The sequence below is a fragment of the Xiphias gladius genome, chromosome 17, assembly GCF_016859285.1.
Source record: "Xiphias gladius isolate SHS-SW01 ecotype Sanya breed wild chromosome 17, ASM1685928v1, whole genome shotgun sequence".
Taxonomy (NCBI): domain Eukaryota; kingdom Metazoa; phylum Chordata; class Actinopteri; order Istiophoriformes; family Xiphiidae; genus Xiphias; species Xiphias gladius.
Window position 1 is genome coordinate 13,249,201 of NC_053416.1, and position 144,179 is coordinate 13,393,379.

At 39.6% G+C, this 144,179-nt stretch overlaps 6 protein-coding genes and 1 long non-coding RNA gene across 14 annotated transcripts in view; 3 read left to right on the forward strand and 4 right to left on the reverse strand.

Moving 5' to 3' along the window:
• Nucleotides 1-6,055: 6,055 nt before the first annotated feature.
• tcf7 (transcription factor 7) lies at nt 6,056-85,094 on the forward strand. 6 transcript variants are annotated; one of them, XM_040151318.1, is made up of 13 exons: nt 6,056-6,551; nt 6,933-7,002; nt 8,586-8,692; nt 54,991-55,117; nt 65,796-65,883; nt 70,913-71,002; nt 73,193-73,312; nt 73,856-74,018; nt 74,858-74,965; nt 76,303-76,350; nt 78,711-78,759; nt 80,104-80,176; nt 83,274-85,094. In XM_040151318.1, the coding sequence occupies exons 1-13, from the start codon at nt 6,369-6,371 to the stop codon at nt 83,668-83,670; spliced, it is 1,623 nt and encodes a 540-aa protein (XP_040007252.1). In that variant the 5' UTR covers nt 6,056-6,368; the 3' UTR covers nt 83,671-85,094. The 6 variants fall into 6 exon arrangements, with proteins under 6 accessions (XP_040007252.1, XP_040007246.1, XP_040007250.1 ...); XM_040151312.1 differs by having other exon boundaries at nt 83,250-83,363; XM_040151316.1 differs by lacking the exon at nt 80,104-80,176 and having other exon boundaries at nt 83,250-83,363.
• LOC120803039 lies at nt 75,791-79,443 on the reverse strand. The gene is made up of 4 exons (XR_005709278.1): nt 79,036-79,443; nt 76,252-76,382; nt 76,037-76,112; nt 75,791-75,957 (listed from the first exon to the last, which is right to left on the reverse strand). It is a non-coding gene; the product is annotated as an uncharacterized LOC120803039 (long non-coding RNA).
• Nucleotides 85,095-86,582: 1,488 nt separating the features above from the next.
• Nucleotides 86,583-92,693, reverse strand: skp1 (S-phase kinase-associated protein 1). The gene is made up of 6 exons (XM_040151505.1): nt 92,520-92,693; nt 91,683-91,782; nt 91,454-91,527; nt 90,116-90,259; nt 87,372-87,512; nt 86,583-86,836 (listed from the first exon to the last, which is right to left on the reverse strand). The coding sequence occupies exons 2-6, from the start codon at nt 91,777-91,779 to the stop codon at nt 86,801-86,803; spliced, it is 492 nt and encodes a 163-aa protein (XP_040007439.1). The 5' UTR covers nt 91,780-91,782; nt 92,520-92,693; the 3' UTR covers nt 86,583-86,800.
• A 1,600-nt stretch (nt 92,694-94,293) lies between these two features.
• On the reverse strand, nt 94,294-104,722 carry ppp2cab (protein phosphatase 2 catalytic subunit alpha b). Its single transcript, XM_040150930.1, has 7 exons — nt 104,351-104,722; nt 96,871-97,080; nt 96,597-96,770; nt 96,297-96,386; nt 95,821-95,982; nt 95,328-95,446; nt 94,294-95,084 (listed from the first exon to the last, which is right to left on the reverse strand). Exons 1-7 carry the CDS (start codon nt 104,450-104,452, stop codon nt 95,012-95,014), a joined length of 930 nt encoding a protein of 309 aa, XP_040006864.1. The 5' UTR covers nt 104,453-104,722; the 3' UTR covers nt 94,294-95,011.
• Nucleotides 104,723-118,497: 13,775 nt separating this feature from the next.
• On the forward strand, nt 118,498-128,248 carry ube2b (ubiquitin-conjugating enzyme E2B (RAD6 homolog)). The gene is made up of 6 exons (XM_040151337.1): nt 118,498-118,656; nt 122,894-122,974; nt 123,804-123,829; nt 124,628-124,717; nt 125,451-125,539; nt 126,290-128,248. The coding sequence occupies exons 1-6, from the start codon at nt 118,613-118,615 to the stop codon at nt 126,416-126,418; spliced, it is 459 nt and encodes a 152-aa protein (XP_040007271.1). The 5' UTR covers nt 118,498-118,612; the 3' UTR covers nt 126,419-128,248.
• Nucleotides 128,249-128,905: 657 nt separating this feature from the next.
• Nucleotides 128,906-131,366, reverse strand: cdkn2aipnl (CDKN2A interacting protein N-terminal like). Its single transcript, XM_040150859.1, has 3 exons — nt 131,093-131,366; nt 129,419-129,524; nt 128,906-129,311 (listed from the first exon to the last, which is right to left on the reverse strand). The coding sequence occupies exons 1-3, from the start codon at nt 131,302-131,304 to the stop codon at nt 129,303-129,305; spliced, it is 327 nt and encodes a 108-aa protein (XP_040006793.1). The 5' UTR covers nt 131,305-131,366; the 3' UTR covers nt 128,906-129,302.
• A 9,906-nt stretch (nt 131,367-141,272) lies between these two features.
• The window catches only part of jade2 (jade family PHD finger 2), a 184,684-nt gene continuing 181,777 nt past the window's right edge, over nt 141,273-144,179 (forward strand). For all 3 annotated transcript variants that reach the window (XM_040151302.1, XM_040151303.1, XM_040151304.1), the window contains exon 1: nt 141,273-141,800. The gene's annotated coding sequence lies outside the window, so the exon portion shown is untranslated. The remainder of the gene's footprint in view (nt 141,801-144,179) is intronic.

The window sequence follows — 144,179 nt, forward strand, 5'->3', positions numbered from 1 at the left end:
TGGAAAAGACTCAGTGACACACAGCTATCAAATCCTCAGTTGCCAAGAGAAAACAAGATTTATAGTTTGGATCCTTGGTATTGCATTTAATTTTTTTAATTTGTTTTTTAAATTTGGAGGAATCTGCTGTCAATTTAGACGAGCATGATTCCATAGAAAGATGCATTGTCATTTCCTCATAATAAATATATTGGAAACTGATCTTTAGCTTTTTTTTTTTTTACATGATCTAGATAAGCAGCATTATGTTATCAAACTACTTCATTTATGTATTATAAAATATTAGTTGTGATATTTTTGATGTAGTTAAAGAACTTACTGCTGGACAGGACATGTTTTAAGTTGCTCAGAATAAGATAAAATGTACATTCATTACATTTAAGAACTTGTGCCATAAGACATAAAGTCATAAATAAAGTGTTTGCAATTTCGTCCACTGATCCTCCACTGAAGACCAGCGATGTGTTTTCAAAACTCTTTTCCTCCACTGTTTATGTTTGTTGATTTCACCCCCAAAGCCCTCCACAGATCTGTGATATCAACTCATAAATGTTTGATAAGGAGCTAACGAAGAGGTAAGGGGACTGCATTCTGCTAAATCAAAAGAGACAGACACATTCAAATCAGCAAACACTCAGCAAACTAGAAGTTGAACAAGCCTCATTATCTGGTACAGGACTTCGAGTCCTTGCCCTCTTTTTTCTTTTTTTTAAAAATTTGATCCTATTTTGCTGAGCCAGTATCTTCTCCTTTCAGCACATTCACACAGGCACATCAGAGCTGAAACCAGTCTTGTGTTGTCGGCCAGTGAGTGGTTTCACAGGAGAAGGTGTGGGTTGAGTGTCTTGCACAGGGACATCTTGTGTTAGCTGCTGGAGGAAAGGCCCACACTTTTTTCTTCACTTAAAAGTGAAGGAGAGAACAGGGAGTCTCAAGACGGCTTCTGTAACCTATATTCTTGTCGGTAAACTGTGTTACTGTTGCTAATCTGTGTACTACTTCATAAATAAGTGTTTGAAATTCTGACATGATTCAAAGGTTATTCAGCCTCCTACAGATATCAAACCCACCTTCACAGATGGTGCGTGGCATCCCATCAGTTTATTGCTTAAGTCAAACTCTTTGTTCAAATAAAAAAACTTTTTTACAAATTTAGAATGGTTCATATATTTCAGAAACAGGATGTCCCTAAAGACATATCTCAGATAATAGCTGGTGAAGGACTTTAAGACAACCCTTATTCTACTGCACAAAACCTAAACATCATCTTTAACCTATTAGTGTCCCTTGCATGCAGATTGGTGGTTATCTTGATCCACTTAATATTCAAAAACAATCAAACATAAGTCAGTCATAATCTTTAATCTCGCCGAAACCACATTATTGTTGAATATTTTATGTTTTAGATTGTTGTTAGATTAGTTCACTGTTTTTATAGCAGAACCTTATACACAAAATAAAACTGTTGAAAAGATTTGTTGAGGTTGCACATTGCTGGCTGGATGCTGCCTTGAAGGACATGGTTTTGATTGTAGGAAAACTACCAATAAAAAGCACACAAGTGGTTCCAGTTAAGAACTGTTCGCTTGGATGTGGCTTAACCCCAATGAAAGGACATGATTTAATTACTCTGCAGCTTTAATGCGCCTGATGTTTCTTTAGAAAGCACAGTATATAATCTTTTTTTGAACTGACTGTGATTCATCTTTGTAGAAAAAAAACATGTTAAAGAAAGAACGTTTCCCCCACTAATGATGTAGCAATGGAATGGGACTCATTGAAATTATCTTCACATATTAAATGAGTTCTTTACACACTGACAGTGGAGTTGAAGTTTGTGTACTGAGTAGCATTACCCATTTGTACCGTTAATCTTTCTTTAGAAACACATTTGGGCCGAGGTGAGAGCACAAGATGTTTTCCTGTTTCTGCTTTTATTTTCTGTAACCACTGTGTGTCGTCTAATACAGAGCTTCCCAACCGCTTTGGTTTGTGACCCCTTACGTTGAAGCCAAACCTACCTGGGACTCACATGCATGTGTCTACCAGTTGTGACCAGTTCAACCAAAGAGTGTGCTATTTTCCTCGTTTTATTTGAATACCTTTTAGAGGCTTGAAGAGATAAAAAATATCCAGTAATTCACAAGAAAAAGGAAAAAAAGAGAAGAGGTTGAAAAAATAAACAATATTGTGTGGCAGAAAACCTTTTTTTTTCTTTTTCTGTCCTCTCCTATCTTGTGGCCCCTCAGGTTTATCCTGCAACCCCCTTGTGCAGGATAAAAGGGTCGGAAACTGGTCTAACAGAATGTAATATTAGTACATCTTTATTACTTTTCTAACTGAGATTTTATGCTTGCACATTAAGTAGTACGTTATGATAAATATTTTTAACTGGATCATGTATAAATACCAATAATGAGTCAAGTGTGTTTTGCTCTTCTAGTTTTTCTATAAGCTTTTAATAACTAAAACCATAAACATCTTTGCATCAAATACATCCTTCCTTTATCAGAACAACCACAGTCCTTGTCATGTTCAAATATAGAGCTTGAATCTATGTCTGAATGTGAAAAGCTCGCCATCTGGGGTCACAGCAGCGATGCATCTTTTTGTTTTCTGTGTAGACTGCTTATCTCTTCTGTCTGCTCATCTTTCCTGATGAGTTTCTCCTTATTTGGACTTTCCTGCCAACAGATGATGTCTAATGTCACAGCTGCCAGTAGAGTTTAAGATAAAAGATGATGAGAAAGAATGCACAAGGTGTGTGTGGGTCCCAAAAACTAGTCTGGTAAGGCAGGGTCGTGTGAACTTTAAATTCATCTCTGATCTGACAAGAATAATCAAATCAGTGATAGCAAAGAGAGAGAGAGAGAGAGAGAGAGAGAGAGAGAGCGTGTGTGTGTGTGCGTGTGAGTGAGAGAGAGAAAGGAATAGAATAGAGACACAGACAGATTTAAAGAGAGAGAAAGTGTTTGTAGGTCAGAGCGCCTCAAAATATTTCAAGAAGAGAAAGCATGTGTACAGAGAGTGTGTTCATTCCTGGATTTGTTTTGTGTATCTGTCTGTGAGAGAGACAGACAGGCTGAAGACTACCTATAGCCTTAGGTGAACCTATGAACCACTGTGATGAATGTGTGCAACTATCAGCACAGATATTCATGGAAAACTGTTAAGATGAGAGTGCGGCAAGCTCACGAGGCATTGGCCCGCATAGGAGAGGTGCTGTCTCTCTGGAAAAACAGCTGTCTATATTTAATCAAGGCGAATAAACAAGGAGTTTAAACAACTCATTTATAATTTAGATTTGCATACATTAAAACTGCTCATTTTAATCTTTTTATTAATATGCATCAACGATATTGTATAAATATGCAGTTTTATGCAAATACCAGGCTCATTTTCTGTTTGTATTTAATTCTGTTCCCCAGCTGTGGATCATCATTTTCATTCAAGGCAACCGACTCAGATTAAGTCAAATATTAAGTCACTGCATGGGAGTGTATAAATATTTCTCAATTAAAAACTCTGAAGAACAGCTATGGTACTGTATCAGCATTAAAAATGCATTGGCATTGGGAGGAAAATAGGGGAAGGCAAGTTACGAGTTTGATAAGACATCAGAACTTTAAGTCTACATCTTTGAACTATGTTTTTTTCTTATTTCCCTCCTCCAATCAAGTAGATGCAATAGCTAGCACTTTTTGCTGTAGACTGTTACAAAATCTGGGGGATGTAAGGACCAGCCAAAAACATGCCATGCCTCCGTTATTGATGAGCATGCCGTGCCTTCTGATGTTTTTCTCAGAATGTCCTACATTTGGCTGTTTCTTGTCCGAGCTTCAACTTTTCTGTTGATGCAAATGAGGAGTTTTGTTTCAAAATGTGAAAATTAGCAACAGAACGGTGTGACGACAGCCACTACAAAAGGACTGCTGGGATAGAAGTACCCCTACAATGCCTAATTAGCAAAGTTATCAACTAACTTGATAATGATAATACTCCCAAAGTACATGGAATTTTGAACAGTAAAAACAATATGGCTACATTTTTCTTAATGGAGCGATATGATTGTTAGGAATTACTAAAAGTTTGTACCTTAACGAAAAAAGGTCAACCTTTAGGATGAGTGCCCATGACAAAGTACAAATTTTATGTAAACCAGTAACAAGAAAGAGAAGTCAGGGTTTCAGGTAAATATAGGCAGCTGACAGGATCGCCAGTCTCCATCATCAAATCCAAAACAGGCTGTCGTCTCTGTGGTAAAACAAACTACACAAAAGTGATGTTGTGTGCGTACGTGTTTGTATGTGTGTGTGTGTGTGTGTGTGTGTGTGTGTGTGTGTGTGCGTGTGTGTGTGTTACAATGTATTGTCCCAGATGTGATTGTCCCACATTTTGATTTTTTTAAATCCCAAAATATTCAATTTACTATTGTGTAAGACGAGAAGGAGCAACAAATTCTTTCAATTGATTGACAATTGAACAATTGATTCACAGTTGATTAATTTACTAATTGCTGCTTTACATTTAATACTTAATGCACGTGTGAAGATAATATTCCACACCCAAAGCTGCAAAAATAAGTATTTGAGATGAAGGACATGAAGGTCAAAATGAGTGTATTTTTTTCTTTTTTTATTTATCTAATGTTTATTTTATAGGGACAAGCATTCTACACATATATGTATATATACCCTGTTTGCAATGCCCGCCCCTAGACAAGCCTCATCAAGGAGCTGCATCTGATAAAAAAGTACGATTATTTGTAAGATTCATGATTCCACACTTGATAATCTCGTGACTTTAAATACTATACTTACTATAGTATGCAATCACGTCACCAGAACTAAAGGTCAGATGGAGAAAAAAGCAGGGAAACATTAAATAGACTACCTTTGGAGAAACTCTGTAAAGAGCAACATGGAAAATAATGAACTGGTTCCACATTAGAGAGGAAAATCCTTTCCTGCACATGTGAATGTAAAAATGAGTTTTAGTTCCTCAATGTGGATCATAATCATTTCGAGATAATTTAGTTTTAAACCAGCTGATGAGCAAAAAAACTGCAGATTCTGTGCAAACTTTGATTTAGGATTAAGGCTGAGCTTCAAACTAATGAGGTAGTGATTATCATTTAAGTATTGTAAATAGAAAATAAAATCTGAGTAAAATGAAATGAATGAAAATACTTGCTGCCACTACTTTGAGGAGTAATCTCTATTAATTCCCTTTATTTAAGTAAAAGTAGCAATATCATACTGTAAAATATTACATTACAAGTAAAAGTTCTTAATTTAATATGTTACTTAAGTAAAAGTGTATAAGTATCTTAGCACAATATAGTGAAAACATTAAATGAAAAATGGCCCCTGTGAGTGTTATAATACTATATATTTTTAGACTATTTCCATTGCTTTAATATGTACATAGCATTTTAGTGCTAATTTTAATTATTTTATATACTGTGGGTAGTTTTAATCATTAACAATGCATCCTATTGTATTAGCCTGCCACATGCTTTTGTTTTTTTTAGAGCAAACTCTTACTTTGTAAAGTCACTATACCTGTCAGATAAATGTAGTGGAGTAAAAAAATAATAATAATACTAAGCAAGTAAAGCACCAGTATCTCAAACGCGCACTTCAGTGCAGTACTTGAGTAAATGTACTTAGTTACATTCCACCACTGGAAATAATGAAGAAAAGCTTGCAGAGGCACAATAAAGTTTCCTGAGACCAGAACACATAGCCACCAGTCCCGACCACGACACTGAACAAAAGTCATCCGGACTAGCACTTTCCCCGCAGCCACCGTACCCACAGGTCTGCACTGTTGCCCCCGGACGGCGTTTGTTCGACTTCGGGGAAGTTCTGGCGGCTAAACGCCGGCAGCGGACCCTCGCAGCCGGGCGACCGTGGACGGCGTGAGCACGCCCCTGGAAGTCATGAATAATGCCCGCTCCGACGAGCTCGGGGAGGCGATGTCTCTTTAAGAGCCTCAGCCCTCTGCCGAAACAATCGTACAACCCCCCAACAAGTCATCGGACCTGTCAATCATCCGGTCGGCGTGCTTTGATGTCGGGACTCCTCGCCTTGTCTTGGGCTCAAATGAGCTGTTCGCCGTTGTAGGGAAACATTAGTCGTCTACCAACCAACCGACCGGCCGGGGGACGCCACATCTCAACTTTTTTTTTTTTTTTTCTCTCTCTCTCTGTATGTCGCGGGGGTTTCTGCACTTTGGAGGCGCCCCAGACTGAGGAATTTAACACAAAAGTCCCTCGACTCTTTTCTTTATTTACACTTTCTTGTTGTTATTATTTCTATAAAGTGTGAAATATCGGCGAGGAGGGGGGGGTTAGCTCAGTAGACATGCCTCAGCTCAGCAGCGGCGGCGGGGACGACCTGGGAGCGAATGATGAGATGATAGCGTTCAAAGACGAAGGAGAGCAGGAGGAGAAAATCCAAGAAAACGCGTTCACGGAGAGAGACCTGGCCGACCTCAAGTCCTCTCTGGTGAACGAGTCGGAAATAAATCAAAGTCCGAACGCAGCGGTAGGTAGAACGGACGGAGTGTGAGTGTGTGTGTGTGTGTGTGTGTGTGTGTGTGTGTACACGAAAGCTTGTTTTATTTTACACGCTGCTGACAAGCGTTGAATGAAACCAAAACGCGTACTGAATTGCTTTCAGGGTTACAGTAGTAAAATTCCCAGGCTGCCAAGAGATTTACTACAGGACATGGATGCTACCTCAGAAGTGAACAGAAAGCACACCATAGAACAAGATAATGTCACTATGAAGTCACTCTCAGTCTCTAACACTGTACGGCACATAGCTTGTGATTTTTCTTCGGGGTATATAGCCTTTTTTCTTTTACTCCCACCCCCCCCCCCAACCGGATAACGTGACCCCGTATTTGTCGTCGGTCCCTTCCAGGCGGTCCGACGGGGACAGCAGGGCGAGCAGAGGGGCTTCGCAGAGAAACACCGGGAGCATCTCGACGGCGGTAAGAGCAAGAAAACAGAAAACAACAAAAAAAAAACATTCACACACTCGCCCTCATCCGCCTTGCGTATAGCCACTGGTGTCCCTGAAAACAGCTGAGGAGCGATGCACCAGTCCCCCCCCCAACCCCCCAATGTGTCAAAGTAAGGGCTAATGTTGGTCATGGGGACACGTGTTGCTGCATTAAAACTAACTTCAGAGAGTTGTTTTCAGGTGTACAGTGCAAAGGACGTCCACGGTGTCTTCAGCCCTCTGCTTTATCTCTCAAATCTAGCACTCGGTGGTGAGATTTCCTTTGTTTCTGTTTCAAATTAGCTCGACTCAAGAGAGTTTCGAGTAGAAAATACCTGCTTTAAATGCCCAATAACAACTTATTTGTCGAAACGTGGACTCTGGAAGTCCCTTGGCCTTGTAAGCCTTCACTTAGATGAAACAACTGCGCTCATAGGCAGTGCATATCGACTTGTATGAAATTTTTTAAAGATGTTGTCTCTATACTGATAGTGTGAGCTCTGCCAGAAGCGGGGTCAACCAGGGTCCTTGAGAAATTTACTTTAGCTTTTTTTTTTTTTTTTTTAGGGTTGCCACCCAAAGGAACAGAGCAATTTCACATTTCCTCCCTTCGGTGAATGTATACATGGCAGTTTTAATTATAGGCATCACTGTAGGCTGCAGTCAGTTGCAAAACTCATTACAGTCTTTTCTAAAAGGAAAAATGTTCGCACAGTGCGTTCCATTGAGCAAAATCCTCATCAAATGTGGATATGTGGTGACAAACGCACCTATTTGGGGGGTCTTCAAGAAAAACGTGAAACCCGCTGAAAAAAAATTCCGCCGCCCTAAATGATGCTGATTGCGCGATAGCATTATTTCGGATTCTGTCACTCTGCTTCCAGCCGCGTTAAAAGTTATGGCACCGTTGGAAAAGCTCAGCAGTGACAAGTGATTAGACAGGAACACTGAAAAAGTTCTGTGTTTCTCTCTCTGTGTTTCACACAGACCAGGTACAACCTAGTTATAGATGACCCACAGAGAGGCCCCTGATGCTTAATATGGGTGGTGGTGAGAGAATAATTAACACATAGGCTACGGGAGTTCACGCCTCTCAGGCTAGGTGACTGTTCTAACGCTTTGTCTCAAGTATTGTAGTCTGTGCTCATGCAAGGATATAACATGTAGTAACTAGAACACTTGTAAATAGTTGACCTACTTTGTATGCACGTTCATTTTGGAGGTCGGATTTTTCTTTTTGTTCGGAGGCACACAGCTAAGTCTCTTTTACAACGCGGTGGCAGTAAGTATCGCATTTTATTTTAATCCGTACAGAGCGAATGCAGTGTTTCATCCATAGCTCCCGTTATTCCCTAAGCAACTTTTACTTGTATATAAATTGGAATCAAATTTAAAATGATACCATACTGATACCTACCCACTCAGAGACCAAACCAAAAGAAATCTGGTTAGAAAATTAAAAAAAAAAAAAAAAGAGTTCTACAAACTGGCATTATAAATGGTCCCATTAAAACATTTTTGAAGTTTTTGCGGTTTTAACTCTTGTTTGTTGTTTTTCATGTCTGACCTCAGTGTCGAAGCAGCAAGATGGAGGCATGTACAAGACACCGGCGTACCCTGGGTATCCCTTCCTGATGCTGCCTGACCCCTACCTCCCCAACAGCTCAGTTTCTCCATCTGTAAGTCCACCTCAGTTTGACTTCTGCTGGCTACAGTGCACTGGTCTCTGTTTTATCTCCAAAATGCCCCTATATCTGTCCCTCTGCATGTCCTACTTTGGACTCCAGTGCAAGTTTGTGCACTTGCAGCTGCTACTTGTATTCTTTTGTGTCAAGTCCAAACTCTGAACACATGGTTTTTACACTTCAGGAAGGAAAGAAGTTTTATTTTATGAACTTTTTAATAATATTCGATGTTGGTGGTGATGCTCTCGCCATAGTAGCTCAGCACTGCTGAAGAAATGAGGACAAAGAAAAACATACACTCGGGGATGGAAATTTCTCGAGCCCCGGGTGGCCACTGGCTAGCATCTTTTTATTTTTGGCTGAAGCAAGTACATCCTCCGTCACCAGAATTCAGATGTAACAAACAGAAACGGCATGGACATGACAGACGATGCGGTGGTGGCAATTTGTCTGGTCGGAACATTCTTTCTGGGAATATCTGCTTTTTCATCATAATTTGTTATAAATTTTCTGTGCATGTGATGTTGCAAATTAGTAAACTTCCAGAGAAATCAACCTAAAAATCAGCAAGGTTCATCCCCATTAGATGCAATCGGCATACTATGGTCTTAACTATAGTCTCTCACAAAAATAGCATTTATATCACTTTATACAGATTTTCTAATGATTCTTTTGTTGATAAATAAGATTATCAGAGTGTTTTGAAATAAAAGTAGATTATTCTCAGTTACCTGTTTGAAACAGGTACTAATGTCTTTTATCCCCCATTTTTTTAAAGTATGGATGGCGGTTAGGCTTTTTTGCAGTTATGCTTCTTTTGATATAATTGTGCCTGAGATCTTCAATGATTACATGAAACACACTCCTTTCAATTAAGCCCGAGTAACACCTCCATCACCCCTTCAAATCGAGAAGCAGAAACAGTCAATCTATATCAGTACAGTAAATGAATGTGCCTGAAGTTTAATACAGTTTAAGATTAATTAGGTTCAAAAGAGGCTCTGTCAGCGATCACAGTCGCAGCACGGCAAATCAGTCACAAACTTTACATGTGTTCTAATTTGGCTTTGAACTGTGCTGTTTCCCCCCCAACTGCCTTATAAAATAAAGCGGTCTTTAAAACAGAGCAAAATGAAATCAAAGCGCTGCAGCCTCGTGAGAGAAAGCAGAAAAAGAGCTTGTTTTTGTTTACGCCTTTGCTGAAGTTGGAATACGATTGATGTCGTCATCGCCAACCATTTCGCATGACGTTTTTCCATCTGTTTGTACCCGAGTGGATGACAGGAGGTTTGTTGCTGCCTAAATAGCTGCTCTAAGTGTTAAACCGCTAAAACAAACATCAGAAAGACTCGTGGAAGGATTTCAAGTATGTAGTATCACTCATCGAGCCAGACAGCCCTAAAAAATTAATCATAAATATCCCTTCAAGTAACCCATAAGAACCAATATCCATGGATAGGCTGACTAATTGCACTAAACATTAGCAGTTGTACCTAATTCATTTTTCACGTGCTGTGTAATCCTGTTGCCTGAATTAACCCCCTGCTCTAGTCGACGAGACGTTGCTAAACAACAGAGATGCCTGTCTGTGAGATCACATGTACTGTAGGCTGATCTAAGATGAGGCACGGTGAATTAGGAACCTGCTTTATGGCCAGAAAATCTGATTTTTCCAATGACACCTTCAAGTCCGGGTCAAGAACCAGCAGTTAGTCATGGGAGATTTTGAATGGGTCATTGAAAAAAAGAAGAAAAAAAACCGACTGTCGTTACAGACTATCTCCCAATAAAATAATTCATCTAAAGATACCTTAAGCTCCCCACGTTAAAAAAAAAATTTCCAGGTCTTGTCTTTGGGGAAATAAACTTTCATTTCATTGACATGTTATCCGTGAATCCATTGGTCCACCACAGTTGTACAGTATAAAGTTAAGCAAAATGTTATGTAATAGAGCTTTAAAGTAAACGTAGGGAGCCCTGTCTATGCACCCTCTAAGACTATACATTGCTTTTTTACTTTATACATATATATATATATTTATATATATCCTGAAAATGGGTTCGGTAGCGTTTTTATGGTGTTTTTGTTTTTTATCGGAAAGAAAATCTGACATAACACCAGCTCCACTTGTTCTTACACCTAAAAGTGTGAGAGAGGCACATGCATGCCACATTTACGTTAGCATCTCCCAGGAAATTACATTTTCCCAAAGTCTGTTACACTGTGATTGAGAATATAATTGAATGAACTACTAGTACGAGAGAGGATACTTGTATTTCCTTAAACATCTTTATAGTCATCTTTGCATAAGAGAGTACATCCGGCACCATGTTAGACAAACACAGCGAGCAAGTGTGATGGTATTTGTTGCTCATCAATGTCTCCACCCCTTTCAACTTTGTCTTATAATCTTCTCTTCTCTTCTCTTCTCTTCTCTTCTCTTCTCTTCTCTTCTCTCTCTCCAACCCTGGAGTGCCAACCGCAAAGCCTCTCAGAGATTGTGTTTGTCGAGGGTGGGATGGGGAGGGGGGTTAGTGCTGGCAAGATAAAGAGCACTTTCTTTCCCTGTGTTTCTTCGAGACTACACACAATGCTCACTTGTTGCTGCTTCCCTTGTAATTAGCCCGCTGGTTGTTAGGCGGTAGCGACGAATCAGGCTCCGTCTACCTGACACTTGAAAGAGCTGAGAATAGTGGTTTAGGGGTTTTTTTGGGGGGGATGGGGGGTTGATTATGGATGGAAGAGATGGATCGGAAACTATAGGTCTGGGAGACTGACAGAAAAAAGGGCTGTTTGTTGTTTTCCTAAGTGTTGTGCGTTAATGTCGGACAAGGTGACACATGTTACATCTCTGTCTGTGTGTGTCCATGTCTGGCTGCTGTCCTTCTGTCTTGTTAATATGACTTTCAAAGTTTCATTCTTTACTGCTGGTTTCTTATAATGTTGGCAATTCTAGGAAGTGAGGAAGTCTGTTATATTTTTGAGTAATCATTTAGTTTGCAAAATGTCAAATAATAGTGACGATTTCCCAGAGCCCAAGGTGACGCCTCCAAGCTGCTTTTTTTAAAAATCTGATAAACCAAAGAGATATTCTATGTAACCATGAAGTAAAAAGCAGCACCTACTAACATTCGCAATGAAAGCATATTTATCAAATTTGTTGGTGTTTTTACTCAGTTGTTAAATTTACTAATTGTTTCCGCACAACTAGTTTTATAGGGTCTTTGCAGTCGACTTTACTGTTCGGTGATAAGAACATAGACACTAAATCATCCATCAGTCCCTGGCAGATGATTTGCTCCTGTGCTTCTGCTAATATCTTATCAATAAAAAGTATTGAATAAATTGTATTATATATCGTCTGCATTTAGAAAAATAAATATCGATTCAGTCTTGTCCCACTGCCGAGAGATTTTAATTCTGTTTGGAGCTGAAATAATTAGTTGGTAAATCACTTAATCAATCAACTGTAAATTAATCGGCAACAATTTAGATTAATCTTCAAAGTGATTTTATTAACGCTCTGGTTTCAGCTTATCAAATGTGAAGATCTTCGAGTTTCAGAGTGTTAGTTGGACAAAACATGACATTTGAAGACATTGCCGTTGGCTTTGGAAATTTTGGAGAGTTCGGACAGTTTTCTGATGTTTTATAGGCCAAACAATCATTTGGGAGAATAATATGTAGTTCAATTGAACATGAAAATAATCGGCAGTTGCAGCCCTAATTATGTTATTATGTTATTACCTGCTATTTTAGGATCCAGTTTGTTGCTAGGCCGTGATGGTAATCTTATATAAGTCTGTGGGAGACTGAATGTTGTCAGCATTTACCAGCTAAGTTGATCAAACAACAACAGTTTCTGAAAACCTTTGTGTTTTCCCATAAACTACTATAAACTGTTGAACTCATTGTGAGAACGTCAGCTGAATGACTGAAAGCCAGATATTAATTGTAATTTTTGCCTGTGTGCGTGTCTTTACCGGGTAAACCATGTGGGTTTATCTTTCATTGTACAAGTGTAGTCTAGTTATATATATGTGTGTGTGTGTGTGTGTGTGTGTGTGTGTATATATATATATATATATATATATATATATATATATATATATATATATATATATATATATAAATGTATATGCCTTTTGAAAATATTCTGTATAACTGATGCTCTGGCCTCACTGAAAGGAGGTTTGAATGAGAATCTGTCTGAAGACGTACGACCACGACCATCGGGGGTCAGATTGAATTTCATAGAACAGGAGCAAAAAAAAAATTTCCAAGAGCTGTTTTTGTTCTGAAAATATTAACTTGTTATTTTCCATGTTCGTCTGAACCTATTTTCTGAAATGGACAAAGAGATGGATAAATTACACCCCTCATTTTCTGGTATTATTGTTAGAATCCCATGTAAAAAAGCTTCTAATCTCCATTGAGACGTAATTTTTAGAAAGCTACTGCACACTGGAGAGGCCCCCTCTCCATTCAGTGATAATACTTGTATTACAGCGTTTCATGGGGCATTTCAGTGTTGTTGTATTAATGGAGATATCCGCCGTCCTCTCAGAGGAAGAGGCCAAAGAAGGAGATTTGTGGGATTCCGAGATATGACTAAACTCCCTCAACTTGTTGTCCTTGGATAAAGCTTTATCTGGAGTGTTTGCGTGGTTGCTGTTTAAGTTCATCACACTAAGTAATTTGTATGTATCTAAGGTCTTGGCATGCTTTGTGTGAGTGTGTGTGTGTGTGTGTGTGTGTGTGTGTGTGTGTGTGTGTGTGTGTGTGTGTGTGTGTGTGTGTGTGTGTGTGTGTGTGTGTGTGTGTGTGTGTGTGTGTGTGTGTGTGTGTGTGTGTGTAGCCAGACTGGATGCAGCATGTGTGTCAGACCTTCAAAGGTTGTGTGTATAATGCTGTGGATTACCAGAAGACAGTGTTTTTGAAGGGATCATCAGTCTTTGTGGTCCTAAGAAGTCAAACCCCAGCAGAGGGGAAATTGTCAATAAACATAACAGTATTTTTCTTCTCTTCAGCATCCATCCTTTTTTCTCCCAACTCCTTTTGCTGTTCACCTTATCCATCTATCCATCTCCTTTCTCATCTGTGCTGTTTTCATCATCTTAGCTGGATCTAAGCATTGGTTTGCTCTAATCCAGCTTTCTTTCACTCACACATAGCTCCAGAATCCGCATTAATCTCAAATTACAGAGTAGCATAATAAGTACAGGAACATCACACTTGACCTGGAAGACCTTGTTGTTCGAAAGCATCCACCCTGCTATTGTTTGTAGAGGAGTTTTAAGAGAAAATGGACAGAGAAAGAACAGATAGTAGAAGGACCAGAGAAAAGCAGAGAGGAGCTGGGAAAGGAGAGATGAAGAACAGTCTTCATTAACTGATTTTGTTCATCAAATGTTGTTGTTATATTGTGGCCTTTTTTGCATTAATCTCGTTTTACCAATAATCTTATGACCGTACTTTTAAATAAAGATCTTTGCTTGTAGACCAATGACTTAGAGCAATGTTTCCCCTAAAACTTTTGATTGTAGTTTACAGTATTAGTTATTAATGGGGTTAAAAACAAATGTTTTTATGGTTTTTGTTTGTAATAGACCAAACTTCATACAACATTGCACCTCTTCATCTATCCAATTTAATATTTCAAACTGATTGGTCCACAAAAAAGTGGAGAAAAACATCCACATCTTCCTATCGACTGCTGTTAATCGAACAATGAGTAATGGTTGTCAGATCGCTTTAATAGCTCAAGCTGCACTTCTGCAGCTGCATCACAATAAAAGCTTATCAATGTTATACTAGTGGAAGTTTTGATGTGAAGAACTCCTTTAAAATTAGCTTTGTAGCAGTGGACTAGAGCTCTGGTCAAACAAATGACTACAAATCAGAAAACACCAAGACTCCTCTGTGTGAGACTGAAGTAAGAGCAGAAATAAAGTAGTAGTAGAGGTCATGTTGCCTGATTGTTGTTGGAGATCGGTTGGTGTTTGGCCAAAATTAGTGGGTAGCCTGCCCACTAAGACATAAACAGGGGCTGTGCCCTTTTCTGAAGTGGCCAATGACACACACAGCAGGTATCAGTGGTTAGTGGTTATATTTTAATCAACTATTTAGACTAGATTATAATCAATAAACTTTACTGGTGATTTTTTTTTTAATTTGATGTGGCTATTGTGTCCATTGTTTGGTTTGCATTTAAAGCAGCTTTATTTTTTCAATCAAAGCAGATTTTGCATTTGAAAGCCTACAAAACACAATTAAACTTAATGTGAGAAGGAAGGATGAAGCTCTTAGTGGAGACCTTCTTAGCAGGTTTTTGTCTGAAAATTGAGAAGCATCAAATGACTGATATTCAAGTGCATGCAGTTTTATTCATTGTCAGAGAGGCTGTGAAACTCCCTGTGATGTGGAAGCTGTGGTCGCACGAAGACGTCAACAAGTTCAGAAGACAACACACCTACCTAAAACACTTTCCCGCTCACTGTACCTGGACATTGACTGTAAAAGGCTTACTGTATTAACCAGGTAATTTGGGAAAACAGTAAAATATTTGTTTACAATGCTTTTTGATAGCATGTAAACTTAGTCACTGGAGTTTACAAGTCAGCATTTAACATTTGTCTTGTTTAGGGGAATTTCCTGCTCATTTGACATCTCATTTCACAGACTAAAATTGAAAATTGACAGGAAGATTGCTAAGAGATACTTTACATGTTTGGGAAAGGTAGGGGTAAAACTTCGTCATTTCTAAGACTCTAAAGGCTCAGCTGCAGTGCAGTGCAGTTTTTTTTTTCTTTTTTTTGTAAATTTTTACGAATCTTACCTGTCAAAGTGTCTCTTCATGGGTTAAAGTAAACCAAACCAGTGTTGTTAGAATTTCCAAATCAGGCAAGGAAATAGCAGTTTAATTGTATTTCCCCACTTCAACTGTCAGCTTGTTTGCTTTTTCTTTTTTTTTTATTATGTAGGTGGAATTAAAGTCTCATGTTCTTAGCACATAAACTTTTTCATATGTTTCCAGCTCTTCCTTCCATCCATTCAAAACTCAGCTGCTGCTGCTAACAAGCTACCCTCTCAATCCCCCTTTCCTCCTTGTGTCTCCCAAATAATACCAGGTCGATCCTCCAAGATCAAGGGAATGGCATGTGTGTGAGCAAGTCCCTAAGATCTTGCCACTTCCTTGTTTCCCATTGTATTGTGGTGTTGATAGGGGGGTTGTTCAGCCAGCCCCTAGTCCCTTGGTAAACAATGGCAGCAACACAGGCTGAGGCCTCCCTAATCCCCCCTTCATACAGACCCAGGGGCTGGGATGAGCAGCACTGGGGCCTCCCTGCCTCTGACTGCCTACGATAAGGACCCTGCCGTTTGGATTTAAGAGGCCTAAAAGAAAAGCAGCTTTCACTAAAAGGCAGCAAAAGCTGGGGTCGGATGGAAACCTTGCATCGCCTAATGTTGTTTTAAGGACTGTTTTAAATCAAGACAAGAAGTTTAAAGTAACATCCGAGTAAAAAAGTTTTTAAAAAGCTACCAATGTTGGAGTTTCCATTGTGTAAGAGAGCTATGGGATGGAGGAACTGGCATAGTCTTAGCTTGCCATTGTTGCAATGTATGTAAGTGCGAGATTATGGTTGTATAAAGTCTAAGATTATTGAGTGAAATGAGGTTGACGATAGGGCAGCAAATCTCCCTTATTGCTCTTTGGCAAACATACAAAATTCTTGTTCTTCCTTCCTCATTCATATCACATATAAGTTTTTTCTATTATTATTTTGTATTTATAATATATTAATAACAAGATATTAGACCCCACAAGGTATTTAAACCTTGAAAATACTTTGCAGGAGAATGAAAAAATAGGTTTGCCCAAGGTTGATGCTTGAACATTATACATTATACAAAGTTAGTAAATCTGAGAGAAATAAAATATTTTTATATTTTGTAAAAGCAGGGTTCAGTGGTTTTCTGACCTGATGAGATCAGGATTAGGGCTGCGACTGGGGATTCCCATTGTCAGTTTATCAAAATTTTAGTCTATTAACTTGTCTTGATTGACGAATCAATTAGTGGACAAACTGTTTTAGTGCTAATCTGGAGTAAAAAGCCAGTAAGGCCTCTAATGTCTACATTTAACCAGCATCATTTGTTAACGAAGAAAGACATGAAAAACCAGGGAGAAGTCATTATATCTCTAGTAGAGACATCCTAAATCAGGGCTTTCTCATGCAGCGAGGAACATCACGGATGTACATTTAATTATTAAATATCTGTGTGTGTGGACTTGTTTGTCACTGGTTTGCATGTTCAGTCAGTCTCAGGTAGACTGGGTCCCCCGCTGCTTTGAAGAGGGACAGAAAAAATGAGCAGAAGATCAAAATAAATTTGGTCGTAGACAGATAAATACACCATAAAAAGAGGGTTTAAAGAGGGAGGGCTAGAGAGGTAAAGAGAGCATTATAGAGGGAGGAGGAAGGGAAAGATTAAAATACAAATGACCATAAGAGCTTCCTCCTCGCCCTGCCAGCTTTGAAGTAGCGGGCTGTGAAGCCACCTAAAGAGAAACTGTTCAGAAGACTATTTCAAGAGCCGGAAATGTTTTTAAAGAATATCAGAAGAGGAAAAAACCCCTTTGGATGGCCCCAAGGTGTTTATACCTGTAATTATTCATCCACTTATTTCTTTCCGGCACATAGGGAAGGTGGGAAATGGTAGAGCAGTAAAAGACAGGTGTTGGCTAAGGAAGTGTGGGTTTGTTTGATTGATATTATTAACTCTGTTTTTCTCTCTTTATACATTCAGACACGTCAATGCAGACAGAATCTTATGTGTTGACTCTTTGTTTACAGAAACTATCTCTGAGCAGAACATCAACTTAATTGTGATACCATGCTGCCGTTAGTATGACAAAAAATAGGAAGAAGTCAAGTAAGTTCGTTATCTCGTGTGGTCTTGTAAGTGCTTATGTTTCTCTAAAGTAAGACCACATTTCCATCTGCCTTTCACTTTTGCTGCCATCAGCCACTGAAAGGAAAAGTGATAGCTTCGGGTTAATTGTAGTGGCCATCTTGCATTTTCATGCTTTTAAGTAATCTCCCACTGTGCTGTAAAGCAACATGATGGACTAATTGTGACCTGGTGGTATGGAGTATGCAGGTAGGACGAAATTCAGTTTTATAATCACTCAACCATTAGGTAATTTATCAAGCAAACATGCCACACATTCCCAGATCCCAGCCTCTCAAACGTGAGGATTTGCCACTTTACAGCAACGACAGGAGTTGATTGAAAAGGAAACATCCTCCAACATGTTTTGAGCTTGAGCAGTGCGGTAGCATCTGCTCCAGAGAGTTTTTATGTGTTCACTTCTTCAGTTCACTGGTCCTCTCTCTTGACACTGTAAGGTGTGTATACAGTTCATTTTCTGCTTGGATTTGAGGGGGAAGCATAGAGGGGTCAAGTGACGAACTGAGAATTGCATTTGAGTCACCTTTCGTTTTATGTCTGCTCATAGTTTGAGAGAGTGCTGGAGGGGCAGTGAAAGGTAGAGATGTGACGCAAAAAGTTTAACTGTTGCATATCTTTTCCACCGTGAAATGAGTCCTCCAACACTAAGCACTTTCAGTTAAATTGAGATACAGTGGTCACATTTAAGCTAGACAGGTTTTGTGTAGTGAACCTTTCAAGAGAAAGGAAGCGAGAGATAAAAACAGACACGGAAGAAGGCGACAGGGCAAGTTTCGAGAAGGAACTCTTTGTTTGGGCCCAATTATTTGCTTGTGAGGTCTTCAGGGGGTGTGTGTTCGTGTGTGTGTGAGTTGTGGGATTTTGCACCCAGGTGAGTCATTGGTCAGTGGAGCGAAACCATGGAGTTTCCCCTGTGTTGTTGTTTACAGAGTGAGCTGTCCAGGCCTCCCAGATGTGTGTTCTCAGCTTGTAGTTAATCAATGGCAGCATTGTCTCTCACACACACCAGTAGATATCAAAGTAGTCACATGTACTTACTCATTGATGCTGCACACCTAGTTAGTTGGAAGTTTACTGATCATTTTAAAAAATATGAGAACAACAACAAAGTCTGCGTAACTTATAACACAATTAAACCACTCTGAGACCTTGAGGTTCTGGATTGGAACCTGTTCCTGATTTAAAAAGCTCACGAAGTGTGGTTAAGCTTTACAAAAGACGGCAGTGATAGCGCAAAATTTAATTACGCGCAAAGATTATTTCATGCAAGTTTGTCAGAATGTGACCAAGCATTTCCTGCAGCATGATATTAGACCCCAGTATTCTTGGCCATAGTTATAATGCCCTGTAATCAACTAATGCTAGTATATCCAGTTCAAGTAAAAAGAATTCTAAACTGAAAAATATTCAACTAGTGCCCGGCAATATAAAGAGTATGGGTGTAGAGGATGCACATCGAAAAAAAAAACAACAACTTTCAAGTGCTCGATTATAAAGCAAAGTGATGGCAGACAAGATGTGATTTAACAGAGCAACGTTTTGATCTAACGGAGACCTTCGTCAGGCATTGTCAAGTTAAATTACATTTATTAGGAACTGTCGGTATACTGTGCAGATCTTTTGTCTGTCTTCTGCCTTTAATATAGCATTACAAAATTACCAGAATTCCCTGAATCTGCTTAAAAAGGAAGTTTCTGCTTTCATCACATTTTGGTCTCTGTACTTAATAAAATTATATGACAAGAATTTGAGTAAAATCAGTAATATCTAACTGAGACCCAACCTGCTGTAAGTAATTAATAGGGGCTACCTCATGTGTAGCCTACTCTTTCACTGTTTTCACATTGGATGTTCAGCAGTTTGCCGGAATGATCGTTGGTGCTACTTTGTTCAGCTGGTGACTGTGAAAAAAGACTTGTGAACACAGACCCATGTCACAAAGTTTCTAGGTTAGTGGGCCACACTCTCAACCTGTAAACATGTTGAAACCCTCCTCCCTCCCGTGTCCCTGGTCAGTGAGGAGTTCCAAAGTACACTGTTGAATAAATCTCTGCCTTTCAGCCTGCATGTAGCATATGACATTGGCTTTTGTTATTCAAAAGTGTGTACATATGTTCAAATAAACAATTAAAAAGCCTTAGGGAAACTAAATATAGAAGTATTTACTAACATAGAAAAAAAAAAACAGGGTTCCAGTACCGCATTGACGTACATTGGTGATTTCTTCTTCTTTGAAGATTTAGCCGTAATAACACTTTTAAGACTAATGTGTGTACCTGCAGATGTGTTGATTTAACTTTTTTATCATGGGGAAAAAAATAGACATTCAGATAATATCAAGCATTTATAATCCCATGCATTGATAAATCTTTGATGAGCACGTGTCTGCATCCACTTTGACTAAATCCAAGCATCTGCATTTTCTTTATTACTCACAGCACACGGAATTTGCTTAAATAAAACGCAAAGTTTATATCTATTTAACCCAATTCTAAAGCTGTACCTGTCATTAGAAACCTGCAGCATTCAGGTTTGTCTTTTTAAGAAAAATTTTCCAGTTAGCATCGTCTTAAGTGTAAAAATATTCTATTTTTGATTGAAGCAAAACTAGGGAAGAGCGAGATAAAATATCAAATTTTAATTCAATGGGATATCTAATTCCTGATAGGTTTGCAGCAGTTTAGTGAGAAATGAAATGATATTCAGGTGATTATACTCTGTGAGTTTCTGTGTGATTGATAGAAGGTTTTTTTAAGAAATCACATGACCTGTGGGAATTAGTCTTGTTTCATTTCCGTTTCATTACTGTCAATAATCAGCCTGTTAAACAGTTTCAGATAGCAGTCACTACCTCTCTAGATCAGTAGAGGTTTACACTCCACATATAGCAACACATGCACACACACATAATCACCCTGTACTTTCCCAAAAAAAAAAAAAGGATACCAAATATGACCAGACCTTTTTTTAAAGAAATCACAAGAATAAGGCGCATTTAATTAACCAAGGCATTTAATTAACCAAGATTTAATTAACCAAGATTTTGCCTTGATGCCTTGATGGGCTGTATGACAGTAGCTGTATGAATTTGACATAAAGATTCGCAATGAAATGACTGCGCTAAGTCTAATCAATAAAAAGACCCTGGTCAAAGTCATCATGGAAACTCAAGGTCAGATTTAGCTTCATACGGGATGAAAAGTCGAGTGTGTAGGTTTGGTCACTGGGCCACATCTCTGCTTGTACATCCAGCAAACAAGCATGACTTGCAAAGCAGCACAGCAGAAAGTTAAGAAAAAGTTAAAACTTTGAGACACAGAGAAGCTCAAAATATCCAACAACAACGACAACAAAAAAAAAAATGGCAAACATAATTCTGAAAACCATAAATGCACTTTCACTTTATCTTGACACTTTAAACTACTACACATACTTCACTGCTAAAACAAGAAGAGCACATATGAGATTAGTAGGTATTAGTCAGTTACCTCCACTCATGTTGATTGTGACATTTTATAAGCCTGCAGTCTCAGCCATACATGGTGTGTTTGCCTTTGTGCCTCTACTGTTTGCAAACAGAGTCAGTGTGACACCCATATGTTATTGTAGATGACAATTTGCCATGTGATCTGTCGCTTTCATCTATCCCTGTTAGGAAATTTACAGCCTGTTTACACTCTCTTACTGAGAGATTGAGGTGTGTGTGTGTGTGTGTGTGTGTGTGTGTGTGTGTGTGTGTGTGTGTGTGTGTGTGTGTGTGTGTGCGTGCGTGTGCGTGTGTGTGTTTCTAGAGTGAATGTAACGAACTTCACATTTTATTTTGAGTGTGGATCTGGAATAGGATGGTCCATTGATTATTGTATGTGCCTGTCTGCATGTGTTGTTCAGCTGGTGGGTATTTCTTGTTCTTGATTCTTTATTATTACCATACCCACAGTAATTTCAAGATTAGATCTAGCAATGCATTTTTACTCATCTACTGACTGGCAATGCCTTCTCTTTAGAAACGTTGAAAGGAAACTTTAACTTTCTATCCTCTTTTCTTACTCACTTTGTGCTTCTTTTAATATCTGGGGATTCAAATGTGTTCTACTCTTGCTTGAACTGGGAGTCCCTCGGTGCAAGTACTGTGTAAGTACAACAGTAGAAACCCAACTGCACAAATACGGAAAAAGAGCCGGTGATCTCTAAGAATAAATCAGTTTTTCAGAAGGAGCAATGAGAGTGTTATGTTTATGCAGCAAATAATAATTGATTTATTGTTTAGTCCTTAAAATCTCATGAATGATTAAAAATTATGCCCCTTACAATTTCCCAAAGCCCAAGGTGACACATTGAAAATGCTTTTATTGTCTGACGAACATTCCAAAACCCAAAGATATATTTTTTTAATGTCAAAGAAGACTAAGAAAACCTGCAAATACTCATATTTCAGAAGCCATAACCAGTGAATTTTTGCATTTTTACTTAATGGCTGTATAATTAATTATCAGTTAATTGACTGATGGTTGCAGCTCTACAAATATTCCTAAAACCTTGCTTCCACTGTTACGTGCATGTATTGTAGTGAAAGTGAAGGATACAGTGGAGGTAGAAGCATTACATGTGTCTCTGGAACATTTGCAGCATGTTTATGTGTATTAACATTGATAAAAATCGATGAAAATGTTTGTTTTTATTTCAATAAAGATTCATCTGGATCTCCCTTTATGATTTTGCAAGTAGAAAATCAAAGTACCCAAAATCATGTCATAATGCTCTCGGTAGGGCTGGATGACATACTGAAGTTTTTGAATTAATAACATTGTTACCTACACAGTTTTCGACCGGTAAGCAGCTAGCTTGGCTCAGTTGAACAGTTACAAAATCTGCCTATAAACGCCTCTAAAGCTCACTGATTAACACATTACAACTTGTTTGTTTAATCGTCCAAAAACCGAAGCGTGAATACAACCATTCACTGCTTTACGGGGGGTTATGTGCCAGCCGTTTCTCCCTGTTTCCAGTGCTAAGCTAAGCTAACGGGCTGCTGTCGGTAGTCTTGTATTTAACAGATAGATGTGAGAACGGTATTGATCTTCTCGTCTAACTCTCCGCCAGAAGGTTAATAAGCGGATTTCCCAAAAGCTCGAACTATTCCTTTCATCCATACAAACGTATAAAAACTGGGCCACCCCCATGTGCTTAATTACATCATTACATTAATCATTTTTTGAGATGAATACTTTAACTTAATGTGCTACAGATTTTAGGTCATATCATCCAGCCTTACTGTGAACATAACTCTGGTATACTAATGGATCTTGTTGGTTGACTCTTTACTGTCTTATCTAACAGCCTTGTTAGTTAATGATCTGAGTGACATGGTAAATGACTGGACGGTGTACCTGAGCACTGACGCAAAAGCAGACAAAATTATTTGGTCGATTAATTTTAATCATCATGTGTTTTTCAGTGTGAATAAACATCTATATTTGGTGATCCTATGATGATCTTTTCCTCCTCCACTCACCTCGCCCTCCAAACCTCAGCCTCGGCGCCCGACCTTTATCATCATTCAATATGCACTTTATTAAAATAGTATTCATAAAAATAGTCGACTAAATGAAACTCAAACCCCATCCTCCTCCGCCCCTCTCCACCCCATGCCCGTGGCTCTGCCCAGACCAGCCGGAGCCTCCACAGCCGCATGAAGCAGCCCAGCACACATGGCTGTCATCTCAAACACACACGTGCACACACAGGAGCAGCCGTCTAATCCTCCCTCATATGATACTCATCTGCTGAGGGAAGGAAGCAGTAGCCTCCTTTATACGCTTTTCATATATATACACACACAACACATAAACATACAAACAAAAGTCGATCACACCACTAATACTGTGTTTACACACGAAATCACACACACATTTACTGCACAGAGAAACACACTTAAGTACAGTCCAATCCCCCCACACACTCATAGTGTAGTATGCACTGTACTGTACGTCTTTACTTCGTTCTTCCTCTCCATGCACCCTAACACACTAACATATATCATACACACACATAACACAGCAACAGTTTAACACAAAGTGTGCATTGTTTGACAACAAGGCCCTTCCAGACAGGGACAAGAAATAATGTTTTATTCTTCTTGTTTTCCTGGTGTAGTTAATTGATCCTTTAGATTTAACTGTTGAACTTGTACACATATTTAATGTTGCAAAACTGCTTCTTGTCAGTCATATTCTTTTTGTTTTTGTTTTTTTTTGTTTTTTAAAGCATACTAGATGTACAGTTTAGCCATCAGTTACTTAGGATGCCTATGATGATTTTAAAAACTATGACAAGATATTCAGTAGTCTGACATATCCAGATGGGTGACAAATTTAAGAAAAAAAAACAGAATAAATGAGTAGAGAAACAACAAATGCAGATGTTTTCACACAGGGTACAAGGGGGGTCACTGGATGGTGTGATGAGTGTGAAAATGATCTGAATCATATTCTATGGCCTTCGGAGTCACCAGATCTCAACCTAACTCATCACCTATGGGGGATTTTTGAGCAACTTGTTCACATTATCCATTGCCATCATCCAAACACTAAATGAGGAAATATCTTTTGAAGGCATCGTGTGTACCCCTCCAGTAGAGTTCAAGCTTATGTTGAAATAACATCTGCTACTGCCCACTAAAATACTTTACGTTGCCTTTTCCTTAAATTTGTAAATAATAATTTAATTAATAATTTAATAATTTATAAATAAAATATCCAGATGGGAACATGGTTGGGCAAGTTACTTGAAAAATGTAATTAATTATCATGTATTACTCATTGAAAAAGAAACTACATTACTTTTCTAGTTACTCATCAGGAAAAGAAATTGGTTACATTATTCATTACATTGCTCTCCGTTACTCAGTGCAGCTCCATCAAAAGTGCCGTTAAACAACTCAAGCCCACACGTCAAATATTGTGCTTTTAATATGTCTGAAGATAGAAAACAAGACACTGTAGTTTAGCAACAGTCTGCCCACCTTTTGGATGTATTTACTGACCATCCACAGCGACCATAGCCCTGCTGACTACTGTGTACGTGCAGCTATCCCAAAGTCCCGTTTTCCAGCTCTGAACAAACCCAGCTGATTCCTGAATGTTGGTTTACCAAAGAAATACAGGCAAAGCTGTCGTGCCTCACCAGCAGCTAAGAAGCCACATGTAAAACATGTAAATAAGACAACTTTGGTTTTACCAGGAGGCACATTTCTCCTCTCTTGGTAGAGGCTAACCCACCAGCACCTCAAAGCTTTGGACTAGTCTGTTCACTGAACAAATAGGGTAAAACCCTCCATCCAATTCCTGCTGAGACAGCAAACAAGCCAACACCCGCAAAATTTGAAGTAACAGAGTGTTTCTTGGATTAGTAACTGTAATGTAGCTACAGAATTTGAAATTGTAATCCCTTACTCTAGTCTTTACTGAAAAACATTATCACATTACTGTAACATGTTATTAAAGGTCCAGTAAACCCTTTGTGCTTACAACTTTTTTCCTACCTTCCAGGGGCCCATTGGTTTCAGTTCATCTCATTATACTATCAGAATCAACTCACAGAGTCGTAATGAAACACGTGTCTGTGCAGGTTTTTGTTGACATACCTACAGACATGAGTCTCGTAAAAACTTGTGATAATTTAGACAGTCGTATTGAGTGGTGTACGAAGGTTATTTCGTTGACTACCTAGTGGAGCACGGTTTTAGCTACACAATAGCATATAAATGCACCATTTCTCTACGTTGGACTCAGAAGTGCGCTCTCACTGGATGATCAGAGCTGGAAATTCCACATTCTAGTTAGTAAACAAACAGCCGTTAGCAAGGAATGACTCTGCAAAGTAGTGACACCCTCAGAAGAGAATGTCACGCAGTGAATATGATGCTGATGAGCTCTGACAAGAAGACAATTTCACTTTCTTTGGAACCACTGTTTTCTGACCTGTGACTACACTGCTGAGGTAGGGCTCACCATGGTTTCAGCGTTCTCTTGCCAAGTTCACAGCAAGTTGTGCATCCCACCTAGCCCGAATGTTTTGGTCACAAATGTGGTTTGCTTCATCGAGCAGAGTCTGTCCAATCAGACCTACTCGTAGGCGGGACATCTGTCCTGCTAACCGAACCGATGCGGAACAACACAGAAGGAATGTACGATATATCTCCACCATGGAAATGAGTTCCAGTTTAGAGGAAAGTTTACAAGCGAAGCCATGATTACCATGAGTTCTAAATGCGAACATGTGTTTTGCAAGGCAAAGCATTGAATTTTAAGGTGGCTATATTATCTGAACATTTCAAATCTGTCGTCTCATGATACATATTCAGTCTCATGGTATATATATCATCATATAATACAATGCTAGCTGGTGATATTGTTAATTCTAGTGGTACCTAAAAGTAAGACAAAATTTCCCATAAACTTTCTACGTGTTATCTCAAATGCCAATACCTAATCTGTTTCCGGTCATGGGTCTTTCCCCTGAATTTGTTTTTGCTACATGGGATCTCTGACTGCGCAAAGAGGACCAGCACCCTCTTCCTGCTTTGTGCTGCAAAAGAGATTTCCACAAGGTTTCGCAATCTCAAGCGTGTCAGTGACTGAGTCAGTAGTTTGAAGCAGTTTCACTGGGAATGTTAAAATGACCATGTTGTGCCATTCATAGACTGCGAGGAAAATGAGTCCCAGGTGAATGTTTAGCTGCATACTGCTAGAGGTGTGTGTGCGATATGATGTCTCCAGTCTGTGTAGGCTCATATGTTTTGGCACTGTGTCCATGTGTTAATGTCATTTTAGGCCAGAAAAGGGAGAGGGAGGAATTCCCTCTTCAACAGGTTTCCTCAAAAGGAGCTCGGCCATGCGTCAAATTGATTTCCTACCTTTGTTTCTCTCTGTTTTGTGGAGTATGGACAGAAACCCATCCCCACATTTTGTGGTCATGGGAACCTTTTCTGCAGGTCTACAGAGAAAAACCCTCAGGCTTTGAAGAGATGTAACACTCACAAAAACACAGGCAGACACGCAATGAAAGCATATTTTTTTCCCATTGGCCTTCGTTCTAGGATGGAGAGAGAAAACAAAGGCGTGGAGAAAATGTTGACCATGCTTCTGATAATTGCGTCAGGAGTTCAGAGTCAATGGAAGTGAGAGGGGAGGAGCAAGAGGTGGCCTTGAGGAAACAAGGAGGCGTAATGTTGTCTCGAAAGAGGAAGGGAGGGGTTAAATGAGGAGAACAAAAGGAAGCTGAAAGAAGAGTGGAATGCTTAAAGGAAGACAGAAAAAACAAGAACAAGATGCTTCAATGACAAATCCAAACACAAAGTTGTCGTCACTGACAGCCAGCACTTCTTATGTTTAGTTTCAGGAAGTAATGGAGCTCATGAAGCATTTTGAATATGTGTTTTGAGTGTGTGTGTGTGTGTGTGTGTGTGTGTGTGAGAAGGTGCTGTGGTAAATTGGTGTGTGTGAGCATTTTTCAGGGCCAAAGAAAAACTAGAGCAACTGTGATGTACGCTGCACTGTGGTTTGTGTGTGTGTGTTTGTGTGTGTGTGTGTGTATGTGTCTGCGTGTCTGTGTGTGTGGGCGTGCGTGCGTGCATGACAGTGTAAGTGTTGCACATTGTACAGGACACTGTATGCACACAGGGACAGATAAACTGTGAGCAGATGAGCAACTGTGATGTGCGCTACACTGTGGTTGGTGTGTGTATAAACATGTGAGTGTGTGGGCGTGCGTGACGGTGTAGGTGTTGCATATTGTACAGGACATGTATGTGGGAATCACTGTATGCACACAAGGACAGATGAAAGGAAAGAGGTGGGTGGGCAGGAAGTGAAGAACAAAAGAAACGCATCATCTGATTTATCAGATGGGTACAGATTGACTTGATTAGATGCAGGAAAAAGATGTTGGAGAAAGAGGAGAAAGTGGTTGCAAATGAGTCTGAGAGAAATTGAGAGAAGTAGAGAGATTGAGAGAACAATGAAGGAAGAGAAGATAACTGCAGCAGCGGAAGGGAGTTAGCAGTAAACAATGAGAAGCCGGTAACCGCGTTGTGCACCTGGTAAAACAAAACCACAGCCCCAGTTGAAACAGACTCTGACACCTTAAGAACACCTTTAACTGTTTCACCACTGCACTCAAGGAAAAGGGACACAAATCCAGGGGTAATTCGAATCTCGAAAGTCAGTTTTTACTTTCAAAAATAGGAAGTGAATTTGTTTGAAGAAACCAAAGTGGGCAGCGGAGTCGCCACAGCCAAAATGATTGAGACTGAATCATTTTCAGTTTGTTTGTCTTTGATAGTTTTTTTTTTCCCTGGCCTGAACTGAGTGACAGGATGCCTCTCTTATGTAGCTTCTGTATTCACAAAAATATTAAGCTTTTATTAAATATCAGACAGCAAACTGGGTCAACCACATGATGAAGAGAATTTTTCACTCAACGCTGCTGCACAAGACTCAGCAAAGACATTTCATCTTCTTGCCTCATTTTAAACATTACAGTTTTTTAAATCATATTTCCTCTAAATTCATTCTTCACATGCAGATAGTGGTAAATCTCCACAAATTTAAAAATAGGGCATATGTATGAAATTTATTCTTGTTATGGTGCAGATAAAAAACCTTCTGTTTTGGTACAGATACAGAAGTTGAGATTTCTGCCTCCAGTGGGTTCATAACATTGTTGAAGTCCCCTAATTTCAATTAAGAAGAAATATCAGTTAGTCATATTGATCAATCCCATGTGTTGGTTTCTGTGTAGAAGAAGAGTTATTTCTTACAGTTTAATGTCCCTCAGGGTTACTAGAAATTTGGGGAAAGTACAGTATGAAAAACAGCTTTTTGTAGAATTGAACAGCTGCATTATGCTAAACATCATTTGAATCAACAGTCAAAATCAAACAAAATCAAATCAATCAGTCAACTGAAAAATAAAGATCTATGCTACAAAAAGGTAAATAAACCTACTGTATGGCAGTGTTTGCATGTTACTATAAAGCTATCAGAACATCTCTGCAACCTTACTGGCAAAATTTTCAGTTCACGTTTATTGTGTTTGGCCAAATTAATTTTGATTCTGATTGTTGAAACCTCCAAAATTGAAAGAAAAGTTATTGATGATGAAAGAAACACAAAAAATTATGTATAAATTAAAAGTTATTGGTTTGGTCAAACTATGCTTCCAGGCGCCATTGATTAGGCTGTTTTTCTTTCATTCAGAGGGATTTGAAGATCTTTTCTGACAGACATTCAGTCAGACAGACAGACAGACTCCATCAGTGACGTTTTTACTGTCCCCTTGCTGACTCCCCCCTCCAGACAGAAGCAGATTTACAGCAGGCGCAGGCACAGTCAGCCTATTGTCAGGATCCCAGAGGAACCCCCCACCCCACTCCCTTCCCCTTCAGAGCGAGGCGACTGTCACTCCTCCTTGACTCTTTTTCTGTCTCGTAGTCTTTCTTTAGCCCTCCACCTCATCGCTCACTCTAATTTCTTTTCTGTTTTTCTTTAAAAGTGCGCCTGGGGTCTTAATACTGCCAGTTAAAGGCAACCATAACTCTGACACTGTCACAAACAGGCAGCACAGCATCCAGGCTCCAGTAGATCTCCCCACAGAGTCACATTTATCTCAGGCCAATAGAGGGAATACTGGTTTCAATTAAGCATCCATTAGCTGAACATCAAGTCAGTGGTATGCTGTTTTGATTAGAGGAAGCAAGGAAGAAGACTGTTGAATCAGTTTTTGCTTTTTTTTTCTCTTTCTTTTGTGAATTTCACCACAGGGAGAGAAAGTCCCCAAATGTCCCTGGAGACTCCCCGTGGCAACTTAGTTTGTTTAGAAGAATCTGATTCCAAGATGAGACATCCTCGTTCAAAAAAGAGAGCCCTACAACGACTAGGGATTATTAGCATGAAAAAAACTTTGAAAAATAATGAATAACAAATATGATTTATCGCTCCAAGTATGTTCAGACAAAACTGTGACATGTACAGGATTAATCTGCAGTTGAAAATTAAAACTGAATATTTTGTGTCAATATTACCTGCTATTTTAAAATACAGTTTTTACTGTATAATTTCTGTTCTGATTCTATTTCTGAAAAATAAAATAACAGAAAAGTATGTAAGTATGTGAGACTAAATAATAAAAACATAATAATAAATAATAAATATCAGACATGAGTATTTAAAAAACACTAATATTGATATTAATACTTTTAAAAAATAAAGATTATTTTATCAGCAGAGGTTTTAGGATTACTAAAAAAAATAAACCCAGGAACCAGTAAATGGTAATGTGCATCACTTTATTGACTTTCTTTTTACCTCATCTAATGGCTCTTGTTTTCCAGAGTGATCTGTAGCTTTTTGTGATAAATCTCTTCAAAGCCTTAAAAACAGGCCAAATGAATGTGAGATGCTGTTACATAAAACATAATCTGGATATTACAACCATTACTGTTGTTTTTTGCTTATGGCAAGAGAAAGTTCAGTAGCACTAAAGAGTCTATTTAAATGTTATTTGAAGCTCAGTGAGAAGAGCAAGACTTAAATTTTTTATTTGCTATACAAAAATGTGCTGAGGGTCTTCTCTGAAGTGCAGTTCTCTCTCTCTCTTTCTCTCTCTGTGTGTGTGTGTGTGTGTGTGTGTGTGTGTGTGTGTGTGTGTGTGTGCGCAAGTGCATCATGTCTTTGCGCGTGTGTGCCTGCGTTCGTTGTGTATAGTTAGGCGAGGTTAAGCCTGTTGTGGTTTACCATGGAAAATAAAGGCCTCGAGTCTTATTGTCACCTGAACAGCACACATACATACACAAACACTCATACACACTCTGCTCCTCCCTGTGTGCTGCTTTTGTGTTGCTGGTGGAAAATTTTAAAGGTTCACTTGCTAAACTGCATCTCCTTTTTTTCCTTTTGCTGCTTTAAATGAGGAGAAGTTACTGTCTGCAAAAGCATCAGACCTACAATGGAAAATAATTCATTTCACTAAGAGATAAGTAGAAAAGACACACTTGTAGAAAATGATGTGTTTTAGATGTCTGACGAGAGGTTAAAGTTCCAGCTTGAATCAACATTAATTAGCTTCAGCTAATTTGTCTTTTTTAAGTGGGAACATCAAGTCAAAGCACTACTGATAATTAATGGGAGACGATTTTTTCAAACCTGTAACAATGTTTGAGGATTTTGTCCTTAATTATTGAAATTTTAGTTTCAAGATAATGTCTTGCTTCTTGTGGATGCATCACTTGCTCTCAGACTATTCAGATCAACCAGGCAAAGAAGGTGGTGGAAACCCAAGATGTTCCAAATTAGCACATTCATTGCCTGTCGTCATGGAGAGACGACACATTTAAGGTTGCATTTCCCAGGTGTTAAAGTGTTGCATGAAAGAGTAGATAAGCAGTAGAGCAAAGCAGAAGTCTTGGAAATTCAAAAACCTCATTGCACAACATCAGATTATCTTATAACATGCTGGCAGTGGATGAGGTGCTTTGTTATGAACCATTCATGGAAAAATCATGGAGTTCGATCATTGAAGTAATGGGATGAAAGCCTGTTGGTGCTTTACAGCAGCATTACGTGCAGTAGCTAGAGGGAGGAAAGGATGGAAGGAGTCCAGGATGGGAGCAGTGATCTCTGGTTTGGCCTCAGTTGAGCTGCTTGGTTCTTTGGTTCCACACCATGTTTCTTTTGGACTGAGATTAAACGAGTGAGGGAGTGAGGGAGTGAGAGATAGGAAGAGACTTTAAGACTGAGAAACAAATAAATAGAGATAGAGGGACATCATGAGAGTAAAAAAGTTGCAATCAAAGCTTGTTTTATTGGTCATTTTGTACTTTAACTGGATTAATAATGTCCAAAAAATGTACTGTAGGATTGCTTGCTTAGTGCTACTTATCACCAGTTGACTCTAAAGAGTAGATTCTTGCTTCCTGCACTTTCCAACAATGTAGTTTGCCTCTAATGAAAACACCAGCCGACTATCTAACTTACCAAATAAAACCACTACCATATTTTTAATTAAGAAAACTCTGCACCTTCACTAATCATCTCAAATGGCACCAAGTTACGTCTCAATAGTTTGCAAAGACAATCTGATCTTGAAGTCCATTTAGCCATAGCTGTTCTGAACCTTTTGATCACATGACATGATCCTCACCTTTCAAATTTTCAGCCAACATGGATGAGAAGTTGTGAAAGAGCTCAGGGAAAACAATTCCATGACAGCTGGACAAACTTTGTCTGCTGATGAAGATCATGTGATATGATCAAAAGCTCCAGGACAGCTACTAAATCAACCTTGAGGTGAGAGTGTTTTGTCAACTGCTGTTTCCAAGGTCAAGAATGAACTCTGAAACTTGCTGTTATGGATTTTACAGCTGCATCGCAATTCTAGTGACATTTGCCACCAACACGAGTTTCACTTTGAGAAAATACTTTAATATTGTCTGAAAATGTTAATGAGAAACGGGAAACAAAGAGTTTTATTGCATAATATTCAGTATTTAGCAAATGTCATCAAATTTAAATGGTGCTATAACAATGTCTTTATTAACCAAATAGATGATCAACAGAAAATTAGCGAACAACAATTTTATCATTTATAAGTCGATTATCAATTAAACATTTCATACAGTGGTTGGCTAGATTTACAGCCTTTCTCAGTTTAAGACTAAATAAGCAAACTGATGATTTCCCCCTTGTCTCCAGGAGCTTGCAATCTTCAAATGTCCTCATTTTCTGATCATTTATTGACAAAACAATTAATTGAAAAAGTAACCAACTATTTGTTGCTACCCTAGAATGAAACAGCACAAAGTTGTACACGGAGAAATGTAATTTTGTTGGTGGAAAAAATTAGCAAAAAAGCCAAGGACCTCTAATATGGCTGCTGTTGGCTGGTTTAAATCACCTGAAAGCTCTCTGGTTCATAAATGATTAAATCATGTAAAAATGGAACATGTATCTTCACTTTCTCGTGCTGTGTGCTGTATGTTGTGCGGAGACTTTCGGCTCCATCATAGGGTGGTTGAAGCCTGGAGGCAAGGCAAGCCATTAGGGCTGCTGATGGTTAGCCTCTTGGCTCGGGTTGACTAGTACTGAGAGAGTAGAGGCCCGGGAACAATTATGGCTTAGTAGGAGTAACGGAGCTGAGCCAGGCAGCTGCTGGTTGTTTTCTGAATATGCAATGTGTGTGTGACTAAGTGTGCTTGTGTTTGTGTGTGTTCAGGGGGCGTCCAAAGGGAGCGGTGCTCTCACACACAGCCACATATTTACATTACAAATCACAACTAAACAATTCAGCCGACCACAGACGCAAACATCAGACGTTTTTATAGACTGGAGGGATGGATGAAAATGATGGAGGGATGTGCAGAAGAATGCAGGGATGAAGGCATGAAAACAAGAAGGGATGGAGTTATGGATGGATGAGTGACAAGAATAGAGTAGTAGGCTCTAAAAGGACCATTCAAAGTTTTTTGAGAAGCGCTTCTTTTTGTTGGAGGCAGCCATTGAAACTTACTTACACAGTCAGAAAACTAATAATTATTTTCAGTGACAATTAATCTGCTGATTATTTTTGTCTATTAGTCAATTAATCTTTTGTTCTATGAATTATCAAAAGATGGAGCAAAATGCCCATCACAATATTCCAGAGCCCAATTTAGTATCTTCAAATTGCTTATCTGTCCAACAGTCTATAACCACAGATATTCAATTTACAGTCATACAAGACTAAGAAAACTATAAAATTTGCTCATTTTAGAGGCTGTAACCACTGTAATTTTGCCATTTTTGTTTCAAAGATGACTAATCAGTTATCAAGATTGTTGCTGATTTAATTACTGTCCATCACTTAATCAACTAATCCTTTCAGCTGTACAATTTTATTCATCATTATTGGTCTTAAATGCAGTTTCAGTGTAGATTCCTCTGAAATGTCTGCACTGCATAAGCCCAAAATGATAGTGTAACTTGGATGTTCATTCTGATGGATTACATAAACAAGTTTCAGGAGTCAGCTAATTGATTTTTTAAACTTTACCGAAATGAGTGGAAACCAATGGCTGTCGGAAAAAAACATTCAAAAATGTATAACACAACATTTTGTGAAAATGGGCTAAAACATGCTGAAACAGTGGTATGGTCCTTTACAGTTAAAGACAATATGGAGATAGTGAGATACATAACAGTAAACCCTTTTCTAACAATCAACCTGTAACACTGAAAGCTTAATTATCCGAGTACAAAAAAGTTTTTGAACAGTCATAGTTCCCCTATGCAGAAAAAAAAAGTATTTTCCCATGTAGCATCATGGTTATGGATAGATTGGGCCGTATTTGTGGGACACTTCACTAAAGAGACATCATACGTACCAGTGAAATTTTGCGCGCTTCACCCCACAACTGCTGCTGCTTTTGTTCCCACCCCAGCTGTGGAGGAAGCTTTACAAAAATGTTACCAGGTCCTGAGATGGAAAATTGCAGGAGTGTCTGACACAGAAAACCGTCTACGGTCATGTTCCCACATGACGCCCACTGGGAAAATTGTCTGAGGATTTACACTTGAAGGTGCATACAGTGAACTCTAATATGAGGAGCACAAGAAGAAGAAAAGAGTGAAGGACTGAGCAGATGACAAAAGCTGACTTTAAAACAGAGGTCCCTTAGTAGAGCCAGTCACTTTATTTTGGGGTGATAATTACACACTGTGGGCTGGTTACCATGTTATTAGTACAGATGATCGATAGCAGAATATCAACCCCCTCTGTTAGCCAACCGAGCAGCTTGGAAGGCGCGCCGTGAACCACAGGCCTGCCATACTCTCTAGGGGATCCTCATCCACACACACATGCAGACCAAAAACACACTCGGACACATGAAGAGGCACGCACACTGAATTTTGTTCCAGATCACTGATGCACACATTCCTAAATAGACGAAAGGAAATAAATGGGTACACATATACTCACATATAACATGTGTATACAGTATAAACACATAAATACATGGACATACATGCACACACACGCACCATATGACAGAGAGAACACTTTACCCCATAGATGGTGTGTGGTGACAGGCGGCCTCACTGCTGCACAGTGAGGCCCCCTGGGCCTGTGCATGCAGCTCTGTGGTGGAACACACCAGCGCTGGCCCTTGCAATGTTTTGGACAAGCTCCACATGTGGTCAGCTGGATGGTAGCGCCCTTGCTTCACTCTCCCAAAGTACACAGATGACTCCAGTGGAGTTGTGCCATGTTGAAATCCTCAACACAGTTTATTGCCCCAAACTGAGAGCATAGTCTTTTCTCTTTCTCTTCACAGTCTTCTTTCTGTTTACATTAGATTTAAACAGACTAATACTATAAGGTGTAATTTCTTTATTCCTGCACTTTTAAAATATACATTTGGCTTCTAATGAACACAACAACCTATACTTTCCTGGGAACAGCATGACACTAATCATAGAGCTGAAACACTTCTGTAGAGGCTTTGCTCTTCTATCACAAATCTTACAGTAGTGTCTGCCATCATCATGGAGATCCACTGACTTAATATCTTAAGAAATCAACAGTTAATTAATATGATTAACAACACTATTAACAATGCTGGAACAAATTTGTGTTGTGTTCAATCTATGAAAATGTGCAGACAATCATGTTGCTTTGATTCGATTTTGGGGATTTTACACTGGTGCAACACTGGTATCAGGTCATAACATTTGGGAACTTCTCAGATATAACATCATATTTAGACATCCAGACAGTTAAATGATGCAAGTATAGTTTTGAGACATCACTAAATAGGGAGTAGTAGAAAATAGAGATCACAGATAGTGATGAACTCACAAATACATGACACGGTTTGCTTAAGTAAAAGGTCAGGATGATGGAAAATATATGGTGAAACTGCTTTTAATGGCATTTAAAATGAGTCTAAAGTCAATTTTTTCACTTCTGGGCCACAGAAAATGTAAGTATTTTCCAGACTTTTTAGCCTGCAGTCACACAAAAAAGTGATGTCAACTCCTGGCCTTAAATTATAATAGATTAACTGTGCCAAATGCCGTACTTTGACCTCATTAGTTGATTTTTGCATTATCACAGTGGCAGATGGTATGACTGTTCAAAACATTTCCAAAGTTACTCAGTCATCTCTCGACCCATCCAGAGGTCTCAGAACACCCCAGGTTAAGACAGACTGTCCTAAAGCACAAAACTGATTCTGCATGGTTAAACCTGGTGGGGAGTGCATCTCCTCTCTCCTCTTTGAGTTCCTGGAGATAAAAGCAGCTGGTGCAACATCAAATCAATAGGCCCATCAATGGGAACATATCCTGAAGATTAAAGAGACCCTCACTCAGAGACAGAGAGGGAAGGTAGGCTGCTAATATAGTACAAGACCTAGTCAATGGAAAGGGATTTAATTGATGAGTAGAAGGGAGATTGATGAAAAGATGAGGGCTGACGATGTTGTAATGGGGTGGTGTGGTTGTATGTGGAGGTTTCATTTGTAATCAGTTAACACTATTTTCTTTTTACTCAGCCATTAGTCTAAATATTTATCAGCTCTAACATCGCAATTATTTATCCACCTTTTAAAACAGGTATTCAGTACTACATTTATCTGAGCATCTGTACATTAATGTTTATATCCTCTCCTCTGTCTTCCTAAATCTCAGTCGCTACCGCTTTCTTTTGTAGTTTTTGGTTTTCACTCCCTCCACATGAGGTGGCCTCCCTGCTTTCATTGTCTTATTTTATCTGCTTTTCAAATTCACAGTGTTTGATCCATTAAAAGGCTTCAAGCACATGTCTGCTCAACATTACCACCTCTCCAATGATAAGGAGACACTAAGGACGTGAGTCTGTGAATACTTGCCACGGACTATTTGTATATAGTGTGTATATATTATTCAGAAGATTCAGATTCACACCTACCTGGAACTGTTCTTTCACTAACATTTATGGTTACAACTTTGCTTTTCTTAAGTTTGGTTACTTCTTGTGTTAGCTGACAGTCTGAAAGAAGATGAATATTGGTCTGTGCCAATAACCTTATTCTTGCCTTCAGGAAACAAAACCAAAAGTACAATCCGCTTACCAGCCTCAGCTCTGACATTGATTAGTTATCCTTGGTTGGTTCTTCCCGACTCCTACCAGAACAGACAAGAACCTTCTGTCCAAAAGTGAAAACCGATGAAGCACTGTGTGAATCCCTTCAGCACAACTTGTCACAACCACGGGCATACATAGCAACCCCTCTCCTCCTCCCCTCATAAAAACCCAATCTAAATGAGAGCAGTATGTTGGGGGGGAATATAGTTAGGGAATGTACAAGGCATTCAAAAATATTCTGTCACAGCGAGGAGACCACAGGACGAGGCCTGCGCTGAGCTGTTCTGTGTGGTTGTGGGCCAGGGTTTGTACACTCTCTATCTGAAGCCACATCAGAGCCCTGAGCCCTGAGCCCTGTGTAATGTGATCTGGATGGGCAGAAGAGGGTTCCCCCTTGGATTCAGAACAACCGCCTCTGAGGTGCAGTGCAGGGACGGTCGGTCAATGATGTAAGGCAGCACTTGGTAACAAACAATTATGGCTGTGGGTACGGTGACTTTTCAACGGACTGTTCTATGCCACCATGATGGTGATCGCGGCGTGTTACTGTTTTTTTCTGTATCTAATTCTTGATTCTGTTTTCTTTGCTTTCTTTCTTAATCTTACCTATCTTTTGTTCTTTCTTGTTCGTCTTCGATGTGATTAGCTTTTTTCCCCCAATGAGCACATGATGGACGGTGCTGTTTAGATTTAACCTCAAAATCAGCCTCAAAACCTTTCCAAAATATTTTTACAGCACATTAAAACTTAACTTTGATTTTTGTTTTGATCTGTTCAATGTCAAAAGGTTTCCCCAGTTGTATCCTGGTGGCATGAATGTGTTCATGCTGCCACGGGTGGCCTTGGTACAATTCAAACTCCCAACCTTGACAACATTCCTGAAGCCCCTCAACAAGCTCTCTTGGGATTCGGTTCTTCTCCGTTTTTGTTGCTGTCTTGTTTTGTCCATCTTTCCTCTTCTTCCTTAATCTGTCTCTCCATCCCCTTTTCTCCCATTTTTAGCTCTTTATTTCCCATGCAGTCACTCTCTTCTTCTCTTTCTATCTCTTTCTTCCTCTCTTTTTTTATTCATCCTCTCCTCCATCTCCCTCCGTACTCTCCATCCCATTTCATCTCTCTCTCGATCCTCTTGCGTTCCCTCTGCTTACTCAAAGTCTTGAACAAACAAACAAGCAGCGGGTGGCTCGCGTCTCCTATCTATAATTCAAGCCAGTCAAACTACAGCGAGGATGTTTGCCAAACACATGAAGTGCATCTCAGCATTGTACAGAGAGAGAAAAAAGGGAATATGTTTCACCATCATGGCTTGGACTCAATTCACAGAGATTATCCCAGCATTGAACTGAGAGATTAAAATTATGTTTATGGCATTTCTGCTTTGTTTTGATTGAAAACACACTAGGGTAAGGCAGGGATGATAGAGTAGGGAGGATATTATGTGATCAAATTTGTGAGCACACGTAAAAAGCCACTGTGCTTTGAGGGTGAAATGCACTAAAACCCTCAATTTTAACAGGTTTTCTCATAAATAACGAGACCGGCTTCTTTAAAACTTGTATTAAATCACCATAAAATGTTCAGTCAGTACATAGTTACCATCTGTCAGTGCTTTACAGTCATTGAGAGGCAAACCTGCAGGAACTAAATCAAATGTTTAAGAATATACCTTTTATAAAAGGAGGGGTTTTTTTACTTCAGGGCTTCTGTATCTTGCTCAAGGACAATGGTGCAGCTGCATAACAGTAACTGACTGCAGGCGTTATCCATCACACAGAAAAGCATCATATTCCCCCTGAGACAAAGCCAAACCACTTGTGGTAAAAACAACTTATAACGATAAATGAGAGTTGAGAGGAAAACCAAAGCTGTATTTCCAGGTGTTTGGACAAAGCTCCAGAGTATAGTTTTCAAGTCCATCTGAGGTTCTCTGGCTGAAACCGTTCACTTCTGGTGAAAGGAGTCCTGTAACTTTCAGGGTTTTTTTTAAGGCTTTCAAACATGATTGTGCACACTCTAAAAATAAAGAAAGCGTGTGTCCTTTAAAATTCTTTGGGTTTAACTGTGAAATCAGTTTATTTTGGTTGAGTAAATGCATAACATTCATGGACACAGTGTTGCGATCACAGTAGCACCTGTGTGGACAGGTTGCCATGTTCATGATGATCGTGTGGTGTGTCACGGTTTGCATATGTAACTTCTTGCCTTTTGATCCAGTCACCTATGATTAGACTACGTGTGATTTTTATGGCTTGAGGTTGGAAGCTTGGCTATAATGCAACTATAAAATCCTCTGGTGAGACAAATGGACATCTCATGGATGTAACTGCTTATGCAAAATGACCAGTGTAGCAGACAAATGCAGCAACCAACAATTGTTTTTATTATTGATTAATCGGTCGATTATTTCATTTTATACTTTGGTCTACCATCCATTAGGAAAAAAATGCATTTGAACGACATTGAAAAAAAATTGTAGAGCTGAAGGAAACGTTATCAGATGTCTTTTTCTTTGTTCAACCACTAGTCCAAAAGCTGAATATAATCAATTTATGAGATGAGTAAAAGCTGCCAATTCTCCCATTTGAGAAGCCTGAACAGTAAAGTGCGCCGTTTTCACTTGAAAAATGACTGAAATGATTAATCGATTATCAAAATAGTTGCAGATTAATTTTCTGTTGATCCACTTATTGAGTACTCGAGTAATGGTTGCAGCTCTATAGTAAACTGGGGGGGGGGGGGGGCAGTTTTAAAGGGTTAGTTCAAAAAAAAAAAAAAAAAGTTGTATTTTGCCGCTTACTCCAACTACTGACAAATAAAACCTTGTCATCCAAAACTGAAACTATTTGTATGGATTATGGAAGTGGGAGTGAAAAAGGTTTTTTCGTAATTTATGGGTGAACTAACCCTTTAATTACAGAAATCTACACCCCTGCTGCTTTTTACATTGTTTTGTGTTCTGTCCGCACAGATGAAATAAGTGGAGCAACAGATCTTAGATCGAGAGCCAGGACTTTTTGCGGCCTGCAGTCGAAGCTGCGTTATGGTTGCCATGGTTACGGCATGCCCGCTCTGCATCCTCACTGCTGCACGGCATGTAGCGAGGGGACCAGCCCAGCAGGTGGGCTGAGAGAGGTAGAGGGAAGAGAGGTACAGTGGAAAGAGAGAGAAAGAGAGAGCAGGGGCTGCTGGGAGGTGGGGCACATCGCACATCCAGAGGAATCGCTCCAGCCGCTGGGGTAAAAGGAATTAATCAGACAGAATAAATTACAACATGAAAGGAGAGAGAAGGAGACAGAGCACCTCTCCCTCTACTCTTCCATCCATCCATCCATCTATCTATCGTTCTCTCTGTCCTTTCCACTACTCATTTACTTCCACATAGATCCAACCATCTCTTCTTCTGTGCTGGTCTTGTAATTGTGTCACTTTTGTTCGTGAGTCTAGAGCTGAAATGATCAGTTGATCAACAGAAAATAATCAGCAACCATTTTGATAATCACTTCATCTCTACATTTCACCGACTGAAGTTTTCGTTCTGGTTTCAAACGTCATTATTTGCTGTTTTTTTTTCTAGGGTTAGGACTGGTGGACATTTTACACAGTTTTCCTTTTTACTTTTATTTTATAGACTGCAAGATTAATGAGAAACGAATCAGCAGATTAATCAAGAATGAAAATAATTGTCAGACGCAACCCTACTTCAGTCTTTATGTCCCTTCTTCGATCGCGTCTCTACATCTCCTATTTGTAGTGGTCCCTTCCTTGCTTCTTGGTGTCCAACTGGCACACTTGCAGCCGTGCCAGTTGGACACCAAGAAGCAACATTTGACTCAGAGATAGATTAATAAATCAATTGTACATATTAAAGTGATCAACACATCAAGGACGCTAATCTCTGTTCAGCATAGACCTTGAATTTCTGAAACCTTTCACTGATTTAGGAAAATACTATTGCGTTTTCTATTTTTACCTGCTTTTTCAGTATAAAAATTATTTTTTAGGGATAAACTTATATTTTCTGCCATAAAAGAACATCCTGAAGGACTGTTGCAGAGTTTTACAGAAAGACCCAATTTTGTAAAGAATAAATGAAAAATAGATGACATGCAATGTCAAAGCAATTTTAAAAAACTGAATTTAAACCAGAAAATTTTTGGTCTTCAGCCAGTTAGAAGCCTGCTAGGGTCGTCGCTTTGGGCCTTTTCTGCTCACCCCCTAAAATCAAGAACAGCTTCAGCATGCATCAACACTTCTGAGGAGAATTTTAAAGTGTTTTGTGTCAGCTATCGTTCCGGACACAGTTAATGAGTGCTGATAAATAACCGGTTCTCGTGTGTGTTTGTTGTAACAACCATGATTTTTGGTGAAAGATGGTTCTTTAAACGGTCCTGAGTTGGACTGCTTGATCTCTCCAAAGATGACGAAAGGAACGAGCTGATTGGGCAGCGCAGCGGGCCTTGGGGTTCTGGTTTGAACCTGATCTCATCTGATGACTGGCGTCTTCCAGACAGTGTGTATGTCTGTTGGCTTGCGTGTTTTTTCTGGGCTAGTTTTAGTTTGAGTTCCCCTCAAATTGTCCTGTGGTGTCGGTCAAATAAAGAAAGTTGTAGATTGAGTCATGTCAGTTTCATGTTTAATTTCTAAAAATGGTTAAGATGGTTTGACATGTATGAATATAGGCACCTATATTTGCTTGCTCTTTATCCTTTGCCTCTTCAAGTGGCGTCCTTCAGAGACGCTGCAACAACTTATCTATTTGTTGATCGAAAGAAAAGGACTCGGCAGCTATTTTAATAATTGAATAATCATGATAGTAATTTTTCATGCAAAAATGCCAAACATTTTCTGGTTCCAGCTTCTCTGATGTGTGGACTTAATGCCTTCCTTTGTGATATAAACTGAACATCACTGGGTTTTGGACTAAAATAACAGAACAAGTTATCTAAATAGATCACCTCCTGCTGTGCGAAAATTTCAGCGGGCATTTTTCACTATCTCCTGACATGTTGTAGATAAATCAATTAATTGAGAAAATAATCAGCAGATTAATAGATGAAGGAAACAATCATCAGTTGCAGCCGTAGTATTTATTTTACTTAGAATCTATCAGCAGTAAAGAGCAGCCTCAGCTGTGTCACTGACACATGTGAAGCAGGATAATCTAATGAAGATGGTTTTTACAGCCCTTTGATGTCACAACTGTCAACTGCTGCCTTCATGGGTGTAAATGTTGAGTAAGGAATAGAGAGTGGCTTTTTCTCTTAGTCTCTTAGCACGGCTGTATGACACACAGAGTGATAGTTCAACGCTCTGGATAAAGTTTACAGATCAGCTCTTTTAAGTACCCTTGAAAATGGCACGGAAATTGAGTAATCTGATGACCTGTTTCCGTGTCAGGACTTTCAAGTTTTTCTTCATTGTATTTACCAATTTAACAATTAGTATTTTTCGTGTTTCTTAAGAAGTGATGCAACATGGAAAGAATCAGAAATTTGAGAGAAGAGTTACAGTGCTTGCAGTTTGTCAGTGTTTTTAGTTGGTTTGGTTGTTGGTTTGTTTTAAAAGTTAAAAGTGATGTAAATTATTCACCTAAATGCAAATTTGTGCAAAATTCATTTCAGTTTTCAAAAAGCCGATTGCCTTTAATATTTCTTACAGCACCATATACCTTATCGGTGTGTGTAAATTAGAAAAAAGAAAAAAAAAAGCTGTACCCAAAAAATATTCCTATTTGAATTCAGGGATGTTAAGGCCATTCATCACACTCTGCCCTCAGGTATTTCTTTTGCATGGCCTTCCATGCTCCCATAACACACAAACACACAGGGATGAGATTATTTTGATACAAACATCAAAGCAGCAGATCAGACAGAAAGCACCGTGCATGTGAGGTGAACCGGTGACCCAGAGGGCAGAAAGCATGTAAGCTGATTGAGCTGTCTGCTTCTCCTAAACTTGACTCAACAACAGTTGGCCTACATGTAGAGTCAGTCATGTATGACCACACTGTCAACGCCCCGATTGCCACAAACACACACACACACACACAAAACACTTTAGATTTCTTTGCACTGATAGAACTACACATATGCAGGGTAAAGTGCAACAAAACTGCAAATGTAAAATATTAACATTGACAGGCATATTTAAACTACAATTTTGAAAGGTGTTCAGATAGCAAATAGTATATGTAGCTTTTTATTTGAAGCGTTTCATGTTTATTAAGATATATAAACATTTATAGTTATGAATTTAGATATGAAGATGAAGATGTAAACATCTTAGCTGTATTTTGGGGGCATGATTTCAGCGTGCAGGGACCTGGTCTTTGAGTTGTTGTTGCTTTGTTGCCAGTGAACCTTAGACCGTTGTGATGAGCAAACACCACACTGAATTTTGGAAATGTAACAAAGAAAAAGCATAATGTTTTCCCAGTTTTAATTTCTCAGTCCTTTTTATAAATTAATAGATCAATCATTATACCTTTGAAAAGTCCACAAAATTATGAAAAATGCCCAACACAAGCGCCCAAAATTGTTGTCTTGAAATTTCTTGGGTTTTTTTTCCTACGAATAGTCCAAAACCCAAAGATATTCGATATAAATTATATAAAACATAAAAAAGCTGAATCAAACAAACATTTGTCTTTTTTCCTTGATAAAATGATTAATCCCAGCTTGATATCGTAGGGTTCCTTGCAAATTTGATTCACTGTATGTACAATAGCCGTGCATTTCAATGCAGTTGGTAGATGTATCTTTGTGGCCATTTGGTTTTTATTTCCAAATAATATGGTTCAGATAAAGGGGTTGAGAGTTGTGGGATTTATTTATTTTACGGTCTGTTACTGATCAGATGATTGGCTCTCATCACGTCAACCCTTAAACTTTCTCAAAACCCAAAGGGAAGAAAAAAGAACAAAAAGCAGGTGCTTTAACTATGACCCGTGTGATTGACTTTTTAGTGACATTTGGTGTCCATATTTGTGTAATAAATAGATAGTGGGTCACAGGAAACTCGTCACTGCAGGGGTTTTTTTTTAGTGTGTGGCGGCATTTCCCATTTGGGCACATGGTCTGCTCTTGAGGCTTAGCTGGTGAGTGAAAGCTCTCCTCAGCAGCCGTAGAGGAAAGGTTTCACAATGAGTAAGCGATAGACACACTCAGTCATCTCAGCAGGGGACGGGACCACATAACCTGTAAATGGGATCGCAATCACATTGGGGATCTTTGAGAAGGAAAAAAAACCAAAGCTCTGAGGCCTGGTGTTTCCTTCCTTCACACAGTAAAGTAGGTAGGAGGAGATTCACCAAAAGGTCACTTTTATTTATTTTTTTCCCTCATGATCATTGGGTGAAACTTTCATCCCAAACCACAGCCACCAGATAAATCAGGTCAGATAAACACAGTTCTGGGAGTTTGACATTTCACACTGAAAACAGTTCCTGCCGGCTTGTCTGGGAATAACTGCGCACACAAACGCCTTTTCTGCCATGGCGAGCCCTTGGCGCCTTTTCGACAATGCAGTTATCAAGCCACTAGATTTTTTGCCTTCTGCTAAGCAGCTCCCACAAGACAGACAAATATGGATGTGGCCTGAGGTAGTAGTTGCATCTATTGTTTGAATAAACCAAGCCCTGGAGGAAGTGTGTCTCAAAGAGGATTTATGTCGTCTGTGGTCGCCTCATTTCCTCTCGACTCCCTGTGTCAATATTTTTGTTGCAGATGATTGCCCAAATGTCACAAACAAGTTGTCAATTGTGCAACGTCTGATAGAAATAAACAAGTACACCATTAATTAGCTCTCTTTAAGACCAATCAGTAGAGGTCTTTTCTGCATAGTGAAGCTGTCTAGAAGAGAAAATTGCCTGCTTGTCTGTCTCCATCCACTCATTCAGAGAGTGATAACTCATTTCTAAATGCCATTTCACTGGTTGGATTAGATTTTGCACATATATCCATGACCCTGGAGCCAGAGGTAGCAGAGTAGAGTTTTGTCTCTCATAAAGAGCTAGGAGGGTGTCTCACCACATTGAGCCTGAGCTGTGTAGGATTAAGTGTGAAAAAGGAATCCACTTCTATTACAACTACTACTGCTACATCTTTTGCTACTGCTGCAACTCTGCTAGTAGTATTGGTAAATGGAACAATTAAAGATAGTATTCTCATATGAATAAAAAAAAACAACCTGTGCAGGAGAGATGGGAAACTGAAGGATTGTACAAAGATCTGATTTAAAGAAACTACATCAATCCAACAAGTCCATCCAACCTGAATGACCATATAGGTGGTTTGTCCCTACCCTCTCATATGACCCATAGCAGCGTCTCCTGAAATAGCGCCCCTATGGTGGCAGGTGTACAAGACCTTTGTAGTAATGGTTACAATAATAAACATGCGGTTAAGCTTGTTGAACGATCACTGTTTAGTTAGGTATAGGGACAAAAACAACTTGGTTAGGTTTAGGAATAGAACGTGGTTTGGGTTAAAATAAGTGCTCGTTTAAGGTTAGAGCAGCTTCATAGTCAATGTTACAATAATAAACACAAACAGGAAATGAAAGTTCTGTGTTTTTCTGACTCTGTCACTCTTTAAACTATGTCACCTGACTTCCTCCTTTGCTCCCGCCATAATTACTACTGCCATCAGAAGTCACCTAACAATAAAACGTTACCATGGGTCCTAATAAGCTGCTTGCGCAGACCTATGGGCTTGTTTTTTACAGGAGGACAGTCTCCATTACTCATAATTCAGAAAAAATGGAGAAGTAATTACAGGTGAAAAGTGAATAAATACAAAAAGGATAATAATAATAATAATAATACCTCTACTGCTACCATCCCTTATAAATCTGACACTATGTAAACATAATTACAAATAGTAGTGGCAAAAATGAAGTTTGTAAAATGTGTTAATTGTTTGAACTTTTTTTGTAAATTTTAATTTATATAAAGATCTAAAACATTTAGATTACGTTCCAGAGCCTTTTGTAACTGCCAGGAACAAAATTCTGATGGGAAAATGCTGAATCCACTCTTAATGTATTTATTATTAACCTAAAAGTGGTAAAATATAAGTATAAAATATAAAAAAAAAAAAATTGGATTCTGCTTGTAAAATATCTCTAAAGTGGATATGATTTTATTCCCCACCAGAATACTGAGTAAGTGACTTTGGTGTCCTCACTCGTGAAACTAATAGAAGTAGCCAGAGAAATTTAAAAAAGTGTAAAGTGTAAATAATGAAAACATTAGTTGTGAGCGGAGATCAGATTTGTATGCATCATTCCTCTCTTGATCCAAATTAATATGGATTTCCTTATCAAAGCTTAAAAGTACCCAAGAAAGCATAAATCTTTGCTTTTGCCGTTACATCCTTCTGGACCTTACAAATACACCATTCACATTTGGTATCAGGTTTCTGTCCTGATAGAAAAAAAAACATGACGCTGAGCAAAAACTTGAATCATCATTCTCTGTGCACATTACATTTCAGTACAGTATGCATAGTAATACATACACGCACAAAGTGTTTCTCTCGGTTGGTTACAAGCAGTGGTTACTGATTCATCATGGCCATGGCCCAGATGTTCCAGTGGTGTGTGGCAGCAGTGGACAACTGTGTGTGTTTGTGTGCGTGTGTTTGTGTGCGTATTTGTATGCACACCACTGGGCATGTCTTTGCATACATGCATTCATGCAGGCATATGAAAATGTTTGTGTGTGTGTGTGTGTGTGTGTGTGTGTGTGTGTGTGTGTGTGTGTGTGTGTGTGTGTGTGTGTGTGTGTGTGTGTGTGTGTGTGCGTGCGTGTGTTTGTAATTGGGGAGTGGGCGTGCTTGGTGGGGGGTGGGGTGTTTGGCCCTTTTTTAAACATAGCTGCGTTGTTATGGTTGCCTGGGCTTTGATGTTGCCCAAACCTCCAACTAAGAGGCTCTCATTTTGGGCTCCTGACTCTGGAGAAGGCAATGACTTCCAGATTGGGAGACCTACTCACCACTCAAGACTGACTGCTGTGGTGGGACGGGCTGTGGGGGGTCATGACGGCCAAAACAGGTCAGCCTGGTAGCACTGGGGGCAATGGAGAGGGTGCAGCAGTTTTGGATGTACTGAGCACAAGTGTAGATGTACAAAGCAAGAGGTTCCCACAAGAGATCTGGGTTTACGTGTGATGTTATTGTTCAGACTACTGAAACAGTTGTTTAAAGTTAGGAGAAGATACTGGTTTTTTTTTTTTTATTGAAAATGGTAATGTGCCATGCCTCATGCTTTAAGTCAACTTTTCATAAACTTAGCCAAGTGCTTTGAGTTGTCTAGACATAAACATAAAAACTTTTCCATATGAACATTTCGAATTGGCAGTGAATAGTATGCAGATACTTTTCCTGTGTATGTCAGTTTTAAGAAAAAAACACAACCCAGGCAGCATTACATTTCTTACAAGGCAAATTTCCTAATGCAGTTTAGTTGTTTATGAAGATAATTTTTACAACAAAGGGTTATCTCTACAACTTCTGCTGATGTTTAAAAATATTGTAACAGTAGAAATTATTAGGATTCTCTGAGATACATTGTGTTTATTAAATTGAAAATTAAAGGGGCAGCAGCAGAGGAGATATTTTAAAAAATCATAACAATAGTCCCGTTGAGGAATTACAGTATGAAACTAGTTCAATTTTAATGTATGCTCAAGTGAATGTGCTGAAATATTTGACAATAATTGAGAGTAAAATCATTATTTATGAAATGTGGTTCATATCAATGGCATAATGCAGTTTTGACAAGGGCAAAATAGCAGACATTTTTTTTGTCAAGGGATAAAAGCGTGACATTAAAGGTCATAGGACTTACTTAGATTGTTGAATTAAATGTTCTGTATTTTCTGCATAGATTTTTCAAATGTATACTGTATTTTTGTGGCGTCTCCAAACTAAACTGAAGAGGTTTCCTTGGAAATCGTCAAATGACATCCCGTATAACCTTTTCCTCTCAACAAAGGCAGAAACATTTTTCTTTTCAGAATCGTATTAATGTTTTCTTAGTCATACAGGGCAGTTTCAAAATTGGTTTACCCAAATGTGAAGTAGTTCAGGTATTTCACACAGCCCTTCCCTTTCTATACATTAAACTCCTTCTGGAAGTCGATAAAGTCAGACTAGGTTGAATCTAATGCCAATCTAATCTAATATCATTCTGATCTAGGCTAAGAGTTTCCATGGGATGAGAGGCTCTGAGATTCTTAAGACTTTTTTTGTGATGAGTTGCCACGTCATATTCCCCTCTTACTCACATGCGAGCTTTCTCTTTCTGCATTTCTTTATCTTTGTTTCTGCCACTCTCTCTTTTTGCAGTTTTCTCTCCGCATGCAGGTGTAGGGAATTTTGCCGCGCTTTTAGACTCAGACGTTCTTTCCCCCCCTATTCACCCACAATCCCAACACTCGTATATGATGTATATATATATGTGTGCGTGCTTGGTTATTCAACACTCTAGAGGCTGACTCTGCCCTCTGACCTCTCAGAGGAAGCAACATTTTATTTAGAGCAATGTATTTGTGTTTTTAAAGGACACTGAAGGGTTTGCAAAAAAGAAAATCCACTTCCAACTACCTTGACATTTGATATGCACCACTTTGACAAAGAAAATAACATTTAACAATTGTAGCTTTCATGGTCTCTTTGAATTTAGTGCTCAAAAATAGCAGACAGTAGAAATGGCACTTAGAGCACCATATGAAGAATGTCAATAACCTTACATTTAAACAACACAAAACAAGCGACAGTTTCTTCCTCCAAACTGATCAAAGCACAAGTCTTAGATTGGCCTATGAATTTACAATGTTTCCCAAGTTGATCCACAGTTAAAGCAATCAATCCCTAAAGGAGCCACCAGTTTCTTATTGTTCAGATGGCAAATTTGTCGTAATAGTTGATTCACAGATCCGGTTTGATTCACAAACTAAAAAATGATTTATAAATTGTTGTTTTCATTTGTCTTTGAAGGACGGTTTATTAAGTGCAGTTTTGATTCATTTGATGACTAAACGTGACGCAGTCTTGCTCAGATCTCTTTGTGAAAAAGCTCTTTCTTGCAAAGCGGTTTGATTGCAGCTACTTGAAAGGATTGCAGAGAGCCAAGGTGAGTGCACCATTAATTCCTAGCGACTGTCTGTAATTTTTTTTTTTTTTTTCTGCCATAGCAGGGCAAGGACAACTATGAAAGAAAGAGAGTGAATGAGTGTTTTAATGTGCCATCTCCGTGAAATGTGAGATTAAAGACATTAGACTCAAAAGCACTTTGGGAGGGGGAGGGCTGGACAAAAGAGAGGATGCTTTAATTTCCGCTTCAAATATGAAGAGACGGATCTACATAGTGTGTCATCTGAAAACTAAAGAATACATTAAAGGTGTTTTATCAGCCTAAGGTCCTCTAAATGATGGTGTGTGTTCGTGTGCACTCATGAGCATGCAACTGCGTTTCTTTGCATGCATGTGTATGTGAAATGCAGACTTACAAGTGTGTGTGTGTCAGGGTCAAGGTGGAGGGCATCATTACAAACAAGTGATGTCTGGGATCCCATTAACTCTTTTATTCAGCAGCAGATTTCTTTTCAAATAGAGTGGAGATAAAAGGCAGCAACAATATGCTGATAAATGAAAGGCCTTTCAAGTGAATTGAGACTACAGAGAGACTGAGGGCTACATTTACGATTTCTGACGCACTTAAAAAGGTGTTGATATCTAATTGGAATTTTTAAAGTAATCGCATCTTTGAAGTAATTATATCTTTGATGAAATCAACAAACAGGAGATTTATTATTCAACGCTGCTGCAGTAGGCATTTGACAGTGGGCATCTTCATGTGTATGGCTGCTTGCATGATTATTGTATGTACAGTGATATACAGTTTACTGTGACTCTCTAAATGTAGCCAGTATATGAAAGTGTCGAACAATTACCAAAATGCAACATCATTTTCAAAAATTATAATATTTTTTTTTTATTATTAAAGACATTGTGTAACTTTAGTGAAAGGTGCCTTGTGGAGTTTTTACATTCAGTGTTTGACTATAAAATGCACTGTGTGTATCCTTGAGATCTGACAAACATGATTAATTTTTTTCTTCCTAAATCATTTGCAAAGCTGATTTTTAAAGAGATATATATATTAAATTATACATCGTTTACATCTTCTTGTTTACTGCCTTTGTTGGCGCATTGTTTGTTTGTGCATTATCGCCACCAACTGTTGATCACCGGAATGGCTTGGTTTTCAGGATGTCTAACAAGTCACAGCAATAACTTGAGAGTATTTCATGAATTGTGCCAAATTCACTCCAGAGTGGCACTAAAGGAAAACACAGGGGGATGATACACTGGCTGATCAATGCTAGTCATCCAAAGCAGAATTTACATAACAAGATGCTGTGCTCATATTGACTTCCTCAGCAGATAACTCGATAATCGACAAACATTTTGAAGAGAATTTAGAAACATTATTACAGTCCAATACAACACCGCTGAAAATGACACCCTCCAAAGTAACCGTAAAGTTGTCTGTGAAGGCCAGCACACACACATTTAAACACCACCAGCTACATCAAGATGTGTGTTGATGCACCAAGATATGCCTCTTATTTTTCAGCATCAATGCATGTATGGCGATGCTGCTTTTCGTGTGTCTGCATTGTGTACAGTATGTGTTCTACGGGCATCGATGACGCCATGCTTCGCAACAGGGCCACCATGTGCGTGTGCTGCCCTTCAGAGTGGCGTTCAACCTTGCCACAGTAATATCTCTGGTAAATCCAGATTTTCAGAGCGACGCAACGGTAACTACAGACGTGGCAGAAGCAGGATTATAACAATGTAGAGAGAAAGGAATTTGTGGAATTTTCTCTGCCCATTTTCACACCGGTGATTACCTGGCCAATCAGTGCAGAAAGTAGGTGTGGATGCCTTATTTTTCGTTTCAGAAACTTACAAAAATAGAGTGACACAGATCCTCCGTCTGAACATCTGAAAAGACATTTTAACCCCATTTCGACTGTCCTAACAACACTTCTGAAAGAGCACGTATTGGCCTTGAGTCACAACCAGTGTTTCCTATTGGCAGATGGGCCTTCATGCATGTTATTTTCCTATTAAAAATAAATAAATCAAGGTTGAATCGGTCACATTTAAAAACCCTATATTTACTTTTGATTTGTACTATGAAGTTATTCCCTGACGATTTATGTCAGTCTGCAAGGGTGGGTAACTCTACTCCAGCAAATTAAAGGGTGAGAGAACACTTTTCCCTCATCTGTGTGTGTGTGTGTGTGTGTGTGTGTGTGTGTGTGTGTGTGTGTGTGTGTGTGTGTGTGTGTGTGTGTGTGTGTGTGTGTGTGTGTTTGCATCCATATGTGCAGAATATGTCAAGAAGCAGAATAGGTGTGTGTACATGTGTATGTACATGCAGTGATTGAAGGATGTGTTAAGCAAGTGTGCTTTGTGTGTAATATTTCACACTTGTGTATATTCTGTATGTGTGTATGTGTGTAGTATTCACATCTGCTCTTTTGTGGATGTCTTATCAAATACTGATGTTTTTGCAGCTACATTCTTTTTTTGAAAAACATTTGAAAACTAATTTGGGTATTTGTTGACTCTCGTTGCAGCCATAAATATTCTTTGCTTTAACTATGGGTGTGACTCTGATGCTTTCAAGGCTCAGCCAAATTTTAATGTCATGTAACCTCATTACACATGAATTCTGATGGCGCTCACTGCTGGTGAGTGCCCAGTTTTGGGATTTTCCCAGAAAAATGTCATTGGTACTGCTGAAAATTGCATCATTTCCTTTCCCCGGGACACAGCTACGTGACTTTTATGTTAACAGATACTAAGGAAAAATCTTTGATTGTGTTGTTTATCAGCAGCGAAACGTTGTCTGCAAGTTGAAATCCTCTGAAGGCAAAAGAGTCATTAAGGGGCAAACAAAAGGGAAACTTCTGGCATAAAACCAAAGGGAGGAGTACATGTATCTTTAGAGTCAGGAGTCTTAAAGGAGCACAGGTAGAAAAGTGGCAGTTTGGCTTGTTGGTCATTTTAGGTATTAAGTGATGAGAATAAAAGTCATCCATGTTTTCCCAGTATGCTGTTTTACAGTACAATCAGCCCGGTCTCTCAAAGAGGGAAAAGTGAGAACTTGAAGTAAAATAGATATCATTTTAGATTAAATTCTGGCAATTTGTACCTTTTTTTCTTTTTTTAATTGGTAAAATTAACCTGAAATACAACTTACACCACAGTCACATTAAGCCATGTATTCAAATAAAAGGCAGCAATCTAATTGCTGCACAGTCACATTACATAGGAACAACACTGGAATTAGTTGTGCATCATTTTAAACAAATTTCCCTGACATATTGTTCTGTCGGTGGAAATTTGAGATGTTCAATTTGAATAAATGTTTTCTCTCTCAGATGGAACAATTCTCACACTGCATCCATGTCATAGTCTTGGTTGCCAAATCACAAGTTTCAGACTTTTAAATACCCTCCAACATCAACATCCAAATCTAATTTTTGTGAAAGTGCCAATCCATCCCACTTGGTGTTAAATAATACATTTGTGCCTAAAAAAGCAAAAGACATAGATTCCTCAGGTTAGTCAAAATCAGTATTCAAGATAATTAAAATTATATTTGAATGGATACTTTTCTGTTTGGACCATTAAAGTGTGCTTTTTTTGGTAAACCTCGTAAGACTAATTCTTAAATCTTTCTTTTTTCATACAACCATCCTCAATTGGATAGTGAAGTGAACACTTTCGGGTAGTAAAGAAGGAACTCTTTCCCATTGTTAACTTTCATCCCAAATACATGAACACAGGATTAGCCACAAGATGTGAGTTTGTGATGATGATGATGATGATGATGATGATGATGAAGAATTAGGGGGGTAACTGTTTTTATAGGTAATGATCTGTTGACACTGGGATGATTTTGTTGCCTTTGTTGCCTCATCCCTTAACATGGCCATTGGATAATCCTGTCATATTCTTGGTATACGCTTAAAACCACAAGGCTTCTCTTCCATCTCGGATTCTGCTTCTTCGGGTTATTATGAATGCAGACCACCTCATCTAAACCTCACCACCTCCTTCCCTGCACCTCCACTCCCACCCTCACCGTTTGTATGTGTGTGTGTGTCTTTGGCCATTGAGAGAGAGTTTAAGATGTTGATGGATAGGAAAGGAGCAGTTGAAAGTGTGTGTGTGTATGTGCGTGTGTTAATGTGAAGTGTAGTGTGAGGAATTTCTGCCTTTAAGTGATAAGGTATTCACTTTGTAACTCAGCAGGATGCCCGGCAAGTAGCACCATATCTGCCCCTCTGTAGTGCTGATATTACACATTTCGCACACACACACTCATGCAAATTGACCAACAAACACACACGCACACACAGGTTTGTCCATCTCTCTGTACAAAATTAATAAATGACGATTAAATAACACTTTTATTGGAAATATTCATATACATAAAAATCAGAATCTCAGAATCTTTTGAAGACTTAATACAGTGTGCAGACGCACACTTGCACACACACTGTCGTTCGAACGCACAAATGTATCCATCCATACACATCCACCCACTCACAAATACACATTCACACTCGCACAGAAAGATGCATATTTATACGTACCTCCCACAGAAACAATTACAGTGCCCAGTCCACTCTATCACACACACACACACACACACACACACACACACACACACACACACACACACACACACACACACACACACACACACACACACACAGCCTGTTTCAAACATATGCAGTGTAACTCTGTCCAAGACTGCCTGGTTAGCTGCCTCCAACTTTGCAAACCGCTGTGACATATCGTATGTCGGCCAGCATACTGTGAGCATTAGCAATAACTAGATTTCACGTAAGTTATTGAAAGCCATTCGTAAACAGACACATGAAAGCAAACAAGCCCGCACGCAGCCTCACTTGATCATCAAAGGCTTATCGATCAAATGGTCCTCCTCCTCCTCCTTCTCCTGCTCCCTTCTCCACTGAAAACCAAAGGGAGCAAAAGTACAGCCCATCTGTTTGTTCCAACCATGTTTAAAATGTCCAACTTTCTTTATTTTATATCTCTCGTTATTGTATGTGTGTGTATGTTCCGTTGGACTTTTATATCAGTGAGCAAATGCAAATGGCCCCACAAGTGAAGACAAAGGCAGAAAATAGCCTGACATTGGCTTCTGAGTGTGTTTGTATAATCCTTCATCTTGAAACCTCATCGATTTAATTAAGAGAGGAAGAGAGAGAATTGAGATTTTCTACTAAATGCTTTCATGTTCATCTCTGACTGAATGGTTGTAACATCTTCTTAAAGCAAATGAACGAAAGGAAAACATGCATTATTGTCATGTTCTTTGATCATGTACAGCGGTCTTTGCTAAATGACTGACTCTGCCCTTGAAATCTTGAAATATGGTGCCAAACATCCTTAGTAACTGCAATAATACAGTTTTATTCTTACGTTTTCCTTTCCTGAATTTGTGATTCTTCGTGATTCTGAAAAAAAATAACTATAAATTATTCTAATAAATCTTGCATTCTGAATAGTCTCTTTACTAATTAATCAGCCAAAATTCTAAAATATTGAAGTTTATTTAATTCAGGTATTGTAATCAGTCCTGCATCCTGGAATATCTCTCATTTTCATAATTGTACCCATTATTTGAGTTACCTATAACAATTAGCACAACACTTAAATCACTGAGAAATGGGTCCCTCTGAAAGTGAACATTAAAATTATCGCCCAAACAGACTGTTGTAAACTTTAAATCTTCAAGAGGTGCCTCCAGTCTGAAATATGAACCACCATTTTGATTGTATTTGCTGCACTTGGAGGTTTACACAGCAGTACGTGAGCGTAATGAATGGGTGTAAAACAAAAAAAACAAAAAAAAGGAACATGCAGTGAAACCCACTGCATGTGTTTATGTGTTTACCTAAACATGAGTGTTTATGGTAACATGGTTGAACTTGCAACACCATATCTCATGAATTCAGTGAGTGTGAAGAATGTAGAGAATTGTACAAAATAATTATTACCAAAATTAATTTTGTGTCGTTTTGTCATGTTAACAGTCCAACAAAGTTTCAGTGGTGCAGCAGTCTCACGGGATGCACCCCCTGACGTCCCTCCTGCCCTACAGCAACGACCACTTCAGCCCGAGTCCTCCACACCTGCCCACAGACATGAGCCAGAAGACAGGTAAGAACACACACACACACCCGCACACACACACAAAAGACAGAGGTCTGTGTACCTACAGTACATGCCTGTACTGTAGGTACAGAACATTCTTGTTGAAAAACTGAATTACACACACACATATACACGCACGAATAAACACAGACATACCCTACACAGCTGCTGCGTTGTTGCTGAAATGCGTCCACATACACACTGCGATCTGTCTGTTCTGTCAACGCAGCACTTGTCACACAGATGCAACACAAACACACACGTGTTGCCTCATTTTACCAGACAAGTAGTAGAGATGTAATATAACAAGTGCAATATATTCATGTTCTTGTTTTCTCTCTCTTTCTATTTCGTATCCTCTCTCTCTTGCACACACATGCAGTATTTGTTGATCTCTCCTCCCCTCCCCTCACACATGGACACACACACACACACACATTCAGGCACGCACACTGTGTGAAGTGGCAGCACTGACTCTGTCAGCCTGTGGCAGTCCCACGGCTGCTCTGAAGTCGCCTGCTCCTCTGAAGGGACCACCAGCCATACACACACACACACACACACAAACAAACACACACAGACACACACCTAACAAAGATGGAAACAATTAGGGTGACAATCGTACAAGCCAGCGCAGCAGCACACACAAGGTTCTCCTTGGCAAGCACTGTACATACAAACACACACAGTTCTCTGTTTGGAAGTCACAAACAAACACACCCCGACATTCAAACACTAGGATTTTTGAGGCGGGGCTTAAAGGGCGACGGTGTCCATCTGTCCGTCTCACACTTTGCTCCAGTGCAAGTTATCTCAGCTACTGGCCGCCTATTGTTGTATTTGTTGAATGTATTCACGATCCCCAGAGGATGATTCCCCATAAGTTTGGCGACCTCATCATGTTTTGACTCGCATCACAAGCCAAAATCATTGTCACTGGCAAATAGAAATTTCAAAATAGAAGAGGCAGATCGTAATGGAATTTTCTGAATACATTCAGCTGACTAACCAGACGTGTATTAAGAGAGATGGATATGTTGTAGCAGCTTCAGCCTCGCTGACAATTTATTTAGTGATCAACCCTCTATCTTTCACAAGCTGCTGTGGGTCAGAAGGTAGAGCAGGTTAATGGTCCGGTTGGTCGTGTCCACATGTTGAAGTGTCCTTTAGCAAGGCAGTGAACCAGATAACCGGGCCATTGCCTTGCATGGTGGCTCCACAGCCACTGATATGTGAAAATGTTAAAAGGTAAATGAGAAGCAAATTGGTTGGTACTGAACTGTTATGTGACTGCAGTTCATTTACCATTTACTGCTACAAGTGTAAAACTATTGAAAAGACACATCAAAGGGCAGACAAGGTCAATCATTCACTTCATATTGTGGATTTTAAAACCACAAAGATTTAATATTACAAAAGTTTACCAAAATCTAATAATATGTCCTGTTTATTTGTTGGTTGTGTGACATCATCTCAGTGTAGTCTTTGGTACGGACCAGTGGGTTCAGGAAAAGAGACACTAATGTACATGTGTTGTGGGCTGCACATGGAGGAAGCAAACCAGGAGGACTTTAATTGGGATGAATGGGAACCATCTTGAAACACCATCTCCAGTTGTATTTTTACATCCATGAGACTAAACCCTTTCGGAGCTCACTCCACGAGCTTTGCCATGAAATTTATAGAGCACAATCATGCTCCTATGAGGGTAAACCCCATTAATGTTAAAGTAACCGTCGCCTTTTCTCTAGCACCTCATATCTAATGTTGAGGCTCTACTATCGCACCTAGGCCGATGCCGTGACCCACATTGGGTCAGCGCCCGTCGGTGGACCCTCTGCCATACCTCTCCTCTCAACCAGGGTTGGACACAGGTTCTACACTTTCTGGCTTTGATGAACTGACATTTCTCTCAGGAATAGAAATGAATTCAGTGATACGAACGTCTACATGTCACTAAACCAAAGAGAGAGAGCAATAGAGAAGGAACATGTTGACTATTCAAGGACATGTTGACTATTCAAGGTAATTCTGTGGTTTATTAGTAAATGTATGTAGTGTCTGACACTGCCGACTGGAGTATCTGATACAGTAAGAGCCAGAGTTCCATATGAATGGGCCCAGCACACGTTATGCTCACTTCTTTTAAGAAAGGGGTACAAGAAACCCTAACTCATTTGTTTGCTGCTTTACCACCCAACATTTTCATGTTATTCTGTGTTATGAACAGTGCGGTTTTAGGGACCAGTTGTGTTTATTGATTTACATACCATCATGCTAAGCAACACATGCATTTCAAAATGCTTATTAGATTTTGAATCAAAAGTCGCTCCTCAGGAATTACAACAGATTGCAAATAGATGTACACTAGATATAGAATACAACAGAACACAACAAAAGGTGCTGACAACAAAAAGAAAAAAGATAAGATAAATCAGAATGCAGACAGAGGTCAGCAGCATATAGTAACTCCGTAGTGTGAGAGAACTCACAGCTATCTTCTGAGTTTGAATGAGATAATCAAAGGATATTTGACAGTAGTGATAATGACAAAAGTAAGAAAGTACTTAAATACAGAAAAAGGAGAAAATGGGGGTAGAAACAAGTTGAGAGCAAAATAATAGTGTGAAGAAAAACAGAAACAGGAGATGAACAGAAGTCTTTTCTCAGATTTGATTAGATATTCCAGTCGGACCTCAGGCCATCTCCTGACTGCTCCGTCTGGAAATCCCCCTTTACCTGCAGACACGCTCTCCTACTCTGGTCTAGACACTTTGTGTGTGTGTGTGTGTGTGTGTGTGTGTGTGTGTGTGTGTGTGTGTGTGTGTGTGTGTGTGTGTGTGTGTGTGTGTGTGTGTGTGTGTGTGTGTGTGTCCATGATGATGCTAACAAAGTGACTCAGCCCTTAATGACAGACTGAGCCACCTGCTTCTAACCCCTTACACACACTAACAAACCCATTGCAAACAGCTGGCTGTTTCACATAACCTTTCTCACACCATCTCACCTGAATTCTGACTACTTTTCCACTGAGACAGACACACACACACACACACACACACACACACAAACTTATACACACACAACCTACCTCATTCCTCATATCATTCGTCAGCTCGTCACAGGTAGGGGTTACCTCATCAGTGATGTCATTTTTTGGCTCAAACTGATTTCCCGCATCACTGTTCTCAACACAATGTGGATCAATATGGTTTTGTACCTGTTGACAGAAATTCAGAGTATTAAAGTAGAGGTGAAGTAAGGAGAGCTGATCTAAGAACTGGGTCAGTAGTAGAACTTAACTTAGGTGAAAAACCAGCAATAGTATTTTATTTAAAGATTTAGTCACATTGTTGTACAACTTGAAAAGTTAATGTTTTGGCTCATTTTTTGTTACGTCAAAAAATCCAGCCAAAAAAGTTCAAATGCAATTTTCAATGAAAATATGTAGCTTTTTCTAGAAATAGTCACCATGTTTTAGCAAGTTTAGATCTCCAGTTGCCAACCTTTTTGGCTTGTGAGCCCTTAAAACACAGCAATGTCTGTGTTGTGACCAGTTGCATGTGTCTACCAGTTTTGACCAGTTCAACCAAAGAGTGATTTTCCTTGCTATTTTCTATATTTTATTTAATTTCTTAGTTATGAGGAATTGAAATCATTTATGAACAGTACAGTGCCCAGCAGGGACTAAGAAGAGGGAAGGGCCAAATATTCAGCTGTACTCAACAGCTGACACATCAGGAACGCAGGTGTGACATTTAATGTAACTTGGCAAACACGCTTCTATTTCATCTTTCTAATGAAAACGTTTGGTGCTGCTTTGGCGAAATCCCTTTCATCTCCAATCACTCAACAACAAAATGCTGAAATCTACCTGCGTTTTGTCTTCACCTTTGTTCAGCCAATCTTATTTACTATAGGTGCATCTTTACATAACTCTCCATCTTGATTCAGGCTTTGGTATCATCCATCAAAAATGTTTTTCTGTGTGGAAACAGCAGACGGTCCCTTGATCTTGATTTTTTTACCTACCTAAACACACCGTACCTTTAACATGTAATTATTCCATCATCACATTCGTAGTCCAGAAAAATAACCCCAGTCTTGTTGAATCTTGGTAATTTTTTTTGCCTTGGCTGTCATATCTGGCATCAGCTTTTGTCAGGCAGCCATTTTGGCCAGCAAACTGATGAATGTGGGTGGTGATATTTCAGATCATTTGGTGAAGATTGTTAGCCATGCATGCCACCAGAAATCTTGAGAAGTCAAAGACAACTTGACTTAGCTCTTCTATAATGAAACTGAATTAATGGACAGAGTGTGAGTCACTCTGCTTAAAAACATGAGAAAAAGAGAGACTGTGTATTGGAAACAAAATGTGATGAAAAATAAGACAGAAATTAAGAGTCATATTTGACATGGCTTTTATAATCTGGGGTTTTACACCGTACAAAAATGTACTTTTGTTATTACTGTGACTTTCTCTTTTCTCATCCAAAAAATTTCACTAAAGAAGCTTTTTGGATAAGAAGAAATCCAGCCCAGTTGTCTTTGATTTGCCACTTTTAGATTTTGGAAGTCACTAGTTACCACATTATTCTGAAGGAAAATACTTTTATCCTTTACCTAACTGTAGACCTAATTATAGGAGTAATATCTGTTGACTTTTTAAAAATTTTTACCTGTCAGGAGCTCGTCTTTTTTCAGCCCCTTCTGTTTATCTGACCTCACACTGTAATTTACACTTGAACAAGGCCATTCAGAATCATTTTACTGACATACAGATGCATGCACTTTCACAATTTTACCCTAAAAATGTTAAACTGGTAACTGTCATTATACTCCCTGACCATAAACACCTCCCTTTGCTAAGGTTAGATGTTTTTTGTATTATCTACTGTTTCAAAAATGCAGGTGTGATGTTTTTTAACAGATTTAAATGATTTTGAGCTGACAATTGCTTGTTCATTGTCTATGAACAAATGTCACATTATACAGACACGTTTCTTTAGGATTCTGAGTATCCACCTTCATAAATCTTAATCATAAATTGTTCTTTCTCTTGTATCTTATTATTCTGCCAGATCCTGCTCTCTCACTCCACGCCATAATTATGTCACTCATGCATCACTTACACATATATATCTATATACATATAGATATATATGTGTGTGCGTGTGTATATATATATGTGATATATGTGTGTGTGTGTGTGTGTGCACCAAAACTTCAAACTTTCTTGTATTTATATGAAAAATTATTAATTTGTCTGGAAGATTAAACAATCACAATTAAAATGTTATCTTTAAAGAAAATAGTGGCCTTTTTTCCACAATTTTATTTTAAAAATTTTCATGATAGTCTTTGTGTTTTTGTTTTAATTTATTTAAGTTTAAATCTGAACAATTTAGAATTCTCTGCCAAATTAGGTTTACATTTTCAATCGATATAGTAAAAGGCGTTGTAGTTTTAAGGCATTTGTAGTACTCATTATGATAAAAGTAATCATCCTAATTATTATTTTTATACTAAACTTTATTCATATAGTGCCTTTCGTACACAACAAAATACAGCTCAAAGTGCTTTAGAAAAAAAAAAAGAAAGAACAGACAATTTAATTATCACTAATCTAAGAATATGTAAGGCTGTAGTGTCCTCCTGTCAGGCTGTGTCTGACGTGTAACCCAGCTGGTCAGTCAGTTTAGTCATTTCTTCTGTCGAACATGACACCACATTCAACATGTGATTCAAAAGTCGAGCTGTTCCCGGTTGATCAAGCACCACCACATTGCTTTGACTGTTTTTCAGATATGACTGTTGGCTCGGACAATAAAGCATAAACTACTGGGAGAAAGCAGAAGTGAAACATGTCTGCTCACTTTCTCGCTGTCATGTGCAAAATGTAGTCTCGTATGGTCTTATGATATTACGTGTGAAAACAGAGTGTAAAGTAAGTAGCTGCATCTTTTAACCAAGCAGGTTTTTGGATTGTCACTAATTTTTTTGATTATTTTTACAGTATTACTTAATGGATAAGTCTGGTGGTATTCTATATTGTTGTTATCATCAGCAGATCTCATGAAAAGACCAAAACCAACAACGAATTGATTTTACTAAGGAGTATTGTCTGTGTAGGCCCGATATATCTTATCGCTCTGTGCCATAAAGCTTTATGGTTGTCCAAAAACTATTAAAAGGACACACCAGTGAGCCACACTGTTGCACTGGGTGACATATTTATTCATTACTATCAACACAACCACTAAGTCATTTCAACATACACCATCCTACTGCTGTAAATAATCACTAAAGTACCAAATTAATTTTAATATGCTGCTAAAAAAATCGTACTCAACAAATACACTATTTACTAGTTTGAGTAATGTTTGCTAAAAAATACAATGCCCAGTTGCTGTTGTTTGTAGTTCCTTAGTTGCTTATTTACAAACTATATATTAATGAACCATTTTTTAAAGTTTTACATCTTCAGTAGAAATCAGTCAGCTTGGTGCATTGTTGGAAAGACTAATGCATTGTTGGTTTAGGTCCTTTCATGGGATTAGTTGACAGTAAGAAAGGTACAGAAGGGTTTTTTTTAAGTTTCTCCTTTTTTGAGTATAGTTTAAAAATCACTGGTTTTTACCTGAACTTTATTTCTAAGCTTAAAAGCGCTTAAGAACACAGATCATGCCATTACAATTACATTAAAGTAACTACACTCTGAGGTAAATTGTTGCTTTCAAATCATTTGAGAAAAAAGCGTTTTTACCCCTTGTTTAGTTTTCAAGATGACGTTCTATTCCAAACCTTTTTTATGTGTTTCATTTTTCTTTATCAATCAATCACTTTAACTGTTCTCTTAAAGGGCACAGAGGAAAAACAGAACATAAAACAAAAAAACACAAAAACAAGAGAGCACACAAGTTAAAACAATAAAAAAAAAATAAGATAGTTATGAATAAAAAAAAATCATAAAATATTTAAAATTAGGTCCTGTATGGTTATATGTGCTTGTGTAATCTTTTACTTACTTACTTACTTTTTTGTGTTAATGGAGAGAGTGTGAGTCACTTTGCCTAAAAACATAAGAAAAAGGGAAACTTTGTATTGGAAACGAAATGTGATGAATAATGAGACAGAAATTAAGAGTCATATTAGACATGGCTTTTATAATCTGCAGTTTTATACTGCGAAAAAAATATACTTTTGCTATTACTGTGACTTTTGATGTCTTCTTTAAAAAAAAAAGAACTGTTCCTGTACTTGAATAAAATTTGTCAGCACTCATTACTGTCCTTACTGTAACAAAACACTACAAAGTTTCTTCTGGTCTTGGGCTCTTTTATGTACACCACACAGGCAAGTTGTCAAGTCATCTAAAGGCTCAGATGCTGCAGCGCTTTCACTCTCAGTGGTTATAACCACCACAACACATTATCATTGTAAGAATACTATTTTCAGCTCCTCGACTCTCAGTTTAACATGCACACATTCTGATAGCGAGCTCATGCAGAGCCAGTTTGACTCAAATGTTTTCCCTTTGAAGTGTTTCCCGAGACGCTAACATGGAGACTGTGAGATAGTTGCTGTAGTTGTTATTAGACGGCAGCTTTAAAAGGGGCATTCCAAAGAAAACTGCCCCATTACTGCAGCTAATTTTCCCCTTTACGTTTCCCAACAGCAAATAGGGCTGATAACGTCAAAGCTGAAGCAAAAACGTGACTTACAGAAAGCATCGTGTTTCCATCACATTAAAGTGCAACTGAATAACAGCTAAAATAAAACCTGCGCACATTGTGCTTAGGATTTTTGTTTTGATCTAAGCCATACAGTCATTTCAGGGAACAGTGGTGATTTCGAAAAAGGATGTTAAGTTTACCATCTCAATATCACAAAAAGTATTAACTTTCATTAGCAACATAATGCTTTTTTCATCAAAATTTTAACAGTTAATGTCCATTATAAATATTTTAATGTTGCAGTCTGGTTGAGTTCGTCAGATTTGACTCGTAGAAATTTATCAGTTCACTTTTAACCTTATTCAATATTAACATTAAAAAAAAAATCTATACCAGCCTAAGGGCATAGCCCAATATCCCTCTGGCAAAACAACAAAATATTACATGTTGGTGCATTGGGTGTTATGGTACAGGATACTGGTGAGAAGACAAAGCTCTTCTAACAGCTTTTTAGATTTCATCTTTGAGGCAGGGCTGTACAGATTCGTTAAGTTGTCATGGCAGCAAATGTTTTCTCCGTTTCAGTGCTTGCAAGTTGTACTGTCATCCGCCATTGCTACGGAAAAGAAGCCAGTCAGGGTAGAGGCACGAATCAGAGCAGTAGAGGATTCAAAACTCTTTGTCGTTGCACTTTAGAACAAAACATAATACAGTATAGTTGCTGATCTCATTGAAATTTTGATTGATTTAAGATGCCGATTGCGTTTCAGTTTTCTCAACACGTAATCTGCGGCTTTTCGCCGGCTGTTAGAGGTGTGGTGATTTGATGTTTCTTGCCGAAATGCACCTTGGGAGTCATAGTTAATGTGTACCTCCAAGTTTGTACGCAGACTTGTACCTGTGACTTTTTATCAAAGAACCAGAGATTTTCTGGCTCAGTTGTTAATCATTGGTACTGACGATTTAACCAGGAGAATTTCATGTCCATCCAAGCTGTAGAAGTGCTCCAACTGTGAGTCAAATAACATTGTCTATGGGACAAATAAATAAATAACTCCTTCCACTTAGCTAGCAGCTCAGTAGACACCAAATATTGCACTGGTTTGATTGGCCAACGTAATGAATTGCCAAGTGATGTAGCACTGTGCTTGAAAAAAGTTGAGCCAGTATCAAAACTTTCTTACCAAAAGTCCCCTCTTTTTTACTGTTTTTTTTGTGTGTGTGTTTGTTCGTTTGGTTGCTTCAGCATCGTGCTGCACCAACGCACTGCTCTCATGGAAATGAATGAGGAGTCCGTGTTTTGTCACACAGTGCTGTTGTCACTCTGAACATAGCCTAGAGGTAAACCCTGTGTTTACAATAAGTGGAATTTACCCTGATCGAGTACTCTATATGTTGAACCTTGTTTACGTGACTGAGTTTGATACATGCTGCTGAGAAAACTCCTCCATGATGTGACGGTGGAACAAGACGTTGCAGCAGGGATCAGAGAGCCAAAAGTCCCTTCTGCCTTTTTTGTATTCTCTTAGCTCTTTTTAACCGCTTTTATCACACATCTATAGACTAGTGCACTGAAGCCCTCAGCTTATGGTGACTTTGGCTCAGAACAGATTTTAATTTTTTAACTAGCAATTAAGTCACTTGTAGTAACTGGTTCGCAAGCCATTACTGTTAACAATTTGTTGTAAACAAATTTCTAACAGTAACATTTTTTGCTCACTTAGCTTCAACTTGTGGTTCTTTGGACCAACCACATTATTAAAATAGTAAATCAATGCAAGAAATTATAGATGTGACTAATGAGCAATTGTTGACAGGACAGCATAACTTCTGGTGAGAAAAAGGAATAAAGCGGTCAAATGGAGAAAAAACAGAGAGCACAACTACGGAAATAAGCCAGGTGAGGTAGAGGAAGGGCGAGAATGAATGAGCGACAGACTGTAAAAGGAATACAAGGGGAGTGATACATTTTGGGAACGGATAAAAGGAAGGATGGGAAAGGAAAGGAAAGATCTGAGGTCTGTAATGAAGGAGGGAGAACGGGAGAATACAGGGTGGAGGGAAAAGAGAGGTTAAAGGTAAGAAATGGGTGAGAAAGAGGACAAAATGTTGAGCTAGAAAGCCCGGATAGTGGTGGGGGCGGAGGGCGGTAAGAGAGGATGAGGGAGGAGAGGAGAAGGGAGGAAGGGCGTGGCGGGACAGACGGAGGGAGGGGAGGAAGGATCAGAGTGGTGAGACAGGTCTACTGACTCACTCACATTCCTGTCGTCCAGATTTATAGCAACTCGGGGTCCTGAAACAGGCCCGGAGCCGCGGCCAAATTACAGTCATCTACAGCATTCCTCTGCTGCAAACACAGGTTAGCAGCCGGGCAACGCTAAGTGCTAGGTGCTGCCTGTTGACAAATGACTTCCTTTGAAGGGCACAAAGACAGAGACAGAGAGAGACTGGATATTTACTGTCTGAGGGCAGAGACTCGAAGTGTCTGTGTTTCTTTTGTTGGAAAACATTTTTGCTAAAAGTAGAGATGAAGAATGTTTGTTTGTGTGCATGTTTGGGTGTGTGTCTACCCAGATCTGTGTGTGTTTTTAAAATGTGGGTTTTACCGTGGCCCCTAACTTGTGTAAAATAAACCAGTGAGACCAACTGGCGACATCAGCTCCCAGCGGAGGGTCCCACACACACACTCAGACACACACTGTGACAGGACAGGAATGGGAGTGTGTGACCTGTGTAAAGGGCTTCTTTGTGTTTAATACCAGGTTCCCAGACTACTAATAGTGCTAATAGCCCAGTGGACTCGGGGACAGGGCCAGGGGCCGCTGACCCGACCTAATGTGTGCGTGTGGGTATGTGTGTGTGTTTAAAGGACAAAAAGACAGAGAAACCGCAACATTTATTAAGTGTGTGTGTACTTGTAGTCTTATTAGCAACAATATGTGAGATATAAAAGACATTACAATGCTGTTAATGGGTGTGTTGTTGTATGTGTGTGTGTCCTCCAGGCGTTCACAGGCACCAATCCCAGGACCTCTCAGGGTACTACTCCCTCCCTCCAGGCGGTGTCGGTCAGATCACTCCCTCCATGGGCTGGTGAGTCTCACACACACACACAGCTGTACACACTGTGACTCACCCAGTCCTTTTGGGTACTTGTGATGACCTTTTACTAACTCACAGTCATTCTCTAACATTAAAAGGACACACCAAGTCTGTTATATAGCTGAAACTATTAGGGAATTCATCAATTAGTCAACTGGGAGACAATGGATCTGCAACTATTTTGATAACTGATTGATCCTGATGAGGATCATAAAACGACCCTCATAAGCCATTGGTCGGACAAAACAAGCAATTTGAAGGCGCTGCTTTGGGAAATTATGATGAACATTTTTTGACATTTTATACACGAAATGGTTGGTCAACTGATCGAGAAAAATAATCCGCAGCAAAATTGATGATGAAAATAAGTGTTAATTGCAGCCCTAAAGTGATGATACCCACTAATGTTGAGCATAAGTGAGTAACAGTACATTAAAAATCAGGACATATAGATAGGAAACAATGAAGTCATGTGGTGGATGATGGAGACTGCACATCTAAAAATAACTGTACAGCAGCTTGATGTTGTATTTTAAAAATGTATTTGATGCAGATAATAAAAAGCACCCGCCTTTTATTACTATTGCGATAGTATTGAAATACCTGTTGCCTCTGCTAGAACGTTAGCATGGACAGTTGAAGAAAATCTCGTTGAGGCACAAACTATTAGATGATCAATATATAATTAATCTGTAACCATTTTATTATCAAAGAATCACATTTGTCATTTTTCAAGTTAACACTATAAAAATGTACCTGTTCCAGCTTCTCTGATTTGAATATTTGCTACTTTTCATTGTTTTCGATGATAGTAAACTGAATATCATGGGATTTTGGACTGTAGGTCTGACCAAACAAGGAACTTGAATGTGTTACACGTTGGGAAATTGTGATGGGAATGCTTCACCATTCTTTCTGATACTTTAGGGCCTAACCATGTAATCAATTGATTGGGAAAATAAGCAATAACGAAAACAATCACTAGTTGCAGCCCTACAAACAAGCTTCTGCTGCAACAGGATTCTCACCATTGACCTGTAACTAATGTAACCTCTAACCCTCACGCACTCATTTTTCAGAACTATTAACAAAGCTGTAACTTGCCCAAAATTGTCTTCCGCTAATCGTCCCCAACACCATCATCATCATTTCTCAGCATTACATAAACACACGTACACATACACACTCTGCCCTAGATCAGCAGTACATTACATTACTGTCTCACCTGGTGTCGGGGTGGCTAACCCAAGGCCCCCCTCTCATGGAGCCCACCTCCTTTGATCTTCTGTGTTTTGGACTTTTGCTTCAACCCGGTGCCTCTGGTCCAAACAAAAGGAATGTGGACAACTGCAAAATATTAAATGGAAAATCAACCAAAATAGTGTTGAGTAAAAACACACTATTAACACAAGCTCTGTCACTAAAAAGTGTTAACGATGCTCAAAAGTCAACAACTGTATAGTAACAAGCATGGCATCTGAGTACATGTTTATACTGACTAAAATCAAATTATCAATAAAGAGACTTAATGTGATTTAAAGCTGGATGTTGTTGCTAATAAATTGTCTCAAAGAGGAGAAAACAGTGTGCACGTGTCATGCAATATGCTGGTCCTGCTCACAGTAATACCTTCACATCTGAATATTCAACTTCCTGTCTCCCTCGAGATGTGGTGGATTCTGGGAACTGTTGGCAGGCTCCAGGTAGATTCTAGCCTTAAATAAACTCTCAAAACCCCCAAAACTCCTGTATATGTCAAAGTGCCTTTGTTTTCGGCTGTTATACGCTGCACTATGTTTTGGCTTATAGTAGTAGAACTCCTCTCAGCCCATGTCTTGATGTTCACAATAGTTTCCTATGGGAAAAGAGGAAACAGCAGCAGTGGTGCAGAAAACTCTGCAGAGTGGGACGTCTAAACACGGCCGCATCTGCTCCATATTCAGTCCTTTCATTCAGGGTTTCCATCATTTTAGAGTCGATTGTGAGCTCGCAATGTCATGCTGGTCGATTGTGAACCTCTAACGTCAGACGGCCATTGATTTATGGATCAACACAAATCCATTTATTACAACCTATAGTATCTGTGCTTGCACAAAATCCCCTGCAGGAACCGTTAAAGGCTTACATCAAATGTCACGGAGATTTGGAATGGAGGCTTAAAACTTTGCGTGTGCATTTTTTACATGTGTGTTTATGTCTGTTTTTTTTGTTTCTGTCGGATGAGCTATCTGTCCCCAGACAATTCTCAAGTCTGTGATTTAAAGACATTTTATCTTTTTCAGACAAGAACACTTCACTGTGGATTTTCACAAGTATTATTAACAGCTAATCTCCTTTAACCCAGATTATCTGCTTGTTTTGGCCCCTTGTAGTGCCCTTCTTTGTTGAAGGAGAGGAGGAGGGGAGAACATGGAGAATGAGTGGTTAAATGTCAAACTGTTGTTTTCTGTTGTTTTGATGCTTAGCCTAGTCTCACATTCTGTCCCTCCATGACCACCTCCGTGTGTCCCCCTGGCCTGTCAGCTGGTCGGTTAGTTGCCTTGGACCAGGATGCCATCAGGAATTATTTGAGATGGGTTCTTTGGTTTGTAAGGATGTTGCTTTGCAGTGGCAACTGCTGTGGTGGGAGCATGAGTCTCACAAACATGTTGTACTTTTAAATACAGTGTGTAACGAGAGCTAAAGGGGGATGTTATACAGCCTCTTTAACTTCTGTTGTAGATAGAGTGTTCGACTCCGTCATAGAGAGGGGAGAAGCTGTATTGTTTAAATATGGGGATAACACAAAGTCCCTCCTGGAAACCATTCATAGTGGTGCACTCGGTTGTTCACATGAAAAGTGACGGTAGTAGTTGTGTAATGAATGAAAAAAGCTATATAGTGGAGTCCAAACCCTGGTTTTTCCACTTACACACACAGCTGGCCAATCACAGCGTGACATGGGTATGAATGTTGGATTGTCGGTTGCAGATAGTTACAGAAATTGTTGGACATAGCTCTCCCAGTTTCTGCGTCGCAAAGTTATTCAACTGTCCGACAAGCATTTCTGGTGGAGTATACTGGCACTTTAAGTGACACAAACAGTTAAAGTCGCATTTTTAAGGCTTGGCTTTTTAACAAAAAGTCAGCACATCACCATGCAAAATATTGTATTCATACATTTTTAAATAATAATTAATAATAAATATCTCTGTCCTCCTTCATTGAGCAGCTGAAATTGCAAGTATGTGGGAGGCTGAAGATTTGATATGCCTAAAATGTCATTTGACAGAGTTCAAGTACTGTCCAGAAGTAAGAAAGTACCAAAAATCACATATTAAGGTCAAATTTGTACTCCAAAGTAATAAAATTGTGCTTATTTGTCCTTTAAATAAATACCTGAAGGGCAAGAGAGCAACCAGACGTAACCAGGTATTACTGCGGCCTGTAGTGTCAGTACAGATAGTTACTGGAAACAAAGCATGAAAGCCATTCCCCTTTGTTGTCATTCACGGACATTTTCAAACTCAGGACCTTTGAACGAACCGATCAGTTTGCAGGAATGTAATTGTTTTTTTGTCACTTGTAGTAAAAGTGTAACAAAGAACATGCACAATGCGCTGGCCAGTACAACAGAGCAGTTTGTCTGGTTTTTCATTTCATTCCCAGAATACCTCTGTCCAGGCATGCCTTTCACATGGTAAGCATTTTTCTGTTTGAGTGTGGCGTCACCATAACTCAGGAGCTGCCGTCTGCAAGGATTTGGATGTGGTTGAGGTGTATGATGGTGTAAATGGGGGCTCTTTTTTGGCTATTGGACAAAAACAAACCACATTGATTGATGGATTTATGGATTCTGAGACCTGGTGTGTGCAGCTTCCTGGCGAGATAAAAAGCAGACCGGCTGTTTAGTTTGAACTATCCCTATCTGAACAACACTTGACCTGTGTTGAAGTGAGATCTCAGTTAAAACAGGAATATAGCATGAATGGTCCTCCGAGAGCTGATCCCGGTGATTTCTGGATCTCTTAGCAGCCAAGGGGCCTCTGCTGCTGGGCTCTACTGTACGTGTAGCGCTGCCTCCTGGGGGCTAAAGAATAGACATGGTTGAGATGAAGAGGATGAGAGGAGATTTGGAAGTGCGCGTGTGATGATGATGATGATGATGATTGTAAGGGTGCTTAAATGCTAGATGTGGATTGGGTCGCATGTTTGCGCATACGTTGAAACGTAAGGATGAAACAGTTGAAGCGGGGGGTGGTTGAATCTGCTCTCAGGAGGTAGAAGTGTGGTTTTCTACATATCAAAGGGTCTTGCTTACAACCTATCCTCCACCCTCGACCCCCAGCAGTGTGTGAGTGTGTGTATGCTCCTGCTCCCAGTAAGCCAAGTATTGACACACAGCTGTCAACAGTGCTGATCCAGACTCTCCGTGGGGGATCACCGTGCATCACAACAGCACAGAAGTGGCAAAAAAAAAAATCAAAGAAACGTTCAAACACAAGGTTTCACAAGGCAAATTTACTGGTTCTGAGGGTTATTTTTATTTATTAATTTGCACATAAAAATGCAGCAGTGTAAAAGATGTATGCATAGAAACACACTTACATCTTAACACATACAGTATACATTAACATAGACGTAAAAAAGAAATTAACTGAGAGATGGGAAGCTGAAGGCATGTACAGAGGCCTCTCTTTAAACTCAAAGAAATTTCAAAAGAAATATAGATTATATTTATTAAAAAATAATTAGAAAGAGTACATACATTACAGGACAAAAAAAATTGAATAAATGGAAGAAAAGTATGAAGTATTTCACATTCCAGCGTTGTAACTGTATCTGTATTGTAGTAGTTTAGTTTTGTTTTTCAATTGTCTTTGATTTTTTATGATAATTAATGATGAATTTCAGTCATTATTATACTAGAATTAAATTGACCTAAAGGGCTTAACATCCCTTCGGGGATCAACCAACTTTTAACTGTAAAGTTAAAAGGCGCCAACTGCTGCTGTCTCTCCCCTCTGCTGTGCTGTGGCAGGCAGAGCCAGTCAGTCTATCCTGCCCTGTCCCCCTGTGGATTCAGGCAACCGTACTCCTCCAACCTCCCCAGCGCCTCCTCCTACTCCAGGTACTGTAGCCGGCTGGTTGGACCAAGCCAAGAATAAAAAAAGAAAAAACCAGCAACGCTCTGCATCATCAACTCCTGTTTATGGCACATTTAAAATGCCTGAGCAGGAGTTTTCCATTCGCCGCGGCAAACTCTTGTTCAGCTTGTGTGTCAGCTTTCATTGGGCAGCTGCTGCAAAAGTCCTATTAGAGCCAGTGTGCTGTAAACAGGACGAGTTCAACGTTTCGCCGAAACAAGCCGAGTTGAGCCAAACTGAGCCGAGCCAAGCTATCCGCTGCTGCAAAATACAAAAGGCTGACGCGTACACACACACACACACACACACACACACACACACACACACACACACACACACACACACACACACACACACACACACAGAAAGGCACACTCTTTTCCACCTTGAGTACCATCAGGGCATCAACTGCTTTTCTTCACGATTGCTACCTTTTATCTCTTTTTTATTTGTTTATGTTCCTGATCTCTGACACTCACTAACAAAACTAAATTTAAAAAAGCAAATGATCTGTCAGATTTTACCATGCTGTCCAGTGCATCAGGTTTTTTTTTTGGTTTTTTTCCAAGGACACACAGGAACACTGAAAATATTAGTGTGAGCCTTGTGACCCCGCTTTGATTTTGAGAAAGCTATGGTGTCCTCATGTTGTACAGCCAGGTGTTAATTTGTTTTCTGAATTTGCTTAAACTGTGGTTCTAATTTGACTCCTTTGAACCTGAACCAAATGTTAAAGTTTTCTGTATACACGCATTGGATGTACGTGCTCGGTGCTCACGAAAGACAGATGCTTTCTCTCCACGGTGCTTTGCCTGTTTGTCAGGTTGTCTGCTGGGTTTCAAACAAAAGGCCTCAGTCATGTGGTGGTAACACCTCTTTCACATGGTTTGTTTTAGACCTGTATCATGCCACATAGGTGGGGAGTTTTAAACAGTGATTGTATAAAAAGCTTAAGATAATCAGAAAACTTAAAATCCAATCTAAATCTATAAATACAAAATGAGAAACTGGCTATTTACCACAGGCCAAAAATCAGCTCGTCATCCTTTTAATTTTCTTGGGTGTGTGTGATTATTGATCACATGATCTGGATCTTGGAAATCCCACCTTTAACCTGAGCTCCGGGGGGGGGGGGGTGCATCCTCTGTATTCACTATCTCAGAACAATAAACATGAGCTAACTTGCAAGTCTTTATTTATGGATATTAATATATGTATTTCTGTTACTAGTACCTGAATTTGTCAGGTGCAGTAAAACCCCACCTATAAGCCGCTACTCGGTGCAGGATAAAACAAACATGAATATTTGACCGTGACACTCACTCGGCTGCCACAGGCCTCCAACAGCTGATGCTTATTACTGCTTCCCTGCCAGTCAGACTCTACTTTGCCCCTCTTATCTCCACTGAATTTGAAGCTGCTGAAACGAACTTGTTTTTTAAAACTCATAAAACATCTACTGCTTCTTTTATCTGAGTAATGTAAGGAATAACTATCTGGTAAGTAAAATCGCCCAAATTTTGTGGACTGTATGAATAGATTTGGATCATACCATGGATGGAGAAATGCTTATTGACAGTTAAGATGTTTATGAGTGCACTGACTGAATTCAGACTTCTCACAAGACCAAGTTTTAAGATGTGAAGTACTACTTTCCTGGTCGCCTAACGTCTCATTCCATAAGGCAGGGTTGCCCTCTAGTGGTGACAAGTGCTTATATCTTTACTGAATAAAGAACCAAATCACACATTTTAGGCTCCGTGCTCAACATGGACACCATCTACCAGCCACGTGCATTTTTATTTTTTTATTTTTTTATGTTTAGCTTTTTAAAGAGCTTATATGTCAGTCAGTCAGACTGACGTGGACACAAAAGAACAACAGTCCAACAGGAGTTGACCCTAGCAAGGCAAAAACCCCACCTCACACACCAGGTTGACGTAAAATCAATCTCAGCAATAAGATGATCAGTGAAGAGGCTTTTCGTGCTTTCAGGCTCATTGCTTACCAAAACTCTTGCTCTTGCTTTGATGCTCGCCGCCCCTCTGCCCCCTGACTCGAAGCATTTCTATGAACTGACTAAGGCTTTTTTTTTTTTTTTTTTCACTCTCTGTCTCTTATCTGTCTTCTTCCACTTTTCTCTCCTCCTCTTTTTTTTTTTTTGCCACAACCAGGTTCCCTCACTCTTTGATGCTGGGCCCATCAGGCATGCATCCTACAGGGATCCCCCACCCAGCCATAGTGCCCCCTACAGGCAAGCAAGAGCACGAACAGTACGACAGGGGCATGTACGTGTAAGTATTGTCCACTGTTCCCCCTCTCACACCCCTCTGTTCATCATCTCTTTGAATTGAGTTTTTCCTTGCAGATTTGAATAAAGTTAGAGACTGAAATGCACCTCTAGTTTGTGACCATATTTAATATATTTAAATATATTATTAATATATAACGTGTGATATATAACATATTTAAATCTCTGACTTATATGAGCAAAATATTCCAACTTTATTCTTGAAATCTCAGATTGTTTTTGTTCCTAACAGTGGCCCTAATACTCGTATATGTTATATGTTGTATGTTCCAGACCTTCACTGAAGGTGTAAAATATTCTAATCCAACACTCAGCACTTTTTATGGATGGATGGATGATTTATGATGTCTGGGTTGTCTTATGATCAATGTAGACTACTGTGTGTGAGCAACACACCGAGCCTAATTCCTTGTATACACAAATTGCCAAACCAAAAAAGAAAAAACAGATTCGGACTCTCGCTCCATCTTTGCTCACAAATTCCTTCACCCATCCGTACCCGCTCCTCGCCCTCTTTCTACCCCAGGAAGCCGCAGGTGGAGCCCAAGCGGGAGAAGGAGCCCAAGAAGCCAGTCATCAAGAAACCCCTGAACGCCTTCATGCTCTACATGAAGGAGATGAGGGCGAAGGTCATCGCCGAGTGCACGTTAAAGGAAAGCGCCGCCATCAACCAGATTCTGGGGCGGAGGGTGAGCAATGCACACACGCACACACACACAAATACACACTCACACAACTAAATGAGACAAATCCTGTTTCCAGGTCAGTCTGTAATTTCACACATGAGGAACATGAGAGGGCTGTGGTAATGTGAACTCTGTTCCCCTCACATACTGGTGGTATTGAGATTATACAACCCAGACTGGTGGTACTGGGATCCTGGACAGGAAGAATGATGTATGTGATTACATTTGTACCGGTCAGATGCAGATCATACTGTATCATACACTTCAAGCTCTTCTCGCAGTTCTAGACTTGCAACCGAGGGTGACTGTCATGGCACCTAATCTGTGGAATTAATTAGTTTTCACTTCTGTATTTTCTTTTAAATGTGAGCTAAAACACACCTTTTAAAGTGTCCTTTAACTGACTTGTATGGTTTTATATCCCCCAATCAATATGTTATTGTTTATTTCTTTCTCATTTATCTGGTTTGACTTTTTAGTACATAATTGTATTATTGTCTCTTGTGTCTTGCAGTGTTCCTAGTTTTGAATTTAGCTGCTATTTTTGTGTTCACGTTTTCTCTAATCCTCCCTATCCCCTCTAAGGTTTGTGTAATTAAAAAGCCTTATTTTTAGGGTGATGACTTTTCATGTTTTATGCTCACTCACGAAAACCGGAGTCACACCAACCGGAGACTGTACAGTTTAGTAGACAGACCTAATGTGTGATGATTACATTGTAAATACTAAGATTTCTCTCCCTGTTTTTGTTTTTTATTTTTTTAATGTGTGCGTGTGTGTGTGTGTGTGTGTGTGTGTGTGTGTGTGTGTGTGTGTGTGTGTGTGTGTGTGTGTGTCTCCAGTGGCATGCACTGACCCGAGAGGAACAGGCCAAGTACTACGAGTTGGCCAGGAAGGAGAGACAACTCCACATGCAGCTCTACCCGACCTGGTCTGCCAGGGACAACTACGTAAGGACTTCCTCTTCTTACTCCTCCTCTTTTTTCCTCTTCCTCTACACTGAATGTTTCCATTTGCCATTAAAACTCCAGGTACTACATCAGTGTAATCCACAAGAGGAAAAAAAAAAGATGTTTTTAATTTTCCTGAGCTCATTATAAAAAGCATGGCCAGGAAGATGTAAAAGTTTTAGGTCGAGGATGCTCTCTGACTTTGTTATGCAATATTGTGGATAAATCATGAATTTAATACTTGGGTTGTCATGGGAACCATTTCTAGAGTAAAGAAGTCCTTTGGTTGCTATGGTTACAACACTGAGCTTGTAGCAAATAGAAATGTAATTAGAGTAGATTAGTTTAATAATTTGTTTTTAAAAATAAGTTGTGTTTTTCATAATCTAATGTGTTTTTACATTAACTTATAATTATTACTTAGTAAATAATTAATCATTATATAAATGTAAAGCTATTAAATTATAAACATAATCCATTAAATTGATAGTATATTTAGGGGGAATTTTTATCCATTTACAATGATTCGCCACAGTTTACACTAAACAAAGTTTTCGTGCCGTGAACACAGCAACAAAAATGTTGCCAATAATAGAAAGTAAAGAGAAAAATGGAAAGTGTCCCTCAGAATGGATTAAAAAAAAAAAAATACATTCAGTTGTTCAGCTACAGTGTTTGTGCTGCACACGTTATTTTAAAAATCAATTTTTTTAATACCTGATTTTCATATTCTTTTTTAATTCATTTGAAATGAGAATAATAAAAACAGTGAGAGCTATTTCTACTTTGATAGGTTACTATAGTAACCAATATTTATTACATTATCAGCGACAAACTCACTTACTCACCAAATGCTGAGTTTGACATTAAAACAATTGCCGGAAGCGGAAACCCAAATTTAAGAAAATGGTCAAACGTCAAAAGCTCTGAAAAGAAACAAACCCCAAGAACTGGTCCAACCACTCGACTTCTTTTCTCTCTGGTTTGATTCCCTGTAAATAAAAGCAGGATTAAAAAAAACAAAATACAGAAAAGGATCATTTCAATAAACAAGAACTGGGTTGTCCTTACCTCAGAGCTGAAGAAACTACTTACTTCACCTACTGGCTACTGCCTCAACAACCTGCATGATTATTGGCTCCCAGACCTGTCAGTCAAAAGTCATAAAACATAATGATACACTTTTATGGATTGGATTTATGAAACAAGTTTCCCAGAATACAGGGGAAAAATCAAACCTGTGTGGTGCATGCATTTTAGTCTAATGTTTTGGGGATGTGCTGTACCTGGGCTGCTGTGTGCCTCTCACTTGTCAGTTTGCTGTTGAACTCTTGCAGGAGGCGGGCCTTAGCGGGGTCGCAGGGGAAAAGAGTAAAGCTGATTGGGTAGGGACACATCTTATGGTGGATTTATGCCTCTGTGGTGGAAAAAATGAGTATGTGAAGAGCTGCATGACGGGGTTGTGGGTACTCCTGTGCAAAGTTTGCATGCACCTTCCAAAATTCTGAATGACTCACACACACACACACACACACACACACACACACACACACATCAGCCTCACAAGAAAGCACATGAGCAACAGCAGCTGCAAAAGGAAAGTGGGGTTGGTCAGTAGTGGATACATTTCACTAGGTCGTTGGTTATGACTACTAGAAAGTTAAACTGTAAAACACTGAAATCACACAGAGGTATAAATCAACCCGTTTTGCTCAACTAACAGAGAGCAGGGCCGCATGGCTGGCCTCACTGCCTCGCTGCCTTGGTTTTTCATTTATTTATTTATTTATCTATTTGATTTTTGTGGGCAACCCTTTGAAATACAGCGCCTTAATTTTTAATCAGTATAGCTAGACAACAGTGACACATGGTGTGATTATACAGAAACACAACCTTTTCACACAGCACTTAGTAGTGATTTAGTAGCCATTTGCTTTTCTAATAATTTCAGGTTTGAGTAAATCTTGTAATGTATGAAGACTTTCTGTCAGAAAATGATAAAGAAAATGTGTTTTGCTTTTTAGTCACGTCAGATATGTGGCAGAGTGGAAACCTATTTGCGCTTTTCTCTGCTGTACTGTCTTGTTCCTCTGTATCTGACTGAGCTGAACTCTGTACACGGGCACAGGCATGGCACACAAGTTATGGTTACACTTTGCTTGGACTGTGGTTTATAACACGTTCCTAACGTCTGAACAAGTGCATCATGTCACAAACATGGACACTGATTCAGTTCTAGTGTCGTTCTTCTTTTTTTTTAATCTAATTTTTATGCCGTAACTGACAGAGCAGCACAATGGCAGTTTCTGGGCAGATATTTCAAAATAAAACTCCCCACCTTGTGCGTGGAGAGTTATTTCTAAGACCACTTTTCAAAAAACATCCTCATGTTCCGTTCTGAATATGTTATAAACCAGAGCTCTAGTAAACTGTGGAAGAGCTGCTGCTGTATGCATGGATCTTTGAGTGCAGCATAACACTGTGGATCTAAACATCATCCTCACTTGGTGGCTTACTGACAAGTACAGTGTTTGCTTACACTGTATTCAAATGTAGGGGCATCGGGCAGGCAACTGAACTTTCTGCAGTAGTTCAGCAGCAGCCAAAGTGAATTTATTGTCCCACCAATTTTTCATGAATGCAAGAAGAGCAAAAACATTTTACAGTTTTGTTCAAAATACACTTTTGAGGCACAAAGCAACAGAGTCTGCTGGGCAACTGTGTATAGAAACAACGTGTGTGATGACGACACATATAAAAGCATTTGGGTCCTCTGGCCTGTGCTTAAAATATCGTCTGCTGTATTTCATGACACCTCCTCACTACCTGAGGTAAAATAATAATAAAAAACAACAAAAAACAGTGCTTCCGCAGCTGTGGAGGGTCTCTCCTCTGACTCTCTTAAAAAAGAAAGAAAAGAAAAAAAAAAAAAACACTTACATGTAGTATAGGCACACACATGGACACAAACATACACATACGCCCACAGACACAAAGCTTCAGAAAGCTGCAGTTGCAAGAGGAGTTGTTGTAACCACACAGACTCAATGCCGACAGCGAGCTGGGGGGGGAAGACACTGACGCGTAGGCGATAGATTTCTGTACCCACATCCTTCATCTCACCCAAATATGAGGCCTCACTTCACCATCACTGGAAATGTGTGAACAGCTCTGATGTTTATCTCAACAGTTACACAGTATAATGTAAACTACAATGAAATATGAATACAAATAGGAAAACAAGATCTTTGGCCCTAAGGGTCTAACTTTGCACTTTTGTATTTACAGTAGTTTTAAATGTCACGTAAGAAAACCTCAGCTTTTCCTGCAGTGCAGATTTCTGTTAGGGACCAGGTCATCACGACCAGTCATTTTTAACATCACGCTCAAAGGGAGACTTTACAGTAGGGTAGTAAAACAAACATATTAGGCTAACGAGGAGTAAAGACAAAATCCAGAAATTCTTTATGGAGGTCAAACCAGACAAATCAACCCTTAAAGAAAAGAGAGAACAGCTGCAAACCAGCACAGTCCCGTTATCTTCACAAATGACAGGTGTTGATAACTAAACAAAGTATGTTATCCTTCCTGACACAAACCAGAGAAACTGGGTGTATCAGCCACAGTCAAAGATCTGCTAATAATTTCCACCCTGCTGGGGAATTTATAACAATTCAGTCAATTCAACAAATGAGCCAGACTCATGTCTTTGTGGGATTTTGTTTTGTTTTTTTTTTCCAAACAGGGCAAGAAGAAGAGGAGAAAAAGGGAGAAGCAGCAGGACTCCAACGCAGGTAAACACTCAATTCCAAAACATCTCATCTTTCTCTTGTCAGATAGCAGGACCCCATGTTTCAGTATGATGAAAAAAAAATAGCCGGCGTCAATTCTACAGAATTTGAGAGAATTCAGTTAAGCTTGAACTTGCGTTGGCGCTCTATAGCACGACATTCTTGATGTTTTTGAAGCAGGATGTGTCTCTAACAGCAAACCACCCACCCACTCTGCTTTCCATGTAACCTGAATTACAAACATTTTAATCCCTGGTGAACAAAACTTGACGTCCTTACCTTAGCTGGTTCAAGTTTAAAATGTCAGTCAGACATCAAGGCACTCTCCCCTTTTCCTTCACCATATTGAGGCAATCAAAAACATTTTCTCAACTATTAACTTAAACCAGTTAAATGATAAATAGTCCTCCACATGTCCTCAGTAGTTCACATACTGTACATGAGTGCTCATGATAACACTGTAGCAGTAACTACAGTTAGCACAAAGCATCTAAAGTGAGAGAAAAGAACAACTTGTAGTAGTTCCAAAGCTAAATAATGCACATCTACTCTGGTATTTCATGTAAGAGATTGGTCGAAGAATATAGATGTTAGTAGTTGCTAGGAGTCCGCTGATAGCCAAGTAGCTGATGAATGAGCCACTGATGGTGAAGCATGAATGACGCAGCTGATGCCAATCAGCTGATGCAAGCGCGACCTGGGTGCTCTGCCTGAACCGGTGCTAAGCTCCGACTAAAAATGACTGTGCAGCTGATTGAAAACCCCAGAAAACAAATGCGGAAAATGCCAAGATTTTCAAATAAGAATCTGATAAATCTGGTGAATCCGAATTCAGTATTATCTCATGCATCAAGCCCTACTCAAGCATAGAACAGAGGTTTAAGAAAGTGTATTTCTGGATTTCAGGGGTGGTTACCTCCAAAAATAAAGCGGTTTATGACTGAAAACCTTCTAGGATCCTGTACTAACAGAGTGCCACAGCATGGCTGCCCTCTCTGAGTCTATCTGTGTCTCTCTGTACGCCTGTGTCCAGGATGACTGACGTATTTGTTTCACTAAATTGTGTCTGTGTTGGGTGGTTATTCTGGTGGTTGTTGACGTTTTGCTGCGCTGTAACAAGCTACTAACCGTTTGACTTGATGGCCGTCTCTGAACTGACTGCCCTGTCAGTGCCTTTCCCTGCCCTGACGAGCTCTTGTGTCCCTTTCTTCCTCTATCATCTTCTTCTACCTTTATCTCTCTTCCCCCTGCCCTCACCTTCTAACCTTTTTCTTCTTCTTCCTCTGCTCATCTCTGGTTTCTGTTTTTCCTCCTTCTTGTTTTGCGCATGCTGTGTATTGTGCTCAGATCCTGGCTCTCCTAAGAAATGCCGGGCTCGCTTCGGCCTCAACCAACAAACGGACTGGTGCGGTCCTTGCAGGTGTGTACCATGTACAACATCCACGCCCACCCACTCCATTGCACCGCACTGCTGCCGTCCATCGTCTCTCCTCCCATCTAGCAGTCTGTTCGTCTGCGCATCATTTCTGTCTGATGCAGTCTTAGTTATTCAAACGTTTCTCAAAGGCAGAGCTGCTCTTGAGGTAGTAACAATTTCCTCAATTTGATCAGAAGCTGTTAGAATTTTAGTTTCCTCCTCTCTTACCCCTCAGCATTCGCATTAGTCTTACATTACTTACTGACTTAAGTTACCAAGCTCCACCTACCAAGCCAATGAGATTATGGCCACTTCAAAACCAGCTCCAGCTCTAAAAAACGTTTGAAAACCCAGCTGAGCTCTGCATGCCCGTCTGTGACTAACTTGCTGCTCTGCAAAAAGAACCATTATAGCCATAAATATGTAGTTATACAGCCACTAAACAGATATAATATAGACACATTTTTACAAAAAAAGAATCAAAACATCCTAAAAAAAAAAAAAAAAAAACCCTACCCCTCCAGCATAATCTACATTTCTGATGATTTTGAGTGGAATCTCACTTTAAGTCAGTAACGTCAGCTCCACGTTATAAAGGATTACTGTCTTGTCAGGTCCAAAAACGTTACCTTGATTTTAGGAGCGGCATCACAAGTGAAGAAAAACACTTGACCCAGATTTAGTTTGTCTTTACCAAAAGCTCATTTTCTCCTGTTTTGTTTTCTACCTGCGATGTCTCGTCAGTGGTCAAAGGTGGTTTGGATTCTGCAGCGCTGTTACACACCCATGCATCATAACGTTAATATGGTTAAGGGAGAATAACACTCAATAGAGTGAATAGAAAAAAGCTGTCAGAAAGTTTTTGGCAGATTTGTTACCTAGCACTCAAAAAGCATACCCATGTCAGAGGAGCGATATTAACAAGCAACGTTCAAAGATATCCTCCTCCACGCTGATCTTTTTTTGACTTTTTTTATTACAGAACTGAAATCTACACTGCACAAAAATGAGGCCCCTTATTTTGACCCTAAAATTGCCCAAAAGTCAGACATTACTAGGTGGAAAAACATTCAACTTGGTATTGTAGCTTGTAAATTCAGGCCAAGGTGAGAGTTCTGCTGGGACTAAAAAACACCTGACACGAAGCCGTTACAGTTCTGGAAGGTACAGCTTGTTGGGCAGCATCCCTCACATAGTCATCAGCAGTTAATGCCGATTTACAACCTGTGTTGTGTAAAAGGTCAAACTTGCACAAAAAATTTCAACCCTTACTTTCAAGCTGTAGTGGCTAAAGCTGTAAATTAGAGCCATGTTTCTCGCTTGTTTGTAATTGTGAACTAAAGCTGGGAAGTTCCCAGTTTTTCCCACTGTGAGCACAGGGATAGACTGAGCCAGCAGGACTAGTAGTCCTGAAACTTTGTTCACAGAGTACAGTATGAATTTAGCCATCAAATACCCTGGCATAACATGGAGATTTGTTTATCTGCCAGAGCCGGCATCCAAACGTACATAAGGCTTTTTTTTTCCCCTGACCTTTTCTCAAAATTGCAACAATCTCAGTTCCCTTTCTCTGTAATAAAGCAGAAACATGGTAACAGCACAATACAAATCATCAGAAGTCTGCCTGTCACCACCTCAGACTGATCTGTTTTAGTCACAGCAGAATTTACAGAAGACAACAGCTTCGCTGCAGGAGTCAGGAATCTGTGTGGTTCTGCAGAAAAAGCTTCTACCACAACTGCACTGTAGCAACCCCGTCGTCTTCCCCACCATCATGTCATGGAAATCTGAGTGTGTGTGTGTGTGTGTGTTTCTGTTTGAGAGAACAAAGAGGGGTGAGTGTGGTTAGAGCAAATCCTTATCACCACAGCTCAAGGCACACACACACACACACACACACACACACACACTCCCTGCAGCTTTGCATTTTGACAGCATTCTCATGCCCATCTGCTTTCAACTTTCTCCATTCATGCGATGTGGTAACGGGCGCCTTTTGATGGTGAACTCTAACATTTAGAAATCACTTTCTGTTGCACTCTTCCTCCCTCTCTCCCTCTCTCTCTCTCTCTCTAAATATGGCCTAACGCCTTTCCTTGCGGTTAAACCTGGTGACTCATATCATGTTCTGGTAATGATCATGGGATCCTGTTAACTGCTTTGATGCTGCGCTCAGTGGTACACAAGTCTGCTTTTAAGTATAACACCTCACTAAGCACAGCACGTCACTGCTGTTTGCATATTAGACAGATGCAATATGTTTGGTGCAGACCAGGAGGATAGTGTACGGGGGGCGGACAAAAACCCTGAATGCGATAAATACTACTTTGTGGTGCTTATGATGTTTAAGGACACTGTGTCAAATCCATGAGGCTGTTTGTGAGGAATTCTCTTATTTTAAGTCGTTTTTTATTCAATAGTAATAGCACTAATTAAAAAATAACACTTGTACAGTATATTAATTATAAAGTTGAGTGGTAGTCCCTGCTCTCAAATAATAAAATGTTTAGCAGTATATAGTGATATTTGCATTAACCAACACAAATAGAAATTCTTCTCTGTGGATGGAATAGTTCAACATTTTAGAAAATACTCTTGCTCGCTTTCTTGCCGAGAGTTTGATAAAAGGATCAATACTATTCTTAGTATCTCCTTTAACTATGGAGCTAGAGCCTGGAGACGATTAGCTTAGCTTAGCGTAAAGACTCCCAGCAGAGGGAAAAGGGCTAGCCTTTGAAGATCTTCGGGATCCTCATTTAGAAGCTGTGTTTCTACTACTTTTTCCCGACAGAAGACAGAAACTTAGAAGTGCACTAATTTGGCACAATAGCAGACTGGCTTCGTATATATCTAGATAATCAGAAAGTCAGGAGCCTAGAATCGAAGAAATTTGCCCGGATGGATTTTTGGTGTTTTGGACCTTCTCATTCATATACAGATGTACATAGACTGACACTAATACTTTTCCATTGTTCATTATGACCATACAGTATGCCTCCCTGTTCATTGACCTCAGTGTGAGTGATGCATCTTCACTGAAGCCTGCTGACGTTTACCATCCACACTTTATTCACAGATAACTCTCTCTGACTGTTCCTAGGAGGAAAAAGAAGTGCATTCGCTACCTTCAAGGAGGAGGCTGCCCCAGCCCAACTTCTTCAGATTTAAGTGCTATAGACTCTCCCCCCTCCCATTCCCCCGCCCGCCACCCTCTGTACCAGCACCAGCGCCAACGTCCCCCCTCCCCGGGCTGCTCCCCACCACCCACCTCCCCAACGACACGCCTCCCCTTGTATCCGCCGACCCACACGCGCTCACACGCACGCTCGCCCCCGGAGCAGTCCGCCGGCAAGCGCTGCGACCTCCGGCAGCCCACAACCAAACACGCCCACACACACCTGGAACTGTCCGGCAAGCAGACGCACAGCTCGGCGATGGCGCTGTCTGCTGCCAAGGCCGCGGGACTTTCTCTTAAAGTGCTAACAGAGACTCAGTGATCACTCCAGTCCGCTCACTTCCCTGTTCACCTCAGCTTCCTCTCACAGAGCCGTGAAGGTCACCTTCCTCACCTGCCTTCATCCTCACATTTTTCTATAGCTTTTATCAAGTTTTAAAAAAAAAAAAAAAAGAAAAAAAAAAAAAAAGAGAGTGACTGAGGTTGGCAGGATGGTGGGGCCATCCTTCAGTCCATGGTAACAGCCAGTATCTGCCCTGCTGGATTGTCTGACAGTAAGATATTAGCTGCGTGTCAGGTCAGAGGCTGGTTTCTCCGAAGTCTGCGTTTCTAGGCCAAGTACTTCATTAGCAGGTCAACACGGCTCAGTCCTTCTCAAAGCCTCCGTTCTTTAATCAAGCATTCAGGAAATCTGGACCGAACACGTAACCCCGTCATATTTACCAGATGTGTGGTTCACCAGTCACTTGGAAATATATAACACATGATTTGAACCAGTGAAAAGCCACTGCAGGAGGTAAACTCTAATCAGCCTAGACATGTCGTTAGTCAGATGAGTGTCCGAGGTTAGAAATATACACACAACTGCTAACCAGTTGTCCATCATGTGTTCATCACAGTTCATACTGTAAATTTGGTTATCATTAATTTGGTTATCCCAGTTCTGTATTTTGTGGTTGTATGAGAACAGCTTCCTGGTAATCAACGGGGAAATGATTGATTTTGGAAGTTGACCAAGAGCAAGTGAACGCAGCAGAGTGTTTGCCCCTGAGGCTAAACTGTCTCCTTTGGAAGAGAAGGCAAAGACTTAGTCTGGAGGGTCCAGCCCCTGAATTGGTAACGGAAACCCCGCCAGCTCCAGACTGCACAGTTCTGGTTGCACAGAGGCAGACCTGCACTGAAGGTTGAATTATAAGCTGGAGACTATGAAAAAACAAACGGTTCCCTGGCTCCTTCTGCTGCAGTTAAATTCTGCTAAAGTGAGAAGTTTCACCTCGAGGACGGCTCTGCCTCTAAGAAATCATTTTACGAGTAACTCATTAGCCCCTTGGTGCTTTTTTTTTTTTTTGTCTGTTTTTTGTTTGTATGTTTTACAGCTGACCCTGTGCTTTGACCTCCATGACAATCATAAAATGTTTTGCAAATGAGCTCTTAATTGAATGAACCACATCAACACAGACCTAAAAATGCCAGATTTACCCTCCAGAGAGCAGTTGAGCAGTAGGAGCTAATTTAGCATCAAGGTGAGAGGGTTGTTGCAGAAGTATCACAGTTTTGTTTTCCCTCCACAGCCATAGTCATAAAGGAGATGCCATCATATTATCCTCCAACATATCACCATCACAGCAATCACTTTAACACATTACTCGCCCAAACCATTAAACCACAAGAGGGGAGTAGAGACCAACAACCAGCCAGCCTGACCAGCAGAACCTCAGCTCTGAAGAGGGACAGATTCACTTTTATAGCTGCCTTTTTTTTTTTTTTTTTTTTAACTTCAGTTTCATTCGATTTCAAATCATTTTTTATAAATACCAATACAGCTCCTTTTGACAGGAAAAAAAAAGATTTACAGCAGGTAAAAAAAAGTCTCAGACTTATACATGAGAGAATTCCCTCTTTAAGTTACATTGTTTCTTTAAGGCACTTTCAGGCTGTCAGTCTCTTGCATTATCAACTCTTCCATGTTTGTTCTTTGTTCTCCTGATTTGGCGTATATTTTTTCTTTCTTTTTAAAGGTCAGATGTTTGTGCTGGTGGGGAAACCCTCGATGAAAGACGAGGGTTTTTTTGGCAGTTTTCCATTGAGCATTTTGCAGCTCCATAAACTAATCTGAGACCAAATGGGTACTATTATTTTGCATTGTGTTGTAAAGTTTTATAAATGTTGGGATTACCTATTATAATTAAACTTTTATATGTTTTTATGTATAAAAAAAAATAAGTGAAATAACTACAAAAAAAAAATCTTTTAGTTTCCACCATTTCTTAAAGCAATACATTTTGTGTTTGTCCTCTTGTGCGGAATTTTACTTTCAGTCAAGTGTTACTGCAGCAGCGTTCAAATGATATCTTATGTTCTCAATCTGTGCATGTTCCAACTTTTATGTAACAAGAAGACAATTTGACTAAAAAGGCTTTAATTTTCTGTTCTGCTTGCAGCGTCAGACTTGGCTTGGCTTACAGCTGTGGAAAAACTGTAGGCTGAGCTTTGGTACAGCAAAACTGTTTTCCTCCAGCAGAGAGAGCTCTTGTGGTAGAAATAGCTTGTTTTGATTTGAGGACGTTCAGGTTCACATCAGTAGCAGGAGCGCCTCAGAAATGTCTTTTCTATTTTTTATGCCTTGAACGCATCTGATGTATTACTTGTTTTTTTTTTTTGTTTGATGTATTAAAAGTGTTTGGAATATCTTGTCCGTGTCTACTGTAATCAACTCAAGAATATGATACCTTCAAAACAAAAATGACAGACACCAACCTTTTTGTATGTTTTATTTACTCCTTCAGTATATGTCAGACCATCCCAAAAACCAGCATCAGAGCTTATCTCAGAAGTTTCCTATTCAATACAACATGAATTAGGAATGAGTTACCCAACGCTGTGTGACAACACACAAGTACTTCAAGTCCAAAGGACATTATGCGCACAAAAAAAAAAAAAAAAAAATATCTTTCCACCTCAAACCTCACTTTTCCATTAAACAGCCCATCCTCTCATAACATTGTTTTACACAACAAATGCATTTACAGGGCAAAAATAATATTCACCCTCTCATTTCCATTGTCAAAAAAGCCATTTTATTTAAATCAATAAACCTAAAACAAAATCTTCCAGTAAAAAAGACAACCATAGCAATTAATAATAGGGGAAATATGAAAGGACTGTCCTCTAATCTTTAAGGATACAAAGCCATGAAACCAGGACTATTTATTTTATGTCAATACACAACATGAGTGTGTCGAAACGGAAAAGAGCTCCTTTACTTAAATAACACCACAGAGGCAAGTTAAAATGGTCATGCTACTGGTATACAGAAATTGAGTAAAGGGGACGGGGGGCATGTGGCTCTAAATATACTAAATGTAAATATTCACAAGTATGAACAACGCCAGTGCAACCAGTTAGCAGGGACAATCCTTTTCAGTGTGGTAGTGTTGGCAGGATCTTCCCCTTTACTTTTCTTCACACCACTGGTTCTCTTTGCGTACCTGTGGACGAGAGGAGGGACAAAAAGGCTGAGCTTCCTAAACTGTGTAAGAAAGGTCAACTGTCAAAGCTCTGATTCCTCATACAGGTCGGTCTTTTTGATGAATGTCTGTACAAAAGGCAGTGGGAACAAACTGTTACTACTCCCACTGATGCATTACTAGGACAACACCGTACTGCAGGAAGTAGTAATGTATTTTGATATCAGAATGGTGAGAATAAAAGAAGTAACTAAGGAAGACACACCAGTTGGTCGGGTTCATCCTATATCAAGATAATGACCCAAAACATCAGAAGAAAAGAACTAGACTGTGGCTTCAAATGATGGAAGAACAGCACAGTCTCCAGACTTAATCCCCATGGAGCTGATTTAGGATGAACTGGACATGAAGGTGAAATGTGCGACACATTTGTGGGAACTTCTGCAACAGTGTTGGGCCAAACTTCATGAACAATATTTGATTTCTATTGTAGAAAGGACGCCACAAGTGTGTTCGGCTGCTGGAAGAGTCAAAAAATAAACTATATAATAACTACCTGGGCTTCTTCTTCCTCTGTGAAATCATTTTTGATGTTGAAAGTCTTCCTGATCTCCTCAGGGGTTTTGCCTTTGATCATGTTGGCCACCGTCTTGCAAGTGACATCTAACAGGCCTTTGATGTCCAAATAGTTGGCGGCCTAAACAGAAAAGGAAAAACAGTGAGATTGGGGGGGGGGGCAGTGACAGAAAAGCTATAAAAAAAAAAATTTTTAAAAAAAGAAAAGCAAAGGACTGACTGACACCCTAGCATTTCAAGGAAAATATAAACACTTACAGGTTTATTAACAACCTACCAAGGGCATTTTGTTTTGGATTCATTTGAGGCACCAAAATGCTATAAAAATAAAAATAAAAAGCTGTAAATGTAAGCAGAATGCAAAACGCGATTCAATTGGCCAGACCACATCTGGAAGTGGAGGTTATGATCTCACCCAGGTGTAAATTCTTAATGACAAAAATCGGCCCAGAAAACTGAAAGGTTTCTATGCTTAAGCAAGCCCGGCAAAAGCTACAGGTAGTAGCAGTAGTGTGCTAGTCTTCCTCTGCAAAAAGATATTCAAAAATGAATGACCCCGTCCATGGCATTGCGTCCCTTCACTTGGGACGTGCCATGTTTGTTGACAGGTCGGCCAACACTGCAAAGTAATTGGATACAATCACAAGACACAACAAGAAACATTAATACCAGTTAAAAATGCACAGACCTGTAGATCAGATCCAGTTAAAGTATCCTGATCACATTAAAAGCAACTCTGAGTGGGGCCTAAGGCTTATCACACACAAAAACACAGCACAGCTGTTTATCACTCTACGATAACTCTAGAAAGTCAGAATGACGACAATCACTTTATCCTTTGCCCTGACAACCATGAGGTCAACAGTGGAAATACGGTGTTCACGTTACAAAGTAATCTCCCAGGATCATGTGCTTGCACGTTTTTGAAAATTAAGCCACTTTTTTCTACACTTCTGAGAATATTATATTTTCTTTTATCTACTTTCTGTGGAATCATGATGATTTGATCATGTTGTGTTATTGTTTTTAAAAATTCTGTTGTCCAAACTCATGATTTTAAACACACTGTAACTAAAAAAAAAGATAAGTGTTTCAAGTTTGTAAACCTTATTAGGAGATTTGTCTGAACAGTTTTTATTTCAAACATGATTTTGAATACATTTACCATATCTGGACACATATCAAAAACATTCTTATAAATATTGCTATACTCATCTCAATGATATTTCATTGTCCTACAGCTGAGTCAAACTACATTTCCAAGCCACCAGCCTACACACTAGACTGAGATCACCAAACAAAACATCATCTCCACTCTTGCCGTTCTCCAGTAAACTCATATCCTGTAATAACCTCTTAAACTTTACATAAAGCCTTGCATTCGTTTTCATAAAGGCAAGGGAGCTCTCACTGAGCTACTACAACACCCCTGCGTCTTCGGCATCCTCTGGCTCCGTGCATGTAAACACATGGGGTGGAGCTCAAGTGAAAATCAGCTCATGTGACGGACGCCACGACTTGTGTGTCACTTCCTGGAAGCCCACAGCTATACCAGCACCTATTTCCCAATCTCTGCTTAGGTTACCTTTCACGTGTTCTGCCTGATTTACCTTCACATGTTGCCCACAGAAAATCCCTTCAAGGCCAAGATCACTCCCTGTTGTTTTTCAGCTTAAAACAGTCTTTCCAAATCCCTGCCCCTTCTACGTCAGTCACCCAAACCACCTATCTTCAAGCTGTTGCTAGGCAACTTTTATAGCTCTTAACAAACTAAAGCTCTCAGTACTCTGCCACAGCAGTGAATGAAATAAACAGACCACAGGAAAGGAGGATCACAAAAGAAATACACACATTCAGCTGTACAAGTAGATGACAAAAAGAGGCACTAAATCAGAAGAGAATATCACAGTGAAGGTGTATCGCAGAAAATGTATTCAGAAACCAAAGTATAGAATAGGATTTCACAATAAAATAGGATTTCAGTTAATGAGTTACTGACTCCTAATGCTTCCTTACACAGTCAACAACTTAAGGGGATAACTTGGGATCGGCACTCCAAAGAGCGAGATCAAGTTAGTAAGGGGTTTTTGTTTGGCCACCTACGCTAATTCTGCTATAACCACCCCGCATAATCATTTTTGAAACGTTCTGGCACCACACTGAACTAGTACTGGACAGACAGAAAAGAGCACCAGCTTCAAAATTTAAAAAAAAAGATTACTCTCCTTTTTTCATCATAATGGAATGAACTGAGAAAAACTATTAATGTTACTGTATTCCTTTTTGTGTTTCAAACAGCACCCAGGTTTGTTATTAAAATTTTGGGGCTCAGGCTTTCGTGTCAAACTAAACCCACTTGACTGACAGAATCGAAAAGAAAGTGAACCTTAACATTTTTATTAAAATAGAATTCTCACAAACTACTGGTTAGGAAACACTGATCAAGTGGGCGTCTGCATGTGTGTGCACGAGCTTGTTGTGGGGACAAAAATCTGTTAACAAATTAACACTGTGGGGACTCACCTCCATTCTGGGGGAAAAAACCTGGTCCGTACACATTTTAAACTTCTGTTAAATTATACTTTTGTGTGTTTTTTTAGTTAAAGTTCAGGGTGAGGGTTGGAATTTCATATGTAACGGTTGTGGTTAAGGTTAGTGTCAGCCTCTTGGGAATGAATCTAGGCCAATGTAATGTAAATGTTATATAATGTAAACTGTATTTACCAGAATGAGTTCAAACAAGGTGCCTTGGTCCACTTTGAGGAACTCCTGGTCCCACACGGGAATGTCATCTGTCCTCTTCTCCTTGTTCTCATCATCCTCAGGAGGAGGAGGATCATCTTTGTGATGAGTACACCACTGAATCACCTAAAGGAAATACACACACACACACACACGCAACTTTAATTAAGGTAACGAAATTTGAATGGAATCCATCAGCTCTGCATTTGAAACTGTGCACAAAAGGTTTATATACCAAACTAAAGCGGTTGCTTTTCTTGTGTAGTATCACTGTGCACACTGTTTCGCTTGCTTTTTTTTAAAAATTCTTTTGGTTCACATAAATGTGTTAAATAACTTCATGCATATTATGGTTAATTTAAATATGTTCAAGATCTCCAAATGGAATAAGGGCAGAAGAATCTGAAAACCGTATTATTTGAATGACTGCAGGTCTTGAGTACAAGTATGAACTTGTAGAAGAGACAAAGAAACAGGCCTTCACATCCTTCTGCTCACACAAATATGATTATTTGGAACAATTTAGCAAGGGCAAAAGGCAACAAAGAGCTTATGCTTCAGTGTACGATAGATAACAGTAAAAAATTAGATCATCATATTAACAGAATTTGAAAACAAACCACATATATACTCAGTTGCCAGTTTATTGGTCCACTTAGCTAAAACAAAAACATTCACACAGTAGCCTTGCAATATATCTGGCTTTCAAGAAGGACCTAATGTTCAGTTCTTGTTGAAACTGGGATGTGTTCCTGATATATTGTCCAGGCTATTTATATCAACAAGTGTAAACTTTAGAAATATTGGAAAACTTTCTCAGGATAACGTAACACAATTCATTAGCACCACAAACTACAGGCTCCAAAATGACTTAAGTTGAATCAACACCGCTATAAAAACAGCTGCAACAAAAACTGATTGAAAAAAAAAAAAAAGACTAACAAATTGGCAACTGAGTGTACAGTACATGTACACAAAATTCAGCGAGTGTTTATAGTATATTTAACTTAAAACAGTATCATCTCTGTTTAATGTACAACTCAGATTTAAAAAACACCTATGGCATCACTAACTCATGCTTCTTTGCTGAAGCAGGAAAAAAAAAACCTCCATGTTCTATTGCATACAACCAGAGTTTGACTGTCAAAACACCTCAACAAAACCAATCTTTTTTTACAAACACATCTGCCATACACTGATTGTCATCATAGGTGTGTGTGTGTGTGTGTGTGTGCACATGTGTGGTACGGTGTTTGTGTGTGTGTGTGTGTGTGTGTGTGTGTGTGTGTGTGTGTGTGTGTGTGTGTGTGTGTTTGGTACCTTCTTGAGGATGGCAGCATTCACATTAGGGAGTGGAACTGGGTCATCATCTCCTTCATCATCCATTCCCAAATCTGTCAAAGAACCAATGACTATCATACATCAATCTGCACTATATCTACCACAAGTTGCATCTATTTAAGAAAAATACAACCCCCCTAAATTGGTGCAAAGGAAAAATGAAGTCACGCAATGGACCCTAAAGTTTGTGTGAATTTGAAAATTATACCTTCTAACATGGTCTTGATGGTGACAGACTGTTTGGCTATCTCAACATCCACTTCGAAGATTTCCCCATCGGAGCTCTGTAGTTTTATTGTGGGCATTATCTGTAGAGTAGAACAGAAACAGTATTAAAAAACATGAAATGGTAGCACTGCGATTAGCCAGAAAAAATTAAACGCACATTAATAGATGACCGTAATTCTACGTCTGGTTATTGCTAACGCTTTGGCTAGCTAATACTGATGTGATAGCTAGTTGACAACTTATCTGTTACCCCGCCACAGACAGATCACGTCATTAACAATTAAGTCGCTACAAAAGCAGCGATACACTTGGTACAAGTGTTAACATATTTTGAAGTTACCAACGTGGGCGTCGTTATTAGCAAGATCAACTAAATCGACAAGTGGTTAGCGTTAAAGTGCTAACGTCTCCACCAAGCCAACCAACGTTACATTTAGCTAACAGGCTAAACGAGGGTAATGCTAACCACGTAGCTAGCGTGATACTAGATACCTTTCATAGCTAGCTGAAAGGTGTTCTCATTAATGCACGAAACACCAGCTACAATGCCCGCCTTGTGTGTTTTTACATGCAAAAACTATCATCTAATGTTGGTTAATAGTGAGCCTACCGGGCAGCTAGCATTACCATGCACAATGCTAGCATCTTAGCTTGACGTTACCCAAGCGCCTTGCAACGTCAGTGAGGCCTCTTAGCAACCACATTCAGGCTCGTCAAATGAAGATGCAAACCAAACACAAAAACAATCGATTTGCCCTCAGCCACCACAGGTGAACTAGATGGGAAATGACACGTTCGGGTTTGCGAGGCTACGTACCGCTAACGTTTTAAGTCCGATCCAGAGGTGAAACTCCTCTGTAGTCAACAGCAGGGCCTGACAGAAGCGGAGGGACCGAACAGTGGCTGGAAGTCTCTGGATCAACCTGGTGAGCCTGCCGCCCGGAGGCTGACGGTCGCTTTGTCAGATGCTGGAAGGGGGCGGGAAAGGGGTGGGCTGCTTTTCCTGTTTATCTAACCCCGTTTCATTTCGTTATCTGACGCCTGACGCACAAGTGTCTACAGGGACTTAAGCTTTCTTCGACAAGCCTTTAAAGCTCGTAAATCCTGTGTACATTTTGTTTTGGTTTTTTTGCGTGACATTGTGGTAATGAAATCAAATTTGAAATGTTTGTATGGGAGGGTGCTTATCACTACACACGGCATTTGATCGGGAATGCATTCGTCGTGTTGATGTTGTTTTACCATATGTAGCGACATTGCTTTACTTTAATTATGCAGTCTACTGTAAATCACAATTAATATTGTGTTTGGGTCTGTGGTGGAAAACAGTACTCGGATCCTTGGAGTGAGTTTTAATTACAGTTATTTTCAGTCAGTTAGTTTAGTCCAGTGGTTCCCAAAGGGTAACCAGATAAATCTAAGGGGTCTTGAGATGATTAATGGGAGAGAGAAGAAAGAAGTTCTGATACACAAAAATGTGTTCAGGTTTTTTGCATTTTTCTGTAGTCTTTGATATTTATTTATTGTTTATTTATCTATGTATTTTTGTCGTTTTCTTTTTAAATATTGAATAATCTGACCTCCCTGGGCCTCAAACTGTTATTTAAATGAAACTATCTCTGGCGGGGAAATGTCTCTTTGGTGGAGCCGCTAACAACTCATAGACGCCCGAAACATGACAAGGAAACACAGCTAGACGCCGTTTTCTTGTATGAGATCACACTCCAAAGTTTAAACCACTGGTTTAATCTTTGACAAAGCGCTGTGTTTTCTAAACTTACCATATGTGTTAAAAAGTACAATATTTCCCTTTTGAAATGTAGTGGATTAGAAGTGTTAAGTACTATAAATTGAATTTAATTGAATTGATTGTACCTAAAGTACAAAGTAAAGTGTTTAAGTACAGTACTTTTGCAAATGTACTTACTTCCCATCACTGTATTTGTAATGTTGTATTAATCAAGACCTGTCTTGTCCTGTTACTTTTACAGTTTTGGAAAATAAGCTTAGGGTCTATGTGCATGATAACTGTAGTCACTGTATTCTGTAATGGAGTGATAAAGCTACCAGGGAGTGGCGCTTTTTCCTTGTTGTGCATTCCTTCCAGCTGATTCCATGGTGCTTTCAAGTGCTCACCAAAAGCTTATATTCCCAAGCTTTTAGTGCAAAAAACACCATCTAGCCTATTTCTACATGTTGCATCACTACTGCTTTTTTCATAAATAATATACCAGAATGTTACGTGCAAGTTGGTGTTAAATGTTGGAACTGGTTTGCGGGAGACATCAAAATTTGACTTTCTCGATGAAAGAACCTCTCACAGCTGTCTAGTTGTGAGACAGTTCAGTTACCATTTCAGTGACACTCTCCAAGAGGAAGAAGGCCATCGGCCTGCAAACCTCTCCAAAACATACATCCTGGGCAAATTGCGAGCCAGATGGCTGACCCACTTGCTGGTCGGTGAAATGGCAGACTTCCATTTGTTTCAGTTCAAAACTGATACAGCTCATAGGGACTTCACTCAGGTTGTCACCTCATTCAGTGCAAAAATCTTTCAGTATCATAAAAAGAAAACAGCACTTTCACATGAAGTCTTTATTATTCAAATGGTTTGGTTAGTACAGACTCTTTATGTCAGAGGGAGTCAGTGAGTTGATGTGGATGAACACTCCATCATCTTTCAATCATATACACCAAGCTTGGTAACTGCATAAGAAGGGTTTTGTTTGTTGGTACACAGGAAAAAGAAAGTTTGTGTAAAACTTTCCTGATGGGGCTTTATTTGTAATTTAAAAAAAAAAAAAAAAAAGAATAAAAAAAAAGGAAGAAAAAAAAAGTAGTGTGAAATCTTTTTCATTCTTTTGACATTATGTTACATTTCTTTAGATTTACAAAAGTGCAAACAGATCATGCTCAGATCTCCTAAATATAATAAGCCATGGCATGTGGGATTCAAACAGCCGCATTTGAAGTAGCAAATTTTTGTCTTGGACCTCAGTGCCATCCGTCAGATACACAGGTACAGGATGAGGAATTTAAACATCACTGTTGTTTTACATAGTGGGAGAGATTCGCAATACAAGTCCTCAGCAATGAATATTGTAATGATTATGGCACACACCTTTTGGTCCATCCATAGACACACAGACATTGTTTTTGCTAAATGCTTAAATAGGTCTTTGTGTGGAAATACAATGTGCACTGCTGTGTAGCCCCCCAGTCTCCCATCCTCATTCATGTTGTTATCAGTTGAAGGTCATATATCATGGCAATACTGGACTTGACTGTACAAGGGTCGAAGGTCAGAGTTTACAGGAAGTAGTCTGGGGTGCGACGAGTGACATGAGGCTCCCCTCTGCGAGGCGCAGGATCAAACTGCAAGCTGGGTAGAAGAGGGAATAAAAAGCAGGAAAAAAAAAAAAAATGATGACCAATTATTTTCAAGTCATACATATTCTAAGCATGATACATGTAAGCATCGATATTAATATTTTGAATTTTGCAACCCTATGGCATGCTGAAAAAAAAATTACTCTACAGTCATGCAGACCTTCAGCTTTCAAAAGTCCACAGAATTACATGCACCAACTCCAGTTGGTCCTCTTTTTTTTTTTTATATACTTACAATGAGTATTTGAGAGTGTCATCTAGTTCCATGATAGCTGCCTGGTTGCCACAGCGGTAGCAGTAGTTGGGAGCACTAAATATTGTCACCACATTCCTCTCATGGCACCAGTTGTAACCCTGGGGGAAGCAGAAGCATTATTCACTGGAGATGTATAATTCAGGAAAAAGTGCTACTATAATGCAAAGCTTAACTGCACACTATGTTCTTGAACTCGGTATTACAGAGCTAGCTGGTGGTATAACTGTTTGTCCTTTTGTTTTCTTGCCTGTGGTTGGGAAGTCTATATCCTGTAACAGCCATTTGGTCACATAACAAATAATCATTCAGATGTCAAACTATACCGACATTAATATTTGCATGGTAAAATTACAAACATGCATAGTGACTTTTGAAATCAATCAGCCACTGTGGCCGGTTGATATAAATCTAGTTCCCTATCCCAAACTAAGTAGCAGCAGACAAAATGAACATACTATACACAGACACACACCTCCATAACCAGCTGGTGGGCACGGGACACCAGTGTGAGCCGGTTGGCGTGGTTGAAAGTCTCAGAGATGTCCTGACCAAAAGTGTAGCCAGCTCCCCGAGGAGAGATACCCCAGCCACCGCGGTCGTCAGGGTCTGACCACAGCAGGTCACACATTGGACCCTGTGGAGGACAAAGAGCAAGAGGAAGAGGAGCATGATAGCAAGGAAGCACAGCCACTATCATGTTTTAACTACAAATGTACTGAATTATGGAGAAACAAGAATATCAACGCAATACTTCTTTTGTACTTTTTAGGTATTGGTCATGATCAAGTTACTTTCACTGACAAACATTTGTTGATGACAGTTAATTTAAACTAAATCCTGTTGTTTTCTGTTCAATTTTTTGTTCTATTGTACTTAATTTTGATGTTTCTGGCCCTGAGGCTTAAACCTTAGCTTTTGAAAATTGACATATTTAAGTATTATCTTCACCTCATGTGGCACTTCCTGTAAACGATCCAGTGCTCTAATGTGATCCAATGTATCTATGGACGGTGACAGGCCTCCATGAAGGCAGAAAATCTGGAAGGACAAGAAGAAAATTTGAGTACTTCACTCTGACCGTCAGCTTCAGAATCCATCACACATTCTTACCATTTTACTTCCAAAACTTATAATGCTATACATTTCATTCCACCTGGTAACATTAGATTTTGTCACAACATTAAGTCCTGTTAGGTCACTGCACAGTCCATATTTATAACTGTGAAACCCACCAACATATATTCTCACCTGAGAGTCTACCAAGGCAGTGAGGGGGAGGTAATCAAACAGGTCTGTGAAGTACTTCCAAACGTTGGCGTTACCATATTTCCTTAGGCACTCGTCATAGAAGCCATACACTTGTGTGATCTGTCTGCTCTCGTGGTTCCCTCTCAGGATTGTGATGCGCTCCCGGAAGCGTACCTGAAACACAAGCAGAGAACAGAGCTGTATGTTAAAGCCCTATTAAATTTCACCGTTAGAACAAGTCAAATGTGTGAGGACTTTTTAAATTATTACTTACCTTAAGTGCTACAAGTAAAGTGACAGTTTCTACAGAGTAGTATCCTCTGTCCACATAGTCTCCCATAAACAAATAGTTTGTGTCTGGAGATTTCCCTCCGATCTTGAAAAGCTCCATAAGGTCATGGAACTGGCCATGCACGTCACCACACACCGTTACCGGACATCTGACCTCCTGGACATTTGACTCCTTGGTCAGGATCTCTTTTGCCTGGAGAAAACATACACACACCGTGGTTCATGGATAGGAAAATGGGGGGGGGGGGACCCACCAGGTAAAGTGAGAAATACAAAAATTGCAGATCACACAAAAAATCCCAAAGGAGCCTCAAATAACCGAAAAGTCAAGATCGTCCATTATATGTAACATCCAGTACATAATTACACTCATAATCCTGCCGCACTGATGTATATTTAGACATCAAGTAAATATGTTATCAATAACCTGACACTTTACTTATACTTAAAGCTTTTTCCCAAATTTATGTAATGTGTGTCTGCTTTACTGTGTTCTGCTCACTGAAATGCAGGAAAATCCATGTGATCATGCACCGTAATCAGATGCACCATACACTGTCATTTTCTATCTCATTCTTTGTTCTCCATCTTTATTTCAGGAATTTCAAAATCAGCCTCTAGTTGGATTAAGATACTACACAGTGATTACAACACAACCCGCAACATCACCACCACAATCTCTCCAAGGAAATAAGCCCCTACGCTATTTGTGTGCGTCTGTCTCTCTAGTTTCCTGTGGGCCTGCACTTGGAAAGACAGCTCTAGTTGCACTGCAACATTTCCTAAAATCAATTAGTGTGATGCTCCAAAAGCTGAGGACAGAGTGGAGAATGGTTGCTGGTGTGTTAGGATGAAATACTTTGTTTACTCTGATCATTACTTTAAGAGGACTCAGCTATAGCTAGGAGGGCTGTGGCAGCACACTGAGCTACCACACCAAAAAGTACATCTAAACTAAAAAGAAGTGTATGATTCAGTATGTGGCCTAGAGCTAATGTTTTTAGAGCAAACACTTGGTTACTGTTGTCGGCTGATTTAATGCAAACAAGGGACAGTCACACACACTGATGAAACAGAAATATGTAGAGGATTTGCTTCTGCAGCTCAGCTGACGCGGGACAAAAAAGGTTACGAGGCATCATTTGGAGTCATGTAAAAACAGCCACCTGGGAGTGAGTAGTGTCAGATTCTCCCTATATTATGTATTGTGTTGTAAGATGGGATGATGGGAGTTTTTACCGCATGGTAGGATTTCAAAAAGAATGAAAAGAGTGCATTTTTTGTGTAATTTAAAAAGGAAAGCAAACATCCTGTGAATTATTTTCAATAAGCATTTGCCTAATGATTATGCAGCCTTTACCAGTACTGATGAAAACAAAACTAAAAACAGGGCAAAGCTTTAAAAAGTACTAATACTAAATCCGGAGACCTACAACAAGGCCTATTCCTGGAATGAGTCTAGCTCTGCAGGCTGATATCACTAAGGGGGTCGGTCAGCTGGATGAGCTCTTTTAAAAAGCTTGGGAGCAAACAAAGTTCATGCAGAGAGCGAAATGCTCTGAGCTGAATGACCACCACATATGTCTGACGTGCTGAGCCGCATGGGAGCAAAGAGGGAGACAGAGTGAGATAGGGAAATGGAGGGATGGGTGGGATCAAGAATCACACCAGCTTTTTATACTCCATTTTCAAGTGTTTACTGATATGTGATTCTAGAGAGAAAGGTCACTTTACAGCCACAATAGGCTTGAAAGCAGGGGCTGATGTGGTTTGTGTGCTTCATAGGGTTGATATCACATAATTGACTCTTTGAAAGCAACTGCCGATTTGGTATGGGCGAGCATATGCCGCCTTCTATCTAAATGCCTGGTTTTTGTTGGTGGAACATTTTGAGCAGCCCCCATCGTTTCACACTGATCCCTTTAAAAAAAACAAATGTGACCAGGGTGAGAGAGAGAGAGAGAGAATTGACGTGACAGAGTGCTGAAGTTGGCCTGTCACCCTGGCAGATGGGACAGAGAGAGACGGATCCACAGTGACCGGGACAGGACTGCAGCACTGCACAATGCTGACCTATATTACACCGCACATACATACACACCCTCCACGTGCCCATGTTACCATGTGGCAGGAGGCCTTTCAGTGACTGGGCTCTGGATGACAGATTGACCAGGGCTTCGAACTCTAAAGCAATTGAATCACTAAGCCAGAGAGAATATTCTACGTGCCTGTATTAAAGTGGAACAGCAATATATTTTTCATTTGCCCCTTTCCTCCATTTCTAATTACTTTGAGTGAGATGAGGGGAAATAAACAAATATGCATAGTAAGTGGGCCAGGTCAGTCTGTCTGTGATCCTCCTTACTATTCACTGTTCTTAACCTTAAATTTCCTTCATAAAAGATATAACTTGTATAGAGAAGAAATGAGCATTACCTGGCAAATACATGTGGCAAATATTAAAAAAAAGGTTTAAAAAAAACAAACAAAAAAAATAAAAGTGGTAGTAGATAAGGTAAGTTGGGATAGTGAATCGTGACTTTTTTTTTTCCCCCCATTGTCCATGATAACTTTTTGGACTACAGAATACTTTAGAAATCCACAAAATACACTGTGGCTTCTAAACAATGCTATTGCAGGGACATAAATATACTGCGAATTAATCATTTTCGTTGCTGTTGACTGTTATTGCTGCAGTGTTTTTTGGTTTTGTTGAGCCATGGAACCCATCACTGGTTAAGCTTACTATCCAGTTCCCCCCCTTGGAAACCATACTAGACGCTGGGTTTAAACAAAAGTAGAGAGACCCAATCAATGCCAATATACTTAAGTGCTATCTATTTCACTCTTTAGGACATCCCCTAAAAGTTGCTTTGCCAGTGCATGACACAGTATATGGCCTACAGCTCTGTAACCTTACACTTACCTGTATGGGTAATCTGTTCAATGACGCATCAGATATCACCTGTGTCCTGAATTGGCTCAGCTGATTATAACTTGTTTAATGTGCACTTGGTGTGAGGCCAGCACACTGACAGCTGGGTCTGACAACAGATTCAAGTTATATTTTCTCAACATATGCTGCATTGAATTACTGATTTTATTTCAGTCTAGTTTTTATCCTCTTATTTCCCTGCCTACTCAAGAGACTTGTTATCTTTAGTGAACCCCCTGCAGTTGTAAATAGTCCTCACTGTTGTAGTCAACGGTTCCACTTACAAGTTAAAATCATAATCAACATCTATCACTCGCACCTTATTTTAAAAAATTTTGTAAATAGCCTTTACACAATTTAATTTTATGATCATGTAACAAAACAATGCAACAAAAATAGGACAGAAAACAAAACATAAAACAGGATTATAGTTCTATTGAATCAAATATTACATAAAACTGGAGGAAGTAGACTAATGCAATTTGACCTGCTGCTTCTGGCACCAGGGAAACTTCATCATGACTCACAATTTAAGCTTGGATTTAGCAGCAACTTCAAAACTTAGTGTGTGAGAGAGCCATTTACTCATGAGGTGGCAGGTCACAGCTCATACCATGGATGCAGTCCAGAGGTGAATAAAAAAGATGATTGCAGAGGTTACGTACGCACCTCGCCCAAAGTGATCTGTACCTAAAATGCCACAGGCAGGCTGCAGGAAGGGAACCTTGACCCAGATTACAGCTATGCCCACGACATCAGATGCCACACAGTCAACAAACTGCTTACTCGAGTGCCGAGAACTAAAGTCAGCATTTTCCTGGCTGTTGCAATATAATCTAATTTAAGTGAGTTAAACACAGCCTAAAAGTTCTCCTGGAGACAACTTAGTTGCGAATTAAGCTGGACAACTCAGCTAAACTACAACCACAAACAATGACCTCACTCAAGATGTTTATCGTAGCTAAAGGTTAACCATCTTCCTGACAAAAGCACCATAATCAGTGTGGAAATCAGATAAATGATAGTGTCTTTGTTGTCAGCTTTTCAACTATGAGTTTGTGAATATTGCTGACATGCCTTTAACAACCTCTCATCAGCATCAGGCATTGGGACTCGAGTGTGTTGCCGAGGATCACTGTATTGTTGCATACTTTCATCTGTGTTTTTGATATCCATTTTTACTGTTTTCCTAATATTACTAAATAAACATTTCCCCAGTTTTCCAAAGCAAATTTCCCTATTTATGTTGCTGTAACATTTCTGCCTTTTATAAATCTTTTTTCTGTGGGAAACACTTTGTAATCTCACAATAACACAAGGCAAGACAAAATAAATTGGATCTAGCCTCAATGGTTAGTAAACGGTGCCTCATAAGGGTATCAAATGAGAAAAGATATGAACAACACAGGGCTTGACACTTAAAAAGACAGAAAACATGTCTGAATGGTTATGTAACTCTCAAAAGGTTTATTTTTCAGAAGAAGGAAAAAAAACAACAGGTCAAGGAAAGGATATGTCTGTCATGCAGCATGCAATATGCATTTAATTAAATTTAGTCAGTATATTTGGCAGGGACATAAAACCAGTTTCCAGTGAACAGAACATTGTCTGCAGTCACTCAATTTCAACCCGTCAACTAGATTAAACACTATTAACTGATCAAACAGATTACATCACCGCTCTGTAAACGGACATTATTTGCTAAATACGTCTAGAGCCTTTTAGAGAGGGGAGATACTGCAATGCTGAAAACTGAAAAATCTGCACTGATTCTGATAAACAGGATAAAGCTTATTAGTTTTTACTTCATCCTGTGCACCAGACACCAGACAGAAACTCTGATATGTTCTGCCTTTTCTGAGATTGCTGGAAAGCAAAAATGAAAAGACTGAGGACAAATTGCACAGCACATCTCATTCCTCCACACCTCCATAACTCCCAAAACAGAGACAAACGCTCTCTGAGTCACAATGAACAGCGTTATCCTGAGTCACATACTCTGATCCCCTTAGCAACAAAGCCTTTGATAGTGTTAGTGGTGCAACTCACAATCAATCATATCCTCTGCTATTTTTAAATCAGGGAGGATGTTGTGTAGGTACATTCTGCTGAATATATTAACAAAATTCACAGGGGGATGGATGGATACATGCGGGTAGACAGTAGTTTCAAGCAGCTGAGCTCATATGAGCTGTGACAATGATACAGTCTCAGGGTGAGGAAATTATGCAGCTTTCCTTTTTCCTCTCCACTACTTTTACAGCTTCTTTGCTGCATTACGAGGGTACAGTGGCGAGCAAGAGGAAAAACACAACATTATTTGTGTAGATTGTGACTGTACTCATTTTTAATTGTATGTATAACTAATAACCGTTCACAGATCCCACCAGTCAATCTATTTTCTTGATCATCCAAGACAGATGTTTGCAGAGCCAAATACGTGCTCAGAGTTTAGCTAGTTTAACTTTTTGAACTGACACAGGATTGCCACAGCATGGACCACCACTGACCCCCTAACCCCACTGGGGAAGGTCCAAGTCCCATTTTGGGATCTCAACCCACAGTGAAAAAAAACAGGACTGAATAATGCATTTAAAACTATTGGAACTGACCTATCAGAGCTGAGCGAAAAAAGAAAACAAATGCTGGGATTAACGAGCCACTTGAGAGTAGCGTGCCCTTAACGTTCAGTGAACAGCATTCCAAACATGGTAGTGGGTCTAGTTTGTGTGTCCTTTTAAGAGCTGGGAGGGATATAGCTGTGCTATAGAAATAAAAAAAAAAATCTGGAAAATTACAATAAAAAAAAAAAAAAAAACCCCATCTGTCCAAATTTAATCTCTGTTATCAGGGTTAAATTTAACAGCAAATTTGAATTTAAAGAAAACCAGGATACCCAAAAACTAAACCACCATAAACTGATGACAGGTTTTGTTGTCAGTCAGGACTTCTAACACTGACATCCAACAATCAAAGACAGAGGTGTCAATTTCTCCAGAAGTGGCAGGCAAAATAGACCACGACATGAGGCAGCAAGAATATATAGTGATCTTTGGAAAAGGGGGGAAAGACCTTCTAGAACACATAAATCTTCATCAGAAAAAAATATTTAATTTCAATAAATTCTTGCAAAAAATAAATTTAAACAATCTAGAAGCAATGAACACCACATTCTGATGACAGAAAATTGTTTAAGAGTCAAGGGTGAAATTGTTCTTCGAGCCCAGACATCTAGTGCTGGAAATCAGCAAGTGGTCTGAGCAGAAAGGATATTAAAGAAAGACTGGGGTTAAGCTCCAGCTCAGACCAGAGAAGTCTGCAAAATCCATTGGCTGTTTGCCAGCCAAAGGAGGAAGAGAGCATAAATATCTCGGTCACTGAAATATTGTAACTGTTTTGTATTCAGTTTATATTTGCATGAACAACAATATTGAACAACAATTAGATAAGACAAAGTTGCACCATCAACGCCACAATGTGCTGGCAACAACTCTTTGACCCAGATATGATAGTGTCAGAGGCAAAGTCTAGCCATCAAACAAGTTGTATTAAATGACATTTCCGTGGTCAACTTTTTTTCAGTCTCAAAGTAATTTTGCTTGCATTTGTCTCCATAGATCCTTGATTAAATTACATGTGAAACAACGTCGGCCAAATGTCCCAAAACATGGATTAGTAAATCAAATATAAGGGCGGAGGTTTAATAAGGGGTCAGAAGAGAGATTTGCCACTCACATGATGTATCTCTGGCCAGTGATGTCATGTATAAGTTTGAAAATTGACTACTTTATTGCCTAGTATACAAGTGAGCATCACTACTTATTGGCTTCAGAAGTAAATGAGAAGCTAGATGAAGGACAGGGGTCAGAGGTTAACTGCAAATCATACATAAAATACATGAATAGTTAGTGAATAGTGATAAACCATCTCTATCTCAGCTCACCCAGAGTTTTAATTGTACAGTAAAAGTTTACCCGCCTTTCCATGACTTCAGGTCGATTGTCATTACATAAGGATATAGTCTTTTAGGATAGAAGGGGTCAAAACATCCACGTATCTTTCCCCTTTTCTACCAGGTACCTGCCTACATGCAGAGAACATGAGACATTATGTACAGTAATAGGTAAGCAGTCAGTCAAACTTCACTTAAAACTTGAGTGGAGTTTTACTGCCACATCTAGCTAAAAAAGATGCTACAGGTCACGGTGACAGTTTGAAGGAGAGGGGTCGTAAATGTGGTATGTCACTTAAATTCACAGTATTGCTGACCCAGTCTGGCTAGTAAAACCCTCGGTAACTGACAGCATGTGCCCGTATTTCAGAATTTCCAGACATTTCTAACAGGCAACAGTAAAGATGTCCTGAAAAGAAGAGGCTAACCGCTCACAATGATTGTCAAATATACGCACAGCGCAGTGAAATGTACACTATAGACGCCATTTTAAGAATGTCTGGAAGGCGACTGTAAGGAGAGAGAAGACGATGACAGTTACTTGGGGTTGGGGGCGATTTTTTTTTAATATCTCACCTTTTCACAGAGTGTCTTCACTTGTCCCTCCGACAGCTGCTTGCATTCGTTGAGCTGCTCGATCCACTGATCAAGTTCTTTCGTAAACGCCTTTTCGTCCATTTCTGTGTGTTTTCGGGGTCGCTGCAGTTGTGTTTGCCGAAGCGTTAGCTAACTTGGGTCAGGAGACGACTCCCTCAAATGTTCTTGTCTTTTCCAGAGCTTACAATATGGCCACAGAAGGTGCTAATTGCCCTCTTATTAGAAGACGCATGGACCTCTGCTTGCCAGATCGCTATGATTTGACTGAATTGAAACTGAAGAGAGGGAGGGAGAGACGTCAGTTGACGATCCACCCTGGAAATGAGTCCGTGTCGAGCGACCCAGCAAAAAAAAAAGCAAAAAACACCGCACTTCCTGTTCTGACCTTCTAAATAAAAGCAATTCTGCTGACCAACTTCTGCGAAGTGTTATACAAGGCCCCAAAACTACTGCTTGAATAGTCCCATCAAGGCATGTTCGAAAATATATAAAATATTCTGCCTTTGAACTGATTAATAATTTGTGTCTGATATGGTTTTTTTTAAAGTTTTCAGGCTGGATTGTGAACTGCAACATTTATTTTTAATTATTTACACTTATAGTATATAGGAATCAAGTGTGTCTGTGTTTAGCTACATTTCTATCTGAAATCCAAATCACTTAAATTTTAGTTAATTAATTTACAATTTAATACATTTAAGTGTGTGATTTAAGGTAAGGTGGCTTGAGGTAGCTCAACCACACCAATGACAAAATAAGCTCAAGTGCCTTCATTAGAATTGACCCAGTGACGCACAGCAGTTTTCACTGTCTGCTTACGGAGTGACTATTTCCTTAGACCAGAGAAAATGATTTTTTTTAAAAAGAACTGTTATAGGCTACTTTTCCTGAAGCAGACTTTTAAAGCAACCAAACTGGGGATAGGAGTTTTTGTGGGAAAACTTACTGCCCGAAGTCAGTCGCCTCACATCCGGCCGCACTCTGGTCGATTGTGTCCGGCTTGACGCAGCAGCAGCACGAGCGCCGCCCGACACAAATAGCAACGGGCGAGCGACGATGGCAACTCTGTCATTGGTTCGAGGGGCTGCTTCCTCTGCAGTTTTATTGGCTCGCCGTTTAACAGAGAAGCTACTAACACGCGCCAGAGAGAACGCATCATCGTTCCTTAAAAGCATGCTGTGAATTTTATGGTGTGGCCATGATGTCACCGTTTTACATGTAGCCCACAAAATAAACAACGGCTAGTAACACCTGGCGCACTGTCTACACAGGGTTCAGTTTTTTGCAGTTGCAAATATAACTTATTCTGTCGCCACTCGGCATAATTATTCATTGCTCCTGTGGTATTTTTGATGTGTATAAGGCATATAAGCAATTTTAATAACCGACCCCATTCAGATAGTCTGTAGACCCAAAGCCAAGTGTTGTCTATTTACACAAAGCCTGATACAGTCTTTTCCTTTGTGCATTAGAGTTCCATTGTTGTCCAAAACCACTGTTGCACCGGGTGAGATGTTCCTTCAATATGATCAAAATGCGTAGATCCCAAATACACTCTCCTATTGCCTTAAATATTCAATTGCAGAAAAAATCCCATGCATCAAAATATTTCCCGGAAAATGTCCTGTTTACCACTGTTTGTGTGAGATTTGCTAAAAACAACAGTACCCAGGTGTTTTAGGGAATTATTTTTGCCTTTAAAAAAAAAAAAAAAAAAATAGGGACTAACAGGCTAAGGGCTGACAGCAACAGACAGGCTGTGGGGAAGTTATAAAATAATGAGAAGTGGACTCACACTGTTGGTTTTTGTACTTTTCATGGGGTTTCTGGAGACAAAAGTATAGAGTAACACCAAGCTTATCCTTTAACCCCTACAAAGCATCTGTTCACTACATCAAAGCTTTCTGGTTTGAAATTTTTGAATGTTTAAAGCAGCAAACTTTCCAAGCTATTTTTATACACTCTCACATTTAATATCCTCTTCCGACAATGACCCCTCAACAGCCAAAAGCAGACTCGTTTTGACCATTTGCTTTTATAGTGAAAAGCCGTTACGCTGTTATCACATCATGTAAACTCAGAGGCAGGCCTTCCCTCGAATGTGAAATAGCATTCCATGGAGAGCTGAAGATCACTTGCTCAACAAACACACCTCCTTAAAATCAGAGTTAAACTGACAACGTAACGAACCAAAATAATTTTAGGAAGACGTTCAGTGTGGGGCAGTGTTATCAGATATGAAACAGAGCTTAGGGTAACTTGCACACAATAAGCTATTACATTCACCTAATGGAATGTAACACATGTAAAACCCTTTTTTGTCAGCAGTTGCTTTATCTTTCCAGTGCGAGAGATTCACTCCAGCCTCAGACTGTGATTCAGTGATAGCTTTTTTAAAATTTAAAACGCAACAATTTCCCTTTGTCTCGACTCCATAATGCCAACAGGATATACACATCTGAAGCTGCAAAGGGAGTGTGACAGGTACAGCATGTTCTCTGAAGAAAATGTTTTGTTTCTTACCTCAGCACGCTGTGGTCTAAATATGCCTGTGCCCTGCCCCTACAAGTTTCCATTACTTTAAACTGGGGATGATTTTCAATTGAATAATTTACATCGAGTATTGCTGCAGGATAGCACCAGCTTAATTAATATGTATGAGCAATAATAATTATTCTCTTAACCTACAAAATCACAGAACAGAGAGGCAAATCTGTAACATAATGCAAATCTACAAAATCTATTAAAAATCTACAGGGGACTGACATTAGGGGACTATTTCTAAAATGTTCATTTCAACTTTCAGACTAAAACAAATTTTGTTTGCAAAATCCTGGCTGCAATACACTGATGAAAGTTTGTTGCTATTAACAAGACTTTCCAAACATAGATTATATGTAGCATGTTGCCCTTTTAAATGAATAGTTTGGCATTATGGGAAATATGCTTATTCACTTTAATGCCCAGAGTTAACTGAAAAGATCAATACCACCTTCATATAAGGCTGTTAAATATGAGGCTAAGGAGAGCAGCTGGTTAGCTTATTTTTGCATTAAAGCTGGAAACGGGGGTAAACAACTAGCCTGTCTGGGAGCAGTGACTTCAATACTCAAGGAAGTCACTGCTCCCAGCCAAGAAATAACCCTCCATAAAACCACAAATTGTCTTTTATATGCTTTGGTTTTTTTTACGGACTAGACAAACCAGATATAACATGTTAATCGGTGAGCTTCTGCTGTTTCCAGTCTTTGGCTGTAGCTTTGTATTTAACAGACAGACATGAGAGGGGTATAGATCTTCTCATCTGACTCTTGGCAGGAAGGCGGGCAAGCCTTGTTCCCAAAATATCAAACACCACCATGACGATTTCCTAAAAATCCATGCACCGTGGAGGCTAGATCTGTAGTAGATTTGTAGCTTTTCTGCTCTAACAGACCACTCTGTTGTGAAAACATAGTATCACCCACTTCTTTGTGTTAGCAACAGACACCGTAAATGAATGGGAGGGACCTGTGCCAGAGATTTGTCAGGGATGCTGTAAGTAAAGGGTGACAGAGGCCATAGGTGTCACTTTAGATTGAATAACAATACACAACCCAGAAAAGTAAGAATACATCAATCTGATTTTAGTGTCTTTACTGTCTGTGTACTTTGCCGTGAGTCTGTGTGTGTGTGTGTGTGTGTGTGTGTGTGTGTGTGTGTGTGTGTGTGTGTGTGTGTGTGTGTGTGTGTGTGTGTGTGTGTGTGTGTGTGTGTGTGTGTGTGTGTGTGTGTGAAAGCTTGACACAAACCCAGCTACAACATATTTCTAGGTCCATTTGGCCCACCGCTCAAAATGCAGACCTCTGTCTCTACCACAAAAAGACACCACACATCAAACAAAAGCAGTGATCAAAGGCTGAATCTGCTCTTCCTTTCAGAGCCCGCGCACTGACGCACTGAGACAAGGACAAGTATCACATTAATTAATAATCATCGCATCATAAATTAAACCTGTTAGTTTCCTTTGCAAACATAATGAAACACAAGACAGGGTTGAAAAGGGGGGAGGCAGTGGGCAATATGCTCAAATTAAACGGGGCAAAGGTCCCTTTGTTTTAATGTTCCACTGCTGGCACACAACCCAAGGCAGACAGCTTACTTTTAAAGTGTAGAGAATACTGCTTTCTTACAGAAAAGTCCTCCTATCTTCTTTTACAACCATCACGCATGAGCTCAAAAGGACAACTCCCCTTCAAAACACCTTAGTTATAACCACAATTTTCTTACAGATTACAGTCATCATTTCTGTAATCTGTGATCTGTTACAATTCAGCATTAGTGAGGGGGATGTCATCCCTCTGAATTCAAAGTGAAAACATCATCCATTTTTGATTCAGCTCCATTTTAAAAGAAATCATATCTATTTTCTTCCTGCTGCAGTCAAACAGTCCCACAAAGGATTTGTGTGTGTGTGTGCAGTAATAACCAATCTCTCAATAAATTCATATTAAAGTGTGATGGGCAGATCCAGACGCTGCTGCACTGTGGTTTTTCTGTTTTTCCTTGAGCCTCTTCTGCAACAACAAACCATGTAATCATCCACATTTTCGAGAGCACTCTCCTCATGAGTGAAATTCTCTGTTTGCAGGTTCAAAGTGAAAGTAAGCCACCATTTTCTGCTTTGCAAAGACTTGAAACAAAAGCATCAGCTACATCCTTGTAATAATAATAATAATTTTTAACAAACCCAACCAGTATCTCCCTCTGGATCACGATAATCAGTTTCAAACTTAAATATCAGATCATGCTTTTGATTATCTGCATATTTAGTCATACTTGAGTTCATTTTAAAAAAAAAATCTGGACCATGATGCTGTTTTCTACCTTGTACTCCACAGCCTTGTGACTCATGATAAGCCTCTACTTCATCAAGTTGCCAGTCTCTTACACTGTGACCTTGTAGCCTATTTTAGATCATGATAAGCACTCTCTGGATCGTTGTTTTCCACATTAACATTTCATCAATCACTTTGGAAACAAGCTCATCCGGGCTGTCTGATTGTTGTAGCCCTGGCTTCCCCGGCCAGGAGACTGGGCAGCTCTCCAACCTGGCACACCCCAGCAGCTCAATCACCCCACTCATGTGACTGACCTGCCTTTATTTAGTTTGTCTCTTTCTGAGTTTCTTTAGCCAAAACCCTGTTGTATTTTAGCTTATATATCTTATCTTGTGTTGTGTTTCACTCATTTAAAATCCCTTTTACGTGTGTCTTTTTATATTGCCTAGTGTTTCTTTTATATCCTGTCTTGATGCTTGTTATGTTTTATGTACAGCACTTTGAATTGCCTTGTTGAAGGTTCTACAGAAATAAACTTGCCCTGCCTTAGTTTCTTCCATAGTTTATGCAGATCTATGCCTAAGATATCATTATCAACAAAATTACATCCATCACTTTGCAAAATGCAAACAAAAGTGAATAATAGGAAAAAATATTTTTACCAGGAGGATTACACAATTGGTTAGCTTTCATCACTTAGCTTTATCCAACCGCGTGCATTTCTCCTGTGATGACAGAGTCTTAAAAGGCTGTCTCTAGATATGGAAGTGATGTCATGGTGGCCATCTTTGCTTAAAGAAGCCCGAAATAAAGGCAAGCAAAACAATACAAGAGGTTAATCCAAAGTAACATAACTTTCAGCTTCGCTGTGGCAGGACGCAGCCACTCTGAGCTCCAACACTCCATTAAGGATACACCACTATACATGATTCTTTTATCAGCACCAATGAAATGGCTGCAATTTATCAGAGGGCCTTAATCTCTGTTGTTGTGCCCGTTGTGTTATAAAAGCTACTCAGGTACCTTCTGCTGCTGTTGCTGCTGATCAACATCTAAATATAATTTATCTGTGTGTGCCAAGAAGGTTTGGATGAAAGCCCTTTTAATTCCAGGCAAGCAGATGCAGACTGCATGTTTGATGCTGATGCCAAGTTATCAGGGTAAAATGGCAGAAGCCTCTCGTAAACAACACTATCAGAGATATATGTGATGCAGCGGAGAGAAAGATCATGACAAATGGCTTGTTTTGGAAAGTTGGATGATGATACTGTTTGTGATATCAGAGGAGAGGAGGAGGCAGTCAAAACCCTGGAGGTGGGTGGGACAGGGGGACATTGTGCACCCCCCCCCAAAAAAAAAATCAGCCACTGGTTGTATAACAATAGCTTATCAGGCATACATAACATTACATCAATGGTGCATTGTGAAGTCATGTGATGATTACCCTCTGCATAACCTTGAGAAGCTCGACATAAAGACAAGGAGACAGACTGACTGCAAGAGACGGATACATACATACATTAACAGAGAAGAAGCCAACAGTTTATTCGGTAGTAGTTTTAGATGCATACAATACATGCAGTAACCAATAATGAAAAGGTATAAGAAATAGTGTAAAAATGTGGTGCTTACACTGTGCATAATACCACCTTGTATGGACTTTTGTTATTAATTTGAAATCTTATTTTCACTCTTTTTGGTTTTGTTGTTAACACATAAGTTTCTTTTATCAGTGTTCCTTCACTTATCTCACTTGTCTTTTGCAGTAAATGTAAGTGATCTTTTTTGCATTTCAGACTAAATATAGAAATACAGATATAAAACCCCCCAAAAAAACCAAAAAAAACCAGAGGAAGCAACAACCTCTACGCAACTCTCTTTCCCTTTCCACCAATTAGCATCCAGTGTCGTGTTTCCAGGATACCGGAAACCATGACAACAGTAGGTTACTCTTCCCATCTGAGATCTTGAGCTCCATCTGCTGTTGACAAGGAGGAAGTCCGGGCTGCTTTTTCACAGTCACTCTGAGGACAGTCTTTGGAAAATGAGAGCAAGAAGCCTTGTCAGGGGAAAAATCTTTTTTTGTTTACCAATGTAGAGGCAGTTATACTCCAATACAGTCCAACAAACATTAAGTGTGACTGTTTTTGTTAATTGAAACCTCATCCACATTGAGCCTTTTTTGTGTACTAGTGTGTTCTGTTTACTTGAGTATTGCTCTTTGCACTATTTATATAGCCTATAAATTCTGCGCCACACATATATTATAGAACTCAAATTTTAATGTCTCTATAAACATTTCAGCTATCTTGACAAACTAATCTTGACTCAAGGTCCTATTATTTGTTTTTTTCTGGAGCTTTCAACAGCATCTCATGGTCTCTCATGAAGCTTGCTGAGTTGGCATGGATGTGGTTCTGCTGTCATCATGTTTCCGAAGCTTGGAACTTTAAGTGATAACATCTGGTTGTATACTGGGGAAAGATCATAATCCCTGTTTCTGTTAAAGAAGACGAAGACCATGAAAAGCTGTTGAAAGTTCTGGGAAAAGCAGGTGAATTGACCTTGAGTTAAGATTATTTTGTCACACTACCATTTCCAAGATCAAGAATGAACTTGCTCAGGAACATGCTCAGGAGCCGGCCAGTTGAGCATAAATTCATTGTCAGTTAAGAGTAGTCAGATCCAAACTCATGGCCATTGAGTTACAATTTCAGTATATTAATAAAGAAAAGAAGACAGGTAAATTGAGTGAAGTGCTCTTTCTCAGGCCGTATTCACATTAAATGAATTTTGAATCATTTCTGCTTGCGAAGTGCTGGGTTCAAAATACACTGCCTGGTGCATATTTGCATACATCATGTATTTCAGCCACTTTGGTCTTTTGCCCTTTATGTGCTTTTGGAGATTTCAGCACATCGGAAGCTGTAATAAACATTTAAAGTTTTGTAAAGAAGGTGCTTTCAACATTTTTTTTTTTATCATGCGTCATCAAAGTTCTGTCTAGTTCTGTCTTGTCCTGTCCTGCTCTCTCCTACTTTGTTTTGTTCATTTCAGTGCCACCTCATGCCTTGTCTTTTCTCACTGGGATATTTCTCAGATCTCACTCTCAGCAATATTTCACTACTTTGACTTATTCGACAGAAAACAGTTCCCATATGAAATCACTCCACAGTGAGGCCTAAGTGGACAAAATGGGACATTTTGGAAGACATTTTAGCGCCCTCCACTGCCATCATCAAAACACCATCATCCCTCTGGTAGAGTTCAGAGACTCTATGCAAAGGCGGACTGCATCTGTTCTGGAGGCTTTTGGTGGTCTAGCACCTTACTACAGTGTTTTTGTTGATTTCTTCATCAAGTTAGGAATCAGGCAGCACAGGATATCTTCAATAAAATACTCACTAGACAGGCCCAGAAGATCATTTCGGACCCCACACATGGCCTCCACCCAGCGTACCAGCTTCTCCCCTCTGGCAGATGCCTTAGAGTCCCCAAGTGCAGGATGAACAATTTTAAGAACTCCTTGGTTTCCCTGTCCATCAAAGCTTGAACAACAAGCTAGCTCAAGGCACATAAGCTGACTGTCATATTAACGTTATTCATGAGTTATTTTACAATTTTGAATAACTATTGTGCTTTTGTCCATCAAAGTCTGCAAAAATGACAAGCTAGCCAAAGCCACGTAAGCTGTTTCTTTTCATTATTTATTTACCTTAACCTCACGCTGCACTTATTTATTCTGGCTAAAGATACAGTTGCATGAAGGGAATATGCAATGGTTTGTCAGTGGCAATGTGAGTGTGTGGATTTGCTATGTGTGTGTATAGGGATGACAAATGTGAATGTACTATGTATTGTCATTTGCTTTTTCTAAAGCTGTTGCAGTATATGTCTAAGACAAATTGCCATCGGGAGAATAAAGTTTTCATCTTTAATTTCTTAATGTTGTTTGGACTGACCAATTAAAGAGATTGGCAATGAGAAATAAATGCATGTTATATCAGTTTAACTTCTGTCTCTTACCCCTAGGCTGAATAGATCCAGTGGTAGGGCACAGTCATCAGCATTTATTCTACTGTGTCTGTGGTGCATTGGGGGAGGGGGGGTCATTTATTTGATGATTAGGAGTATATATTCTCTCTGTATCCGTTGCTGTGGCCTCCCAGAAACACAATGTTTTAACGAAGAAACACTGGAATGAGGACATACTGTGGTACAGCACCAAGAGATAGGCTACATGATAACATGACCATGAGTCTGCAGCCAAATTAGTGGCTCTATTCAGGCACTTAGTGCTTTGAGCAAAAGTCTAATGTCAGCATGCTAACGTGGGCACAATGACGATTCTAACATGCTGATGTTTAGCAAGTTAGCCAATTAGCATCAGACACAAAGTAGCATCCAGCAGTTGTTGAGCCATTTTACTACAAGCCAAAAGTGTCAACCTCCCTGTGGCGCTAGGGGAGAAGTCCGGTGATCACTGAAAAACGGGTGCCCTTCACGTATCCTAAATTCTGACCTAGATGTTCCAACAGGCCGCAGGCTTGACCAACTGCTCACCCAGTCAGCTGTGTAATTTAATTACCACCATCGCCCATGCAGATGTAACAAGACATCGTTGCTCTAATGAGACAATTAGCTTGTACCATCTTTAAGCTTCACTCCTCATTACAGCTGATAGCCGTTGTACACATTGATAGCTTCAGTCCCGCCCTAACACTTAGACTGGAGTCTTCCAGCCACTGCCAGCAGGTTTCTGTGGAGACTACTGGGTCATTAGAGTGAGACTTATGCGAGAGGTAAAAAGGCCTGAGTGACCTCTCCATCCACAGAGCATGAGGGTGAGAAAGGGAGGGAAACATTCATCATGGCGCATTAAGTTTCAACCGATATGAATGCTGAAAGAAATATTAATATTTCTAGACTGAAGACTGAACCTGATCATTTTAAGGTATTAAAAAAGTAGGCCTATGTTAATGAATTGTATATTCATTTTCAATCAATGCATCATGTTAGGTAGCTGTGACTGGAGAAGTACTTCCACTGTAATAGAAATGGACATGAATAATTGACATTTAATTCTGGAATATCAGCCTAGTTTTAAGCTCTATGCACATTTCAACGTACGGATGCACATAAACAAACACACAGAAATAGAGGAGCCTTAGATGTAATGGGAGAGCTGCGATGTTAAAGATACCTACTAGATGTGGATGACAAATATTTCTGTTTCAAATTTCATAGTCTCAGTTAGATACACAAGACTATGGCAGAGTTTCAAATGACTGTTATATATCATGAAATTATACAGCAGAATTATTTTGTCTCAAACTTTCCGACTATACTAATTTAATTTTGAATTAAGTTTCTCACCATTATACAGTATATTCATAGCGTTTCAGAGTCTCTCTAAAGCAGTCCTTTGGCTAAAAAACGGTAAGTTACACAGTTAATACACTATTATCACCTTCCTCAAAATGCATATATCGTTTCATTTACAGTATGTTGGTATATTATGAGAGGGAGAGATAAAGAGAAACACCACTGTCTCTCAGTATCTTAGGGATTTCTCTGCCCTTTCTAATAAAAGCACCTGAGCTCATCAGTGATACTCTCTTCCTGCCTATTTTAGCTGGATCCAGGCCTTTGTCCAGCCTCCGCCAGACAGACGCACACACATGGGCTCACGTTTTTTCTGCATGAAGCAGCCGGGCAGAGAATTACAAAACAAACTATAACTACTTCAAGAAAAGTAATTTCAGATGTTGCATAGTTGATTAAACACCTGATGCATTACAATCAGCTTCTTGGTCCTCATCAATCTCCCTTAGTAAACATCATTTCCCTATTTCCCAGCTGATAAAATCAAGTTTTCCACTGTTGATAAAATTTCATAAATGCTTCTTTCCTCCCCAAGGAACCCAGATAGCAACACCTGATGTAAATATGCTTTCCTTTTGGGAGAGCCAGAAAAGACTGATGCTACAGCCAGGCCGTTCTTTTCTATGTGTGACCTACATTCTCACAACAGTGAAATGCAAACAGGGCTGTGTGTCTATTGATAGCTGCATTCTGGACTCTCTCGGGGAATTGGTCAAGAGAATGATTAAGATAGATTAGGTTGCCAGTTATATTTGTTGGAGCACAGAGTGGGATTTCACTAAAGCCCTGCAGTGAGACTGATCATCTAACTCACTCAATGTGCTGTTATTATTATTACTGAGCTGTGTCATGTGATCTTGGTTTTGGTCAATTTCTGCAACAATTTGCATTTTGAATATGTTTACCCAAAGAGAAGAGACAATAAAGTTATGTAAAAGTATACAGTAATATTAGGTAAAAGGTAAAGAAAAGCAGCAAATTGTCATTTAAAAATGACTTAATGAATGAATGAATTAACAAAATAGTTGGTGATTATTTTTCTGATAATCAGCTCTAGACCACATAAAACTGTGCATACATAGTTTTACATAATCTGCATATGTATTAAGACTCGCCTCTAGTACTTTAATGTCTTGATGCCAAAATCTGAGGATAGAAAGAAATAGAACACACAAAACCCCTCTCATAATTCTGATGCAACAACAAAAAAAAAACAAGAACACCACTAAGCAATTAAAAACCCATGTTAGAAACACAGGACAGCATTGGCAGACATATATTTTTTCTTTATTTCTCCCTGGGGTAGGGATAATCACATTAACGGAGTGTCGTGTTTAAATGGGGCCTGTTGAATTTGCAGTAAAGTTCTAATCATAGAGAGCTGTGTGAGCATGAAAGCGAGGACACACACACACAAGGTCTGTGATCACTCATCAGCGACTATGATGGAAAGAAAGTCACAAAAACATTTGATTCTAATAGTGCTCCAAGAGAAGTAGATTCTTTCATGTTTTGTATAATGTAATGTACTGTTATATTAAATTCCACTGAGTATTCATATTTTATTCTGTTCTACTCTAATGACAGAACGGCTGGATGCCTGTTCTGATACTGAGTCCAGCAGAGGAATTTATAATGTCACTGACGTGTAATTTTTCTTCAATGATTTCCCTTGGCTATGCACTGAATGCATTCCGACTCAAACTTTATTTGTAAATAAAACTGATGATTGTTGCATTTAGCTGTAGGATATGTGTGTGAGTGGCAGGAGCAGTGTAGTGGCAAGAGGGAGAGCCTTTCAATTTCCATTTACCATTAAAATCTTATTATAGGCCTACCAGAATGTGCCCAAAAGTTTGAGGTATCACCAATATCTGGTAATTCTTTTGGGTTTCGCAGGCTGCGAGAGCATTTTTCGTTCCCTAAACTTTGGAACAGTTTTTCTGACATCAGATTATCTAAACTGACAATCCTTGACTCTTCTGCTATGTTTTTTGACCATTTTTATTCTTAGTTAGACTTGTATAGTTTGATTTTTCTTTTGTGAAGCAAAGTCTAATCGCATTGTACAAGTTGCAGCATAACATCAACCAGTGAAGCCATAGTTCTTGATTTAAGTCGGCCCATATTTTCTCTGACTTGACGTTTATCACTTTACAGGCTGGACCGTGCAGGCAGAGTGCATTAACTAGAGATGGATTATGTAGACTTAAGGTAGGTAATTTACTGCTGAGTAGATTATTAGTCTGGTGCACATTAATTTTTATTTTTGCTTGTCATCTGCTCAGAAACCAAAGTGGGGTGACTATGTTAAGTGGATGACAGGCTTCCTCGTCTTTTAACAGACAGCCTTTTCTCTACCCATATCAGGAGACGGATGACATGACTGATACTGCTAGCCCATCAAAATGAAAAACACATTGCACTACTCTCCTCCACTACACCATGCTTTATTCACCTCACCAAATGTCCGCGGCTATCGTGCTTTCATTCGGGCAAGATAGAAGGGGAAAAAACGGCAAAAGAGGGCACAAAGGCAGGATTTGTTAGGGTGAATAAAGCTCGGTGTGCGGAAGAAGAGTGGTGCAATGGGTTTTCATTGTTGATGAACTTGCACTGAAGCCCGCATTGCCTGCACCTCTGTGTGTGTGAATTCTGAAAGTCAGAAAATGAATTATGCTGTTACCATGACAACAGAGAAAAGTTGCTCATTGTGTGCCTAATGCCTATATATGTATATATACCCTACAGATCTCTTCATATTTGTGATAAATGTGATCAGAAAGTAAGTTATTTAGGTTTGCAGACACGTTTTGAATACTTTCAAGAATATTATGGGATATCACAGGCTAGAGATAACAATATACATGAAAAAAGGCTGATAATAAACTTTATAAACTCAATATCAAGTATTGCAGGCACTCTATATGTCACTATAGAATTTTTAAATATTGGTGATACCATAGTCATGGATGTAAGGGCCTATTAACATTTTTTTTTGGAAAAATCAAAGACTCAGGCAACAGCAGGGATGTCCTGATCACATTTCTTTGCTCCTGACCCTGACCTGAGTCCATCAATACTGAGTATGAGCCAAGTATGATCTGATATTTATTTTTCTGGCAGTATTGTTTATGCTCCGTTTATTCAGCACATGCTTGGCAGCAGAGTAGCTGCGCAGTAAGAAAATATAACCTGCATCGCGGGTTTCCTTCGATGATTTCCTGCAATATTTTGTGTAGTGTCCTATAATATGTGGACTTGCTGTGACGGTAAGCTTTCGGGAAGGGTTCAGACTCTAGCCTCTAGCACCATCTCCAGCATGAACAAAATACTTAAGTTCAAGTGTGATGTTTCAAGTAGGACCAGAGGCCTGGGACGACTTTGTCTCAAAATCTCTCCCTGGTTACAGCAGATGCAAAAAAAGTACCATTAAGCATAGTGAGATTACAGACACACTGTAGGGGACTGACATTACATAGGAATGGCAAAATTATGCTTTCTGCACGATATTATGAAGAAAAAATGCCTTGATACAAGTATCACATAAACACTTTAAATTCTTATAGAAATTTGCAACAATATGGGTTGTCGCCTTTATGTCAGAATTGGTGTTTAGAGTTCAAAAATATTATTATGACTGCACAAATCCAAGGCTTGAATGTATTTTAAATAACTCTACTGGATGTTGACAGACGAAAACAGTATATTATCAGATATCGCCCTGGATAAAACAATTAGGGTGCATCCCATATCCTATACCAACAGAAATATAGTTGGCTTTTTTTTTCTTTTTCTTTTTTCGTTTTTGGGGAAGCATTTTAATTAACACTTTTACATCAGCATCGTTTCTGACATAAAAGGGGTTGTACCGCTGTACAAGCGACGTCACCATAAATAGCTAGCTAGCCAGTTGTTTTGGGAGAAGAAGAAAAGGGCAACAAGCGGAAGAAACGCCGTATTTGGTTTCGGATAGTATTCGGTTTATGGTCCTGGGTTTTTTTTTTTTTTTTTTTTTTTAAACAGATTTCGAATAATGTCGACCCCGGCAAGGAGACGGCTTATGAGGGATTTTAAAAGGTACCGCAGCGTTTTGGCAGTATTCTCTGGTGTTTGTGTGGAGCTAGCAGCACTAGCCGGTGGAGCTGTCGGTAGCTAGCTTAGCTTAGATTCTAGCTGCTGGGGTGCAAAGAATATTGCATATAAAGCTAGACTGGAGTTAGTGTGACACGGACTTGTTAATTTACATGGTTTGTTTCGGCATTTGGCGTCTATAAGATTGACAAAGACACTATTGGATACTCTCAGAGTTAATAGAAGAAATCCGAAGAAGGCAGTTGGGCTTTATGCATGTTTCCAACCCCGGGGATTACGTTAATTTTTGTGTATTTTTATTTTAACTGTCAGGTTTCGTTTTTGTTTTTGTTTTGTTTGTTTGTTTTTGTTTTTTGTGGGGAGGGGAGGGGGCGCTGCAATTTCAGATAGCGAGGGTTACCTGACTTGGATGAAATTTGGCTGGACAAAAGACTTGTTGAGGATTTAGTAAAACCCTTTGTCTTGGCTTAACTGGCCCCGGTCAGAAGCTAAATGTGACAGGATTCATATTAATTACTCTGTGCAGTCTACTAATGCAGTGGGTTTTAATTTCTGCTGGTTAAAAGGCTGCAACCGTCAACCGGCCAGCTAACATTGTGGTTTCAACCCCTCTTGGCAGCAACGTGGCTTGCAGGTATTGCACAACTTGGAGCGTGTGGTCCTGGGTGCTCCCATCTCAATATTCAGGATGGCTAGATATGTACCTGCCATCTCTTCCTGCTGCTCTTTTCTGTATTAAGTGGTAATATAGATAAACCGCCCATACATCGTTCTTGGTTAAATGATAGTATCACATTCGTGCCGTGAAGACAAGAAGAGTATGTTTGGGTGTCCTGGGAGAACCACACCTGTCAAGGGGCTGCTTGTAATACCTGCTATCCCCAATCTGTTGCCATGCTCCATATGGCACCCTACAGTAGGCGAGTGTGTTTGTGTGTTATTCACGCACACCTGTCAGTGGAAAAAAAGATGCTAAACTATTCTACTAAGAACAGCCGTTGGGGTGGGGGGGTAAGGTGTCACTGTAACTCTACTCTGCTGTGCCAGTCCCCAGGTGGTAAACCAACACACTGAGGCAAGGAAAACACAATGGCACATTCCTGGATCAGCCTGTGTGTCCACGCCAAGGCTGACTGATTGAACTAAGCCCGGTGTGATATTGCCTAACCTGCCTTGTTTGATCTTTTATGTCAAATTATTTGCACAATATGTGTCTTGAAACTGAGCTATTTCACTTTTGTGTGATGTTTTGGCTCAGTACTTTGGACATGGAATGACACTTTGGTGTTGTAATGCTGCTTAAATAAGCCTTTTTTTTTTTTTTTTTTTTTAGCTCTGTTGTATGAACAGTTCTAAAACTATCGTCCTTTTTTGGTAAAGATTTTTTTTTTACAGATTATATTCAGTAAAGCATGACTTTCATTTCTTCTCCAAATGTATTTTTAGAAGCAGTTGACATTGCGAAACCAGCAACCATCACCTTACACTTCAGTACCTTCACTTTCTTTTTTTGCAGCCTTATTTAGTGAGGATTCAGCTTTACAATAGCTAATAAAACTAACAGTAGTTTTTGCACTAGTCTGGTTTGGTCTGATAATGAGAAATTAGAGCAACATTTTCTTAATCTTAAAGCTACATTAGCAAAGTTAAAGGTTAAGTGTTTCTCATTCTGTAACCCCGATTGTTTGATCTCACTAGACTACATCATTTCTTGCAGCCCTTAATCAGACAAGTTGTATATGTGCATCAGTTACTGAATTACCTACGTCATATGAAGGGTTTCTGTGACCACATTGTTTTTGGTATGTTATCAGTAACAGAAATTATACTACTATTATTTTCACTATCTATTTATCTGTTGACTATTTTCTCCAGTTATCAATTGTTTGATCTGTAAAATGTCAGGAATTTCGGGGGAAAAAAATGTCTTCCCAGTTTCCCAGAGTCCAAGATGATGTCATCAAATATCTTGTTTTGTCCAACTAACAGTCCATATCCAAAGCGATTCATCTCACAAGGATACAAAACAGAAGCACAGCAAATCCTCACAATGCAGAAGCTGTACCCAGAGAATGCTTAGTGTGTGTTTTTGTTATTTTTTAATATAAGACTTAAACGGTTAACTGAATATCAAACTAGTTGCCAGTTTCTTTACTGATGATTGATACAAAACCATCACGCAGACTCCCCGTAACCCTAAAGACTGCTGCTCACTCCTTTGTTAATCTGCTGTCCGCAGCCTGGTCAGTAATCCCTAGTTTCCAAGTAAAATACAGTCTACTAACTATCAGTCTATGTAGTACGGAAGTTGAGTGGAGCATCAGTCAACCAGCAGAGAGCTCAGGCAGATTATGGTAAATGAGGTTAATTGCAGTGGGTCTGTCTGCAGCAAGGGACTTAGACATGGAACTACACTCACACACAGACACACAAATCAGCCTACCTTGTTTTATAGCTGTAAGCTCTTATTAAACCAGCTTTTATACTAGGCATCGGATTGCAAGCCTAAATAGTCTGTGATGATTCTGGACTTGTCCTACATGTGCTGGTGATCTGAAGCAAGACCTTTTAATGTGACACAGTAATGTTGCCTGAGTTTCAGCAAGGGAACTGACAAAGTAAATTTTGGTCGACTACACACTACCATTAGTTGTGTTTTGTAGCCTACACTGATCAATAGCTTAACAAACCAATGGCTGTTGTCGGAAACTTAATTTTAAATGTTGACCTGTGACATCTGTTTTGATTTGTTGTCGTCCTTGTTACCAGGCAGTTGTTACTGTGGCATTTTTGCACTGCACATTACAGAGATCGCTTGTTAGTCAAACAGCTCTGGGCAGTTTTCTTAGTGGAGCTGGAGCTAATGATTATTTACATTAATAATAAATCCATCTATGATTATTTTCGGGTATGTGATGAATCACTTGGACTTTAAAATAAAAAAAAAATAAAAAAAAATCAGACAGTAACTATTTAACTTTTAAGTGGACAGAAAATTCTCACTATTTTCATAATCAGGAATCATTAAAAACTGTTAATCATGTACATTTAGCTGGTTCCTGATGCTCAAATGTGATGTTTTGCTGCTTTTCTCTGTTAAATGCTCAAAAGTTTGGGGGTTGTTGACTGTTGGTTGTCCAAAACAGGTAATTTGGAGGCTTCACTTCAGACACCTCATAATCATAAGTTGCAGCCCTACTGTTAAGCATCTAATCCTCACATTAGTAAAACCAACAGGTCTGCATTTTTAACATGATACATTAGGTAAATAATTCATCAATTATTAAAACAGTCATTGACTAATTTTCTGTCTGTCAATCAACAAAACATTTGATCACTATTTCTTTGGATTCCGTGCTGTTGGAAGTTTGTCTTTCTGTAGTTGACACTTCTTTTTCTGTCTGATACGGCTCCTGAAAACTGCCCAGTTGGTCTACTTATTTCAAACATACCAGTGATGCTGACGCAGCAAATGTAAGTCACATCACTTTCCCTGCACCAGATGGTTTTTCCTGGGAAAATAAAAGACACCATATGTCCCGAACTTTGACTAACTGGTCTTCAGTGTTTCCTATAGGTCCGCAATGGAGAGTAACAAAATAAGCATTTATTGATAGAAAAGCATCAAGGTGCCTCTTCTTTATTTTAATCGATCTTTATCTTTATCCAGATATCCTGCTCGTGACAACGTTAGTCAGAAGTCATTTCAGGTGAAGGTTGACTCGGCGGCTAAAGGGCTTAGCGCTACCAGGGCTTTGAAGCTGCTGGTACAGCAGTGCTTTGGATGAGTGTTCATGGTATAGCTTATTTTAACTGACATGTGACAGCACTGTGGACACTGTGCAGTTGATCCTGCAAGCCCGGCTGTCTGCTGAAGTCATGTTGTTACAGCAGTTTGTGTTTTGACTGATAATTATCGCTCAGTCAAGGTGTTTATTAAATTCCTCATGCTCTCTCCCATCCTTGTCTCTCTCTTTCTCCCCCTGCCTCTTCATTGTCTCTCCCTCCCCATCCGTTTTTTTTTTTCTTTTTCTGTCCCTTTGTATTCATTACTATTCATCTTTTTGTATTTTTTTCTTTTCTTTTTTCTTTCTTCCCACCTTGCTTCCTGCTATCTCTCCCTTTTTGTCCCTGTCTCTCTCTCTGTCTTTCTTGCTGTCTGTCTGTCCATGTCTCCCTCTGTCTTTCTCTTACCATGTCTCTTTCTCTCTGTCTTACCCAGACTTCAAGAAGATCCTCCCACCGGTGTGAGCGGAGCACCATCAGAGAACAACATCATGCTTTGGAACGCTGTTATTTTTGGGTGAGTCATGCTCTAAATCCAACTCCGCCCTGCTGTCTTTACTGTGCCACTGATTGTGATGCACACATTACCCCTCTTACCCACCTCATTGCATTCTTGTTCTCCACGTTCTCCTGCTTTTCAAAAATATTTCTGAATACAGCCCTGATTGTTGCACAGAGCAGTCTGGAAAATCAGCTTATAGAGACTCAGTGGGTGTTTGATGGAAGAACGGGCTGGGAGACACTTTTGAGGCTAAAGTTGATGGGAAAAGGAGGAAGGAAGGAAGAACAGATGAGACCAAATCAAAAGAGTGACTTTTCGTAGGCATGTCCATCGGTGTATAATTTAAAGTGCATTTGAAAGGAGAGTGAATCATGAAAAAACAAGAAGGGACATGCTTTTATTATACTGGGAAGGACTGGTGGCATGAAATTCAAAAGTCAATGCAAGAAGTAATAAAACATCAAGAACAAAAGAAAATTGGATCGCTCAAAGTCATTTTTAAAACTCAACAGAAAGCAACAAGGTGTAACAAAAACAAACTGTGGAATAACACATTGGTTGAAAATAAAATCAGACTCGCTAATAGTTCCTCACTGAATTCAAAGTCAAAGTGGACGATGCAAGAAATGTAAAACATGAAGGCTGTTTTTAATTGTGCCCTTTACACAGACTGTGTGAATATGAGGAGTCGAGTAAGTAAAGACGCCGGTGTCTGTGTAGAGCATGTTCTTCGAGTATAAATAGCAATGGTTATGTTTTCTACAAGCCAATATCTTATTGGTAGCAGTGGGGATTTTTGGATTTTGGAAATAATTTAACTTCTCTCTCTCTCTGCCTTCTGCAGGCCTGTGGGAACACCATTTGAAGATGGTAAGTTCTCCATTTTGAGTTATCTTGTCCGTAAAGTGCACACTCAGTGGGAACGCATTTATTCAGACTCTCGATTTGATTGAAGTGTTTCATGAAAAAAGTGTCACCAGAAGTGCTCCATAACACAGTATGACTCCAATATTTTCAAGAAATTTAATACAAAATTTAAATAAGGTAAAGACAGATTACATTATATTTGGTGATTTTTAGCTAAGCAATGTAGGAGGACAAATTGACAGGGCTAGCCGATGTGTTATTGAATTTTCTATTGTAGTATATTACATGCATTTACAATTTATTATGCTTTCAAATTGTGTTGACAACTCCTGTTGTTGGCTCTGATCCGTATCAATCTGCCAATTATTAATTATAAATATTTTCATCGGTTCTTTAAAGAAATTACTGACATCAGTGTTGCTAATTGAGTAGCTGCTGTATGACACATACAACACAGGGGAGACACAAACATCGGTGCACATACATGACTAAGGTCAGGCACGAGAAGTGCTGACTCAGGGTTTATAGTTTTCTCTTGTTAGTCATCTCCCTCCTTTTTATTCTTCCTTTAGCCTGCAGTCGACATCTGTACCCCGGTGAAGGATTAGCTTCTCTTTCTAGTCGAGCCGGTGGTATTTTTAGTAACATAATTGTTTCTCTCACTTTTGTCTGACCTCCTCGATCCTTCACACTTGCATTCCCCTCACAAAATGGCTTGTGTGCACCCCTCAACACGCTCTCTCCCTCTTTTTGTCGTTCTCTCTGCCTCCTGACCTCTCACTCCACCCTCTGTCCCTGCAGGAACGTTTAAGCTTCTGATAGAGTTTTCAGAGGAGTACCCAAACAAGCCTCCCACAGTTCGGTTTGTGTCCAGAATGTTTCACCCAAATGGTAAGCGGTACAGCTGCCCAGACACACTCATGCTCACACACATTCACTGATTTAAACCATGCATTTGAAAACGGAGCAAAATGTCTGCACTCGCTTTATTGATAGCCAACACCTACAGTTTACATTTATTTGTGTATGACGTACAAGATGCCTGGACTTGGGATGTAGCACAGTTTGTCTTCATTATCTCAAGGCTTAAAGTTACATTCATCCATTCATCTTTCCGAGTTCATAATTAAATAAATTTAGTAGCTTACATCAGGCTGGCTGAAGATTTTTGTGTGTGTGTGTGTGTGTGTGTGTGTGTGTGTGTGTGTGTGTGTGTGTGTGTGTGTGTGTGTGTGTGTGTACAGGTAAAATGATTGTGCAACCATTTAACTTTGATTGCACTTCTGACCTTTTACAAATTCTTTAGACTGCACGTTATATCATGTGTTGTAATTTCCAGTTCCACCAGATCATAAGTTCCTTTTATTTATTGGGGCCTTCCAGTATTTTTTTCACAGTGCTGTAGTAATCTGCAATGTGAGAACAGGGCAAATTAGGATATCATTAGGAGTATACCTTTAGCTGGAGAAATTCTGACGTATTTCTGGATTCATCTTTACCATTTTTTTGTTGATCGGTTGTACATTCAGTCTTTATCTCAGTGAGACTGGTACAGAGACATAATAACTTGTGTTGTGATTTGATCTCTGTGGTCTGAAGCTTGAATGTCTCTCTTTTTTTCCAGTTTATGCAGATGGCAGTATATGTTTAGACATCCTTCAGAATCGCTGGAGCCCCACATATGATGTGTCGTCCATACTCACTTCCATCCAGGTTGGTTGGTTTGACTGCCTTTATACAAATTGCACTAGCACAGTCCATCTGGCATCTGTAACTGTCACTTATGGCAAGATTTTTTTTTTTTTAAACTTTTTTTAAAATACTTTTTTACTCACTGCATTTGCCTCAGTTAATGTCACTTGCTTGAATACACTGGACTAATTGAAATACATGGGGTATTGGCTTATATATATTCATCTCAAATGCTGATGTGAACACATTTCTAAAAATTTTCCCAGCAATTCACAGTAGTTGATACTCCTAACATACTATACAGATCCTTCATATTTGTGGCATAAAATGTGATGTGAGCTATTAAACAAGTAGTTGGTAGATGAGACTCTTGTATTTGGATATGTAAATTTCAGATGGGATCATTTTTACTGCACTTTAGACATCTTAAGTTAATTCAGTGGATTATAAATTATTAAATAAAAGGATTTAATTTATTCCCTTTCAAGTGTAAATTCATGTGCAATCCAACCTACGTTTTCTGTTCCACAGGGAGAAAAAAACATCAGGGATGAGAGATCAGAATAAATGTAAAATAATATTCCCAAGTAGTATATACATAGATCTGTATACCCTCATAAATTTGTTATAGGTACATTTTCTGTTGATATTACAACATGCACAAGTATATTTTTAGTATTCCATCCCATTCACAGAATCTGTCCTGGTATTTTAATGCTGATAAGTCACAGGACAAGTGGATATTTTAATCACAAATCTTACTTTCCACAGTCGTTGCTGGATGAGCCAAACCCCAACAGTCCGGCCAACAGCCAGGCCGCACAGCTCTATCAGGAAAACAAGAGGGAGTACGAGAAGAGGGTGACGGCCATCGTGGAGCAGAGCTGGGTGGACGTCTGAGCTTCTCTCACTCTCTACTCCTTCCTCTCCATCAACCTCTCTTCATTATCCCAGTACTTCAGTCACTCATTTTTTACCTCATCAAGAAACAGAAAAAGAACAGCAACTATATCAGAAGAACTCAAGTGCCAGCCTGAAAAAAGAGAAAAAAAAAAAGGAAGAATAAAAAAACTACCAGAGAACAACCAAACCAGAACGGACATTAACTTGCTAGCCAATACATTTGAGGAAAACGAGGGAGGGAAATCAATATCAATCTTATATTTGTGTCTTGTCCTTAATTTTACTTTTTATTTTATTTTTTTTATTGCATGATGTGAAATAAGTTATTGCTAACAGAATTTGTAATATATCTTTGTTGTTTGATGGATTTGGTTGGACTGTTAGTGTTTGAGTTTTACAGATTTTTTTTTTTTTTCCTTTTTCCCTTTGGAAACTTTCCTTTTTTTTTTTTTTTTTTTTTTTTTTTTAGAGGTCTGCTTGTGTCCACAACTTGGCTGTTTTGGAAAGAGCAGGTTGACGACCGAATCAGCGTATTTTGAAAGTCATGGAAGAACCCAGAAAATGCCTTTTTCAGAGTTGGTATCATCGTTATTCTTCAAGTTAGCCACAGATGCAGCTGATAAGGAACAATATCTGATCTGTTCCAGCATATGTCTGTTATTTTAAGACACTGTAGGTTTGGGCTCACAGACGTCACAGGCTGCAACAGCGCCAAGTCTCCCTTGCACTGATGAATCATGACTCCTGGGCTCGCCAGCGCTGAGGTTTTATTTTAATAATTTCTCCTCCAAGTTAGAAGATGATAGATGTAAGAGAGGGAGTGTTATGAGAAAGTAAATGGTAACACTAGGGCGCGACAGGAGTAGCTTGGACTGCGGATCCCATAGTGGAGATCAGGGTTGGCTGAACTAAGGAAATACTGTGTTCATTTCAATCAACATTTAATTTTCCTTAAGTCAGCTAATTGAGTCAGTCTTACACCATTCTTTTAGTTTTCAAAATGTATGTAGAGCATAGGAGCCTGTGAGCTAAGGAATTCAGCAGTTCTTGTATTTATCATTATGGTTCAGTCACAGCAAGTTTGAAAAAAATAAAACGTAACATCTTGGATGTACTTCTACATCCTGTTCTTCTCTATTCTATTCCGCTTATTTTCTATAATGCACCTTTAATTAGTTATCATCGTTCACAATCTAAGATACTGGACTGCATTTGAAAACGAGAGTTGAACTGTTCTCCGCTCCCTCCCGACAGCTCATCTTTCTAATTTCACTCGCCACACAAAGTAGATGACTTTCGCAGGATTTGTTGCCAGTAATGCGTGTCCACCTGAATGAAGTGTCGGTGCTTTTGATCCTTCTCTTAAATTGACACAGCGGACATATAAATTAGGGGAAGAAAAAGAAAGCAGAGGATAAAAGCAGTTCTATTCAGTGCATATACGTTTTTTGCTCTAAATAAGAGCAGATCATTAGAGGATTGACTGTTTCACTAGTGTGACATGAACTGCCCCCCCCACTAAAGTTGTTTTCATTTCTGCATTTGTCTCCTGTTTTATTTGTATGCAATACCCAATTAAAAGACCGCTTGAGTATAAATTGGTGACTTAACCCTGCCCAGCTCCAGCTGAATAATGAATGGAAGACAGTCATCATAAAACAGAGTTCCTCTTTTCTGAAACCGTAAAGGTCATATTGTGGTTAGTGACTTATTTCACCTAAAAAGCAGAGGGGATATGTTATAAAATTTTGTGATTTAAACAAAAATAATGTATACTTATAACAATATGCTGTATAAACATAATAAAACACATTTTTCAGACTTTGAGACAGGTATTGCGCGACTTATTTTTGCTGTTTAAATTTTATTTTCCAATAGGAGTTTCCCTTTTTGGTCCTCATGCATCCTTCATTATCTCATCAGTAATAACATTCACTAGTACCAGTAACGCTCATAATAGTCTGCTATGCTGTGTGAAAGAATACGACGAAGTAATTTGAGGCAAAAACTTCAGCCCGTCAACATAAGCGGCAGGATTGTTCAGATCCACATGTAATTGAATGTTGAAACGTTGTTTTCCTGCTTCTAAGGGGTCGCCACCGTCACATTACTGGCTTACCCTCCATGTTCCTTCAGGCTAGGGGTCCCTGAATCACAAAAACAAGAAGAGAGAGCTGGAAAGTACCGATAGGCTTTGTTCCATTTTTGTCAAAGCCATTTGACCAGATACCAACAGATAGATGTGTTGCAATTTACAGCAGCTTCACTCAATTTTATTTTAATTTTAGTTCTACGTCTTTTGAAGCTAATGCCTTAGTTTTTGCCCCACAGCCTTTTGATTACGATTTCCTTGAAATGTGTGAGGTTATGACAGAAGAAAAACTTTGCCCTGAATTGTTTATGAACTCACAGAATATCTGGAACAGCACCAAATTTCGATCCATCTTAACAACCTTCTAAGGGAAAAGACTAAATACAATCCCATGAGAAGAAAACAAGTCCTTTATTCTGCTTCAAACAGGGACATGAGTGTCATCTTGCGTCTAACCTAATATAAAAACAGCAATAAAAACAATGAATACACTTTAAAAAATGTAAAACAAGCGTGTAGAAATTGATGAGCAGTGAGGCTACCACACTGCCAAAACATCTTAATGTCTCTATACAGTTACATTTCTAAAAACCCGGTCTTTCTGGGTGTCATAGAAAAAGGTTTTTGATTCTCACACTCTCATCACATCCATCATAAACAATGTAGCACAGTAAAAAACCCACAGAAATGTGGTCTGACATGTTACAAGCACAGCCTGAGTGTACATAACAGCCGAGTCCCTTCAGTTTTGATCCGATACGACCACGTGAGACGAAACGACTGAGCTGCTCATCGACCCTGTGATAGAAGAGAGAAATACGTGAAGATTTTTTTCCATCATCTACACATCAGTCTGTCTGTGCGTGTGTGTGTGTGTGTGTGCGTGTCCATGTCCACAGACGCACCTGTTGCTTCTTAATAATCTCATCTCTTGTCTTGAAGACCGGTGCGTCCTCCACCACGATGCCCTCAGCCATTTCTTTGACTTTCTCCAGGAGCTCTGTGCTATACCTGCAATCAGTGCATAACGACCCACGGTTATTCAACAGCCGTAATAACTCTGTTCATATTTCTAAGAGGACGTAGTGTAGTGAATAATGAGCTGATAATTGATTCATTGTCCTATTTCAAGGAAAAAACGACAAACATTCTCAATTTCCAGCTTTTCAAATGTAAGGATGTGTTTTGCTGATTCCCTTCGTCTTGAATGATAATGAATTCAAGTTTTTTGGGCTGTTGGAGAAGCAATTTGGTGAAATCCCTTTGCAAATTGTGATGGACATTTTTCACTACTTTCTGACTTTTAATTGGCCAAACTATTAAATCGAGAAAAAAAATTAAAGCCATCATTAGTTGCAGCCCTAAATCAGTGTATCAATTTTACGAATTATAAATAAAAAAAATCTGCATTTTTTCCCCCTCCATTTTGAATCATACCACAAAAAATAAGTACTTTGGTGTTTGTAGTGTACTGAGAAGGCTACGTACAAAACCTTAAATCTAAAATTAAGACTTTGGTGATCAGCTTTCAGTTTTGACCAGATTGACTTTAAAGATGCTTAAGGAATCCTTCAAAAATGTTTTTGTTGCACACTTATGAAGATGATTAACTGATATGTTGTTGGTGGATTTTTGAAACTCAAAGGTATTGATATAAGCCTCAAAAATTGGCTATGCTCCTTTGATTATACTGTATTATACATACATAGATACTCTAAAGTTTTTAGTACTGGTGTATTTATGTGTAAGTAGCCTTTTACTGTTATAGTGGGTCGAGGCGGCGCAAAATTGAATGATTCTATATAGTGTTGGACACTTTAATCTGCGAACCCCCACTCTCACGCCATAAAAACCTAAAATCTGTCAGTGCCGTAAGAATGCTGCATTCAATTTATACCCATTTAAAAAATAATAATTTTAAAAGACAAGCCTCTGCAGCTAGGTGAAGCAAAAGAATTATGCAAAATGTAGCTGTTTTAGAAAATACTTGAAAGTGCATTAAAAATAGGACGGAATATTCTTAGTTAATAAAATGGTTCTGAGAACTGCTGAAGCCAAGACAGCTAGCTTTATATCATGATGCGGTTTTTGTCTCACACAGCCTTGATTTTAAAATGCGGGCTGCTAATCATAATCATCATCATCATCTCTTTGATTTATGACTGCAACTGCAGTCTGAACAGAGCCCATTAGTTGTTTTTCGTTTTACGGACACAGGGGGCAGCAGTGAGCCCGTCGTGTGTTGAGATGGTGAGACGAAGAAGATTCCGCGCTGGAAAACGATTTTGAACAAACCACACTCAGGCAAGTTTTGTGACTCGTCAGAAGTAATATCAACCAAGATGTTTCTTTTAGTGGAAAGGGGCTTCAATTGTGAGGACTAACTGATAGGTTTGGTGAATATATCTAAGCGGAACTTTAAAAGGGCACCACTACTGTGAAGCGCCTGGACTGAGGTGCCTTAACAACGGCGGATGGGTTTCAAATCCTTCAGCTCAAAAAAAAACAACACACTGTCCGAATAAGGGTGCATCTGTATTAAATTGTGACGGTCACGAAAACAGGTTGTGTTGACGCACCGACAGCCGAGAAACACGTTGTTGGCCCAGACCATGGACAGGGAGAGCAGGTGGTCCAGCTGCTGGAACTCGTAGTCGTTTATGTTCCGCAGAATGAACTCCCTCCTGGCCTGCCAGTGTTTGTCACTCTCCCAGTAACCTCGAAACGTTTCCACCTGGTCGGCCAGAGCTCGGTTCTGTTGAATAAAATCCTCCACGTCCAGGCCTGACATCTTGCTCCTCTCCCACCGGGTCAACAAAGGCACCTTCCTCTCTTCGAAGCGGGTCTTGGAAGTTGTTTTTCAGCGTAGCGTGTTTTCAACAGCGCCACTTAGTGGCGGAGGTGAGCGCTGCGACGGACTTGAAAGACCCTCCTTACCGAGCTTTATTGCCGGTGGTGGAAGTGGAAGTAGAAATACCATACTGTCCATACCATACTCCATAACAAATAGAAGTCCTGCATTCAGCAGTTTATTTAAGTGAAATTACAAAAGTACGGTCAGCAAAATATTTTTAAAGTATCAAAAACAAAAGTACTCATTACGCAGAAAAAAGGCTCATTCGATGATGTTGTATTATATATACATAGATATTATATTATAAGATTATTATTACTAGTGTATTTATGTGTAAGTAGACTTTTACTTTTATAGTGGGTCGAGGCAGAAAAAAAATGTAATGATTCTGTATCGTGTTGGACACTTCAATCTGCAAAACCCCCACTCTCAAGAAAACATTTTCTGAATATAGTTACACCATAAAAACCTAATTTTCCTAATTGTCTCTCAGAGAAGTAAGAATGTTGTTTTCAGTTTGTATCGGTTTCTTTAAAAATGCTCTTCTTGCTGCACAACAATTATGAAAAATGTAATTGTTTTAGAAAATACTTGAAAGCACATTGAAAATAGGTTGGAATATTCAGATTTTTTTCACTTTTATTAAAGAAAATAAGACTTTAAGGACTCGAGTGCAGATTAAAATGACTTGATAAGAAGGAGATTTTGTCCACTGAACAATATATTATATTTTAGAAGAATCCTGTATAATTTGCATAGAAATTATTATACTGGATAGTAAATAGTCAGTATTAGTGCTTAATAAATGTAGTGGAGTAGAAGTTTAAAGTGGCAGAAAATGGAACTACTCAAGCACAAGTACCTCCAAATTGTATAGTACTTGATTAAATGTACTTAGTTACTTTCCTTAGTTAATTTCAGTTGAATTGAATTAATTACACGTGCAACACGTCAATTCATCATATCAAAGATTAGTGTACATGCAAAAATTGGTATTAAGCAAGTGAGTATTAAAACTTAACGGTTGCTTTGGGTGTGATATTTTGAGACCACAATAGCACGAACTGCACAGTCATTTGCTGCAACTTGTTTAAGGTTTAAAATTCTCTTTTTTGCCTTGCACTGTCTGCTCCAGCGATACCTCCCTATACTCAATACTTATGTACAAACACACATACACACGCACAAAGGCAAAGTGGTATTGTCATTGTATGGTGATGTATTGTCTCTTTTGTCATATCTGTGTCGGGTGAATAGGCTCAATCTCATGTCAAATTAATTGCAACAAAAAAAAAACACAATCATAATTTGTCTGATGTCATATCAATAACGCAGAATAACAAAAAATGAATACGGTAAGTTTTTAATTTTGCGTAAGCGATCAAATGTATTCAGATAATATGTTGAAGTGGTAGTTCCATAGCTGCTTAGATGAAAAAGTGTTGTTAGGATTGCTCTTCATCACATTAGTAAGTAGACCTTTTTAACAGCAGACATTTGACTTATCAAAGCAGGAAAAGAAAAGGTGGAACTAATATGTTGAACCATGTGTCCCAGTAGGTCATGACAGTGAGTGAGCGTGCACAACACCTGGGCCCTGAAGCTGATGCACATAAATGGAATGTGGCTATCATTGATGTTATTAATGACACCTGTGCTTTTCCTATAATGACATATCAAAGTGTCTTCTGTGAAAAAGATCTATCTGGATTCAAATTAAAGCAGTAGCCCCTCACCGCCTTTAATGGCCGCCAGCGAGCAACAGTGGCTAACTGTAGACACAGCTTTAGCTTAGTCTTTCCGTGCTTCTCGTTTTGCCAAAAGACACACACACACACACACACACACACACACACACACACACACACACACACACACACCCACTTACTTTCCTTTTTCATGCCTTCTTCTCACTTGAGCAACATCTCTCTCTCTCTCTCTCTGTAGGCGCTTGGCCCGCCTGCCAGAAATATGATCAGAGAGAGAGAGAAACACTGGACTTTTAACCTCCAGTCTATGTAAAGAGGCTTAGGGACAGTCATTCAGGCTCACGGATATGCACACACACACTCACACAGAAACACACACATACACACACACACACACACACAAATATTCTCCTTTTGTGTGCACATATCGCGACACAGATGTGTGCACAAACCCCTGCAAAATTCTTTTTTCTTTCTAGCCCTCTCTCCTTCTCACACACACACACACACACACACACACACACACACACACACACACAATCGCAGCAGAGTGGAGGATTTAGGGCTTGTTTTGACATGAAGTCATTGATATGCAAAAGGATTCCAGAGGAAGGCAAGCCAACATGAAGTCAGAGGGACAGACAGACCTGCTCACTGCTCTGTCACTGGCTTTGTTTCCACAGCACAGTAAAAACAGATTTAACTGTAAATCACTGTCAAAAAGTCTTAAGACCGGCATTATAACAGCCACAGGAGGAACAGGTTTTAATGATTTGCTGATGTGAACTCAAAATGAATTCACTTCCCTTCAAATTTAAAGAATGAAATATTAAAATAAATTTAGCTTTGTATTCTGAATTGAAACAAAGAATTAGATCATTTATATTTCAAAATGGTGGAATGGAAACTAAAATGACTACAACGTAAAGTTGAGAAGAAAAAAATTGGGAAGATTATTATTATTTAAAAAAAAAGTGAAAACAATACACTTGTTATCCATTATTATAATTATGAGAGTAATTTAAAAAGGCTACATATAATAGGCATGTAAATGTATAAATTAGACACACTTACAAAAATAAGGAACACTTGCAAACAGTGCATCTTTTTTTACATGTCAGTTTTCTAAAAACCTGAAATTAGTTTCACAGCCGCTTTAAAGGAGGAGTAGAGGCAGCCAAAGAAAGACTCAGCAGGTTGAAACAATAGTCAGACATGCAAGGATGAAATAATGTCTGTGCGGATCCAGACAGGAGGTTTTGTTTCTGTTTATTTTTTGTGTGCAACCTGACAGCCTCGTTGAAGGTTGAGAACATTGACGAGAGCTGATGAAAGGACTGTCTTACCTTTAGAAATATACTGCATTCACTCTCCATATCTAAATCTAAAGAACATCACACACAGACATTGTGTAAACCCTCTGAAAAACACCAACGTACTGGCTCAGTTAACTTTGATATACTAAGCTGGAGGCCAATAAATCAAACAACTGGCCAGGTTTTTTTTTTTTTTCTTCATTTATGACCTTCTTGCTGTAGGTCTAAGCAATTTCTTTTAAAGTTACATGTCGTTCAAACACAAAATGAACTTTTGCAGCTTAGCCAGGGTTCTTAAGGTTTACAACAAATTTTGATTTGAATATCTGAGCGACCCATAAAAAGGGAGTGGGTGGGTGGGGGGGTTTGCTTTTAAACATCTGACAGATGTTTCAGCTTCATCTTGTTCTCCATGGAGCTCCAAACATCATAATTCTGTTTCCACAGTGTCAGTTTACCATAAGCGGTACAAAACTTCTTCCCAACAGGCCATTCTCTACTGATGCTCAGCGCAGAGAAGTGAGACATGAACAAACTCTGCATCTTCCCTCTGCCTACTACATTTGTGTGCGTGTACACGCTGAAACACAACCCCTGCGCACCTAACAACGCAACATTTCACTTAGCCATAAACACACGTTAGGTGCACATTTGCATACGTGTACATACTAAACACACACATTGACCTCTTAACTCGTAACCCCTAACCCTAAAAGGTTCTTGCCCTCAGACATGTTTTCTCTGTTTCCTTTCCTCATGAGTAAGTCCTAGAAAGACAAGAAAACACACAAGTAAGCACACATGAAAACACACTTTCACCTCCTCTCAAATTCCCCCAGAAAAAGCAACAGCGGCTCTCCTGAGTATGTTATATTTTGGTCAGCTTCCAAGTCATACAACTTGCCGCTTTATTGAGTGAACTAACCCATTACGTTTATGGCCTCGCTCTCCCCCTCTCACTCAGGCTGAAATATACACTGATGCTGAAATAATATACCGTGTTCCAGCCAGCTCTGGCAGACAGCCGTTCTTGATGAGTCACCTAATGTCTGCTTACACAGGAGAGAACTATAATTGGGAAACACACAGACAACAGGTAGCCCTTTCAAGCGGAGTCCTGAGTGACTGTCAACGAGAACGGATTTAAGGCGCCACCCTGTATAAGTGTCCCTGGATATCAAGGTTACCGTGAGGAGATTCTTATTTGCTGTTTTTTTTTCTTCTGTTCACACATTGAGGTATTTAGAATGGTCCGTGCAGCAAAGCTCCCCAAGGAAAAAAACACAGCATCCAAGAATGTTCAAATGTGACATACAGTATATTTACATTCACGTGACACAACGCTCTATTAGCTGTAGGGATTATGACTTTTATCCGCCAGGAGCGAACGAGGACATACGTTGTGATTGAGCCTCGAAGTCCACTGAGGGAGGAAGTCAGGGTGGTTGGATGGGTCAACAAAAGGTCCGACTTTGACACTGACAGTCAATGCTGGTGTCCATGAACATTGTCTTTCCCTAAAATTAGCCAAGTTGTTTTAAGCCCAAACCCAAAGAACCACCACCAGAGCGGTGGTAGATCATCTTGTCAGCAGTGGTATCAGATCAAAACATGCTTACATGTGTTGTTCTGAAGGACAATGACAAAAACACAGTCATTTATCTTTTGATTTGGAGGACTTGTTTGCTCAGACGTCTAACGGATCAAGTAGCAGCTCCTTTCGAGATTTTAAGAAATACACTAAACTTCTCCAAAGAAAGCCAGCTGGTCTAAATCGCAAAAATAAAATGCATCATATAAATCTTCCAGTCTTTCCTCCTGTTGATGCTGCTTCATGTATGCAACCACACTCATGCCAAATGAATGCAAATATCTCTCTCATTTTTAAAGGAACTGATTCTTGTGTCCATTAAATCAATACAACTCGAGTCAGACTAGGAAAGACCTTAAGCTATTAACATCAAAAAACGATCATGAGAGGACCAGTGTTAAATCAGGGTTTTTATTGTGTTTAAATGCCTTTCATGTTTTTCCTCCTTTCTTTACCTTTCCTCTGTGAATGTTGGACCTATGCCTCTACGGTCTGTCTTGGTTAAATAAAGGTAAAAAAAAAAAAAAAAAACCTTTCACACCTGTGCAGCTTCATTCCAGGCTAGGTATCAAAACCATATCAACAGTTTTAAAAGGCTAATCACTGTAAAATTGCTCAATAAGGAATGTAAACCCTTAGCTGTAATAGTTCAGCTGTGAACTTCCCAAATCAATAATATTTATGTAAATCTTAATGATAAATTATGGTTATGCCTTACAGCTATTTTAGTTGTGAGCTTTAGCACGTAGGAGGTAGTGCAGGAAAAATAGCTCATTAGCCATCCAGGGACTGAGCATAACAAAATTTAAATTAATAAATTAATAAATCAATTTTAAAAAATCGGATTTCATGTATATCAACTTGTTGGAAAATGCATTGTAGTTTGGAGCAGGACTATCAGAAATAGGCTACACTTGACATTGCTTTGACTTTATTACCCTACAAACGGAGGGGTGCTCCGTACACATTTTAGGCTTGGGACCCAAGTGATAAATGTAGTCCGTCATCCTGGGACCCAGACTAATTAAAAACTAGTGCTCTTGACATGCAGGGATGCTGGAGCAGTAGGGCCTTCCAGCTATTTCAGGTCCTGAATCCTCACCCATTGTTTAAAAAATTAGGATATATACCCATCTATTGGCCTAATTGCAGTTGACATGGATATTGGGGCCATGATAGAGTGCATGTACCTCCTCAGTCAGTAGTGTCCCTGCAGGACGCTAACTCCATACCAACACAACTGCGCAGCTGCCTCTAGATGAATACTGTCATTGTATCATTGTAAGTCTATGCTACAAGGCATTGCATTACTGTAAGCAGCCAGAGATGAACAAGTTTACAATAGGCCTTTCTCAGAGCAGACATTTTGACTCATGATAGCAGGAGAAGCGCAGGTGCAACTACCAATATTAACAGTGGCTCTGATCCATTAAGAGTCCCAGGAGGCCTGTCCGGTGAGTCAGCATGTGCAACACCAAACCCTATAAATTGGCCCCCTGAATGGAGTACAGCCACCATTAACGCGCTTCATCACACCTGGGCTTTTCCTGCTTTGACACGTCAAAAAAGTCTGCCATGAAAAAGGTCTATATTCAAATCCAGTACTGATTTTGATCATTTTATACTGCAGTATGGATAGCATACTCTAAATAACTAAGCTCCACTGAAAAGGTGTCCTGTCGAGACACAGACTCAATGAACTATAAAAAAGAAGATATGGCTCACAACTTCGTACTACACAGCAGTAAACATAGATACGTATGTGGCTTAATGGCCTTAGTGATGTATGGGGCGGCTGTGGCTCAATAGGTAGATCAGTATGTCCACTAAGCGGAAGGATGGAGTGATAAAGTGCCCTGATACCGAACCCAAAATTGCCTCCGATGTCTCATCGGTCTGTGAATATATGTCTTTAGAAAGCGCTGTTTGTATAGAAAATTGCTGTGTGAATGGGTGAATGTGGCAGTAGTTTAAAGCGCTTTGAGCCGTCAATAAAGCCAGAAAAGCACTATATAAGTGGTCCATTTAACATTTACAACTGTAGCATAAATGTGAGTCAATGCTTCCGCTATTCGCTGTCAGTAGAAAATTAATTGTCCCTTTATATTTTGGCGGTAGTTGTAAAATATTATTAGTTAACACTTGCGTTAACTTTAAAAGTACGCACTTAAAAATAGCATAAAACCTTCACAACTACCAGCAAAATACGGAGGGACTGTTGTAGCTGTAATGCTAACGCAGCTCAATGATAGTAGCTTGACGATATGATAGTAGTTTAAAGATAGATGAGCAGGTAACAGAAAAGGCAAACAAGCTAACTGCTATTAAAAGGTGTGTTCTACATATTCAAGTATCATAGACATCTTTATCTGCCGCGAAAAAGCAGAAAGTCAGCAAGTCAAGCTTGATTTTGATGCTTGCATAATATAATTGAATAACATGGGTGAAAAGTAAGTACAGTTAACATTACTTAAGTAGAGTTTTGCGTATATACTTGTGTATTCCCATTTCATGGCACTTAGTATTAATATGTTATACTTTGTACCCCACTGAATGTATTTGGCAGCAACAGTTGCTAGTACCTCTCCAGATATTTTGTGTGGAAGTGCTTCTCTTTCTTCCTCCACCGCCGTTTAACGAGCTCATAAAGGTAGCACGCTTGAGCAATAGGTTTCAACTTTCTCTCACATGAATGGAGCAATGAATATTTGTGTCCTGTTTGACCTCTAGAAATTCAACCCCCTTTCCTGCCCCAGGATTTGATATAACTGAATGGACGCTTTTCAGTGATGGGAACCCCAGAGCAGAAATACAACACAAATGGACCGAGGTAATTTGGGGCCACCCTGCAGAGATACTCATGTAGGAACTACACTGCCAAGATTATTGGATATTTCTGGTATGTATATGACATATGTATTATTATTTTTTTACAGATTTATTTTTCTAGAATAGAACAGAAAAGACAATAATAAACCATAAGGATCAGGTGACAGGAGATGAGTGATTGCTCTGTTTCATAAAACAGAATCCATGGATTTTGCCATAAGTTTGGCAGAGATGATATTATCCAAAGATATCATATTAACAAGATGGCCAAGTACGGGTCATACATTTTACACACAGAAAAATGGAACCTTCTGTTCAGTGCAATTGAATTGTTTACAGTAACCTTGCAATAAATCCTGTCTCCTCTAGCTTTCCTTAACCTTAACTTTCTGAGGCCTGTGATGGTGTTGTCTTATACAGGTTATTTACCAGTGGCAACTGACTCATTAGTTACTGATACTAATCTCTTTAAATTTATGTGGCTAATGATTTAATGATGTGATACAAGTAGCACCTTTAATCACATATGCATAACAATAGGAAATGCTCTGTATCTGTGAACCCCACCCATCTGGTGCAGCCATCAGATTACACAAACTACAAACCACTACTTGACCCAGATCTGGGTGGATCTACTTCTTAAATAAACAACGTGCGCATCTCATCAGCCAAGAAATTGCATTAGCGGACACTGAAACGACCATGGAGAGGGTCACATGCTGTTTCCTCTGGGGACACTACCTACCTGCATTATGTGGAGGGGAGGACAAAATGTGGGATGCTGCTGTTGCATTTGAATGTGTGCCAGAGAAATCCCTCCTCTGTGTCCTTCACCGCCTCATTTCACTTTGTGCAAAACAGTAGCACCCCCCCCCCCCGTGTGATACAGCTGATATGAGCATTTGTGCACCTGACTTCCTTGCCTGTGTGTGAGTGGTTCTGTGTAAGTGTGTGCGTACACGCGCTTGCAGGTCTGTGTGTTTGATAAAAGTAGAATCGTCCCATTTGTTCATCCAAATGACCTTAATTTTTGCGTGCCTCCTAGCTCTGCAGCTATGTGTATTGACCACAGATTTTAGATACAAAGAAGATAAACGAAGACAAATCGCAGCCGTTGAGATTGTCCCCTGTCACTGCAGAGATACTTAATGAGATGGGGAGTCGGACAGATTTGCTTGTGAAAACTGAGCTGTGCTCTGCAAACTTCAGGCTGTAGAGGAAGTACAAGAAAACCTAGTCCTGTTTGATAACAGGCAGAGGACAGTGATTTAGAGACAGTGGTGGGCAGTAGATTACGCATTGATCAAACACCCTCCTCCTCTTTAAATATAGATTTTAGCGAAAATGTGAAGGAAGGTAATTTACTCGCCAGCCATTTCCTTTGGGTCGGGCTGTGAGCAGATCAATCACTGGTGGAGAGATAATATCACTTACAGTGAAGTGCAACCACAGGCCTTCACTTATAATTGAAAATCTAGCCGCCAATTAGTGCGACACAACTTAATGGTGATGGTGAGAATTGAACATTACCTTTAAAAAAATATGTACACGGATTGAGATTGAACTTGAACAAGTACCATGAATTACAAATTGCGGATGAGTTCGAAGTCTAAACATAATTGTTCCTACATAAAAAGGAGTCCGGCCAAATCTAAGTCATAGGACACAAGGGATACTTCAGGACATTTACCATTGATTCACCCTGTAACATTAGGTAATTGTTTTAGGTGATTTTAAGGTGGCACTATTTTTTGTTTACTTTTTGTACCTCTTGCTAAAATCGAGATTATGTTAAAGATAAGAACATTAAACATCTTTGTAAACTGGTGTACTTTACCTTGCGCGTGAGCGCTCCGTTAATAAGAGATGCCTCTTCAGTTTTATCTCAGAAAATAATTTGCCTTATGATAGTAACTGGCTAGAGATCAGTCACCTGACACAGCTGACTGCCACAAAGTGAACCCGTATCACTGACAGGGAGAATTGGCAGGTGAAGGTTCAATCCCCATCGTCTCCTCTCCGAGGCGCAGTAATCTAGCATTTCTCCGAGAAGGAAGTGCAGCTTGCGGTAACAGTGAATTGAAAGTACGCCATAAATATGGCGCCAAAAGAGTTTTCAAGCTGATGATAAGAGCTGATTTTTCTCTGTGTTGTCTTTTTCTCTGTCTCTCTCTCTGTCTCTCTCTCTCTCTCTCTCTCTGGGGTTGGGAGGAGAGGTTGCAAGACAAGACCCGCCTGTGCATATGTGCAGAGAAGTGTGCACGTACACCGGGGCAGAGGAGGGGAAGCGAAGCCGAGGCAGTAAGTGAAGACGAAGAGAGCTCATATGTTTTATTTTTGAAGGAGGGACGTTGCGAAACTGGCTTGCGAGCTTTTCTGACGCATCGTTTGGAAATAAAGCACCTTTTTTAAATTTTTTTTTTTTTTTTTTTTTTACACCTCCTCTTCTTGCTTCTCCGTCCGTCCCCTCCTCCCGATACCGCTGGCACTGGGGAGGAAAACACGTTTGAGCTGCTTTTGCAAATGCGACATGCTTTCCTGTGAGCGGTGTGTTGCGCGCACCTCGCAGCCTGCTACGCCGTGAAACAGAGGCAGGACCAGCGGCGGCACCACTGGATTTGTTGCCGTTGACTTGTCAAGGCTAGAACTTAGTCCGACTGCCCACTTTTTGGATTTTATTTCGCATTTGGACTTGGCCGTCGGTCCTCGCGGAGCTGACGCGCTGTCAACACGCACCGCGAGGGGAAGGGAAGGGAGGGGAAGGGACGGGAAGGGACAGTCCTGTCACCCAACGTGGATTCAGAGTCGGGGCTGTTTAGCAGCACTGCTAGCAGCCTGCCAGGGCACCGAGTGGGCAAACCGACCCAGTGCTAAACCCTCCTCTGTGAAACTACATGTGCCTGGCTCCCAATGATCTCCTAATCTCCGGGAATCGGCCGCCGTCCAGGACTGAGGACGTCTCTGCACCCGAAGCTGACTGCTATCAAGGTAAAAAAAAAAAAACAAAAACAACCAAAAACAAACAAACCCCCAAAACAAAAATAAAAAAAAACCCCAAATACCACTATACAGATAAATGATAAGACCTAAAAGTGGGAGTGTTGCAGGACCACTGAAGTCCACTTTGCTGCTGCCGCCGCTGCTAGTGCTATATCAGTGCTAGGCTAGCAGCAGGGGCAGCAGCTTGGTACGCACTTTTGCAGCGGGCTTGTCAGTCACCGTCAGCGGCTGGGGCTCTCGGCGTCGTTACCCCGGAGGGTGCATGCTGGTCAGAGAGGCGTAGCGCGTTTTACACGTTGCCGTGAAGGGAACAAGACAAACAGCCCGTTCGAAGCCACGAGCCCGTGCATGCGCCGAGATGAAATTAACCGGGCAAACTTGGCCATGTTGTGGCTGCAAACGTAACAGAAACGCGCCCCGGTGGAAATCAAGTGTGCGAGCGGGTAGTTGGACAGGTTCCAAGCGTGGTATTTTTTTTTTTTTTTTTTTTTTGCGCGTAATTGCAACAAACAGGCTCATGTGCAGCGCTGTAGCGAGGAATGTGAGTTTAACTTGCAGGCGAATGTAAAAGCTGGATCACATAGATACACACACACACACACACACACACACACACACACACGTATAGACTCGGGGGAGGGGGGCATAAGATATGAGATGAAGTTGTATGTAGAGCAGCAGGTCTGGGTGCAGGGTGGTGGCACCAATCGTTCACACAGTCCATGGATGATTTGCAGGTTCCTTCACTCCCCAGTAAAGGGGGGGAGACCAGGGGGGAGCAGCAGTGCTTTTAGGAAGGCTGAGCACGCAACCACACACATACACACATCAAGGAATTAGAGCAACTCCTCTCTGCCTCCTTCACCCTCTCCCTCTCCCCCTCCTCCTCCTCCTCCTCCTCTTGCTTCGTGCTGTGCAGATCTGGCTGGCTTTAGAAGAGGGGGGTGGCTCTTCTTTACCTCATCTAAGTCAGAGCGCTATCTGTATCCCTGGGCTGTTTCATCCTTGCCTGAAAAAACAACAACACAAGGAGTTTACATGTGGATGCAGGTGTTAATGCCGGGAGTCGGATGTGAGCAGGATTAATGGGGTGTAAGTGGGGCATTTGCCTCTGGTGTGATTTTCAGCGATGGATTATGGCCACGTACTCTTCATAATAGCCTGGAGAACCTCCTAAAGAATATTATGTCTGCCTATTAGTGCTGATCATTAATGGATGGTGCAGTTTATCCAGATTTTTTTGGTATTCATTTTTTTGATGGCACACGTGAGGCTGAACTGGCTCTAACCTTGAATCAATTAAGCTGGAATCATCTGGGGGCTTGTTAAATGTTCCCGGTTGTGACAACACACCCTCAGGCCCCCATCACCATCACACACACAGACACCACACATCATCATCATCACCATCACACAAGCTTGACTTGTGCACACATACATGCAACTCTGTGTGCCTCTTGCTCACTCTAAAGACATATTTCAAGTATAGATGCATGCTCTTTCATGCATACCATGCTCTTCAAACTCTCTCAACAAACTCTGGCGCACATGCACAAACACACTTACACACAACCCTCGTCCCGCTGGGTATGAAACCGGAGATGAGTCATGGTGTGTGGGGGCACAGTAACTCTGTCTCAATCCCTCTAACCCCCCCCCCCCCCGTCTTTCATATCTTTCCTGATGCAGTGCTATCTTGTTTTCACTCAGCCACCCCCCCCACCCCCACCACCACCCCCCCACCCCTCCCTCAAGGCTCTCCTCTCTTCTCTCGCCTAGAGACAGTGGTTGTTTACAAGGCAAGAGAACAGGGATGAGGGCTGTTTTCAGCCCTCCAGCCAATCATCCATGTTTTAATCCCTCTTTCCTCATTCATCCTTTATCTCATCCATCGCTCCCTTTCTTTTTTAACCTTGTTTCCTTCCTTCCCTTCCGTCAATCCACAGCTCTGTTCCTTCTCAATCCTTTATCCATCAATCCACTCCTCCATCTTTCCCCTCATCACCTCTTTATCCAGACTTCACTCTACTCTGATTTCCCTCATCCTCTGGATGCATAGCCAGGAGGAATGAATGTGTTCGGCTATATGTATAAACTCTCCCAGTACAGTATGCCATGTGGACCTCGAGCACGCAGACCTTTTAAGCCTCACATGTGTACATATGCACACGTGTGTGTGGGCGGGAGTGTAGCGTGGTGTAGCGTGTGTGTGTGTATTTGTGTCTGCTACGTTAAGCGCTGAGCTCTGATTCGCTGGAAAAGGGGGTAAGGACCCCCACGTGGTGCATTGTATCGCATTAGCGGCTACGTAGTGAAGAGGAAGGAGGAGGAGGAGGAGGAGGAGGAGGAGGAGGAGGAGTGTTGTTC

Bases quoted from the DNA above. Each gene is read 5' to 3' on its own strand.
- ube2b (XM_040151337.1), top strand. From the start codon at position 118,613: ATGTCGACCCCGGCAAGGAGACGGCTTATGAGGGATTTTAAAAG. The intron at 122,975-123,803 runs GTGAGTCATGCT...TGCCTTCTGCAG, and splicing joins TGGAACGCTGTTATTTTTGG to GCCTGTGGGAACACCATTTG. The intron at 123,830-124,627 runs GTAAGTTCTCCA...CTGTCCCTGCAG, and splicing joins GGGAACACCATTTGAAGATG to GAACGTTTAAGCTTCTGATA.
- ppp2cab (XM_040150930.1), bottom strand. From the start codon at position 104,452: ATGGACGAAAAGGCGTTTACGAAAGAACTTGATCAGTGGATCGAGCAG. The intron at 97,081-104,350 runs GTGAGATATTAA...TGTTTTCTCCAG, and splicing joins TGAAGACACTCTGTGAAAAG to GCAAAAGAGATCCTGACCAA. The intron at 96,771-96,870 runs GTAAGTAATAAT...CTTGTGTTTCAG, and splicing joins CTTTACTTGTAGCACTTAAG to GTACGCTTCCGGGAGCGCAT.
- tcf7 (XM_040151318.1), top strand. From the start codon at position 6,369: ATGCCTCAGCTCAGCAGCGGCGGCGGGGACGACCTGGGAGCGAATGAT. The intron at 7,003-8,585 runs GTAAGAGCAAGA...GTCTGACCTCAG, and splicing joins CCGGGAGCATCTCGACGGCG to TGTCGAAGCAGCAAGATGGA. The intron at 55,118-65,795 runs GTAAGAACACAC...TGTGTCCTCCAG, and splicing joins AGACATGAGCCAGAAGACAG to GCGTTCACAGGCACCAATCC.
- cdkn2aipnl (XM_040150859.1), bottom strand. From the start codon at position 131,304: ATGTCAGGCCTGGACGTGGAGGATTTTATTCAACAGAACCGAGCTCTG. The intron at 129,525-131,092 runs GTGCGTCAACAC...CACTGATTGCAG, and splicing joins AACGTGTTTCTCGGCTGTCG to GTATAGCACAGAGCTCCTGG.
- skp1 (XM_040151505.1), bottom strand. From the start codon at position 91,779: ATGCCCACAATAAAACTACAGAGCTCCGATGGGGAAATCTTCGAAGTG. The intron at 90,260-91,453 runs GTACCAAACACA...TATTTCCTTTAG, and splicing joins ATGCTGCCATCCTCAAGAAG to GTGATTCAGTGGTGTACTCA. The intron at 87,513-90,115 runs GTAAATACAGTT...TTTTCTGTTTAG, and splicing joins CCTTGTTTGAACTCATTCTG to GCCGCCAACTATTTGGACAT.